Genomic DNA, 124796 nt, shown 5'->3' on the forward strand with positions numbered 1-124796 from the left:
ACGCCACCTTTTCACCCTCCTCGGGTTTGGGAGGGACACTCTGGACAACACCACTCCATGTTGCCCTCATTGCCGCACCAGCGTCTCAAGAGCAGAACAGCAGAACGTGGCGTAGGCAATATTGATGCTGTTGCTTCAGGTATCCTCCATTCACAGTAAAGGAAGATGTCTCAGCTATAGTCACAGAAAGGCTAAGCTATATTTACACTAAGCCAAACAAATTTCCTTCAACCAAAAGGCAGGAGCTGCAATGAACTCCAGGGAAAGCCTGCAGGGTACACAGCTTTGATTAAATAGAGATGTCAGGAAGAGTTGCAAATGTACCCACTAGATCGCACTTCTTTGTGCTCGGATTGTCAGTCTCAGTGTGAAAGCAACTCCTCCTTCAGTGTTGCCACTGAAGGGCTTGATGAAGTATGTGCCCAGTACTGCAACAAAGCAACAGTTATCTTACTTTTGCCTGACACGTTCCACCTAAGAGAGGCTGCAGCACTTCCCCTGCTACTCCCAGATACTTGGGGAACATCTCTCACCACTGAAATGTGGGTCTCAGTCAAGCTGGGAAGAGGTAACACTCAGATGACATGCTGCTGCCACCACTGACACAAGGTAAGGGAGGATTTAAACACAGCAATGCCATTCCCAGGGGTCCTAAAAACCATCTTGCTAACACTGTATAAAATCAGGTCAAGGAAAGGGAATTTAATGAATAGCGACTTACAAAAGACCTTTCTGGATGAATGCAGGGGACTGTGGGAGACACAGAAGGAAGAAAGAAAGAAAAAGATAATGGCACCAGGCGAGGACACCTCAGCATGCACCTGAAAGGCTACAGGAAAAGCCATCAGCTTCAAAAAGACTTTAACATCTTATTTCTAAAGAAAATGTATGCTTCTGCCAGACTGGGCACTCAGAGCTGAAGGGGCTCTCCCTGAAACACCAGAGACGGACATTTCTGAGCTAGAGGAAGAGGCTATGCTTGTCAGCCAACACTCATGGGGTGGGGCACGGTGGGAAGAGTGGGCAGTGACAGAAAACAGCTGGTAAAGTCTGTCCCTGTGGAAGAATGCCCAGCACCCAATAAAATAGAGAGACATAGTATCCTTTTCATTGCTGGAAGACTTACCTTATAGCAATGATTTTGCTCTAAATACTTCAAGAAGCCGGGTCAGTCACTATTGGTACAGCTACCAGAAGATACACCTTCAGAGGGACTGGACACTGTGGATAACACACCAGGGACCTCAGTATGAGACTTGGTTGACTCCAGTAGTCACATGGCAGAAAAACTGCATGGCTGAAGACTAGGAGCCTGCACAAGGATAAAAACCACAATTAGAGTAGATTGGATCCATCCTGATAACTGTCATCCAAGGACTATTCTTATGCAAAGGCAGATATGTTATACAAGTAACAAAATCGAGATAAAAATCCATCCTGGAACTGTTTTTACAAAAAAACAAGTTGAGAATGGTTGTTACAGAGATCTTGAGGACCCACCATCTGTCTCTTGGTTGAATAATGACTACAGCTATCTGCTCTGGCTTCCTCCCTCCTTCCCTAGCCCATCACTAGAGGGAGCTGCCATTACCTCACTTCTCTCAGAGCCTACCTGCCTGGGCAATACTTTTACACATTTATCTTGCCTAATTCTCATGTTTTAGGTAAGCTGCCTTTCCCTTTACAGCTAATGGTGAGAAACGAGTACCTTCAGATTCTTATTCTAAAATGCATGTCTCAAGTAGGTCAGATAAATTACATTCTTTAGGTATCTGTTTCTCAAGGCCAGGGTGGCTAGCCTGGGTGTCATCTTGAGAAATTACTTCGCTTCATACTAGATACAATGTTCAACGTAGTGGTCGCTTATCTGGAACTCACAGACACTGAGTAGTATTTGTGTTATGATAGCAAGCAGCTGCTTGGGAGAAAAACAACCAAACCCATCTTTCTTAGAAAGAAAATCTGTCCCTTCTGCTTTGGCAAAGGGAATCCGAATGTCTCTTTGGAGACATTTCCCCATCAGAAATGCTTGCATATTGTCCAGAGTCCTCATGAGGAAAGAGACTAGAAAACATCTGTGTGCACGTGTGTGGGCTGCCAGCCTTGCAGATGATCTGCAGTGGGCACTGGGCTGGAGTTCTGCAGCCTGAGCTCTCAGCAGGTGATTTAAGGATACACCACAACAACATACCCCTGCTCTTCCCCAGAGATGAGCACAAAAGAGCATGGTGCTTTAGAGATGCAGAGACACAAAGGCAAGAAGAGACTCCTGAAGGGAAGAATGGGAAACAAAAGAGGGGAGGCAGAGGGAACAAAACATGGAGGAAATGAGCAAACAAGGTTAGAGACAGAAAGAGTGAGCATGTACCTGAACACCAAAGGGGAGGTTAGTACTACTGTACTTGCATTCAGAACCTGCATTTGGCTGTAGCCACATACAGCTTTCACATTTCCAGGCAGATGCTAAGCAGCATGGATATCTTCCCTGTTTACCATAGCCCTAGCATCCCAGCCGCTGCACACCATGCCCAGGGCTTTTGTAGAGCTGGTCAGCACAGAGGCAACAAGAGCTAAAAAGGCAACACCAGTCACAAAGGCAACACCAGTCCTGTCCTCTCGGATATCTCTGTGGGTTCTTGGATGCCCAGTAACTGGTATGTTAGCTCTGCTGGAGGAGCTCTGGAAGCATCCTCCCTTCTCTCTAGCCCCACCCTTTAAGAAACTTTTGGGAACTTAATATCTTTGAGACTCCTTGCCTTCTGTTGAATATGCCAAATCATTGGCAGGATCATACAAAAAGGAACCAGAGGGCGTAAGCCAGGTTAAGTTGCCAAGAAACAGAACTTCACGTCCATCTATCTGCAGCTTCATTTTTCACTTCTGAAGCCAGCAGAGGTGTACTCAGAGTAAGTCTGTGGTCTAGTCTAAGGTCCAGTACATGCTGGAGTTTATAAAATCCCACATGAACAAAGTATGATATAATACTAACTTGCTTTCACAAAGTCTGCTTTGGAAAGTCCTGCCTTTCTACCCCCTTGGCAGAGGTGGAAGCAGACATGCACTTACACTTCTGGCACTTTGTGGAATGCAACTCGGCTGCCAGGGAGAAGAGAACAGCATGTCTTTGTGGCAGGTCTTCTGAGGGACCTGGAAATCTGCAGAACCTGGCCTCCTCAATAACCCAGGCATTCCCCTGCAGCTCTCAATATCAATCATCTGCTGGCTACAGCCTAATGCCATTTTTCTCAATAACAGAAGGAGATCCCTTGCGAAGGGCTGTCCGATAGAAGGCTACGTGCTGTATCTAGGTGTATTTACCTCACACAAGAGCGAGCAGTGGCTTTTTCTTCAGTTAGCATGTAACACAGCTTCAATCAGTTGCTAAAGGCTCTCTCTTGAAACACCATCTGTCCTGATACGTGCTGTGCAGACCTCAGCCCCCTGCAATCATAGAAATGTAGAAAGTCCCACTGAAAAGGCAAAAGCCATACATTTCCTTGGAAGATTTGCATGACCAGGCTTCACCTTCACATGACGAAGAGGAAGGCGGGTCTTCTCACGCATCCTACTCAACACCAGTCAGCTTCAGCCCAGTGGAGGTTTTAGGACTGGCCCTGACCTGAGCAGGGCAGTCAGCCAGAGCCATCACAGCACAACTAGGCTGTCGTAGAACAAGCGCAGCCAAGCGTGTTGCCTGACCCTGGTGCTATGGAAGCAACTAAACTCTCAGGCTCTGGCACAAAAGTGCTTTTCAGACTGTCTCTATGACAGTAGGCAGCTAGATGCCTCTATAGGCAGGTAGCTAAGCTGAACCCATGGCAGATACAAGGTGATGCTGGAGACTTGGTGACTCCCATCATTCACGGCAACACTCCGGCAGCTACTTGCAAGTATCCCCCTTCATCTCCAGACTTCAAGTTTTGGCTTTCTTTTTTATGACAAAGTCCTAGCATGCTTGCAAGAAGAGTATTAAGATCCAGGTCATCCCAGGGCACGGTGGAGGCAAGAGGATTTCATAAAGCTAATCCAAACTTACCAGTAAGCTGTAACCTGCACAGCTAGAGGCCAACAACTGCTGTCCCAAAAGCGTGCCACTCATTACTTGTGGATGTGTATGTGTTAAAACATCCACAGCTGCTAAAGGCATTGCTGAGGGATCAGAGACCATTTATGACATTTCCCTATCTCAGCTGATGGTCCCTGCCACCCCTTAAGAACCTACAGCTTGGTGCCACCTCCCAGCTACCTGTAAGCATACACTACAGAGGACATCTTTCCATGCCAGCTGTGACACCACCATCTGGAAAGAAGCCAAAGGTACACACTTTGCTGTCAACTGGCCTGCACTGCAGCCATCTCTGACAGAGGATGCACCAGTTTGAACCCACCTTGCCAAAGCCTGTCTTGGCCTCCCAAAACAAATTCTGCCTCAAGCAACTTAACAGAAAGCAAGTCACTTCCTTGCTGTACTATCACGGTGTCCTTACGTGGTTGCTGGGAGGAAAAAAATCCTAAATTCAGCCATTAGCAAGGTAAGCAGGAAGTCTACTTCCAACACTACTGATTTTCCTCCTGAAACCTTGGAAATGAGAAGCCTCAGGAAGGGTTCAAGGATGACTCAACATCTAATGCCCAGGTTTTACAGCAGATATTAAACACACACTCCTAACTATGACTCCTGGCCCTAGCTAATCAAAAGGAAACTGCCCCAACAAAAAGGTTGGCTTACAGTGGGGTAGAAACAGGATAGACTCAGAAAACAATTACGTTCCCCAATTCATCACACAAATGTAGGCAAATATTTAAAACTTACTGTAAAAGAAACCTCATGCTTATTTTACAGGGTAACAGTGCTGGGAACAGGACTGTAAGGTTTACATTTGATACCCTTGCCTCAACAATAGTGTCTGCATACATGCAAGGTACAAGGCAAGAACTGCCCATAGCTAAAACATCCAGACCCACAGCACAGACATAATCAAAAAGGCTCGCTCTTTATTTTAAACATAAAAAGAAACATTTTACACAGCATTGTTAGAACTATTCGGTACCTGCATTCCAGAATTGTGCCAAACACTTTATTTTATAACTTTGAAATTAAAACAAAAGAAAGTAAGTATCTTGCCCTTCTGCTATATGATGTTCAAGCTTGTCCTGGATCAAAATTCCAAGTGCCTGGAGGAACTTACTAGCTTAACCAGGAAATGTAGCAATGAGAACAGAGGAAGATCAACGTGAGCCCTTAGGATACTTTGACAATACCACAGGTTGCAGCAGGGAGGATATGGATGCTTGCACTGCATCTCAGGCAGCTTACTCTTCTGATACTCTGCAGGTTTAATACACAACCAGATGCACGCACACACACCTCCACTCACACAGGAAATAATAATAATAAAAAACATGAAAAGTGACCTAGTTTTTTTTTTTTTTCATTAGAGACAAGACTCCCACTCTATTTTAAAAAAGGGGATAATACAAAATTGGCACAAGTAGAAGGAAACCTGGGGGGTAAGTCTAGCCCCTCAACTTCTAGCCTTCCAACTACAGCAAATACAGGGTGGAAGGGGATGCAGCATTACCTTCCAAGGGGCTGGCAGCAGTACGAGCTAGCAGTGAACTTGCTTCACTTGGAATGACAAAGATGGTTTGTTACAGGCCACGAAGGAAGATCAGCATTAGCTAAGGACATGGGGACCTTTCACTAGAGAAGCAGGGAGCCCTGACCAAAATAACCCTGAGTTTTTTCCAGCAGGGAGAAAGTGTGCTATGTCGTGTGCTTGGGAAGAGCTGGCGGCTCCCTGCTCATTCATTCCCTAATTATTGCATTACAGTCATGATCCTCTCTCCCTAAAACTTCACCAAGAGCACATAAACAAGGAGTCAATCTGCAAGGACAGAAAGCGACTGATGCTGTGCTTCGAACTTCACCACCACTTACCACCCCTCCCAAGATGCCCCAATGCCACAGGCCTTCCATGAAGAAAGCGGATGTTAATGCAGGAAAGAAGCTGCTAGATCAGTGTGGGAAGGACAGCCAGCATCCCAAACATCAGAATGGTGTTTCATAACACCCAAAGAAAAAGCAGGATTTCACTACAGCAGACAGACAGGAGAGAAAGAAAAATTCTTGCTGTCAAAGTAATATCTGAGTGAATCCTTTCCTCAATTCCCTTCCTGTGGAAAGCACCGCTACAGATTTCTGGGCTTTCACAGCAGAAGCTAGAGATTGCTTCTGCCCTGTTCCTCAGCAGAGGCAGCTACATCTGCCTGCAACATAGGCCTTTTCAGAGCTCTTCCAGAAAGTAAAACATCAGGCCAGAAAGAAAAGTTGCTATGAATGTTCAGACCAAAGTCTTCCAGAGGTTTATAGGTTTTGGGTGTCATTTGTCCCATACATCAAATAAGTTGCAAGTCCCAACTCTGTAAATCAAGTCCATTTTGAAGATGGCTCACATTCAGCTTCCAAAAATCATTGGACACCTCTATGCATACATATGTATTCATATGTGACTGCATATGTGTCCACATGCGGGAAGCAGAACAGCCTTCTAGAAAAAACCCTCACGTCAGCCTCAGAACAAAGGTCACAATGCAAGACAGGAAAAAAAACAACCCCACACAAAGAAAACTTACCACAAAAAACCACCCCAATTTTGGAATTGCTACAGTGTTGAGTGCAAGGTTCCACAAACACTAATGTGAAATGAAACCTTCATAGCACAGATACTAGACCTGCAGCTCCCCTGGAATGTGCAGTGGTATGAGCCATTAGCAAAGCAGATGGTCTAGTACATTACTAATGTCTAGACTGGCAACAGCACACCACAGCCACTACCTTCCATGGATGCTCTCCTTTAACATCTATTACCTTAAAAAAAAATCTGGAAAGGATTGAGCCCTGGCCTCAACTCTGCATTTCTCACACTTCTTGATGCGAACCAAACCCTGGCTGACATCAGATTGCAGTACAGTCCTACTTCCTTGTTTGTTTATACACAGTATCTTTATTCTGACTTTTATTGCTTAACACACCAGCTGTGCTGGGGAGACAGAACTGCCTGGAAAAGGAGCTGCTCCCACTCAGGAGCCAGGTCAGTGTATGTGGAAGACCAGAGCAGGACTTCTGTACTATAGCACCTAGGAATAGGTCTCAAACCCATGGGGACAGCCCTGCTGCAGGCCCATGCACAAGACCAGGACCATTGGAACTTGAAGGATTCTTGCTGCCCTCTTGGGTTTGCTCCTATTCCTACCCTGAGCTGCACTTCAGCTACTGCAGATCTCAGACTCTGCTCACACGTTCAATGGTTACCACTGAGTGACTGGCAGAAGCAGCATTGCAGTCTGATCTGTGCATTTGGTAATATATAGTTTACAAGCCTTCTCCAAATGTGATCAGTTGGCCAACTGCAGACAAAGATCTTTTTTTTTTTTTTTTTTTTTTTTTCCATAAGTCACACCATCACCAGTGGGGCAAGGTCTCCCACCTCTCTGCCAAGGCCAGCAGAAGGCTGGGCCTTGTCCCTAGACACCATGTGCCCCCTGCCACAAGCAGAACAGGGTCTCAGGCACAACGTGAGCAGCTGTAGTGGGGAGAAAAGAAAGCGGAAGGGTGGGGGAGAAGGTGGCCATAAGCAGACATTCAACGAATGCTTGTCTGAGGATTGACTCTTCAGGGTTGCCAAGTTAGCCCCTATTCACCACAGCTAAGAACTTTGGGCACTGAAAATAAAATAAAAAGGAAGCTTAAAAAAAAGTGTCTCAAAGGCCTCCAGGCGAGTTATGTTTTGGGGATAACTGCAAATGCCAGGGAAGAGAAGGCATGCTGACAACCATAAACCAATTCTTTGCTGGGACAGCTTCATGAGGCAGCAGCAGAAGAACTTTCTCCAGCCTTCAACCCAGCACAAAGAAGTCTGAGATACCAAGCTGGACAGAGAAAGGGAACAGGATGATGTGATGGGGGCAGAGGGGAAAAGTAGATTGGTTAATACAATGAAAGTCTAACGCTTCTACCAGCCCCTTTCCCAGCCATTGCCCTGCCCATCATGCTTTCATACAGGGACATATTTTCAAAATCAAGGGGCGGGGGGGGGTGGGGGGGGGGGGCAGGACACAAGCAAACAAACAAACAAAAACCTTAGTAAATTTTGTCACAGGGCCCTGCTGAAAGAAGGCTCAACAGTTTGCACATTGGAAGGAAATGATCCCTATGCAGAAAGTGCTGCTGGAAAAGGAGAACTCCGAGTCACTAAATATGGCCTGAATGCTCTCAGGACATGACGTGTAACAAGGAGAAGCTTGAGGTCCAGGCTGAAATCAGAGAGGAAACGCACTGTCTTGTCTGGCCCTATGAGTGAGTGTCTCAGCACAGTCAAGAGCCCTGTGAGTGTCTCCCAAAATGCAAGTGTGTCTGGCTCCCACGCTCAGTCCATCTCCATCGACATTAGCCGGCGACGCTCTCGTCTTGTTTCCTGCACTTCCTTCTTGCAGCACCAACGGGAGCTACAGTAGCCAATGAGGCAGGATAAGAGTCCTATGACAGTAGCCAGACCGATGCCAATCAACAGGGGATACTTGAAAGCATTCAGAACTGAAAAAGGAAGGCAAAGTCATTAGATATCACTGAAAAATTCAGAGATCCCCTTTATTTGTTCTTGCTTAAAAAAAAGGAGAAAATCCCACATTATTTGCCCATGGGCAGATTAATTTTTTCAGAAGGAAATTACACTAATTTTCCTCCTTCATTTCTGTCTTTTGAGGTTTGGAAAATTGGTGTCTTACTGGACTCCCTTACCTCCTCACCCTAACTCTTCCTCTACTATTTCAAAGCCTCAGGGAGGCTGGAAGCACCAGAGGAGTCTTAGAGTGAGATAGCAAAGTAGATGTAGTTCCAAGAGGTATCCTGTTACCTGCTCCTCCAAACAAAAGCCTTGCAAAGTTTCCCCAACAGAGGCAGACTGTGGCTGCACTCTTTGTAACAAGTTTCCAAATGGCAAGGAGCAGACTCCTTTATGCTTTGCTTGATTAGAACTACTCGTACAGTATATTCACTACTACTCAGCAACCCTGTCTAATCAATCTCCAAAGTTGGTACCTAAACAAGAAATTTGATTTGTAAGCATCTACTGCTCAGTTAAAAGACAGGGTCAAGAACTGTAAGGAGTTTGGAAAGTACAGTTACAATAGTTATCTGCACAGTAGGGAGAACAAAACCTTCTGATTCCTTTCAAGTTCATAGAACTTCCCAATATGACCTTTCCTGGAAATATTGAGAAGAAAGCAACTAGTTTAAAACCCCTCCTCCATTAATTTTTCCTCCTTAGCTGTGTGCTGAATGCAGCATCTAGCATGCAACTTGCTTCTCACGGAGTCTAGCAACACTTGCAAATCAGGTTGGAAAGCAGACAAGTCATTAAGTGCAGGGAGCAGAATGTCTTGTGGTTAGGAGAGGGAGGAAGGAGTCAGAGCTCTGACTTTCTGTTCTCAGCTTTGATATTAACCACAATGCAACTCTACCTCAGCACGCCCCATCTGCAAACCAAAATTTCCTTCTGCAGGCAACAGAAGGGTTAACACTTGGAGAGAATACTATGCCTTGATTGAAAGATGCCCCAGCATCACCAAGAGATGATCAGGAAAGCAAATACTCCAGTCTTATAACTACGATCTGTTCAGGCCTACCTAGTCAACAGAATCTGTATTCAGAAGTTGCGAACAATAGAAAAGGATAACAAAATCTAATGAGATTATCATAGGCACCTTTAAAAATAGTCATGGGGAAAATTTGTCCCAGAAAAACATAACAAGGTTTTAAAAAAATTAAAAAATTGTGTAACACATGTTGCAATCTCTTACCATCCATTTTCACAGACAGAAAGATGGGTTTGGCTTTGATGTCAGGTTCCCGCTGCCATACACCGGTGGCAGATCGCACCCACGGGGTCACTACGCAGTAGTGGTTGCCAAAGTCGTGGTCCTCACAGCCATGCACACGGAGCCGGAATTCCAACGGGCTGATTCTCTCCAGGCTGAGATCGCTGCTCCCATTTCTCCTGCTCTGCATCACAATCCCCCTCCGGTCCAGCGAGGCCAGCAAGACAGGCTCTCTGTCCAATGCAAAGGAGCGCACAGCAAACCAGGAGACATCAAAGGACATATCATCTGCATTTTTGGACAAAGAATTTAGACATGTTGGTGAGCTGTGAAAAGTATTCACAGTGCCATTTCTCAGCAGAAAGGTTAATCTGCAAGCAGCATAGCCAATAATGGTCTGACAGAGAAGGAAAGGGGGAGAAGTGGGGTGGGGGGGGGAAGTGGGGGGGGGAAGTGGGGGGGGGAAGTGGGGGGGGGAAGTGGGGGGGGGAAGTGGGGGGGGGAAGTGGGGGGGGGAAGTGGGGGGGGGAAGTGGGGGGGGGAAGTGGGGGGGGGAAGTGGGGGGGGGAAGTGGGGGGGGGAAGTGGGGGGGGGAAGTGGGGGGGGGAAGTGGGGGGGGGAAGTGGGGGGGGGAAGTGGGGGGGGAAGTGGGGGGGGAAGTGGGGGGGGAAGTGGGGGGGGAAGTGGGGGGGGAAGTGGGGGGGGAAGTGGGGGGGGAAGTGGGGGGGGAAGTGGGGGGGGAAGTGGGGGGGGAAGTGGGGGGGGGAAGTGGGGGGGGGAAGTGGGGGGGGGAAGTGGGGGGGGGGAAGTGGGGGGGGGAAGTGGGGGGGGGAAGTGGGGGGGGGAAGTGGGGGGGGGAAGTGGGGGGGGAAGTGGGGGGGGAAGTGGGGGGGGAAGTGGGGGGGGAAGTGGGGGGGGAAGTGGGGGGGGAAGTGGGGGGGGAAGTGGGGGGGGAAGTGGGGGGGGAAGTGGGGGGGGAAGTGGGGGGGGGAAGTGGGGGGGGGAAGTGGGGGGGGGAAGTGGGGGGGGGAAGTGGGGGGGGAAGTGGGGGGGAAGTGGGGGGGAAGTGGGGGGGAAGTGGGGGGGGAAGTGGGGGGGGAAGTGGGGGGGGAAGTGGGGGGGGAAGTGGGGGGGGAAGTGGGGGGGGAAGTGGGGGGGGAAGTGGGGGGGGAAGTGGGGGGGGAAGTGGGGGGGGAAGTGGGGGGGGAAGTGGGGGGGGAAGTGGGGGGGGAAGTGGGGGGGGGGAGTGGGGGGGGGGGAGTGGGGGGGGGGAGTGGGGGGGGGGAGTGGGGGGGGGAGTGGGTCTGCCGAGTGGGTCTGCCCTGAACACGTCCTTTCTAGGAGGATTCAAGCAGTGAACTGCAATGAAATGCACTGGCAGGATGACTAGCTGCATAGAAAGGGTGACTTACAGAGGGACAACAAAGAGGAGATTTCTTGCTTTCCTGCCTATCCTAAAATTTATATTTAATCTCTGATCTAAGTTTTCACCAAGCAGGCCTAGTGTAATAAGAAGTTCTGCAATTATGCTGAACCTACAGTGAACAGGGAGTGGAAGCGCTAGGTATTTGCTAGCAGAGAGTGATTTGCCATCACTGTCTTCATGCAGGGCCTACACAGCCACAAAGCCAGAAGGTTCTTTCCTGGAGGCCCCTTCCTTGCATTTAGTCTGCCTAAATGAATACAGAGATTCTGCACAGAGCATAAAATATTACCTACAAAAGTACAAAACATTCAGGAGCAAAGCCTGACCACAATGCTTTTACACATTTTTTTTGCAGAGTTGTGGGTTACTGTCGCACATCATCAGGCATCATGCTTTGTACAAGTTTTACCACCCAAGGAGATAGTCTATAAAACGCTTTTACAACACCTTCCACGTTTAACACAGCTGACAGGTAGTCAGAGTTCATCAGCACATCTAGCTCCTTCTACATTCACGCAAGATCCTATTGATCCCATTAGCTGATCTCGGTCTTAACCCTATTAGGCTGATTTAGCTGAGTATCTACTTTAAAAATCACTGCTATTCTTTGCTAACCTGAGCCCAGCAACACCTGTCAGAGTCTGAAACCTGGCATGACCTAAAGCATAGACAGGAAAGCCTGCTCACTTGTTTCATCAACAGGTCTTCCTTCCTGGCACATTAGCAAACTGATGGGCCCAAAGTGGAAACAGAGGTTACTATTTCTGTCCTGAGTTTGGGGTACTGGTAGAATGTGTGCACAGGGCTTAACCTTTTCACACCTAAGGCAGTCCCAGTGATTTTGGTGATGTATCAAACCTCCATTTGCTAGTATTGAGATCTCTGAAAAATACAGTATTAGCAACCTGAAATTTAAAACTTATCTTTCGCCTAATTGAGTTTGCTCTTCTCTAAACTTTCACATTTGACCTCCAGGCTAATGGAAAAATTAAAGCCCTAAACCTGCTGCTGTACTCAAACTCTTTACACACAGAAGCGAAGATGATTTTTAAGCCTCTATCAGGCAAGCTAACACTTTGGGAAAGAAGGGAACCTTAAAATAATATTTTAAATTAAAGTGAAGTAAAGGGACATCCACAGCTCTGCTGCTTGAAGTATGTATGGCATCAGCCAGGTAGAACATTCCCCCTTACTGCAGACAATTATACCGCAAACAATGGGTGGGGTTTTTTTAAGTCCCTCATAAGGCACACTGGTTTTACAAACATTTTCAAAAACAAAACAAAAAGATGAGAAAGTAGATGTTACTACCAGAGGCACTGGCTGACCCAACTGTTTTGGGACACCAGCTGGTTTCCTGCCCTGCATGCCAGGGCCAGGTGCTCCAGGTGACAGCACAGAACAGTGCTCAAGAGAGCACCTGGCCTGTTTTGCAGCCCTACAGCAGGAGTAGGTCTCCCAGTCCTACACAGGGGTCGGCACAGGTCATATGGACCACCAGACCTCACAACAATCACTCTTGCCTATCATACTACAAATACTACTATTAGCTACTTGGCATAGCACTCGAACTGCTTCCCTTGAAAGCAAAGTTAATAAAAATTAGCATAAACAGATGTTCAGTTAACAGGACCAAACTTTGACCTCTGCTTTGTGTACTCATCCAACTGTCTGTGGGAAACAGGGCCTCTACTGGAGAGAGCTCTGTTTCTATAAACTACTCTTCATCTCTGCTGCCTGTTTATGCCAAATACGGTAATAGCACTGGTCCACAGGCAGTCACATTGGGAACAACCAATTCCTTCCAAAGATCATCAAGACTGCCATTAGCTCTTGTGTTTCCAGGTACCATGGGAGCATATGGACACCTTCCAGGCTAAGTCCAACTATGCTGAATGCACCATTGCACTTGCTGAAAAAGGTTTAAACAATAAATTTAGGTATATAAAACAAAATATCTAGCCTTCAGATTCCCAGGCAACTTGCTACCTTTGAAGAATTCCTTCTTTTCAGCCTCAGTTAATTTGAGGTTCCCTTCCCTCCACATACAAAGTTGAGTGCAGGCATTTGCTGTCATTTTGAAATAGCTGAATCTATCTTCTGTAATTACAATATGGGACAACAGTATTATGCCAACATGTTTTATTAGTCAGTATACACAGTGTGCAATTAGTGACTCACTACAGACAGTCAGAGGGAGGATTTGGCTCTGAGTACTCTTTGTCACTATCCTCCTTGAAATAACTTCATACAGCAGAGTCATCCGATTCATTTCTATATATCTCTGGTTTTCATCCAGTAAAAACACAGGAAAATTTAGCAAAACCAGGACATAAATCAGGTGCTCTCTAAAGATCAGTGATGAACATGCAGCTCCCAAGTGCTAATAAATATGTAATTTTACTGACATAAAAGAGGTCACACACTAGGCTTCCCAAAACCATTTGTACCATTCCACACTCACCTTGCATCAATGTTGACAAGTCACTCTCACAATTTTTGTTCTCAATCTACAAAAACCAAACCCAACCACAAGAACAACACTCACACTTAACACTACCAAGGTTTCTTTCACTGGTTCCTTCTGTGCTCCACAATGGTGTAAGTAGTGTGGGATATCTCGACAAGGTGCCCCCCATTAGAGGAAACCGTAACAACCCAGTGCTAAGCTCAGAAGGTCATCAAGGACCTCAGTGCCCCCAAGTCATGTAACTCAGCTGCTTTCATAAAGGAACACAAAGCACTGGGAGCTGGAAGCTTCAGAGCTCTGTGAGCAGAGTAATAGTGGTGCTATGCTTCCTCCCCTCCTCAGTTAGTGAGGATCATCAACATGTAAAGCACATCTTTATGCACATTTCAATTTGACACACAGGACTAAGCTGTCTGGGTTTTAGCTGCTTCCCTGGCCAATCACTCCTCAAAACAGGGAATCCTATTTCTAGACCAGCTCTTAGGAACCATACACTTCCACTGCTTAGAATGGAGCTCTCTCAGCATCTTGTTACCGTGTTGAATCACAATTTTGAGACCCTTTTTGTTTACTACATTTAAATGAGGTTGAATAGGGCTTCCTAGAGAGCTGAGTAAACCACTTCAAGCCATACGAGAGGTAAACAAGCTGGTTTTGTTAAATTCTCCAGAGTGCCCACTGGGTCTGTCTGGAGCAGATAAAAAAAACCATCTCCTTTCAGGCACAGTAAGTAATACTTTTAAATCCCTAAGCACATAGCCCAAGAAGGGGTGATCTGGGAAGTCTAGAGAGATCGTTTGTGAAAATGTGTATTCAACAGAAATATCAGAAGCAGCTTTTATATCTTCAGGGCACAGAAGAACTACTATTCCCCCCTGACACACACACTCCCCTCATATCAATTCAAAACACCAACCACAGCTGCCAAGCCAAAGGAGCACTTCTTTAGATGGAGCAATTGCTGCTATGTACTGAGCTTAGTAATACACACTCCATTTCATCAGAGTCTCAAAGAAGCAGAGGAAATTAAAGCAGGCAACAGTCACGCCAAAACCTTTTCCACCCTTTTGAAAACTTCCCACAGGGTGTGTACACACAAACACACAGAGTACTGTGAATTGCCTCTACCAGACATGGGTCCAACCCATAAGTAATACTTCTAGAAACAAATAGATCGATCTAACTGTAACAAAGAAGGGCACCGACAAAGATCATTGGTCATTTAACTTTTCCTCAGCTCCTTGGAAGTACTTTATTTTTCTGATTGTGCATACAAAGAGGGAGAAGAGGTGGCACCTGACACCTCAACTTATTACAAGAAGCATACCTACTAATACACATGCATGCTTGCGAAGTTGAGTACCTATGTGCACAAGAGCAGAGCTGGCAGGCATACCAACTGTGTTCAAAGTGCTTTCGATGCACATTTAACAAGACATCCTGTGAAATTCCCTGATGCTTTGCTCACAAGAGGGCCCAAAACACAGCCCTGCAGCAGGTCTGACACCAGAAGAGTAGATGGCCTTTGAAAGCCATCATGCCCCTCAGAAGAGAGTCAAATATAATTGCTCTGCTCTCCTTTCTCATCACATTCCCAAATGGAAAGACCGTGTCTGTACTGCTGTCATCTGTTTTCTTTTAGGAGATGCTGGCAACTCTTGCTCTGTTTATCTGATTACCTGGTGTAGGCTTTCCCTAACAACATGCCTCATTTCCCCACTGGGATGAGACACCCTGTTATTTTCAGTCTGTCTAATGTTGGGCACTCATTTAAAAAGCGAGTTCTCAATTCCAGTTGTGAAACAAATTGTGATACTGACTCAGCATAGAGACAGATAAGAGATGGGATACAGGGATGTAAAGTTACTACTGAGGAACTACATGTGTTTGTTATCATATAAGCCCTTAAGGCCCTTCTTCACCTAACATGCTCCGTTATCCCACTGCCCTAGTTCCCTCCATCTCTCAAGGCCAAGGTGGCAAAGTGACAAAGGAAGTCTGCACACCCTACAGCTGCTGCACAGATTCCAGCTTTCCCTGCAGCTCTTCTGCCAGTCTCAACCAGAGGACCAGCAAAGACAGGAGAGGGGCCAGCTTCCCAGGCCCATGTGAAAGGCCCATATGGGGTTTCTCCACGCAGCATGGCTGGTTAGGCCCCAAATCCTACTCATTCAGCAACTGGAGGCTCAGAGCATGGACTGAAACGTTCCTTAAAACTTGCCACAACACCACATTTTCCTCCATTCTAGGTGTATCTGTTGCCTGTGCCTTATCTGCCCCAGTACAGACTCAAGAAAACCCCCACAAAACCCAACACAACACAAAAAAACCCCCAATCAAACAAAAAACCCAGAGGCAGAGATCTGCCACGTTCAAGATGACATTACCTGGCTATGGAACAGATTACAGTGCTGACATTTAAAATTCTGCACTGGCTGCTCATGACTGCTGGAAACAGTATCATTTCCAACTCCAGACATCATCTATCAACAGACATCCATGAAGTTGCCCAGTTAAAACTTCATCGTGTGGATGAGTGGCTCCTCAAAGAGGATACCTTTTTACTTTGATCGCTTTGATTATCCTTATCTTTCTTATCAGTACTTCTCTCAGTCTCAAGCTACCAAACACAGAAAACCATCACAAACCCAACTACAGCAGAGCACTGACAGAAGAGCCCCACTGTTACTAAGTGGCCTCTTTTCAAGTTTTAAGTGAGTCAAGGATGCTGAGGCCTCTTTCACAAGGCAACCCCAAGCTTATTTTAGCTGTCAAACACCAGCAGAAGCAGCAGCTGCTCCCTGCCAGCAATTACTGCTTTGCAAAGGAAGCCAGCTGCTTTGGGTACTGCCTCACAACAATACCTGTAAGAGCTTGGACACACCTCAACTTAGAAGAGGCTTCCTGCTGAGCAGAAACCGCAGGACAGACCGAGGTATACGTACAGGTATATATCGCTGCTTACTGTGTCCAATATCCCAGGCTATGAATCTTTTGACAGCAATAAAGTTTACTCAGCTTTTCCTCCCTACCAAGCATTTCAGTAATACAATCTACAGACTTCTATCATTTTTTCACAGGCAACACACAACCGTAATCTTGCAAATTGCTTCCCCACTACACTCAGATTTGATGTAGAACAGACATCTTGGAATTTCAAAGTGATGGGCCTTTACTAAGCTTGGTACTTCATCTCATCAGCTACTACATTATAAGTAATATTTTCTGCACAGCACCTCTTTTGTAGTACCTCACGCATAGGTTTCCAGGTTTCACATGAATCATGACATCTTTATATTTAGGTATATACATTTATATATTTATATTTACATATGTATTTATAGATTTATTTAAAATACATTTTTATATTCAGAGAGAGAGAATGACTTTAAAAAAAAAACAAAACTAAACTCACTCCAAACCCAAATTTGGGGTATAATAACCAGAGTTATTCTCACAGCATTTTGAGGAAAAGCAGCTCAGGCAATGCTTGGCAAGCAGCTAGGTTTTGAGCAATTCTCTCAACTTTTCAGCTCTTCATAAAAATTTGCCTTTAAAGTATCCACTATCCTTTTAACAGCAACGAGATACTGTGTTTCTTTCTTCTTCCACCAAAAAAAGGAGGCTCACCTCTGAAAGCATCAGCAATAAACATCCATTTTTGGCATTTAGGCTGCAGTAGTCAAATTATTGTGATTTTTAGATTTACATTCAGCCTTAAATTCACTCTGAAGCGTGAGCTGAATGGCCAGGTAACTTTAAGATTTGTTTACAGATGACCATTTTCTCCTAACAGGTTTTGCCAGTGGACCTTACTTCCAATTAAAGGAAACAGGAATAGTTTTCATGGCCCATCTAGTGGTTGTAGGCTGAGATTCCCAATAGTGGGATCAGTTGGTACAGACAGCACAGGAGTGTTTAGCAGTGAGAACGCTTTTTTCCCCTCCACTCAGAATGTGAAACAAAAATCCTTGTTTTAAATTGGGCTGTGTAAAGCAAACATGCTCTCCTGTATTTACCTAGTTCTATAGGATTTTCAGTGCCGGTTCTCAATTCTCCAGCCTCACTCAAAGGACATAGGGTTGTAACTGCTGGTATTATTCTGCCTGGTGAAGGCAAATGAGTTACAAGTAAAATAATTTTACCAAAATACCTGGCTCAAGTGCCATTCCTTCCATTGTGATGATACACAGCAAGTCTGCCAGTTCACCCTGGTAAATCGTTGGGTTATCAGAATGCACCGAGACATTAAACACAGGACCTAGAAAAGAGTAACCACAATTATTCATGACAGGCTTTTCTTCAGTATCCAAAACCTTTCTTGCATGTTTTTGAAGCATTCTCTGCTAGCTTGTGGAGACAGAGCTCTGAAGTAGGGATAAGCAATCATGTAAGCTTTTGCAAAATAGTTATCCATTTTTAGCCATTAATTCCTGCATTAAGACAAAGTACCCAAACTGCCAGACCTGTCGCCCAACACAGAGGCTGCTGCCCAAGTCTGCCTTCTACTGTCCTGCACAAGAGGAACCAGCCTTCCACTCGTGACTCCTCTAAGAGTACAAGAGTTCAGGTCTTCAGGCTAATCCAGCATGGATCTTTTTGGCTGAGGCAGTCAACAGGAATTCAAGTTAGAGCAAACCAGTATTTTAACAATACAGATGGTTCTGCTATGGAACTGAAACACAGACAATACAAAAAGTGCATCTGATAACACTTTTCTGTGGGTTTTCTTTCAGGCTCTGCCACAGATAGCTTCTTCTGTAGAAGATGTCTCAAAGCCCAAGGGTACAGTAACTCCTTGAGTTGCAAAGTGGTGATGATATTGATGAAAACCATTAGGCTGTTATGAATGCTCAGACACCATGACAACACGCGGTGTTTGACTTCTGAGGTACATAAGTTAAAAAACAAAACTCCCCCAAATTTTGACAACTACACCTCTGGTGCAAAATTAACAAAACCACAACTTCTCAGATATGCCAACATTGCTAGTACTCTATTTCACAGGGCAGAAACTGAAGAATGTGTCAAAATACCCTTAGTGGTTTCTCTACTAAACAAGGCAAAGGAGATGAGTAGGAGGAAAGCTGATGCTAATAGTGGCCTCTGCAATGTCTTTGGGGGAAGGGGCCAGGGAACCCAAGAAGGAACCTGGGACTCAGATTAAGTAGTAACTCTTTTTACCCTCCCTGGACTCTGTTAGCTGCTATCATTACCTGGCTCAGCTACGTCTGGGACAGCAGCAGCAACAACAAACATAGAAAGGTGGTTTGGGAGGAAAAAAAAAAAAAAGCTATTGGAAGATTTGCCTTCCTCCACTCTTACATGCTACTGTTTTAGTACAGGAACTGTAAATTTCAAATCCACTGAAGATCAGTGGCAAACAATGCTTTTGATGGAGAACATTTAAGGAAATCATCCAAGACAATTCCCAGCAGGTTTCTGTGGAAAGCTATGCTGATAACTCAACCACACTGCACATACTTATCACATCACTTCCAAACTGAGGTTCTGGAAAGAAACTTGGATGTGCCATGAAGCTAGAGCAGTCTTTTTTGGTGAAACTATTCTAGACTACAAGGGCCTGGCTTGTTTTGGTCAGCAGAGATTACACAGCACACTAAGAAATTAATTCCAATTACAGTACAATAATTACTTCTGTGGCTTCCAAAATTCCCCCCACGATTTCCACTGGGCACAATGTGCTGCTCTTTGTTATACCATAGACTTCTTACAGCCCTCTTTTCTGCCCCAGAACCAGTTGTACTTTGTGCACAAGGACAGTATGTAGACATATAATCCCAGAGGTCCATACCCATTTTGACACTAGAAGTCCTCTCTATTAAAAATTAAGATTGCAAGTTACCCCAACAAGCAAGGATAGAAGGGTAGTAGAGATGCAATAGAGGTTACATGTGGACTACCAGCTAAGACTCCTACATGCTTGTACTGGAACATATTTAAGGCAGTAACAGACCCAGAACGCTTTGAAGTTCAGCTGTTCAGGTAGTGACTTCATGAGCAGGCTGCAGCCCTAACTTAAGCTCAGCATGATGGGATCTTTTTCTGGGGAAATGGAGAGGGATTAACCTGCTTGCTTCCTCAGCCTCTATCCAAACTCCTTCTATGTGAATTCAGCTTGTTTCCTAATATTCACACACACCCCCCTCCCAACCATATTCCCCTTGCAGCCTATCTGATTATTAGTCTTCAGATAAAACAAGACATTTTCCATCATTTTCTTTGGAGTTGTGCAGACAGAAGTTCAAGGTCCTAGGGGACTAAAGGCAGCATGGACCAGGGCACTCCAGCCAACTGCAACCAGAAAAGTCTCAAGCTGTGTGTGAACTGTCACAGCAACAGAAACAAAGAGACTGCTAAAATCTGCCATGAACATTCCCACATCCCCAGCACATACCCTCTGCTGCACTGATCAAAGGCAAAACAGCACCATAATAATCCTGGTACTGTCTATAGCTTGGGGTCTATCCTAAGTCCCAGCAGCGAGGTGACATCATATCAGGAATATGGGAAATGCTCTACTCCAGCCAACAGGCTCTGTCCTGGCTAGATGCTGGCACAGATTGAGCAAGGGAGATGAACTGCATGATCTCAACTTTGTCAGGCTGCAGATGGGCTGCCTTACCCCTGCCCTGGCAGGGTAAACAAGGAAAGACAGAGAATACACATAGACAGGGCTTTTCAGGCCTTATTTCTAGGTTGAAAGTCCCCCATCTACTGCATTCAACAGACACTGGCTTCAAACCCTGGCATGCCAACAAACCACTAATGCAGAGTGCAGTCTGAGCACTCCTGGCCATTGAATGTCACGGGGGTAAAAGCTAAGCTTGTTTGGTCACTCAGCCAGGAAAGGCCATATATCATGGTAACGCAGCACTCCCTACATACCCTTCAGTTCTGGGTCACCAAGCGCATCTCTACCCTGCCTCCCACATGAAGAGTCAGAGCTTCCTGGGAAGTAAGAAGGCTGCTAGGCAGCAGCTGCTCTGTCATTTCATGATCATACTTCCCCTTGGTAAGCCACAAACAGTTACTTCCCTTTTGTTATTTCCCTACTAGGATACATCTCCTGCAAATTACCACCTGTACCTCCAGGAAGAAATCACTGTCCTGTGTTAGAAGAACTGGATTTCAACAGAGTTGAGACATGTGTCAGGGGTTGTGCTCCTCCTTCTTCAGCTGAAGAGGGAAAACAATTACTTTTTTTTTTTTTTTTAAACCTAAGCAAGCTTCATTACAGCGAAAGCTTCTTAGTTCAGTCTCGAAAACTGTGTGGTTGCAACATCCTAGGAGAAGCATCTTCTTTGGAAGTATCTCAGGCCTTCTGCGGACATACCCCATGCCTTGGGCCCTCAGGCATGAAAGGACAGAATAAAGCATCTTCATAGATTTATTTTTTTTTCCCCACTGCAAAACCTGAAAAGGTAGGAGGCTGTTTCAGTAAAGACCCATTAGCCCTGAGCTGGACCACAAAGACCATTTAATCCCCTACCCTGCACCATAAGGTACACTTGAGTCAGAGTTGTAGTCACTACGCTGCCTGGGAAAGATTCACAGAAGCTGACGACATGGCTCTAATCCCTCATTAAAAGTCATCTGCATGCTGCCCTTCTCTATAGACAGGTTCTGGTCTTGGTTTTGTTTCGTTTTATTCTAAAAAACCCCAACTGACCAGTGCTTTTAACCTGATTATAACTTGCCTGATTTATGTCCCCAGCTTAAACAATTTACTCTGGCTTCAGCTGAACCTTTCTGGCAACAGGATGAGAGAGGCAGAAATGAGCTGCATGCCAATCTCAGACAAAAGCAGCAGCAAACCAGTGTTTGTTAGCGGGTTACAAGCAAAACCATCACCTTATCTAACTGGACATCTGCTTTACTGCAGGCTCAAGAAAAGCACCTGGGCAAAAAACAGCACCAGAGCAAACACGGGATGCTTCCAGACGCATTTTCAAGGCTCCTGAGGACCTCCCAGGAGGTCACAAATGTGCCACAAAAATCTTCTGCAAGGTGCAGATCCTCTTGGGTTTTTTTTTCCCCCATTACCAATCACACCACAGTATTCAAGAGGCCCTGGATCTAGACTCCACCAAGCAGGGCTTGGCACAAAAAACCCCAGTGTTTTTCTTAAGTTTTTACCCTCCAAGACACGACCCCTCCCCCCAACCCCAAGCTCACAGATGCAGGCATGCAGTAACAGGCAACTCCCAGTAGACACTGATGACACCGACTATCAGGGTCTCAGCGTTGCCACACTCAAGCACTTGCAGTGTCACAGGAAGGGTTGGGGCAGTGACATGAATTCTCCTTCGATGAGATCTGAGTTCATGCTACATTAACACTGAGAAAAATAAAACTCTACAGATAACAGATGATGTGGCTTTGCTCACCTTGCCACCTGTATTTAACAGTTTGAAATACTGTTATTGGCACCTACTGGTCACTTGGGAGAATGAACAAACCAGAATTTAGTTTCAGTTGCAGGGTTGACAGATCAAGCATGACCTGTAAAGCTCATCAAGAACAAAGCAAAGTTAAGTGTCGGAAAGCTGCTCAGGAGTTTGAAAGCTGAGAAATAATTGGATATTAATAACTTCAGGTTTGAAGATAAGCGTCATGCCCTCAGCTAATTCAGAAACTAAAGAGCGCAGATTCACAAAACAAACCAGCATTCCCAATTCTAAGAGCTAAGCATCAGCCTTCCCCTAAATTGCCATCTTCTGCTGAGACCTTTGATTTAAACTACGCCAAAATCTCTGTTCCTCACTGTAGTAAGGCTGTATGTAAGTTTAGATACAACCTAACTGTTGTTAGCTGTTCCCTAACAAGTTTTACCCCAAACCTCACAATAACTGTTACTGGAAGAAGCCCCCAGTGGTTTAACCTGTGGTTTCTACTTCCATCTACAAATTAATGCACACAGGCACAAAGGCACACAATGACAAAGCATGTTCCTGCCCATTAACATTGGCTGGAAAATACCAGCCTTTCTTGCCAAAAAGTGTCTGCTGTATCGCTCTTCATTCATTTCCATGATTAAAGTTTCTTTCCTTTAAGGATCTTTCTATTCTCCTTTCTTGAAACTAAGTATCTCTCAGGGTCATTGCAGGGCATCATTTCATTTTAATTGCAAGTTCAACATCAATACTCAGCTCATATTTCAGCAGCTCTCAGTTTATCTCAGCTTCTTCCAAAGTGAATGATAATACATTGCTGTGCAATGAGCTCACATGCAGATGTAATCCAGAGTTGAAGATTTCACTGAGACGCTTCCCTTAAAGTTCTTTTATTTTTGCCTCTCCAGAGCTTTCTGCCCTCTGCTGAATGGCACAGGGGGAAGCCAGCTGAGAGCACAGCCAAGATCCAAATGGTGTTCTCTCATAACATACTTCTCAATATGAGATTAAAAGCTTCCTCCTCCCCACTTCCCTGAAGGAAAATAAGTCACTTCTGTGGAAATACCTGTGAGTGTATAGTGGGCAAAGAGACTCTAAACACTAACATAGGTTGCCAGGTTCAGGGTAAAAGGGATAGAAAATTAAAGGACAAATGCCAAAGAAGAATTTATGATGCCAGGATAAACCAGGTGGATTTCACAGAGACCAGGTGCCTCAGCATTAAAAAAACAGCTGCAGGCCGGCTGGAGCTATTTGAACCAGATATCTGTACACAGACCTGCATCAGATAAGCACTCTGATCTCAAGGAAGTTCCCAGCTATTTGACTCCCACCTTTGCTGGCTAGCTCAACTAAGGCTGAGGGCAAAGGGGTGCACAAAAAAAAAAAAAAAAAAAAAAAAAAGACAGCCTTTCTCATCCGCTGCTCAGCCCTTGCAGTGCAAAGGCACTGCCACTGGAGCAACACCTCCAGGTGACCAGAAGACAAGTGAGATATTTCAGTGCAGATGGGTAGGATCACAAGTCCTACAAAGAAGCTGTCTTCGTACACTGGTTTCAGAAGAACAGCAAGGAACAGAAGATGGGTGTGTTCCAGGCTGAAAGAAAGGCTATGTACACATACATCATCCAATAGCTCAAGAGGAGAGAGGATGCATTTGAGTTTCAGCAGAAATGATGCAATGAAATTAAGAGAAAATTTAAAGACAAACACTGACAGCTGCTCTTGTCCCTCACATTGCTGGGCAACCTTTGAAAAAGAAGTGGCAGAACCTCTGTTCTAGACTGGGAAAACCAAAAAAAAAAAAAAAGCACTGAAGAATACTGAAGTCTTCATATGGGACAGCTTCTCCCTGCCACCCAAAATAAGCTTAGTTTGCTTACAGCTACTGGACATAGAGCAGGCATTCAGTTTATGAAATTAGTCTAGTGATCCATGTTATTCATAAGGCCAGACCAGACGATTCACAAGATCCTCTCTGGTCTTAAAATATATCCAGCAGAGAACAATCTGCCATTGACTGAATACTTGAAAACTAATGACCTACTAGGCTCCTCCTCACCACCACCACCCTGCAACTTCCAGTTTATATAATTCAGTGGACAAAATCCACATTTCATTTTTTAGTTCAGGAGGTTTCAAACAAATGCCTTTACATTAACATTTCAGATCATTAACCAAGTGGAATAAATATGTCCCTCTGCAACAGCAAGTGGAGAAAGAAGAGAGGAGGTCTCTGCTGGCAGCCAGCAATTCTGCCTTGAATGGAAAGAATCTGAGCAAGACATTTTCCACAGATGTTCATGGAAAAACATTTCAGAGCACTGACACATTTCAAGCCTATTGTGGCAGGAAACACTGAAGTTTCATGTGCACAGTCCCCAGCTCATATATAAAGTGCTTACAGGCCTCCTGTCATTCAGATAGATCACATTGCACAATGCATATGCACTCTAAAAACCCCTCCTTGAAACATCACTCAACTCGGAGAGGTCTGGGAGGGAGTCAAACTGGAGGGAAGGATTTCCAATCCTAGCAAGTTTCCCCATCCCCTTTTAAAGGGGAATCAATAAAAACAACTGAGAAAGAAATTCCTCCTACCACTAAAAGCTTCATGTAAAACCCTTTAAGGGCTTCCTTCTGCTGAAAATGCTGCTTCTGTATTGATCATCTCCCCACTTCATCCCCCATGGTGCAAGCTGAAAATGCCGTCCAAGCCTTCCAAGTAGGGAGGAGACTGGAATACTCTATTTTTCAAAATTATACTGCCTTACTATATCCTGTCCAGTAGTCTCAGTTAAAATTTCTTTCCGTCACAGTTTGAGAACCCCAGAACTCAGTGCAATCAACTTGTTAACAGTTTTCCTATCAGGGACAAACACACCCACAAGCTACTGATCACACCCCACCCTCCCTTTAACTCAGGATTTAGCAAAGTGGTGCTCTCCAGCTTTTACAGTTGCCTGGAGAACTGTATGCCCCTGCTTTTTCTGACCCTTTCCTGTTAGTATCTTCCCTCCAATTTTGGAGAGCCTGTCATTCTCCCCAGAAGCCACTAGCTACCTCAGCACTTCTGCCTTTCACCATTCCCATTAGGGAACAAGTTTGACAGCTGCCTGTACCACAGGATGCTAGACAAGAGCGTGATATCCGAGCTGTGTTTTTATAGCTTCTCCATAACTTTGCCATTCACCTCCAGCTTCCTGACTCAGTTTGCATCAAAGACAGTACAACTCAGCAAACAAAACCAAAGTAACACACCCACAAAACCTCTTCTGTCTTGTATACCTGATTCCAAATAATTTTCCAAATAACAAGCACAGTTAGAATGGACTAACTGTGGAATTATCATGTCCTCCTCATGCCAAGATGAATGTCAAGCAAGGATATCTGAGTAACAACTAAAGGACACAAAGTTCATCCATCAATTGAAGGACAGACGGTATTTCAAGCCAGATTTTGCTACATGCCAAGATTATTTTGGGAAATAGCTCTCCAGTAAATTGTGCCTGGGATCTCATTTCTCTCTTAGTTCTTTTGTAAAGAATGAAAGGCTGACAGGGCTTCAGGATCATCCCTCCCCTTGCTCCAGCCCTGCTACTGGAATTCACACATTCCCAGGGCAGTTCTACAGGCTGCCTCCCTTTCTTTACTCCATGCTCCAGAAATCCTATCTGGGTGAAGAGGCTGGGAGTAGAGAGTGACAGCAAAAAGAAGTAAAGTCTGCAACATGCACACTTCCCTCCCTTGCACAGCTCACAGGTTTCCCTCGGAACCACAGATATTAATAGCATCCTGCCAAACTTTTTGGCTGGGAGTTCAAAGTGACATAACACAAGCAGTGTTGGGAGAGTCACCAACCACCACTTCTGTGCAAGAAAGCCTCCATGTAAGAGCTTGGAGGGGAGGGGTTTGGGATAAATCTCATTCTTGCTAGTTTCTTGCATCACCCCTTTGCAAATGTGCTCTCCCGTTGTGTCTGACCCAGATATCAAGAGTAATAAGGCTAAAACTATAGCCCATTAAACCATCCTGAGAAGACAACAAGCCTACAGCAATATTCATCTGTGACAGTGCTGCTCTACGAGGCATTTGGAACATAAGCAACTAACATTATTTTCAGAACAGTAACCATAAAACTAAACAAAAAGTCAATCAGAAGTTATCTAGACCTGAAAGAAGCATTGAGCTGAGTCAGTGTCCTCTCTCTGGCCAGCTTAGGTCAGGCTGCATCTTCATTAGGGTTTATATCAGGATGCTACATTTCCAAGCTTCTTACAAAGTGATGTCCTCATTGCAAGGCTGTCCCCCTACACTCAGCCCTTGTCCTTTTCCCAGTGTGCCTAGTATAAGGAAGTTCAGTTTTTAGAAGTCACCTCATAGAGAACAGTTGCCTTAGTTACAGATGCAACCAGAAGTCAGGCTCCTCTTGCTTAGTCACAGCCACATCTTCTAAAAAACCTACAGCCCCGCTATTATAAGCAGAATAACTCACATGAAGAACAAGGTATGCTAGGAGAGACCTTCTCCCAAGCTGTCCTTGTGAACAGGAACGGGGGAGTGCAGAAGGTTTGAGATAAGGCAGCTAGCTAGAGAGCTCCAACATAGGATGCACTTTGGGCTACACTGAGAGCTCTTCAAAACTGCTCAGGAAATCACCAGCTTGGTTTAATCAAATCACAAGATGAGCCCTTCACTCCTAAGTGCACCACCATTATAAAAATGTGGCACTTCCCACCCACATAGCATGATAGGAAGTCAGTGTTAACATGCATCTCTGATGATCCAAACCAATGCTGTCCCTCTCTCCTTCCCCCCAACAACAGAGCAGGACAGGCACACTTCTCTAGAAAAATCTCAACAGGCAGACTATGCTACAGCTGAAGGTGAGGGTTTCAGCAAGGATGTGAGGAACAGGATGCACCTCTGGGTACTGAAATTCATCCCAATTTGTGGAGCTTTGTAGAACAGCCACAAGGGGCCTCTAAGGTCTTCCAGTGGCAGGATACACTTGCTGAGATGGCTGAAATATTACCATTGCCTTGACCTGACCATTTTCTGCAATTACATCAACAGGAAGGTGTGCTCAGGCAATTTAATGCTATGCTAATCAAGTCTGGTTTGGAACAGAAATCTAGTCTATATTAGTGTTCTTCCAGAGCAGCCACTACCTAACAGCAATCTAGTGATAAAGCTGGCAAATGTGGCAGCAGTTATTCCATACTGAGAATCAGCTCTGAGCCTGCAGAACCATAAAAGCTGCATTAGTAAAGAAAAACCCAGGGGTTATGATTACAGCCAATTCATTGAACATCTTTCTGTAAACAATCAATAGCACAAAGGACACAAGTACCACCAAAGGAAACAAGCATAGCTCAGCCATCATACCATTCAGAGACCCCTTCCATGTTCCGAAGAGTAGGTATTTCCCAGAGGCAGGGAAACCACTGGGAGAACATCACAGAACTCTCTTCCTTTCTGGCTTAGACACGCAGCTGCCAGATTCTATACCAACCTGATGTCTGGAAGTCTATCTGGATAGGGTTGGATAAGCCATTCACTGCTTCACGCCACATGCCACCACCACCTGGAGACCAGGCAGTCACCACACAGCGATACAAGCCAGCATCAGAAATCTGGGTCTGATACATCCTGTAGCGGAATTCATTCTCCTGGACCTTCTCCAGAACCACACCATCTACACGAGTCTGGTCCGTCCAGTCTTCCAGCCGCACTACTGAATCCTGGTTCAAGGAGATTATGCGAGTGGTTCCATTGGGATTCGACTGATCCGTTAGTGGCTTCTCAGCTGTAATGAGGACAGAATAGCGTGGCGTCTTGATGTTTTTCGAAGACACTTTGCATGTCATCTCAAAGGTGTGACCTGCTACAAAGAATGGCTTCAATTTCACGGCCTCCACTGTAAGCGTGTAATCTGAAGAGGGAAGGAAATAAGCAGCAAGAGAGGGGTAAATAAATAGGTGCAGATATTTCTGCAGCACCTTTCAATCTAGAACATTACAAATAAGCAAAGTACTCTTTTTTGAGAAACAAATCCCAGCACATTTATCTAAACACATGCGGACATCCCAGAATGCTACTCAACAGTGCGCACACACCAGTACACAACAGTTTGGGTCAAGATACAAGAATTCAAACGAACACGAAATACTGAACAGATAATGCAATACACAGGTCACAGCATGACAGGACCGCCAGGATTTTTTTATTGATGAGTAAAGATATTAAGTCAGACAAGACTCAGAGTCCCAGTTTTACACTGGATCTGGAAAAGCACCCTCAGCAACAGGGTACAAGGACACTGCTGAAGTATTCATGACTACTGACAAAAGCTGCCACTAACTGAATCGGCAGCACTTAGCGTAGCTTCTTTTATTTCCCTTGAAAATCCACCTTAACAGCAATCCAGACACATTCAGCTGAACTCCCAAGATCAGTTGAAATTGCATGACAAAAAAGTTGGCGGTAACAGGAGAAGTCTCCATCCCCAACACCCCCACATACACACCTCTGTGTTGAAAGACTTCAGTATACCTCTGCCTCCACATGTGTTTTTCACTTGCTTCTCATGCGTTCTACTTGAGTACAAGCCTACCAGAACCCTTGATGTTTCCCAACAGTCTATTTGGTATCAAGAATGCCAGCAACACTTACTGCTCAGTTTCCTTCCCTTTCTTCAGCATTCTCCAAGTTTGCCAGCTCCTCAATCTCAAGAATCCTTTAATTACAGGGTTTGGGAAAATTATACATCTAGGAGCACAGCCCCAAGACACAAAAAATACAAGCTCACAGTGAGAAATTGAGAAAATGAGGAGTGACTGAAATCAGAATCAGATAAAAGGAAAGGGAGTTGCTAGTTTCTTGGCACAGTGATGAAGAGACATCCTGCACACCCAGGTTCTTCCTAAGAAGGGAGGGCTGGGGCAGAATACATAGCTTACAGCCACTTCCCAAAGTAGCAGTACTGCAAAAAAAACAGCCAGTCCAACTTTCTGGACTTACTTCGCTACAGCACAGTCTCCCTTACCCCCTTTATAAAAAACGAGTGAAGAGATGTTAAACAAAAAAACTACACAGATCACCTTTATGCAAGGTGAAACTTCTCAGGAAAAGGGAAATAAGCAATGGTGAGATTGTAACACATTCCCCAAAACTGAACTAAATGCAGTAATATTTATGCCCTCCCCACAAGAGCAACAAGATACTTGTCAAGATTACATTTTGCAGTGTTTTGCCTTCAAGCAGCAGTTTTCACAATGAGTAAACACAGCCCACAAGATGAGAAACCCGGTATGACAACTTTAAATCAGTACTGTATAAAGCAGATCACAGTACAAAGCTATATAAAGAAACAGCAGGAGTGGCAAAGGCTGAGCTGCTTCTAGTGGTCCAGCTGAGCACAGAATTACTTGATACTCCACACCAAACCCCCCTCACGCTTCCACCCACTAAGCAAGTGGGAATACAAGAGTTGCACATTTAAGCACTCAGGGTACAATCACAATTGAAATTGCAGGCACAGAGTCATTCTCCGCTCCCTTGTGAGAGAGCTCATCATTCATCCGATTCTAGACTTCAAATCCATTTTTTCTTCATTCTGTGTCCATGAGATTCTGGTATCACCTTCTTCATAAGGTTGCAGCATTTAGGAGCCCAGCACAGATTAAGCTTGCCACATGTTTTAGGAATATAGCAGACAGTTATATTTTGCCCCCAAAGCAGAAGCACAAACAGCTAGCCATACTTTTCTGCCACATACTGCTGCTTTCTAGGCCTTATGAGGTGGCTCTGGGCAAAAATCCCTCCTGATGCAAATGTTCTTTATGTTGTCGATCTTCACGTCAGAGGACTGGGTCCACCGAAAAAGAAATCTTGCATTTGGTCTATCATACATGTGCTTAACACATACCTTCAGGTGATCAGAGCAGTACAGATGTAGCTGAGAATAGACAACTCTCCCTACTATCTGGGCTCCAAGTGCCTTACTTCAACTATTCCCTGAGCCACAGGTCAGGCAGCCGTACACAGGGGAATGTCTTGTCCCCTGCAAGTACAGAGTAAACTCTGTTCCTAGACATCCTTTCATGACTTTCCATTTGAGGGCAGTAGAAAATGCTGCTTTTACCAATTATTTTTGCTAAAGAAAAAGGACAAAGAAGTGGTGGTAGCACGGGACAGCAGCAGAAATGCCATCCGTAGAGTTTGTGGAAGAGAACATCTGAGGCTCAGAGATGCAGCTGGAGAACAGTGGCAGAATTCAAAAGGGTTACAAATTAGGATGCTGAACAGAGAACAGGAGATACATTCTTATGAAAGTCCCTTCAAAGGATTTTTCTGCCTTTTAAAAACCCAAAGCTCCTTAGGTTGGATGAATACAGAAGGCAGAGGCACCTCCTCTTATGCGAGACCATAAGAAATGCAGACCAGAATAGAGAAGGGGACACAAAACCCAGCATATACAGGTGCTGAATGTTTCTTGTTGCAAGAAAGTCAAAAAAGATCAAAGGAACGTTTCTGAATCTGCAATAATATTAGAGACCTGCATATGTAGTAAAGCAAAACAAACAAACAAAAGCCCCATATTCTATCAACTAGAAAAGTCTGGATCACCATTCTTAACAGTACAGTTCGGTGCCAAAATTGTTCTCCTTCAGTAGCAGCAGATGAAATGTAATTAGCACTCCATCACCCCCACCTAGAAAAGCATGTAGTTGTCTCTGTGTGTAACAGCACACGTTATGAGAAAGAGGAGAGACCAAAGATTTGGCACTTAGGTTAGAAATAACAGTAATCTGCCAGGAAAGTGTCTTCATGTTTCCTGTGTTAACAGGAACTACTCATCAGATCTTATAGCATAAGATAGGCCCGAGAGGTCAAAGAATATTTTCTTCCAAGAGCTACAGCTCTGTAGCTCTTCTTATTCCTAATCTTCTGAGAATTGCCAAGGAAGCAATGTCTAGGTCCTGACCGCTACTCCGTACGCTTGCCCCTCCGCACACATGCCTACAATCCCATGCAGAGTCTCATCTCCTTCTTGTAAAGCTCCATGAATGAAAAGCACGATAAAACACACCCTGGTCAGTCACATACAGGAGGCTGCAATCTGCAGAGTTTATGTTGGAAAGTGGTAGGGGAAGAGATCCTAAGTAAACCATACTCAAGGCTTATAAGCATTTTGGGCGCCACTCCAAGACAGAGGGCTAGCAGCAGAAGAAATCCTAGCTAAATGATTCAGATAAAATTTGAGTAATAAACTGTACTTTGGAGCCTGGCAGTGCATGCTTCTGCCTTCCATCACTGGCCAGTCCAAGTGGTTAAGCCACACCATAATTCTCCTGTTGCTCTCTACCACAAAGTACGTGCTCAGCTTCAAGAGTACTTCGTGGGTAGTGACCAAAAAGCGTTTTCACCTCATCTAAGCCAGTCGAATTGCTAGAGAAGCCTAACACCTACAAGGGCAAGAAGCCTTCAGGAAACAGCAAACACTTTCCCTGCACTCCACTGACTCCGGTTGGAAAAGCAGCACAATGGCCACAGCTAACAGTAACCTCAGAGCCTAACGCCTTGTCAGCAGCCTCCAGTAACGTCATCTCAATATTCATAAAGGCTCCTTCATCCCCCAGCGCACTAGCTAGATTGCAAGTACAGGGAATGCAACAGACATTAAGGTAATGACAGCTTTGCCTTCATAGGAGAAGGAGGCTACACAACACCCTGAGGTACAATTGTAGGCCCAGCAGGTCTGATACCAAGAGCTCTGAAAATACAGCAGGCACACTAAGGCCTGCACCACAGCCTGATACGTGTACATACAACGCAACGGCTCTCCCCACTGCTGCACACACACAGTCCTCACTGGCCGGCTCCCCGGCCGAGCAAACAGCATAAACGCTTCACCCTCACGCAGCAACGGGCGCGAGGAGCCCAGCCACCCCCGACTGGGGCTTGTACACCTAACTTAATGCACTTTCTTATTCCTACACCCGAACTGGCACATACACCTTGGTGCCATGGGTATGGGAATTTCTTTGTTCAAGAGGAACTGCATGTCTATACTATGCAGTGTCTATTATATACCAGCAATAGTAAAGAAAAGTGGGTGGCAGAAATATCACCTGTTCTCTATGCGCAGGACTTCCTGAAAGATTAAGATGCCCTTGCTCCCAATTAAATGTAATGGGAGGGCCTCAGAAAGCATTTAGGACAAGTAACATTATGTTAAATACAATTATTCTGCAAATTAAAGACAGAAGTATTAACAGAACCTCAAATACTAGTACCCTTGGGATTTGGAATTTCAATTAAAAGATAATGTTCTCTTTTTCAAAGACTTCCATGCAGATCCAAAGTTGACAACACTGGTTTAAGAAACAAACGCCAATGCTGCATTCCACTGCAAACAGCAACTGTGCTCCAAATATAGGCAGTACTCACACTCAAATTAATAAATAAAATTATCTTTCAAACTATTAAACTTTTTTCTGGGTTGAAAATCATCCGCAGAGCCAGTCAAAAAAGGTTTTCTCCCTTCCTTTACCCCTTTTTACTGATTGGCATTTGTACTCTAAATAAGCAAAAAAATAACAATATAATTTATGCTTTTCATTTTTGAGGTGAGGTACAAGATGCTTTCTTTGTCACCTTGGCAGGAGAGAGGGTAGAAAAAAGAGGGGAAGAAACAAATCGGGCAGACCATGTCAAAAACAACAGTGATCTATGATAGCAATTGGCTGTATTTGCAAAGCTGAGCATGCAGAAAGACATGAGCATTATTGGTCCCAACAGAACAAAATAGGAAAAGATGATAAAAACCTCAAGTTAAAATGGGCAAACATACAACTTATTATACAACACACACACAAAAAGGACTTTGACATCTTCACATGATGTTTACATTTCGACCAAAGGCTTTCCTATCCTGAACACCCCTCTGTGCTGACTGACCCACAGACACAACAAAAAGCCATTTCTCCTTTCTCAAAAACTCAGGACAACCTTTTCCAAAGTGGGATTTCTCCAAAGTCCTCCTCCCCAAGCACCGCTCTGAAGTTAACACAGATGATGCAAGTAATGAAATAGTTGGAAGAAAAGCCTCATGTAGGCACAAGCTATCCAAGGAAGAGGCAAATTTCTGTTCTCTCCTTAGGCAAACACGTGGGAGCTTGGCTGCTCGGTTTTATAAGCGCTGGGAGCAGTTAGGGACTCAAATCACCAGAGATACTTGTCAAAACAACAGTCAGAGAGCAGAGGCAGCGGCAGATTAACTCCTTCATAGTTGCTGGCTACAGCACCGGGCTCACAGCCGACTCTGGAGCTCGCATGAACAGAATATAGCAGAGGACAGGGCACACAGAGAAAGGCATCTGGGGCTAGACTGCTGCAAGAGCGTGCGGGGGGTGCACGAGGGTGGAAGGGAAGAAGGGGAAATCAAACCTGTATATTGCACGCCATATATACATATAACTTGCTTTTTCAGGAGGAGGAGGTGTTTGTAGGAGAGCTCACTTTCACATCATAAATCTCCCAACTGCAAGTTTTGCCAACAAAATATACTTTTCAGCATGGGGACTATAATATTTACATTTGTATTGCAAAATTAGCAGAGTTTTTGGAATAAATCCAGAAACAAGGGAATGTTCACACCTGTCACAGTTTGTTTTCCCTCAGAAATGTCAACACAGGCTGAGACTTTTCAACTCCAGCTGGTCTCTCGAGCTGCTCTGAAGGCAATGAGCCATTACACATGCATGCACATACACACACACACACACTCCGTGTTGTGGCATAACAACTGAACTAATTGTTACCAGCATTCAGCATTAACAAGAGATCTCATTCCTGCTGGAGAAGTCTGCTTCAGTGAAAAAAATGACCTTTTCGTGGACCACGCTTGTGCTGGGGATGAAGGGAGTACTGAGCAAGCAGCCCACTGTTTTTCTCTCCACTGAAGCAGAATCACAGCAGAAGCTCTCCAATTCACTGTTTAGGGATTATCCCCAAACAACTTTAAACTGATTTCAAAGTACTTGTCTCTGAAATACAGTTCGCTGCCTGAGCTAGACTGTTAAACAAATCTATCAGGGTAAATGCAGCTTAGCTAAGCACAGACTTTTGCCAAAGACATGACGTCCTAGGTTATTCTATTCCTTCTGTCCCTATCCAACAGGCCCTCTTGCATGACCTCACACCTAACCTCACACAGTATCACTCTACAGGACATCCAGGATACATACACCCATTTTAAACCAGTGTTAAGCGATTCAGGTAACTCTATCGAGCTTTGAAGAAATGCTCCCAGAGTCAGTTTAAATACTGACCAGAGCTAGTACACTTCTGCCTAAAAAAGGTCCAGATCCAAGCAAATCACTGAATGAATTTGCTCTGCCACCCACTTCTTTTTGGATACTCTGGTACTACTATGCCCATGAACTTCCTCAGAAGTGCCTTCTAAACATGGGCTTGTAGGAGAACAAAAAAAGGCCTCTCAAACTGGCAGACAGAGAAGACTTGAAGTGAGTGACACTCCTCTTTTCACCTCAAGACAACCCTGTTGTTAGCAGCAACATGCATCCTAGAGAGACCAAAATACTCAGAGTCATGAAAGGGGGCAATGACCCCAGCATCACTGCTGGATGCCACGCCTGCCACAATGACAGCCCAGCTCCTGGAAGTCTCAACGCAGTTTGATTGACGTATCTCTGCTTTGCACTTTCACTCTGAACTGTTGCATAAACTGGTGAGTGGTGTTAAGTAGTTACGTCCCTCGACAAATAAGAGGCCTTTACACAAGGTAGTAGTGTTTTTTCCTCTTCATAACACAGAACCCCATTTCCAAAGCCCAATAGCAGGCTTTCTGGCTGATGGGCCTACTCAAGAGAAAACTATCTCAGCTATCCATGTCTTTCAGCAAACAGGTGCAAGGTTCCTACCTTGTGTAGCCCAGAAAATGCTGACAGATGGAGAAGTCACATCTTTGCTCTTTACCCAGCTGTTGTTGCGGTGCCTATTCCACGCAGAGATGACACAGAAATAATCACCTCTGTCACTTTCTGAAGTCCACTGGATTCGTAAACTGAAAATGTCAGCAGTCTTTTTAGAGAAGATTATTTCCCCATTCTGAGTCCGCTCTCTGCTCCTGTCCCCAAGCAGCAGAGTCCAGTCTGCATCCATTGTGGCCAGGAGTTCCTCCGTCACCACATCGTCGCTGCGCAGACGCTGCCTGTAGTACCAGGAAACTGTGAAGCGGATGTTTGCTTCGGTGTCTTGTGCATTTGTGATCCTGCAATTGAGCTCTGTGGGGTCATCTGAAAACTTAGGTGTTTTAGAGGCATTCAGGAACACCTCATAGTCTGGTTCTGCAGAAGAGGAAACCCAGAAGAAAGAGGTTAGAAGCTACAAGCAGAAGGGAGAAAGTACCAGAGCTTATCAAGACATACTGCTAACTTCTAACATCCAGTCTGTGAAAGCACCTGAGCTAGAAGCCAAGTGCCAGAATATGCATTTTTCTTACAAGACCCGGGGACTGGGAACTTGGACTTCAGCTCTCAGACTCGCACCAGTCTGACACAAGTACCCCTAAGCCTGCATTTCCAAACAAGATCTTCGGTTTCGTATGTCTAGTCAGACCATTTCACAAAAATCAGCACCAAGAGATCTTGTCGAGCAAAATCATTCCCTTCTTTGGGCTTGGCCCCAAGAACCCACCCTGTGGGTTCAGTTTCAGCCCAGCCAGTCACCTTTTGCACCTGTTCAAGTGTCCAGTGCAGCCTGCAGCAACAGGAGACTCATTATTCTCTAGCTTTGGACTGACCAGAGACATGCCGTTTCCCCAATTTCTCTCCAGGTTAAGAGGCCATTTCCCCTCCTGAAATGCCTTCTTTTCCACACTTAACCATCCCATCATGTCTCTACAATACAGATTAAGAATGTTAAAAACCAACCCAAAAAACAAACACCTCACCCACCCACTCACCAAAACCAGGGGGCACAGGTACCACCATTGGCACTGGCCACAGGCAGCACCAATAGCAGTGCACAGTAAATTTCAGCGGGCAGCATAATAAATACTAAGTAGGTTAAGAGTCAAAGATGCATAGATCAGAAGATCTTCACAGTCTGAATAAAGAAGCATGTGCTGTACAGCTATGAGGCTGGAATACCTCAAGCTTGAAAAGGAGTGCCTGAAATTCATGGGTTAAGAATGGGGCTGTTGTATTTAAAGCTGAAATAGCTGGCTGTCCAAAGCCTAACAGTGATAAGGCAGCCGCATGACTGTTTTCTCTCAGACTACAGAGATAGTAAAGAAAGATTACAGCAAGAACCTCACACCACAAAGGAAATACATATTTATTTACTAGTGTTAGAATATTTTACTGTCTTGCTGTCTACTATAATTCAGAAAAAAGACTAGCTTTCCAACTGTTCGGCCAATACTCATCACATGGCTTTTACACTGCAAGTGTATTCACTGCTCTATATTTATTTCTTGCTTTATGTTTTATTTGGCATTTTGCCCTCCTAGAAACAATTAACTGAAGCTATAATTGGGACAGAGAAGGCAATCCAAGGCTAAAACTTAGGCTTAGCTCATCAATGAGCCAAGATAATAAAGCATCTTAATAGAACTGCTGTGCAAACTGTGTGTGCACATGCACTTTTGGACTTCAGATGCATAGGATAAAAACAATTGTTATCAAGCAAGCTGGCTGCTGCTATGTCAGCTTGCAGAAAAGATCTCTCGCCATTAAGTGTTATGCATGCAGCATTCTTGCATCTAGCAAGAACAAAGGCATTAATACACACCAGACACTCAAGTATCTAATGATACTGATGTTGAGTTTCTGCAGTGTTAGGTAACACACAAGCATAAAAGTACTGTTTATGTAAGTCCATAGTACCTACTACCAGCAAACAGAAGTGCAGATTTCTGCACATTTTCAGGATAAGGCAAAATGAAAAGAAAATGCACGTAATTCCTCTGCTGCAACCGAGGCATACATTATTAATGGTGGCCAAAACCCACTTTTGGTATAAGACCCCATAGATCCTACAGCTACGCTACTCTTCCTGTCTCATTCACAAAAGACTAGTCTTCTCCAGGGCCTCATGATATATTGCTCACGCTCTGCAATTTTCTTATCATTCCCCCTCCCCTCCCCCCCCCCGCCCCCCCCAAAAAGAAGGCATTCAAGACCAAGTAATATTTTCACAGCAACAAAGACTATGAAAGCAGAAATTCTTCTCTAGACAGGAACACAAGAAGTAAAAAGCTGCAAGAAATTCGAGTTCTTAGAAAATCACTTCAGGTTTGATTTATTTGTGGGCAGGGGAAGGACCTCTAAGAAGAGAGTTTTGGCTTTGACAGCACCACTCCAGATAGGCGCTTCACCCTGACAGACATTCAAACAGAGGACTTAGAAAGAATAAAAGGCTGGCTGGATAAACCTCATTCCTCCACTCTGTCAGCTGTCAAAGAACAGCCTCACTGACAGTTCAATGACTTAATACTCCAGCAGCTCTTAACTTCCATTAAGGAGGAGGAGTTGATGAATTCTGGATGCAGTTGAAAACCTCGAATGCTGAAAATTTATTCTACTTTCCCTTGCCCTAACAACGAAGCATCTGCTGAGGAGCAGATTTTATTCTCTCCTGTTCCCAAATAATGCCAAATTGGAATGGAAAGAGTAAGAAATAGTCCTACAGGTATGACCCGTACAAGAGAGTACATGAGCATGCAGTGCACCTGTACACGCATGAACATGTGTGCGTGCATGCACATGCACACAAGTGGGGGAAGGAGGGAATACTCACAAGTTGAATATGCAATTTGAATGGCTGAATGAGGACAGGAAATTAAGACATTCATCACTTGCACACTTCTAGCACACATTGCAAGTATACTTGGAAACGGCCATGGCTCAATTGCTCTGTACAATGCTAAAATGCAAAATTTAAAGTCATTGTTGCTGGGATTCAACCTTGTGACACAGCTATTTATTTCTGAAAACCAGGCTTCAGAGTAGGCTCTCTATATGCTGGCCCTCATTCAGTACTTTTATGTTGGAGGAGCTCTGCCTTTGTAACTGCACAGTACCACCAGTTTCTGATAACAAGAGGCTCTGAATAGGTACATTGAGAGGGTTTAGGCCTGGATACTTGCATCCAGTCAAAGCTGGTGTCCCAGTTTCAGCTGGGATAGAGTTAATTTTCTTCCTAGTAGCTGGTATAGTGTCATGTTCTGGATTTAGGATGAGAAGAATGTTGATAACACACTGATGTTTTCAGTTGTTGCTAAGGAGTGTTTAGACTAAAATCAAGGATTTTTCAGCTCCTCATGCCCAGCCAGCAAGAAGGCTGGAGGGGCACAAGAAGTTGGGAGGGGACACAGCCAGGACAGCTGACCCAAACTGGCCAAAGGAGTATTCCAGACCATGTGACATCATGGCCAGTATATGAACTGGGGGGAGTTGGCAGGGCAGGGGGGAGAATCGCAGCCTGGGAACTAACTGGGCATCGGTCGGCAAGTGGTGAGCAATTGCATTCTGCATCACTTGTTTTGTATATTCCAATCCTAGTATTATTATTATTATTATTATTTTCATTTTATTATTATTGTTGTTGTTGTTATTATTTTCTTCCTTTCCGTCCTATTTAACTGTTCTTATCTCAACCCACAAGTTTTTCTTTTTTTTTTTTTTCCCTCCAATTCTCTCCCCCATCCCACTAGGTGGGGGAAAGTGAGTGAGCAGCTGCATGGTGCTTAGTTGCTAGCTGGTGTTAAACCACAACAGCTGCTAACAAACACCAAGTACTACAGCTCTGCCAGTTCTCCCCCAGCTCACATCTAGGTTCATTCATGCTTCCAACATAACTACTACTTTGTGAATTTTAGCAAGTGCAGATACCTTACCTACAGCATCCTGCAACACAATCCCAAGTTTCATTGCTTCTAAATTGAAGCTATTCACTCCCCAAGATTAAACTAGGAGACAGGATGGGTAGGCTGACATATCTAGACCTATCCCTAAAACGACAGGCTTTTTAGAAGTTCTGCTGGAGTTTCATTTTTAGTATTTCTCCCAGTTAACTTCACTTCTAAGGATATTTGCATAAAGAGAGATCTCCAAAGCTTAAGACTTCAGCTGGGATAATGCAAAGGAAAAGCTTTACAATCCACAGCATGCATATGAGACAGTGGATCTCCAAAACAGATTTGTCTTGGGAAAGGGGTGTAGGGAAAGATACTGTCAGCCTGCTCTTGTAGGCCAGGTAGATCAGATAAGCCTGTTGAATCTCTTACCTATGGCTTCTGCTCCTCATTCAGTCAACAAGTCTTAAATGAACAACTGTTAAACACAGCTGCTTCTAACTAGCCCCTTGCAAAAAAATGTGGACATTGACAGTATTAGAGCTGTAAGAAAGGAAAACCACCAAGAACAACTGGGGGATAAAGGAAGGAGAGAATAAAGAGATCATCAAGTTTCTGTTTAAGTAGATTCCCCCCCCCCACTGGTGAATTAAAAGAACTTGCTGCAGAAATGCTGAAGTAACATATGGAAGCCATAACTTCAAGTGCACAAATAATCCTTTGCTTGTCCAAAAGGCTAAAAATCCACTCATATCTAGGACTGAATGATGAAAAATGCACCACATTAAGTAGGATGTTAAATATTGCAGGAAAATCTTTTAGTGACCACTATGCTAATCAACACTGCTAGCATTAAGTTAGCCACAAGCCAAGTGTCTCTCAGTCACACTACTCAACAGCTATGTGACATGGTCTCATAAAATGGACTTGTGTGTTGAGGGAGGAGAATAAAGCAGTATAAAGTCATCTTCCATTCTAAATCCATTAGTAGGATGTGGTCTCTCTCTAGTGATTAAAACAACAAAACAAAAACCCAACAACATTGAAAGCTATGAAAGTTCATTATGAAGTTTCCATTATAAATAATTTTTATGGTATATGATTCAAAAATCAGGGGAAGCATCTGATATCACTGTGTTCAGAGCTCAGAAAGAATGCCTGTTGCTGGATCAGAGCCCTGCTAATGGTACGAGGGAGGTGAAAGGGGACAACATGAGAACAGGGGCAGCTTCAGCACCTAGGAAAAAAGGCAGGCTTTTAAGTTCTATTTCCCAGTTACAGACTGTTCAATGACATCAGAGAGTGGCGTGTATGGGTGGGACCCTATAATATACAAACGCAAAACTCTATAGCATAGATCAGTATTTTTATATGCGAGAGAGATACCCTACATACAGATGATAGATGCAAACGAGAGAGAAACTTGCACAGAAGAGATTCTGCAAGGTCCTCTCCCTTTTCTGATGGGACCAAGGAATGAGTGGTACATTACCCATGAAGTCTGAAAGCAGAATCACTCACCTAACACTGTCACCACCACACTGACTGGTGCAGATGTCCTCTCCACCACCTTTTGCCAGCTCCCGTTGTGCAGTGGTACCCAGACAGCTGCTTGGCAGAAGTAGTAGCCAGAGTCTTCCACATCCACCTCACGCACCAACAGGCGATACGAGTTCCTATCTACATGGCTCAGGCTGATGAGAGTTGAATCACTGACAACAGAATCACGGTCCACGCTCAGCAAAACCTGAGCATCTGACAAAGTATCATCAGGTGACGCAGAAAAATACCATAGCACCTCAGCTTGGAAAATACCACTCCTGTCTGTTGTGATGTTGCATATAAGATCCAGGGAGCCTCTTTCGGTCACAGACACATTGCTTGTTGAGATGACCACATCTAGAGCTTAGAAATGAAGAGACAAAAATTCAAACAAAAAAAAATTTATTTTTTTTTTTTTAAAGACTCCACTGCAAGTTATCTAGGACTTCACATTCTATTGCAGAAACTTCTGAAGTAGCTCAGTAGCCCTACCTTCAAATGCCTATTGGATATTGAACTGCATGATCTATTACAAGGGTAGTTCACATTATCAGTCAAGCAAGGGATGCATGATGAGAGAGGGGGGAGGAAGGGAGGGAGAACAGGGGTGTTATAACTCAACAGCAACTGGTCCATGAAGGCTTTGTCCCAATCACAGACCACATGTCACCTTCACACAGCAGGAAAATGTGTACAGGATTTTCCATCCTCACAGGAAGGTCACTGTTTTGGGACTACCTCTCAGAAGAGAAAGTGTCCACTGAAATCAGGGAGAACTACATTAGAACTCAACTTGGTTTCTGCTGAAATGGTTTTGAACTCCTCTAACAGAGCAGATTTAGATGAGAAGCAGCTATGGCCACGTGTTGGAGTCCTGACTGACCTCAGGTGTGTTGAAGAAACATGAAACAGAAGCAAAAAGAAGGCAGCAATAACTCCTTATACTGCTGACTCCTCCACTTACTGTTCTGACCAATGCACACTGGGGACTTTAAAGCAATGCCAATAGCCACTTAAAACACATTTAACAAACTCTTCCACTGACCAGTAAGTATTTTTAAGATCCATAGCACATATGGTCATAGCCAGCATTCAAACAGGACCTTCTGCATTCTGTAGGTTACCAGCCTGGCCACAGCTTTGTTAAAAGAAAGCCATGGGCTGAAAGTGTCAAGACCAGGAGTAGAAAAGCTTGCCTTAGTTACTGGTGAGAGGTAAACCGGGGGTGCTCTGTGTGTTGTTTGTAAACCTCAGTGCAAGTCATTCACCAAGTTACCTGGCCACCACATGTCTTCACTTGCTCACTCCCTCATTCTACATTGCCTAAGGATTAGGTTTGTATCTCAGTGCAGCACCGTTCCCACAGTGGGTATTGCAGCTGCTCTTGAAGCCTCAACTGAGGCCAGTAGACAGGGCTGCTACAACAGTGGCTCTTCTCAGCAGATCTACAACCAAGACCATGAGCAAGAATACATATTCCTGCCTTAAACAGGCAGCTATGTCTCTGGTGCAGATCAGTGATTTCTATGTAAAACCATGTTCTACTATATAATAGGTACCCATGTGTAAAAGCTTTCTAGGATTACCATCAGGAATGAGAGACAACATATAAGGGCCAGAGCCAAACTGAACAGCCACAACTATTGCCAATAAAACCAAGCAATATTCATCTCACCACTCACCACCTCATAGCACAGAGCAGTCAAACTGAACAGAGGGTAGCAAGCCCCAGCCAAGTGGTAAAGCAAAGTCCACTGTCTGATGAATATCTCATTGGAACTTCCCTCACTGTCTTATTAGGAGATTGGAATCAGTACGAAAGGCTAGTTAATTTCACAGACTAATAGCAGAATACAAAATAAGACTCATCTGCAAGGTTAAGAGCAGCATTTCTCCAAGGAACACTTCTGTCTTCATGAAATAGTGACAGGCATTCAGAATCTGGCAGCATATGCATACAGAGGGACTCGTAAGAGAGTTTACCCATATGTATAGCCTCAATGCTCCTTTTTGGTTACAGACATGTCTGAAGGCCTCACTTAGGGTTATATCCCTGTTGTGCAAGGCACTGTTAAAAAAAGACATAGAAGAACAAAGTTGGGCCCAAAGATGTCATGATATTAGGAGATGAAAGTGATGGGCAAGCAGCTAGAAGAGCAACAACAGAAAAAAACCCACACAGTTACGCAAGTAACCTGTGCATGACTTTTTGCATTAGATATGTTAATTCATCTTGTGTTTTTTAGTTGGGTGGTTGTTTTTTTTTTTTTTTTATTTTGTTTCTACAGATTCAACCCCACAGTTCACAGCAGGTGAGAAATGAGGGAGGTGCAGCAACCAGGCATACCATTTACAACTCAAGTTCACTTTAACATGCAAGTGCAGAGGTTTCAAATGTCAGCACAGGGTGCTCTTCAAAGTCCTACTACAGAATGTGTGGGTAAAAATTTCCACAACATTTTGCTGGAGAATAACCTATCCCATTTAGCATAACTTTTAAAAAAAGCCTTCACACCCCTGACAAAGTGCCAGTGCTGCCAATGACTGAGCTAAAAATGAAGGCAAAAACCCCCTAAACAAAAAACAAACAAAAAACCCACAAACCAACAAAACCACACACCCAAACCACATTAAAAAACTGCACTACTACTGGTCCTGGCCATCTTCACCCTGTTTTAAGCCACTGATTAAACCCCACCTACTTAAACCAAACTCTCCAAAAGTGCGACAAAATAGAAAATTACAGCTCTTAATTAAGCAAGCCCTGCCTCAGCAGAGAGTACCGGCAAGCTTTACTGTGTAACAGACACCCTGAAAAAGAGGGGGCAGGTTGATCCTGTCAAATTTCACATGCTAAGTGCCACCAGGATACTAAAACTACATCCAAATGAGCTAGCCAAAAAACCTAGCAGTTCTCGTTTCTCCCTATAGTGATTAAAGGATTACAAAAATGAAAAGATACTCTCACTGTCTGAACACTTCTAAAATATTGTCATAATCTCACATTTCCAAGGGACCATCATTGCCTGTTTTTCCGCCTATTGAGTGACAGGATTCATCACCCCCTGTGTTCCCTCCTCCAACTAGCAGTGGTAACGCTAATGCAATTAAGTGCTCAGTGCATCTACTCCTGAAATCTATATGGACAGGGACATCTGGATATCCTCAGCACAGCACTATATGTATTTTTGTCTCCTTAGTCAAGCATGCAATGATGTGTTTAACAGAACCATTACTATCCTAGACCCCTGCCAACACGGTGGAGCAATCAGACCAGTGATCCAGTGTCAGTGATAAAAATCACTGGATAGTTTGTCCTGTTAAATTATCACTGCCTTCCTCCTTTCTTTTGATCTTTCTATGCTATTTTAATAAACCAAATACAGAAAAGCTTTACATCTGTCACTGAATCACAAGCCACTTTTACAGGGGAAGTGCAGCTGTTTAGTGCTATGGAATGACCCTATGTTAATGAGAGAGCAGAGGGAAGGTTTGGGGTGCTCAGGGGTTAAATACAGTGTTTATTTAAGAAATATAAAAACCAGAAACAATCTGAAGTGAACTAAGAATGAGATAAAAATCTAGGTCTAGGCATCTAAGAGGTTCCAGTCAATCTTTCCATGCCATTATCCATCCCCCTTCTCCCCAAAATAAAAGTTAGAAAAATTACACCAAGCATTTTCTATCAACTCAGATGTAAACAGGCCAGCTATCCAAACAGCAGTCTAGGTTCTCCTGGAATGTATCCTCATTTAGTTCACCTCACCCAATTTCTGCTGTCAAAGTATCACAGACTGGACACAGCACTGCTGTAGCTACGAGTTGTGACCCCAGCCCATCAGTTACACTCACCAGTCCGTTGGATTGCCACACTTGCTATCTCCACACTCTTCTCCTGAATCTTCTGCCATGAACTATCTGCCCCTCTCACCCACTCGCTCACAAGACACCTGTAGGCACCCCCATCCACCGACGAGGCCTGGGATACAGATAACCGATACGTGTCATTCGCTCCTGTGTCCAAGCGGATATCTCCATTACGATAGCGCTCTTCATAGCCAGGACCCGGATGGAATTTGCCTTCATGAGTCAAAGATAGGATGTCCCGCCAAGTCGATCCACCTTTGATCTGCCAAGTCACATGCAGGTGAGTGTGCTCTGGTGAGGTGGTAATTGCTGAGCAGCGCAACTTGAAGGAGTCACCCTCAGACAGCCTGAGAGACACTGAGGAACGTGCTTTTGAACCACTCACTGATAAACCATCAGAAATCACTATTTAAAAAAAAAAGACCAAAAGACACAAGCATCATAAAACAGAAGCAAGAAGAGAACACCCACACTGATCTGTTCAGATATGAGGCAGTGTAACTACCACAGAGCAACACATGGCCAGTCATGCCTTCTTCCACACATGAACATATCCCAGGAACAAGGAAATTCAGCTGAAAATCCATTAAAGGAAGTGCTCCACTTTAAACAAGCCAAGACAAGCATTCAAATTCATTTATCCTTCCCCTCGCTTCAGTTTCTCATCCAAACATCATCATTCTGACTATTCACATCCAGAATCATCTTGATTATCATGGGATTAAAACGTAAGACACTTGAAAAAATAGTCTCCCAAGTTATTACTGAAGAACCCTAAATGAGAGAGCAAAGCTAGGGCATGACTGCAGTATCAACATGCTAAAGGGGAAAGGGAAGATTACCTCCTTCACATAGAAAGAACCCTAAATGACACTATAAATAAGAGAAAGAAGACAGGCTGCGTTTTTTACCTGAAGTTAGTCTCTCTACCCAGAGTCTTAGGGACATTAAATATTTGCAGACATCTTCAGAAAACCCACTGCTTATTTTTCCCATTTTTAGCTACATATTTACTACACAGAAAAAAGGAAAGTGGTGTTTATAGTAAACAGCTTCTCTTTGCTTCTTCACCTCACTTGTCTTTGCTATCATACTTCCCAATTTTCAATTTTGCTTTAGGAGAATTAAACAGGAACAGGGAGAAGAAGAAAAAAAAAAATCACAATGCTTATAAGCAACAGAAATTCAACATTCTTAAGGGTACATCTATAATCAATACCAAGAACAAATTTAGAGCACACCTCACTCTTCAGAAATACCTTTCACTTGGACCTCTGCATCATAATTTCCCTGAACGGTGGCATCAGTGCTGGGCGTGGAGCATTTGTACCTCCCTTGGTCAGTTGGCTGGATGTTTCTTATCACAAGTTCCACAGCATCGTTGCTACTCCGTCTCAGTTTGATATCCCCGTGGCCCACACGTTTTTGGTACTCCTCAGAGGTGAATGTAGAATCCCAGGTACTCACTATCCGCACGAAGTCAGTCTGCCGGGAGAACTCCCAGTCAAAGTTCTGTTCACTGGGTCCATCGTAGTCACTAACGTTGCACGGAATCACCACCTCCGTGCCCATGACTCGAATAAGAGGACCTTTGGGCACCCTCACAACACGTCCTCTGCAGAAAGCTAGGCAGGAGAATAAAGAGAGAGAGAACACACAGTTAAAGGAATTACCAGGATAGACTTCAAAAAAAAAAAAAAAAAAAAAAAAAAAAAAAGGAAAGAAAGAGAGTAAGGTTGGGCTCCCTACTCTGCAGAAAGCTACAACTTTCCCATTAACATTTAATCTCACTGGAGCAGGAGCCCCTAAACACACCATTTTTAGTGTGGGCAATCTTTGTTTCATTGCTTATTTAGTAACACATGAGGGAGCAAAACACTGAGGGAGAGAGAATTGTAAGGGGGGGGGGGGGGAAGGACAGAACTAGCCATAGATCCAATGGGTAGCAGTTTCTCTGCTACAAGCCAAGTGCTATGTAGGACACTTGAACAACATTAATAAGTGGTTTTCATTACTACAGTGAGGGCATAATCTAACCAGGAATTTTTATAAGTCTGCTGCTGACATCAGTAGAGGGTTCGAAGTAGGAAACTAACTCTCCCCTAGCTTGAGGGCCATAAGAATGGTAAGTTGACATTCTCCAAAAATGAGCATAGTCACTTCTGCCCTAAAGGGTCATGGCTTCTCTAACACAGGTGAGCTTCCTTGCCTTCCTAATTGATTTAAAAGGAAGAACTGATTTCAACAGACACAGCTTGCTTGAACAGATTCTGCAACCATACCTGTTTCTAGCACACATTTCCTCTTTGGTGGAAGTCCCAGAACACGGGAACATGAGCAGAGAAGGCTCCCTCCAGAGCAGAGGAACACACAGTGTTCAGAGCGTGTTTTCTAGGACTGTCTCACTAGAAGGATAGAACGACAACAGCAGTTCTCTGCAGAAGGCTGGCAAAGCAGTATGTTATGCTCCAGGCAAAAGTGTGAACCGCTTAAACCAGCCAGAGGACCTGGCAAAGATGCAGTAGAAGACTTTTCTGGTTGATTTGGCTCCGTAGCCGAAAAAATAACCTCAGCAGCTGCACATGGATTTTGGCAGGTTCTTACTTCCCAGAAGAGCAAACTGCTTTGATTCATAGTTCCAACCAGAGAAATCTTTTCTGAAAAGAGAGGGGTACTACCTAAACTCCATCTCCAAACATGAACTGCCTACTGCATCCCACCAGCTCCATATCCATAGCAAAATATTTTAGCAACCAGGTAGAACAGGAGAAGCCAGAACACTTAATGACAGATCTTGCTAAAACCAAGTAGATAGCCATAACAACATCAAAAGCAGCTGAACCAAAAGGTTGATCTGAGATACCAGAGACAAAGCCAAATTTAAACAAACAACCCCCCAACACACACAGTCCAGCAACCCACAACTGCTCTAATTCACCAGCTACATTGGGAAAGCAACCAGCTAGTGACATGAACACCCATATACTTGCTGAGCCTTCCCCTCCTATCACTCTGCATGTCTTCTTGCTGTAGATTAAGATCCCACTCACTGGCTCAGAACCATCATGCCAATAGGTATCCACGTGTGGGGAAAGAAGTTAAGTGTCATGGAGAGAAACCACCCACTGGGGAACCTTTTATAAAGTGCAGCTTGTCCCCTCCAGAGCAGTGTGGAGGGGGATGTGTTAAAGAATCAAGATTTCTGTGGGCATTTAAAAACTACACAAGCAGCTGTACACACTGAGCATAACTACAAGAGAAAAAGCACATTTTTATCCCCAGTTACAGTTCAGCAAACAGTTGAACCAAGGACTGACACTGTCTTTACCTCCCCAGTTCATCACTCCTAGCGTGCTCTTTGCTTTGCAGGCTGTTCACGTGTACAGGCTCAGTCATAATAGTCCAGTTTCCTCATTGCCATGACATTCTGTATGCAACATTAGTACTTCATTAAACTTATTTGTAATGCAGACTGGGGTTAATCTCTTACCCCTTATATCCCTCCCAGAAGATGGTTATTATGTACCTGATCAAGTGATTGACTAGTCCTAATAAGGAAGCTGGACTTCTGTGCACCACTCACATGTGAACCAGAGAGAAAAACCTCCACTGCCAATGTATTGTTCCACAACCAGATGTGTTTAAGGACACCTCTCTAAACACAAGCACCATATAGTAATATCATTGATACAGAAAAATAACCAAGAAGAAATAAAGAAGGCTACAGGGCTCGATATATTTCCTCACTAGGTCTTAAGTTGCAGCCCCATTCAATCCTTCAACTTATCCTCTTACAGAAAGCGACAACAGCAGCAGGTAAGCTTTAAAGCACTGCCTGACAGCCAAACCAGCTTCCAGCAGACCACTCTGAGAAGTCAGCTCAGGATCCTGACTGAGGGCACTCCTCAAAAGCTGACGTCTCTCTAGAAAATACTCTCCTGTGACACTAAAACAAGCAGACAATGCTGTTCTGCATGTGTCTTCAGCTGTAGACTCACATACTGTGCACTGTACTAATCCAATCTAGAGGTGACAAAGGCATGACTAATGTGGCAAAGGCTGCACATTTGTGTTTGAGATTAGCACCGACAGCTCGGTTTCTCTTCTTCCAAGGTCACTAAAGACCCTTTGACACTAAATGAAGGTAGGGGGTGATTAGCACCTTTGTAAGAGAAGGCAGGCCAAAGGGAAAGATAGGGGCACAGCGACTCCTCAACAGATCTCTTCAGAGTCCCTACCCTATTGCTGTAAAGCAATGACTATCCCCCTCCTCACAGCACAGTCCCACAAGGGATTCCAGTTTAACACAAACTTAGAAGGAGGGCAGTGGAACAGGCTGCAGGAGAGAATAGGGACAGCCTGTAACAGTTATAATTTTATAATTTACAAACGATAACATTTGTTACTGCTAAGATAAATTAGGATTCTCATAAGGCAGGAACACACAGAGACAGCATCACAAGATAAGAGAATGAGAACTTACTGCAGAGTATCTGCTGTGCCCTGCCCACAGGTAAGGAGGAGCATGCACAGGGCAGACACTCCAACAGTGAACTGCATTTCTAGGCGACCCAGGAGGCTCAGTATCTAGCAAGCTGTGAATTCAGGGCTCTGCCTTTTGTCCTGCAGCAGTCAACAGCAAGAGTATCCCTAAGCTACTAAACAAGGTGTTATGTTCTTTGCTGTGCATCAGGGATTAACATTTCATGTAATTGTAGCAGAAGGCACAGAGCTACAGACACTGATCTTGGCAAGAAGTAAGCTCAGTTTTACTCTGGCAGATAAAGGAGGAGCTTTTACAAATATTTTATTCTTGCAGTGCCCTGTGCTGCTCACATACACCCCCTCCATTCCCAGAACAATCAAAGTTCAGCTTTCATGACGTGAGAGCTTCATACTCTGTAAATTTCTTGGAAACATTTATTTTTCATGACACCTGGTATTTTTCACTGTTAATATAAGGTGACATGTTCTTAATGAATTCACTTGAATCCCATTTAACTGTAGCAACAGATGGATCAGGACAGAACAGTGTATACACCAGTGACAGAAAACAACAGAACTTTGACAATTCAGTATTTTTCAGTATCACCAAGACCACCAAAGATGTATATTTAGTAGGAACTCAATAACTGGCTCTGTATCATAAACTGCAATGCTGGACATCAAACCTGCCTGAGTACAAGATTAATTGCCTAAATACAAAACTTTATTTTTACAGAGTTACCAGACCACCAGATGAAACTGCAAGGAACTATTTTCCAAAACAAAAGGTAATGGAGCCCCTGTAAGGAGGCCAGCACACAAACACAAGGAATAGGACTTGTTCCTTGGGTTCATTAAACAGGTGACAGGACTACTGGTGCTTTTGCATGGCTGGGCCAGAAACACCCAAAAAGTAGGGCAACCACAGAGCCTTCATATGCCTGCTTGTCAAGCACTTGATTAGAGGATTCTCCCAAGGGACACAGGTAAAGTGTGGCTCAAGGTAGAATAATAAAGTGGGGCCTGCCATATTAATAATACACAGGCAAGATAACCCAGACATAGCCTAGGCAGTTTTGAGCTAGTGTTTGTTCCCTAACAATGGTCCCTGAAGTACTTAAATTAATTTGCCCCATCACCTAGATGCATCATCTCATTGCTATCATTAAAGGAAATCCTTTCGAAGAGGAGAACAAGGAAAGCAGATGAGGAAAGTCTTCTAGGAGCTTCATCTTCACACAGGTTTTGCATCTATGTATCACTTATTAAAGAACAAGATGAGAAGTAATCTGTGGAGTCACCCACAAGGCTGAGAAGGTATTATCATTGCAAAGAACACACTTCTGCTTCAGCTTACACAAGGTGCTTCCTCCAGCCTGCACTAGACAGCTCTATCTAATAAGAAAACATGTTCTCTTAGCAGCCCAGAGGAGGTCTACTCTCTATGTCCGCCAGCCAAAGGAAAATGCAATGTGACATGCAGTAGGAAGCCAATTAAAGCCAAAAAAGTAAGAGCTGAAGAATGAGTAAATTGGCTCAGACTAAGCACTTGAGCATCTGCAACAGAAAGACTTAGAACACACAGTCCAGCTCTTCCACCAAGGCAGTCACAGGAGACACAGCTACAACTTTGCTGATGCCTTTCATCTCAAAAGAGCTTTCCGAACAAAAGGTTGTTTCATTTGCCAACTAAACATTACCACATCTGGGAAGGAAATACAGCAGCCCTTTCAAATTCACAACAGTTTATGACAGGAAAAAAATACGGCAGCCAACTTTGCAAATGGTGGTAATGATTTTCTCTCCCTGAACTCCTCCACTTATTTTCAATCTAGACACCACTTTGCTGCAGCACTGTGTAAATAAGGGGGTTGAGCAGGGACAACCCTTCTTGTGCCACACTAGAGAATAAGAAATGGTTTCCCCACCATCAAAGCTGTGCATTCTGCCTCCTATTTCTAGCAAAATCCCAAGTTTCCCACTTCTGTACTGCCCTGCTTAACTAGTGTTTGTGATGCATGAAGCCATCTTAAAAAATTGAAAAAAAAAAAAAAAAAGAATTTATTTTTGCAATTTTTTTGTCCCACCAGAGAGACAAGTCCACACAAATCCTCTTCCTCTGTTTTGAAAGAGAGCTGATCAGGCTCCCGCTGGGAGGCATTCAGCGTCTTTCCCTAGTGAGCAGGCAGGTAAAGGGACAGACAGCATGCCACACATTCACAGGCTCTTCTCTGGGGAAGGAGAAACAAAGCATATCAGCATGGGAGAATATAATCCTTATCTCCAATCTTCCCCTTTTCCCCTTGCTTCTCCTCCCAGCTCCAATTATCATCAGGCAGCTACACATCAAGAATGTCATCTGGGAAAGAAAGAACAAGTTATAACAAACATGCCTACAATGTTTGAAAACCTTTCAATACTGTTAATGCAATTTTTTTTTTTAATATATAACATGATTTTCCTAGAAGTGGCACATCTATACAAACAGCATGTTGCTTTGGGATTTCCCCCCCTTTTTAAACGCAATCAATTAAATTTTCTATCCTACACTGTATATGTATGAGAAGAAAAGTCAGAGAGATTAAGCAGAATAAAAGGAACTTCTTTTAAGTACCAGAAATGCAGCTATCTATTGAAATTTCTTTACTGGTCTCGAAAAGAAAAAATCTAAAGAAGTGAGATCTCTTACCATTTCTACTTAACACAACAACATCATACTCTTCTTTCCAGTGCAGACAAACGCACAGTAGGGGTTGTGATCTATGCTAAATAAAGTGGTAGGCTCTTGCTACCCTTTCCAAATTACAAAATTTAGATCACCCTAATCAGCAGAAGCAACCTGCACCTTACAACCAGACAGCCTGCACAGGGAAGGAACAAGGGGCTCCTTTAAAAGAGACCAAATTTGATTCCTTATGTCAACGCTGTAATCACTATAAGAGCCTGGAATCTCCCTCAGAGATTCCTCCCTCCCGCAGAGCTCCCTCCATACCTTGCAAGCCAACAGGACTGTTACACGTCCCTGACTGCAATACTTCCTTCCTAAAAAAAGACTGATAGATTTTTATGGCTTGAAAGATCTGCAGCATATCATCTGAAGATACCAGAGAAGAGCAAATGAAAGAGTCCGTGAGAGAGACATTTACATTGTTCTTTCCCAGGCGGCTAGGATTCTTTTTTTAGATAATGTAGAGCTCTTATCAAAAGGAATTAGCCTGGGTGTAATTGCTTAAAACCCATTATCTCTATCAGGATGAAGAAACGCATACTGCATCTTAAGTGAAGCCTCAGAAATGCTATCAAACTGCAAGGCTGCTGGATTGCTCTAATCTCCATGCCATCTGAGGTATCTCAGAAAAGCCACATCTCCAGCACTGGGTGAAAAAGCAAGTACCTTCCCAGTTGGACTCCATCTATATCATGTGGATTAAGATTCACATGAAAGGATTAAAACAACATATATTGCAGCACAGTAATGACCTGCTGTCTTCCCCATTCACCCCCTCACCCACCACCCCCAAGAAAAGGGATTTCAAATGCACTTAAGCAAACCACAAGGCTTTCACTAGGACACAGTTCTTAGTCATCACAGAACCACAGAATGGTCTGGGTTGGAAGGGACCTTTAAAGATCATCTAGTTCCAAGCCCCTGGCATGGGCAGGGACATCTTCCACTAGATCAGGTTGCTCAAAGCTCCAGCCAACCTGACCTTGAACACTTCAAATGATGAGACATCCACGACGTCTCTGGGCAACCTGTTCCAGTGTCTCAGCACCCTCATACTAAAGAATTTCTTCCTGGTATCTAATCTAAATCTACCCTCTTTTAGTTTAAAACCATTGCCCCTTGTCACTACAGGCCCTGGTAAAAAGTCTCTGTCTGTCTTTCTTATAAGCCCCCTCTAAGTATTGGAAAGGCCACAATAAGGTCTCCCTTAAGTCTTCTCTTCTTTAGGCTGAACAACCCCAACTCTCTCAGCCCTTCCTCACAGGAGAGGTGTTCCAGCCCTGTTATTGTTTTCATGGCCCTTCTCTGGACCTACTCAAGCAGGTCCATGTCTTTCTTGTGCTGGTGGCCCCAGAGCTGAATGCAGTACTCCAGGTGGGGTCTCACGAGAACAGAAGGAAAGAATCGCCTCCCTCGACCTGCTGGCCAGGCTGTTTTTCATGCAGCCCAGCACACGGTTGGCTTTCTGGGCTGCAAGCACACGTTGCCAGCTCATGTCCAATTTTTCATCCACCAGTATCCCCAGTCCTTCTCTGCAGGGCTGCTCTCAATCCATTCATCCCCCAGCCTGTACTTATATTGAGGATTGCACCGACCCAGGTGCAGGACCTTGCACTTGGCTTTGTGGAACCTCATGAGGTTCGCGTAGGCCCACTCCTCAAGCCTGTCAGGGTCCCTCTGGATGGCATCCCTTCCCTCTAGTGAATCAGCTGCACCACTCAGCTTGGTGTTGCCCACAAATTTGCTGAGGGTGTACTCACTCCCACTATGTCATTAATGAAGATACCGAACAGTACCAGTCTTAATACAGACCCTTGAGGGACACCACTTGTTACTGATGTCCATTTGGACACTGAGCTGTTGACTGCAACTCTCTGGATGCAGCCATCCAACCAATTCCTTATCCATCAAATAGTCCATCCATCAAACCCCTATCTCTCCAATTCAGTGACAAGGATGTTGCGTGGGACTGCACCAAAGGCCTTACAGAAGTCAAGGTAGATGACACCAGTTGCTCTTTCCTTATCCACCAACGCAGTCACTCCACCATAGGCGGCCTTCTGATTAGTCAAGCAGTTAAATTATGCTATGGTGAATCTTTCCATTTCCAGGAGTCCTTCTGCATAGCTGTTAGATGTTTGCTGCCTAATATGGTTAGTTACCTAAGCTCTCTCTGTCATCAATGGAGAGAAGCTCTCTGAAAAACTTCTCTCCCACTGCTGTTTATGGTTAGAGCCTAGGGAGATGACCACCTGAACTCAGCAGAAAAATTAAATAGACTTTCCATGCTTCTCCCCCACCCCTTTTAAAAAACATTTTAAAAAGCCAACAACCCCAACCCCCCCCCAAAACCCCACCAACAAAAAAAAAAAAACCCACCACTCAGTCTAAATAAATAAAACACACCAGCACAATGGGCCAAATGAACACCCAGTGAGTCAGACCCGATCTGTTCTGCCCAACACAAGTGTCTGGATGATGTTACTTCGCATAAATACATAGTAATTGGCAAGTTCAGATCTGGAAACAGCAGTCAGAAGGCCTTGTTATCTAAAAAGACGGGGACAGTAAGAGAACAATACTTCACCGTATGAAATACACTGTATCACTGCAGATAGTCAGCAGATTGTCTGATCACTGCCCAAAAAGATCTATTTTGGAAAAACTTCACTGAACTGTCTTGCAGGAAGGAAAGCCTCCTTCCTCTGCCATGTCCCTCTGCTAAGGCAACTGCAACAGGCAGAATTGCCTCTCTTGCCATCTCTTGGGCTATCAGAAATAAAGCACTGTTCCCCTGTTCAGCTCCACTCTTTTGAAGACCAGCTGACTGGCATCTCTTTCACCCAAGCACACAACCCATTTCAATTCTCTGCCAAAATGAGCCGCAGGAATTTGCCATAAGTGCATCTGTGCCTTATTCTTGCTACAATACAAGGAGAAGAGACCAGTAAACTGCAGTGGAAGCTTGTAAGGCAGAAACCAGGTTGCATATGCGGTACTAATTAGAGATTAAAACACTATTGCCAGCTGCTGACAACACAGATCCCACTGTGCACCACTGCTTCCCAGTCACAGGGAGAGGTATGCTACTAGAAGGTAGAGCAAGCCATAGAGCAGGTAGAGGGGAAAGGAGAAGCCATATAAACTTCTCAGCTGTGCAAAGCAGAAGGCTAGTTTGTCAAAGAGTGGCCCTTGGCAGGCAGAGAACTGTGGCACCACTGGTCCAAACAGAACAAACATCTAACAGGCAGAAATAATACTGAAGATCATGTTTTAGATTCCTCTGGATGTCAAACAACTCCATCACATATGATCTCTATTTCCTTTCCCTACCACTAACAGACAATTGAAGATAAAAGGCTCTATCTAAAGAACAACTTTTGATAAGTCTCCAAAATGCAGCTGGGAGCAAAAGGGGAAGGAGAGAAAAAAAAACAACAAAATGTAAGAGTCAACATGCTGCTTCTTCCTGGGTTTCACCTGAAATTCCTGTCCCTGCCAACAACCTTCATTTACTTTCCTCCAAATAGTCTTGCAGAACTCCATTTTCACCCTACTCTGCCACAGCAGCCCATTTAGGTTACCTGGTGACATCTGACCCAAAAAGTCCACAGACTCTGGAAGTGGTATTGAGATTGCCACGCAAGACAGGTGATTTTCTGTTGTTCTGCCTCAGAAGCAATTTGTGTTGCCAGAGAAGAGGTTCAATATGTTACATTTTAAGGAAAACAGTTGACAAAGCAGTAAAGCCCACAACTCAAAGCTGAAGAGCTAGCACAGTTGGAAGCAGGGCTGCAAATATTTGCAGAAATGTTGTATCTAAAGTATCTTCACATTTTCTTTAGTGGGGAGGAAGGACACAAGTTAAAAACTGTAATACTAATTCCAACTCGAGAGGAGTGCATACATTTACCAATATGTAAAAAAAGTCCTCACACTGGAATATACAGAATTAACACCAGTGCTGTTCTGCAACATCATTAACTTCCACTTATCTGTTACCTTAAATCTTTCCCAAAGCAGTTGGAACTGAGCAGAGCAGTCCAGATCCATTCACTCTATACTACAATTTCCTCTGGGCAGAAACCAACCATTTTCTTTGCTCTATGTGGAATGCAGCACACCGCTAGGATTAAACTGAACTTTCTTTAGATTTAACTGGAAAAGACAATCAGACTTTCTAGATGATTTCTAAATCTGCATACACTGAGCATGAAAATCCAAGACAAGACAAAAAATCCAAATCACAGACAAGATCATGTTAAACTGTAACAGCTAATACATTTTTCAACCAGCATGATTTTAAACAGGACTTAGCACCTAGCAGAGGTGAGGAAGCTGGAAAACTAGGAAGAAGTATTTTTGTCAAAAGACTTTTAAAAAGATGCACATATAGCAATATCCATGTGTTTCACAAATCTGTAATTTCCCAAATTACACATTTAAAAAAGGAAATCCTGGAATGCTCCCTCTTCCCCTCTCCCCAAAATAATTTCCATTATTATCAACCCCTTTTCCTCCCAGAGCAGAAGGTATTGATTTTTATTGGTGTGAAGTAATCATTTGTTTTCCAAGTTTTCCTTAATGTTAGGTAACATCAAAAAACCACTCAAAATACTTTCAAATATAAGAAGTGCTGAATCCAATATAAAGTCTTTTACTTTTCATTGACAATTATATTAAAAACAAAAGCAAAACAAAAAAAACCCCCCACCAACATGAGTTTGGGGGTTGTTTTGTGTGGTGTTGGGTTTTTTGGTGTGTTTTTTCAATTGGGTGGGGGCATGTGTGTGTGGTGTTGGGTTTTTTGGTGTGTTTTTTTTTGGGGGGGGGGGGTGTCCGCATGTCTGCCTGTGTCCGCATGTCTGTGTATTTGCAGGGAGGCTTGGGGGCGGGTGTTGCGTGTTTTTTTATTGTCGATGGTTTTTGCAGGTTTTTTACCTGCTTAAATTTGGTGGCACTCGTCCACCGCACTTTAACCCAACACCCCATCCATACCAGACAAAGTCCTGTCTAAAGCCAAGTTAAGTCTAAAGGGGATCGGAAGGTAAGATAAAAAAGCCACATGCTTTCATAATCCAGATATTATTAATCTTAATCTCCACTTCCCCAAAAATTGTTTTGGGGCATCATTTCAAATCTCAGTACACAGAAACTAGCTTTCCAGCAAGCATTCCACTGGGTGAGCGAAGGCATCACATAGGCTTCAGCAACAACAGCAACAGAGCAAAGCCCAATTACAGAAGTCAGCAGCCACGACACCGAATAAACCAATACACACGTTAGGCTCTCAGACTCTCTCGCTGGGATCCTGAAGGCCAGCTTCACTCTGTTTGCATCTGCTGTTGTGAGAGATTATGGAAGAAGGTGGCTGGGCAGCAAGGCTGCTGGAACTGCTGAACAAGGCAGCATGTGGCCCACCTTGGCTCCATGCTTGACAACTGATTTGCAGCCATAGGAGCAGTGTTTATAGATCTTAGTGTTTATAGAGTAATCCTTTTTGTCTGTAATTTAATTATCTAAGTCCCATCTTCACCATAAATAATCTCCAAGCAAGCAGCTACATTAAAAATGCCAACAACAGATGCACACAGAACGGGTGTTACGGCATGGGAATGACTGCCTGTGCCTCATCGGCACATGCAGGTAAGTGCAACAGCATAGCTATTGCCAGCTCTTTTGCTGCAGAAGATGTACTCGGACAGATTAACCGACTAGACCAAACTCATGCAGTAGAACAGCAGCAGTTAGGAATAGATCACAGGCATTCCTGGTTTCAGGCTTAGTGCTCATTTCACTGCATCACACTGTTTCTTTACATAAAGATGAAAACAGAAAGATACGTAACAGCTAGGCAAAGAAGACATAAGCAAATGCAAAGCAGTCAGTTTGTGCTCTATCAACTGGTGCCCCCATAGCTCAGGAGCCTCCCCCCCTCCCCCGAGGACTTCATTTGGACACCTCCACCACCACCATATCCATACTGCTGTCTGCAACCTGGAAAACCAGACACCAATGTTTTCCTACCCCTTCTCTCAAAGCCCATAGATCCAATTAGCACTCAAAAGCCAATTTGAGGTCATGCAGAGCAATACTGTTTAGTATGCTAATCTCTATGGAGCCTGCATGTTAGAAGCACAGATATTTTTCTCCTAGACAAGAAGGAATTGTACGCATGCGTGCACACACAGAGTATGATTTAAGAGACATCAGGGCTCTTCCTCCTTTAATACAAGATTTACATAACTAATTCTCTAATTGAGAACAGGACTGCAAGGTATTTACAGTACTTGTTGCTGTTGAGCTTTTATTATTTGCTATGGCACTAATTATGAGAAACTCTCTTGCCCCAGAAAAGGCAGCTAGTCCAGTCTCCAGCATAAAAAAAAGTGGACACATGAAAGTACCCATTTTCAGAAAGTGACATTTTTCATTACAGTATTGTTTTCCTCTTGCAAAGGAGAGGGTTAGCAGTTTGGACAGGGCAAGAGGAGGAAAGAGGCCCAGATAAGAAAAAGACAAGAAGTCAGGGACATAAAACAACATCTAGAAGGCACACAGGGATTCCCGTCAAGGTCTTTAAGAGGGTCTGTGTAACCCCCACACAGACCGTTAAATAAAATTACCCCCAGATGGGTCTGCAAAACAGCTGGCTTTAAAAACAGGCATGCCACAGCACTCTTCATTATTTGAAAGAGACAAATACCAACACAGACAGTTCTGGAAACACAGGAAAAAGCTTCACAAACAACATTCAAATCAATCTGGTTGGTTGCATTAAGACTCCTGAAAATTGAGAATAAGGTATTAGATCAGTAGATGGAACTCAAGACAGCCTGCTTATTTACTTCACTAATATTTAAAAAGCAAAAAAGCTTATGCCCCATCACATAGAAATTTACTGTAGACAGTAGCACTACTGTCTACTTTAGTACCTGGCACAGTCCAAAAGGAGAAAAGGCAGTAGAGGGCAGTTGGTGCTGAGGTCCCAAGAATCACACTATGTGTGTTTGGAGGTTTGCATTGGACCAGGTTCGGTGCCCTAGTCCAAAGACCCAAGGGCACCTGAAGCACAGCAGATACACTCCTGGAGTGACACTTCTGCTTCAGTGTCCTGGTTTTGGCTGGGATAGAGTTAATTTTCTTCCCAGTAGCTGGTATAGTGTTATGTTCTGGATTTAGGATAAGAATGTTGATAACACACTGATGTTTTCAGTTGTTGCTAAGGAGTGTTTAGACTAAGTCAAGGATTTTTCAGCTTCTGATGCCCAGCCAGCGAGAAAGCTGGAGGGGCACAAGAATTTGGGACGGGACACAGCCAGGACAGCTGACCCAAACTGGCCAAAGGGGTATTCCATACCATGTGACATCATGCCCAGTATATAAACTGGGGGGAGTTGGCAGGGCAGGGGGACGGATTGCTGCTCAGGAACTAACCAGGCATCGGTCAGCAAGTGGTGAGCAATTGCATTCTGCATCACTTGTTTTGTATATTCCAATCCTATTATTATTATTATTATTATTTTCATTTCATTATTGTTGTTGTTGTTATTATTATTGTCTTCCTTTCTGTCCTATTTAACTCTTCTTATCTCAACCCACAAGTTTTACTTCCCCCCCCCAATTCTCTCCCCCATCCCACTAGGTGGGGGGAAGCGAGTGAGCAGCTGCGTGGTGCTCAGCTGCTGGCTGGGGTTAAACCATGACATCCAGTTACATCCAAAGGAATCCTAATTGCACACTCAGATTGTTTCTCAGTAAAAAGCAATGTGCAGCAAGTGGGACAGTGAGGAGATTCACCTCAGAAATTCAATCCTCGCCCCAACTAAAATGGTAATGAAGATGGAGCCTGCATGCTGCTAAAGGATACTTAAAGGGCTGTTTACATTTAACTTGAACTTCAGTGTGGAAATGGGAACTCTTCCCTAAATGACAAATGTGAGCTAAGCCATGAACAAATGTATGGCTAGGATATGAAATCCACCCACACTTTGCAGTGTTGCTTATACATTTGTTGAGCAGGTAACAGCCAAAATTTTCAAAAAACATGCAAGAGTCAAAAATTTGCTGGCATTCATTGCCTCTGAGAGCTTGAAGGCAAATTAGCTGTGTAATTAATTAGCTGTCCATGCCCCTGAATTCTACCTCTAGAAAGCTGTTCTCACATGTAAAAGGAAATGATACCGTATGCAGCTGCTATTTAATTTACTAGAAGATTCATCTTACTGGAGAAAAAGAAGAGACTTTGTGGAACAGGTGGGCAGGTATGTGCATGTGGGCAACACACAAGAGATTTAGAAACCAGCAGAGCTGAACTACCTCATGCAAGGCACATACCTGGTACAACTCCACTCCCAATTACCCCAGTCCTGGAGAGAAACAAACTCCTTTGTACTTGCGCCTTCTAGAGCAAGCAGAAAAAAAAGAAACACTCCACTCTTGTAACCAAAATTAGGTAGTTCAAGAAATGAAGAGGTTCAATTTTCAAAAAATCCAGAGTATTAACCTTCTGGGGAATCAAGTCTTTGTAAAGCTTCAGGTTCACAGCCCCAAGCCTTCCACCACCTCTGAAAACCTTGCCCTGTATTCAATGCAGGTATTTTGTTATCTCCAGTAGCAGAATAGCAAGGTTCATCAATTCAGTACCTGGCTGAAGAAGTCCAGCAGTCTTCTCATGTTCCCCATTACAAATTGAAAGTCTTTTCTCCCTTTAGATTATATGCAAGCAAGTTTTCACTGTTACCCATTTTGATTAACTCGCACCATTTGCAGTAGTATCTACTCTTACCTCTACAACCAATATTGAACAGCCTCCCTGGTATACACAGTAACACTTAGCACTACAGAATGTCAGGCACATTTAGGCTTTTGGGGAGAACTTTATGCCATTGAACATTTGAGAAAACCCACGTGGCGCAGCATGAAAGACTGTATCACAACATATTACTGCTTGGAGTCTTAGTAAAGTTTGGTATTCAGCCATTAGCTACTCATTTTCAGGTAAGCATGCCTATATACACATCTTAAAATGTTTCCTAGTATTCCCACTTTTAAGAAACGTATCTCAGAAGTATTTACTTTGCTACTGTCATCAGCATGCTGTGTATAGGAAGGTCAACACCACAGGTGATAAAAGGGAAAAGGAAAGCTAACACGAAGTCAGAGATCAGCTAATATGCACCATCACCCAGAACATTTCAGAAAACAAAACTTCAGAGGTAGCCAAATGCAACACCCATGAGACAGCAAACTCTTGGAGGAAATATCCAAGGTTAAACATGAGGATACCACCTCTAACTTAGGAAGTCTCCAATCTATAGATGATCATGAGACAATACACTAGGATAGTAACAGGGTGTGCTCACCCTTCCCTAGGCATCTGCTCTCCACCACTGTTGGAGGCAAGACACGAGGATGAATGGATCTTTGGTGTCAGCCTTCCCTCTCTTTCTACAGCTTTAGAAAGCAGGAGCTTGGAGGAAGTACCCTTTTACTACTGCTGCTCCTCAGTGGCCCCAGGCCGGTGACTAGGCGGTACCCAGCAGTGAGAAGAGAGACAAAAAAAAGAATGAAAGAACACAGAATTTTCAAGTAACTCTTAAAAATCAGAAGAGAGGGAATCCTTTTGAGCATGAAACAAGAGAGAAAGGTGGGTAGAGAACCAACATAATGTTAAAATAGCAGGAGGAGGAGAATACAGTTTTTGAAAGATGCCCAGAGGGAAAATGCTTAATTGTTTCTTTTCTACTGAAGTCTCCTTGCAGAGCTGTTCTAGGTTACACTATTTAATAAGACAACCTATGTACAAAATAAGTAGCTGTTAATACTTGGGTGAAACTTAGATATGCTGAAATTATTGAGTAACAAACACTTATAATCAGCTTACATTGAAACAGACAGCAGATTGCATTCACCCTAAGCATCCTCACATTTGCTACATTGGGAAGAACAGTTATGTCCCATAGTACATTGTTCAACAGAACAAAAGACTCTACAGCTAAACTTCATCCCAACAGAGAGCATGCCAGCCATCATCTGGATCCTGAACAGGTACACGGGTGTAGCATAAGAACTAAAGACAACATTGCGAGTTCCAAATACCCATTGCAAAAACAATAGTGCACTGCAGACTATGCCTCAGAAGTCTCTACCAGCCACCGTATTAATGCAAAGAAACAATTTTAACATCAACTGAAAAGAAATGGTATCGGGTGCAAACACAGCAACTGTCTAACAGCATACAATATAGAGCAGCATAAGAACAGGAGTGGAAAGTACACCACCAATTTAGAAAGTCAAGGGTGTTAAAATTCACCTGGAAAGCTGCAGATGGACTTGGCCACAGACGCTAGAATTAGCAGTCCACACTTTTAAACTGAGTGAAGACTCTTAGTAGTACTTTTTAAGCACCTTTGAAATTTCTAGCTAACAGGTGTCACCCTGAACTGCCCCCTTCACTCGAGGGCAAACAGCCCTCGGGTAACAAAGGAGATGTACTCAATGCACAGGGAGAGCTAATATTCCCCAGAGGTACTTCTGATTAGGCACAGAAAGCCAGAGCGTGAAACATTGCTGTCCAGTGTGCAGAGCAAGCCTTGATTCCTTTATCATAACATATCCTGGAAGCCATGTCAAGTTAAGGAGACCTGTTCACCCAGCCTTAGCACCACTGACGATATGAACTGACATATCTTTCAGCATGCAAACACAAAACAGCCCCACATGTAAGAAAACAGGAAGAAAACAGAAATGTGAAATACATTTGTGCTACACCAACCTATACCCAAGAGATGCTCACTTGGCACTTAGGCCTTGAACTCAGGCTTCAAAAAACTAAACCGAAAGCCTGATCTCACAAACATTAACAAAAAAAGGTTAAGCAAGAAGGGCACCGGATGCTATGCAATATCAGGAAATCCCCCTTGCTCTCATGCTTCATGATAACTTCTGAAAAGATAGCATTGCTTGAAAAAGTCAGTGTTATATCTAAGCCCCAGTGGGGAAAAGAAAAGGAGTTATGCCTTCATTAACACTCAGAAAGAGACGCAGTATACATGTAGTCAGACTTCTCAATGGATGGTTTAAAAACAAAGGAACCTCCTCCCAGCTCTGCATCTAGCCATGTCCAATGTCAGCAATACACAATTTAAGAATCATAACAAAAAGACTGACAAGCCCTTCATACATAAATACAACTCTGTTTATTTCTCTTTTAATTTCTGCATTATTTGTAAACTAGTACTTTAAAGCTTCAAAGAACTATTTATACTCCCTGCTCACTTTTTATTTTACTACATTACAAAATCAACTGGGTTTACCTCTCTTCTTGGTATGGCAGTCATAAATCACGTTAACAGCACTATCCTATAACAAAATTTGTTTACTAGTAGAGAGCAATCAGTATTATTACTGTTATACTGAAGTAACAAAGTACGTAGAAGGCAATCCTGCTGCTACTGAAGACGTAAATAGGAGAAGGTACATACAGCATTTACAGAGCTCTAGCTAACTATACAACTAACTTTCCTCTCACCTCACCCCCTGCCTCCCCACTTAATTTTTCAGTAATAAGAATGGGTTTTTAGAGATTAATGATCTGAAGAGCATCTCCCAGGAGCTTAAACCAGTTAAAATCCACAACATCAAATTAAGACATTTCAAAGAATTCAAACAGAAGAGCACCCGCTGTACCATACAGTGTAAGAGCAGCCTACAAATGCCTCCACTGTTTGTAGTTTTATAGCCTAAGCCTACCAAGAGTCAAAATCCAGGGTACAAAGCACACAACTAGATCAGGTTTTGCCTCTCCCCAGACAAAACACAGATTATTTCAAGATCTTTGTCACTTTCACAAGGGATAAGCAAGCCTTGGACAAGCGATTGCTAGGAAGATTGCTAGGAAATACAGACATCCAGTCTACCCCTAGATTGAAAAGAGGCACTCTTTGCCGTTATGGTAAAAGGAGATCCTCTGCCAAAGAGAACTGGTTTAAAAAAAAAAAAAAAAAATCAGTTTAACACTCGAGTAATTATCTTCCCTGGGCAGTTTTAAGGTATTTGTATTTTTGCCTGCCCCATTCACACTACTGTACGTTCATCTGTTAGCAGTTCAGTGCAAGAAATTCACTACATGTCCATCACCTACAGTTGCTCAGTACAATCAGTGAGATCTCCCAGAATTCTCTGAGATCCTATTGAAAAAATTCTTTCTACTGATGAAAAGAACCATCTTCATTAATCTGCCTGGCGGATGTATTCTTCCCTTCTAATCATTATGGGAGTTTACAATTTTAATAAAGCTGTACTCACATCACATTATTCAGATTACAAAATCTCAGGAAAAAGAAAGCTCTTGGGCATGGTGCTGTAAATCATCAAAAACACTTCTTATTCCTAGCTAATAAGCACTTTAAGAAAGGGTATGTACATAGCTGACTGCTAGGGAAGAGTCACAGGCATGGTCAGTCAACTGGTTATCATTGAAACAATTCTGTTAAGCAGCAGAACTCAACTGACATTATAATCAGAACCCTATTTTCTAGAGCAAGGATATATATTTATACACCGTTTAGCCCAAACTTTGAGTAAACCCCACCCAAACAGATGTATTGTAAGCCAAGGCTGTAAGTTATCTGCAGAGAGCCTGAAACAACAGCAGAGGTAAAAGCTGCATCCTTGAATGTCAACACTGGAAGCGAATAACAAATTTGGCATCACTATCATGGACTGTTTCAGCATTTATGTATTTTTATGGAAATGCACAACAGTTGAATGTTGAATTGCAGACATCAAAGCCAAATTAAGACCATGAGACAGTACTAGAGTTACAAGAAACATCCTGCAGGAAAAGTTTAAAATGAGGCTCCTTAACTTCTGCCTGTAAAAGGGAAGAAAAAAGGACAGATTTCCTCAGCCTAACTTCACAAGCACCTGCTAAGCCTGGGTGTCACTCAGTTAAATGTTTGTCCCGATTTACCCTTAAATGCCAGAAATGTCAAAGGACAGGGAAAGAAAACACTAACTCATTCTATCTCAACATAAAAAGAATTTGTACAACAATCTGAGAGTTAGATGATGCTGGGGGTGGTAGGGGGAATCCAGAAATGGACAGTGGAATTTCTATATGACTATCACCATAAATTCAAAGAATGTTCTGCCAACTATTTCATTTTAGAGCTTACTTGGTTTTAAACTCCAGTTTTATTATTACTTGGGACTTGTGACAGGAGCCTCCATGCAATGCATAACTCAGCATGTATGTGGCAGAAATCATCATCAGAACTATAACTTCAAGTCACAGAATACCTGTATGAATTAGTAGTAGTATTTATGTAGCCACAGTGGTCTAAGGCAATAATCTTTAGAGATCTTTCATTAGGCCAGCCGATACAGTCAGAAGAGATGGCATACAGGTCCTTCTTCTGAGACAGATGCAGTGAGGAACCTCTGGAAAGTTTCACACACACAGTTATACCTTTGCTATCATCCTGCATCAACAAGCTCAAACTCAGCTCAGCTCAAGTCCCATGGCCTCTCACAGTTCTGCCCTATCAGGAGTATGCACTCCAGTGCTTCTACCCATAGTGACTTTCCTGCAGAACAAAACACCCAAGATGACCTGACAAAATCCTTGCTGGCATTCATACTTCTGACACTGTACAGAAGACTGTTTAGGTAGAAGTGGATTCAAATGGAAGAAAAAAGGCAGGCAAAAGATGACTTCATGCACAGAAACAGATGTTCTGAAAGAGACCAAGAGAGAGATTCCACCCTCCTAAAAATGCCAACAATATACACGACCAGATAAGCAGAATTGTGTCTAAATGAGTGCTATTCAAGTTTCCCAGCAGATATTCACTGCCCTTCATCTATTTCGATACAAAGCAGGCATGCCATCTTTCTCAAGAAAAGAAGAAACACCTCAGTAGATGCAGGCCAGCTAGGAGAGAGTCTCTAGGCTCCTGTGGCAGAGGCTACTGAAGCAGAGCCACAGATCCCCACAAGCTCGCACCAACCGTCCAAGCTACACTCAATGTATGAACCTGCCATCTCCAAAGAATGCCACAGCAGAACAAGAACACAGGTAGCCATACTTGCTCCATTTTGCACATCTTTAGCGAGTAAGTGTCCAAACCCAGCATGACTTACCCAAACATACTACTGCCTCTGAGGAAATACTAGAGATCTGTTTTAAACAGGGTAAATAGCATTTGGGAGCAAATTTTACATCAAATTACAAGAGAGTGGGTACATGCAATTGCCTGTGAGGAATTTAGGGGTCTTGCTACACAGACAGGAACAATCATCAGGATATTTCCTGTCATAATCTAGTGGCACACGTCCATGACTACACGGAGGTCTTAAAGATAGGGCATTAATTACCACAAGTTAAAAATTTCCTTGGCTGTGTGTACTGAAAGCTATCATCAATTCACGAGCCTTTCAAATTTATAATGCATGTAAAAACAACAATTGATGGGGAGGTGCAGAGGGAAGTGGTAATGTTAAATAGTACTGAGAAGCACTCAAATAACCTTGAAGGCCAAAGTTCTTTGCTCACCCACACAAACAAAACGGTCAAGAACAGGGTAAACAAGGCTGTCCCCTCGACAGCCTCCATGTGCATGTGTCACCCACAGCCCACACACATCTGGCTGTTTTGTACCAGAAACTGGGTACCGAGCTCACTCAGCCTTGTTCAGGGAGTGACCATGTTGACTAGAATGCCACCCAGTACCTGCTGCTATTTTGCTCAGGCAAGCAGATGTTAATTCACTCAATTGAAGCAAAACCAGTAATTCATTTTACACAGGCCCAGCAAAAGGTGGACACAAGGCTGGATTCATACCCACACACTCAAAAGCAGAAAGCTCTAGCTTCACGTGACCAAACTCACTGAGACTAGATGTCCACCACCAATTTACAACATGGGCCCTTATATCAGGTATTTTTGTCCTCTAACAATCAGCACAATGCTTCAAGCCCAAAGCTGTCCATCACATTAACCCTGTCACCATCAGAGTTTTACACCTAAGCAGGGAGGTAGGGCGAAAGAATACCTAACCTACAATCAGTCTTCTCAACAGGCCTACAATACTTTTAATGCACGCAGGTCCTAAGGAAAGGGTCCGAAGGAGGTCCAGCATGTGTCACTGCTAGATCGTCTGTGAGCCCATGGCCCCCTCTCCTCACACCCAGGTATCCCAGGCACCATTTTTTTCCTGTTACCCGCCTACCTGTGCATCCAAAGTCAAAAAAGACCTTACACCACCAGGCCAAGATGAAAAAAAATCATCAGCATGAAGTGCTCTCCATCACTACGCCATTCACAGAATCTGCAGCTTGGCCCTTGCCTCCTCCCTGCCAAAACCTCCAAACATCTTCCCACTCCCATGCACAGCCTGCTCTTCTTCAAGGCTCACCCTGTAGTTCCTTGACTGATCATCTCCCCAGCAAACAGCTTCTCTGAACACACTGTTTCAGCCCAAGTGGCAGGCACAGGATGTCTCATGTTAGCAGCATCCTCTGAGGTGGAAACCTTAGTTGCAGGACTTTAATTCCAAGAAATGTCTGTGTACTTATGACAGACACTTGACCAAAGTCCCACTTTGGACTGCAAGCAAGATCCTACAGCAACAAGGCAACACTGGAGGATTGCTGCTGACCCCAGACTGTCACTCATGTGAAAACAGTATTCAAGCTGGCCTTTGGCCAAACCCACATATGCAAAGCAAGTTCTCACCCCAATGCACCAATACCAAAAGCACAACAAAAGAAGAAAATAGAGAAGAAAGAGAAGCCAGCAAGTTATTTTGATGGCATATGCATGTTCTGTGAAATCACTGTAAGGACACTAGTTTCTTATTCTGGGTAGGAATTGTTAAAGCAAGGAAAGGACCCACCTCACAATCTGGGTACATAAGTGCCCAGTGCATCTGCCCTGCATCCATCTGTAGGTTACCAGCCTCTGCCTAGATGCATGAAGAAGAGTAAGTGTCTTTCTACAGCTTCAGACAGGGGAAAAAAATAACTCTGTATGCATACAAACCAAAAGCTGACCGCTCACACCAAGAGGAGGGTCAGTGAGAAATACTTAAAATCACCTTTAACAGCTCCTTTCTAAGTAGCTTTGGCCTATCTCCATTGATCCTTACAGGTTTATGAGGCAAAGTCTGGAACAGGCTCACTCCCTGTGCCCTGTGGTCATGAGTGGGAACAAGGGTACCATCTGAAGTCTCATTTGTTCTTCGCCTATTTTGGAAGGACATCCCCACCCAGTAACTCTATTCACAGTACTGTAGCCTCCTCCTCCCCCCTCCCTTTCAGACTCAAAAGGCAGACACCAGCATCAATTCAGATGCCACGGCATACCCTGCAGCCACACGCACCACACTTCAGTCCTTGTATAAAACTGCAGGAGTCTACAGTTAGCTATTCCATTTACCTGCCAGTGGTGAGCAGACAACTGCTTAGAAAACTGGGGTATTTCAAGACTTGCCTGCAGAGCTTTGAGAAACTTGTGGTTTTTACCAAGGCTGTTTTTTGGTGATAACTGCCCCAACACCACCATCTCATGCAGACACACCTTTAACTCATTCTTCCATTTTAAACAATCTATTCCCTTACCTCCCTTTCTCTCTGGGAAGTGTATCCTGCTCCAGTACTCTCTCCTCACCTTCCTTCCCCCACCTCTAATTTCTAGCAACAGCCACACTTCTGTGCCAATTGACTCTTGGCTATACATGCTATTTTCTCAACATTTTTTTTTTAAACAAACAAACCAACCCACAAACCTAGGTATGTCAGCAGCTTTTCAATTATTGACAGGTGCCTATCAATACAGTTGCCAGCAACCAGGGCTTAGTCAATAGCTGTAGTGTCCATTCAACCCTGCTTTGTGATAGACATGAAAAATCCAGGCTTACCTTGCTACCTCCAACCTCCAGACAATCACTGAGTGATTTTGTCTCCGATAAGCTGTCATGCTCTTTATTTTCTCACTGATGAAGCCCGTTTCAAGCACTTAAGCTCTCTAAGCCAAAAGGTACAGCATGCCTTGTCTAGAACCAAACCCTGAGATCAAAGGGAAGCAAGGTTGATGCAATAGACTTATTACTCTGCATTAATTTAAATCTCTGTATGAACTGAATATGAACAAGCACACTCTACACACAACATAAAGGCTCTTTACATAGACATAAATTCCACCCACTGACACCACCTCCCAATACACAGTATGTCACTGGGCTTCTAAAGAACATAACACTTCTTTTGGGAGATAGTGGACATTGTAACATCTGGGTAAATATTACGGGTGGTGCTCTGAAAGCACAAAATAGTTTGTGGCAATGGCAAAAAGCAAAGGCAGATGCATCACCTCTCCCACCCTCTAACACTCAGAAGAGGATTAGAGCACAGCCAAAAAGACTAACACCTCGCTGCTTACTCTAACAGTTTCCATTAACAAATAATTGCCTATTTTCACCTCGGTATTACTTGCTGTATTCAAGCACAAATGAATACATGTACTGATTAGACATACATATCTGGAAAAAAAGGGTATTGAAACTTAAAATGATTATTCACAAATTATGTGAATTCTGAATTTTTCTCAAAATAATTATGTTTGGTACCCTGAAAATTTAGGAAGCATCCTCTATTAGTTCAGCATCTGTTTTGTATTTAGAAGCTATTCTTTGCAAACGTAGGGGTCACGCTGCTCTTAAAGCAGCTCCTGCCAATTCTCTTTTGCAGGGCAGATTTAATAGCAAATTCCACTGCCACAGGATTCACTATGTAATAATGAAGGGTAGTGTGTCAATAGATGAAACTGAACACATCAATAGGAAGCTGGCAGAGGTCCCTGTGGATGCCTCTCTTGCAACAACCATTTTAATGCGTGTAGGAGAACAATGCTGTTACAGCCTGCTCAAAGATTCCCCACAGCCACATTGCATCAAAGACTGACTCAAACACGATGCTAAATCTCTGCAGTTGGAGCTAACAGTGGAACACGCAGGGAAACAAAGTCCTTTACATTGGCAATTATTCTTTTTAAGACTGGCAAACCTAAGCAGAGCTAGCTTTTGTCAGAACTGGACTCTTGCTAACCAATGGTTCCACCAAACTCTTTTTAACGGCTACTGATATGGCAAGAAAAGAGTGACTCAAAAAGCATGAAAGCATGCAAATTGCAGTCATGAAGCAAGCACCAAGCAGCATAGCTAAACCACATCTTTAAGAAAGTCAGCAGAAAGGCAAGTCCAGACTAATCAAGCCTGTTAAACAGAAAGAGTGGCATAAGTTGGGTTGGGTTTTTTTTGGGGGGGGGGGGGTGGGGGGGGGGGGTGGGGGGTGGAGAGCAACTATAGCAGCAGGAGCTGTTTTACAGCCAGCATGAAGTAAAGGACAATGGGGGACACCTAGGAGAAAGCCTGAGAGAAGAACTGAAGGCAGAGAATAAAATTTAAGAACCACACATAAAGTTTACATTGATTTTTTTTTTTTTTTTAAAAAGCCACCTATAAGAAAGATGATATATATACTTTGTGTGCTACAAGCAGCAGACTCTCACAGTAGATCCAATCAGTGATCCACACAGACCAGACTTTGCTCCAGCATTGGCCAGTTTGGCAGAAGGGGAAGAGAGAGAAAAAACAAAAAGGAAAGAAAAAAAAAAAAAAAAGACTTCACAACACATTTACGGAAGTCTGAAACTGGAATAAAAAGGAGGCTTCTACTTCTCCACCCCCAATTCCAGCTGTAAACCTTTAACACCTTAAAAGCAATGACAGAGTGCTTTCTCTAGGGACCTGAGAATGATTCCCTACCAAGCATTTACGAACGGATGCTTTTCCAAGTCTTATAATGTGGCCAAATTTGGACATTTTTCATAAGAACAGCAAAAGCCACATTCTTGATGCAAAGTTAAGTCTCCAGCCAAATTTCCAGCTCTCGCTCTAAGGCACGGAGGTGCTAGAACTTCTCAGCTTAGCAGCTGAGATTATTATTTGTTCAAGAGTGAGGAGTGAGAATAGGCCAGAACATACAAGAACTAAAAAGAAAAAAAAGCTGCTTCTCCCTGCTCCCTCCCCAAGTGCAACGGTTGGAAATATTGGAGCTTTGGGGGGGGGGGGGGTATGTGCTTTAGAGGGGATGCATTTTCTAGAAAAAAAGTCAACCTGTGGCAGACACCCAGCCCAGAAAGTTTCAGCATGAATGCCTAAAGTCTTGCAGAATAATAAACAATTTAAGAGATGGCCCTACTAACAGAAAGTATCAGGCAGATATACTACAGGCATTGCTGGCAGCCCTGCCTATCAGCAGCTGTGACACCTTGCCTGGGAGCTCCAGTCTTTAATTAGTTCTCATTCCTGAAGTTCACAAGTCAATTAATTCCAAAAACCATCCTCAGATCTTTTTTTAAAGGAAATCCTGTCCAAAATTCAGTGTCTTACTCGCTTACCTGTTCTTCCCATAGCTCAGCTAACAGTTCGGATCCTTTAGAGCATCCATGCAAATTCCATCTGGCCATAGAGATTATCACAAGTCAAACACTTTAGCTTTCTTCAGCAATTCTTCATGTTTCTGCATCAGTATTTTGCCATTGCTGCATACAAAAGGTATTGCTCTCCAGGCTGCTTCTTCAGACTCCGTCATATAAGACTTTCCCTGCAACTTGCGTCATCCAGAAAAAGGAACACCGACTGCAACGCTTTACCACAACTTTCCAGCAGTCCCCATGGCAATTACATCGACTCAAACCTACCAGCATCACCATACTGCTTTATAACTTTACAAGACTCTAAGGCATTTAAGCAACACTGGTTCTACCTTCTATCTACCTCACTTTAAACTTATTCAGAATGCCATAGTTAAAGTTGATAATGGTTTCCACTGGAAACCCAGCTTTAAAACCTCTTCCAACTCCACAGGAAAAAAAAAAAAAAAAAAAGAAAAAAAAGACCATCCTTTTTTCTATCTCAGACTTCAGTTAGAAGAAATCAGTTATGCTTTACAGTTATGAAATCTTACATGTAAATGAATAAGCCAGTTTCTGATATGAAACTCAAAAACCTAAGAAACTTGTTTAAGCTCCATAACTTCTGTCTTGCTTCTTATTTTAGATCTGATGATGATCTGGAAAGACATTATTCAAGGCTTTTGGCATCTGAGCGGCTATTTTTCAGATCATCCTATCCCAAAAGCAGTTTGGTCTGATACTGACTTTATACCTTTGCCCCTTGCAAAACCTAATGCATAAGGTGTATTAAAAGTTTATCTCATTATTTTTAAATCCCTTCTCAGCAAGTATTCAAGCCTTGGAAGAAAACTACAATTTAAGGTTTTCTAAAGAATCAACTGACAAAAAGCTGGACAATTGGAGAACTTAGCATCTCATTGCTCACAGAAGCTCATTCCTTCTTTAGGGCAGGAGATACTAATAACCCAGACAAAAACTGCTTTACGTTACAGTCTCTCCCTGTCTTGTTCAACCCAGTTTTGGGGTACCTTGTTCAGGTTAGGAACTAGGGTCATGCAGGAAACTGCTCATTATTCAAATTATGGGACAGAAATTGAAAGACTGGTATTCCTAGACAATTTCACCTTACAGGTCTCTAGAAAACAGGCTTTATCACTTACTACTGCAGATCTTCTAAGCAGGACATCTAGCAGGGGCCTGGGAAGTAACTGCAACATCTCCAATAGACATCAAAAGCAAAGTATTGAAAAGATATTTTTCTTTGCATTGATAGAGATTCTTACTTTATACTCCACCTAATATCTTTCTTTCAAAACTATTAGAGACCTTGATAGACACTGACAAAACCCTACTTTGACTCAGCTCATGTCAGTAATGTTTTCGAGTTCTTTCCAACTTAACTTTCAAGTGATTGATTTTTATACATAATCAGAAAGAATTCACATTTTCAGATAATGTGTCCATTTCCCTTCCTTCTAAAACACAGAACTCCACACAAAAATTATATCAGTGAAAGGCATCTAAAACCAGACAATTGAAATGTTCACTTTCTAAAAGTATCTTATTGAGATATATAACCAATTCCCTACTAAAAAAATATACAGGTCTGTTTTGCAGGTAAGTGTTTGAGAAGGACTATGGAGACTGGGGCGGGGGGGGGGGGGGAAATCAACCCAAGAACAAAAAACAACCACACAAAAACAAATCAACCCATGAATTTATTAGATGTGAAAGCTGAAATCTCAAATGTCCCTGAATGTTTGTTTATAAAGCTAGAGGGATGGGTATATGTTATTTCTTAAGTACATTCCCCTCTAATCAAGCATGTGGCTGCATTTTTAAATGACCCCTACTGCTTACTTCAAATCTTGTTCAGGCAGGTTTATACCTCAGTTCAGGGATTAGAGCCAAATACAACAGAGGCTACCTAAAGAGAGCAAGCTGTTGCTATGTTGAAATGTAGCAATCGAGAAACCTGGAGAACAAGGTCAAAGAATTTCAGAAAAAACACCCAGACTCCCTAAAAAGGAGCCCTGGACAGGAACCTACAAAGACACAAGAGAGCCAGAAAAGGTGACTAAGCTATCATTTGCCAACCCAAAAGAGCACAGGATGTAAAGGAAAAAACACTCGCTACGCTGCTTGCCCTTTGATTCCCACACCTTCCCACAGCCTACATGCTAAGAAAATACATCAGCATGGCAAAACGACACAGAAAGCACCTCCTCCTCAGCAACACCACCTGCCCTTCAGTGCCTCCCCAACTCAGTTCTAACACTCACTGCGTGCTTCTACTGTCTTAGCAGTCTGCAGTTGCTAAGACCAGGACAGGCTTGCCGGTATTTCCCCTTTGGGAGCCTTTTTAACCACCTCTAAAGCTACAACAGAGATAGGCAGGCCTAGCTGTCAGCTCCTTCTCCGAGTACCAGTGACAATCTATCTGAGCCTGCCACCTTCCAACAGCAGGCAGGCGAAGGCCACCAGCACCAGTCCTGGGCTCACCAGCAGGTGAGCAGGCACCAGCAAGGGAACAGGAAGCAGATTCCTCTCTAGCACACCTTGAACACTCCGTGGACAAGCATCCTTACATAGTCTCCCTGCCCTAAACCTTGAGGCTCTCCCATTTTCTAATGCTTTCACTTTAGCTGCAAATGCAGGGAAAGATTAAAGCACGCTTTTCCTTGAAGTTCACAATCACAATCAATAACTTAAACTAATTACCAAAAGCTTTCTATTGCAGAGCTTGAATTAAACCTTGATTCAAATGACTAATTGTTGTAGCTTCTGAGGAAAAGGAAAAAAAAACCCACCACACAATAAAGAATTTCAGATATGAGTTGTAGGAAACAACTCTATTCATGCATACACAAGGCTCCTGGGGATCTGGCATGCTGGAACCGACTTTCCTCATAGTGGACAGCGAATGTCACACAGGTCTAAATGGTAGTAAGAAAAACACCATCTCTGGGAAACCCATCATCAATGGTTTTCCCCTAGGATCTACTGCCTGCTCTCCTCAAGCCCCATAGCACTTAAACAAAAACCACCTTTTTTTAGATACACTGAAATTCTTACCTTGAATCTCAAACAAGAACCAGGGGAAAAAAAAAGTCCAGGAGCTACAAGGCTTACTGTTTACAGTCTGAACCCTAGTAACCACCAGATACCTGTTTGGGTTTTTGGATGTCTCATCCTAGGAGGAATGTTGTGGTTTCCAGAGCATTTCACAGGTTGATTAGGCAGATTGACTGCAGAATGAAATAGCACAAAAAACAGGCAATGGCAGTGCAAAATGCCCTCATGCTGCCCTTCTCAGGATCTTCTCAGGATCTAACCACACCAGCGGAGGGAAGAGAAGAGAGAGACTAGATCAAGCCTTGATCTCAGGATCCACAATCTCCTTACCAAACAGATTATAACTGTACTGGATCCAGCAGAAAGGATGAGAAAGCATTCTTATTTGTCACAGCCAAATACTTAAGCCATTTACATCCTTTTGCTGGATTATTTTGTAAAGATCTGAACAAAACAATCAAGTCTAAGTACACACAAGGGATGAACTCTTCTATGCTTCAACTCCTTCCCTCCACCTCCCTTATACAAGAACTCAACATTTGCAGCACATCAGTTAACAAAAAGCCCCAACCTGTCTCTCTATTAAAGAATTGTTAGAAAACACATATTCACAGAAGCATACTCTCCCCATCCAGAGTTAGAGGAACACCACCCTCCCAACCTCTTAACATTTGGAGTATCTCATAGAAGCTACCAAGTAATGGTATCAGAAGATAGCCACAAACACACACCACAAGTAAGACTGAAAAGTTCAGAGGTGGTTTTTTTTTTTTCCTGCACACAAAAGCACTTTCAATTTTAATAGCACCATGCCAATAAAAAAAAAAATCCCCAAAAGGCAACTCAGAACATCCAGACAAACGCCATCACGAACAGTGGCCAGATATCTGTAAATGCACATTTTTAGTTCTTCTAATTATTTCATCTGGAATTAAGGAGGAAACAACTTTCCTGTTGCACGTCATCCTTAACAGCTTTTATGTTTTGCTACATGACCTTGAGTATCTGAGAGTCCTGATTTTCCGCTTGTCCTACTAAACCATTCTCTTGAAAAATTTTATTCCCTTTCTGTTTCTAAACAAAAACACTAAAGGTGTTCTCTCCAATTCTTCACTGTTTCCCCAGCTGGCCGAACGCCTATATTGTAAAGATAAATGAGATGACTAACCTCAGCTGCAAGTAAGAGAAAGCACAGCGGACACCTTTGTGTGGTAGGATCTTGACTTGTAGACACCCCTGTGCCCGGATTGCCTCACTGCCTGTAAGCAGCCTCAGGAAAAAGACTGGGACAAGCCCGGGTTTAGGAAGATGACTTTTCAACTGTAACTATCTGCTCTGCAGACCTGGCTATGAAAGACTGAAAAGCCAAACCATGAGGAAAGTGCTCTGGCAGACTTCAAAAAAAGAATTAGTCATAGCAATGTCAAAAGTACAAGCACAAACTAAGTCAGCAAATAGAGTTTTGTTTAAAAAAAGTGTTGCAGCATGTGGTTGGGGCACAGTTTAGTTACTCTTTCCTTCCACCCCAAATCTGGAAAAGGCTCCCACTTACTACCTGCAGTTAGTCAACTGTTCTGAATCAAGAACTGCATGTAGTAATTTGTGGGGCATGCCTGCTCACCAGCACCTGAAGTACTTCTGGCTACAGAGAGCTGACACAGAACTGCTTAAATACTATGCATAACTATCTTACCTGAACAATCCTCTTGTTCTCTAGTTAAACTCACTGCTACTTCCGTTACACTGTTAGCAACAATGCTACAAGTCCAGTGTTGAAGAAAAAAAAAAAAAAAAGGCAAAAAACCAAAACCCACCACCCACCCTTTTTGCGTAGTTCTTGCTACAGTCTTTATTTTTGCACGCTGCCTGCCTGGCATTGACACTGGTAAGGATCAACGCCACATGTTAAGCTAACGACAGCTACGCAATTACGTGAACACAGCAAAAAAAGATCACCTATGCAATTATTCGTTATCTCTTCGCGGGAGAACTTCACGACTGAGACAGCAAACCCCGAGATCCAGGAGGGGAGGGCGCAGAAGTACCACTTCCCCCACAACACCGTCGTGCCCGAAGAACCCGGGTTTCTGCTGCCGGCATGCAGGGCGCGGGGACCCCTCCTGCAGTCTCCCTCGTGGAACAGGCAGGAGAAGGATCACCCCCTCGGCCCCAAAACGAGCCACTTCACGCTCTGCGAGGTGAAACGGCACTGCCCTTTACCTTAGGGCGGCCACAGCCCATGCACCAGGTCGTGTACCAGCAAGTACGGCTACACCGTCGCGTTACCCCAGCCGCCTGTGGAAACCCCTCTCACCGGGAACCACGCCAAGCAGCACCCCCCGCACACACACGCCCCAACTCTACTCTGAGGATGCCCCTTAAAGTTTCGGGGAGACACCCGGCAGCAATCCGCGCCCCGGCCATTGGAGGGAGCAGCGGGGGCCGGGGGGGGCTGCGGAGCCCTTAGGGCTGCGCCGGCCGCTAACGCGCCCGGGCGGGCCGGGAGAGGGCGAAGGCGGCGACGGCCCGGCCAGCCGGGGGACGGCACAGCCCGGCGGGCAGGCGGCGCTACCCGGCCCCCCGCCGCCCCTCGGAGGGCAGCGCCCCGGCTGGGCTCTGCCGCGCCTGAGGCGGGCACGGCACGGCGAGCGGTTCCTCCCCGCCGAGGGGCCCGCGCCCACGGGCCCGGCCCTCCCTCGTTACCCGCGGGCGAGGTGGCCGAGCCCAGCCCGGCCCGGCCCAGCCCCGCCCGGTCCGGTTCGGCCTCCCCGGCGCACTCCCCGCTGCCCCCGGTCGCGCACCCCGCGGGCTCACCGAGCAGCAGGAGGAGGAGAGGCAGGCAAGACGCCCTCTCCCCGCGGTGCCCCATGCTGGCAGGGCTGCGCGGGTACCTCTCCCTCTGCCTCTGCGAAGGGGACCGCCGGCGCACACGCTCGCCTCGCCCGGGGACCGGCGGCAGCGCGCTCCTCAGCCGGCCGCTCGCCTCCCGCTGCCCTGCGAGCACACGGAGACGCCCGCCCGCCCGCCCCGACCGGCCGCGCCGCGCGGCGCAGCCAACCACAGAGACAAACTTTCCCCAGCGCCCGCCCCCGCGCGCCCCCGCCCGCAGGTAGCGGGGGCGGCGCGGGGGTCCGGCCGGGCCCGGCCCCGGCCCCCACCCCCTTAAAGGGGAGGAGAGCGGGCGCCGCCGGCCCGTCCGCCGCTAGCCGCGGGGCGGGGAGCCGAGTCCCTCGCCGACCGGGGCGGCGCTGCCCGCGCCGCTCCCGGCCTCCCGGGGCCGCCGCGCACACGTGGCCCGGGAAAGCCCCGGTGCCCGGGCGGGGGGGGGGCCTCTCCGGCGCGGGGCGCCCTGCGCCGGCAGCGGCCGGCCCCCGGGGAGCGGCCGTTGGGCCCCGCGGGCGCGCCGGGCCGCCATGGCGCCGCTCCTGCCCCGGCTGCGGGGCGCCCCCTCGGCCTCGCCAGTGTGGGGTGGGGTCTGCTCGTGTCCGCTGTCCTCGCACACGTGGCTACCCCCAGCGTGGGGGTCGGCTGACGCCCCCTTTCCTCACAGACGTACCCCCAGCGGAGCACATACAACCGCCGCCCAGACGGGGGGGGGGGTATCACTCCCACCCCTGTCCCCACACGCAAACCCCAGCCGGGGGCTGCCTGCTGGTCCACGCGCACCCCCCGAGCACGGAGGCTCCCTCACACCCGGTCACACACACAGCCCTAGCTGCAGGGTCCACTCATGTCCCCGTCCACGCACGCATAGTCTCAGGAACCACTGCTGGGTGGGCCCGCTCGTGCCCCCTGCCCTGCCACGGGCACGCATGGCAGCAGCGGGCCTGCCCGTGCTCCTGCCCGCTCCCCGGAGCAGTCCCGCTGGCCCCACGGCCTGGGTCAGGGGAGGGAGAGCCGGGGCAGTGCCCGCCCGGGGGAGCAGGGACACCCTCGGCCCCGGTCGGTGCGTGGGCAGGGCCGCGCCTCCCCACCGATGGCAGGCCGCCGCCCCACAGGCAGGCTGCCCGCTTTTGGAACTGGGTTTCTTTCCCCCCTGCCTGCCTTCCCGCTTTACTCGATAAGGGGCTGCTGCAGCACAGCATTCGTGCCACCACTCCGCCACCTTTCTTCCAGGCCTGCTCACAGAGATTTTTGTTTGCTCGGGGATTTAATTTCCTGTTTGTTGGTAAAACCAAAGGACTAAGGAGCTGGCCTGCTCTCTTGTAGCTGGGACACTTATCTGCTGTTTCAGTCCCCTTGCCACATTAACTGTAAAATCAGGGCTCTCCTTGTGTGCGTCCTGCTGTTTGCTGCCCAGGCTCCCGTCAGGCTACCTGATTTTCTGTTGTTTGGTGGAGCCGGCTCCATGTTATGCATTTCTCTGTGTAGGCAATCTCCGGAGCCTATGCACAGTTCTGGGCTGCGGCTCCTGCACAAAATGGCAGATTTAGACTTCATTCTAGTGTCTCCAGCGCACCTTGGTCTTGAGCATGCCTTGGCTTGGGCAAAGTTGCTTGCTCCCACTAGCAGGAAGTGTGTACTCTGTTCATAACTGAGCATGATTATCAGACTGGATTTTATGTTGGACTTTGCCATTCATTCTGTAATGCTTACAGTAGAGAGGGTGTTGCCTGATAGTAATGAAACAAGACCCTCCTAAAACTGATGAGGAGAACCTTCACCCTCCAACCACAATTACCTGAGCTCCTGCACACAGCAGATCTCTGCAGAGCTGCAGCTGTGAGGCACCTGGGGGACGCTTAGTCCTATCCACACTGAAGTTCTCTGAGCTCCCAAACTACAAATGAGGCTGAATCCACAAGCGTGACTGAGAAAGGGCTGCCCAAACAAAACATGACTGTCTTCATCTATGTTTACAATACCTTCATATGCCTGTTTGTTCTTGTTGCCTGCTTCCGATCATTCTGTTCTACCTCCTCCTTTGGCCAGCACTCAAACACGCTTTTTCTTCACTGGAAAACATCACTTCTGTAAACCAAGACATGTCCCTTACATCAAATTCAGAAAACAGGTTAGAAGATCTCTCACCCTTACTGGTCAGCTTCTGTAATGCTGGTTAAGCTGTTGATCCTCTATCAAACTCTAGTCCTGAAAATATATCCCCTTGTGCCTCTTAAGCCTTGCAGCAGCAATCCTGATACATACACATGGACGTAGTCATGGATGCAAAGCTTACTGTATGCACAAGGCCACTGATTTTGCAGGAGCTTCATTCCCCATTTGCTCTGTTCTTCCTATTCCCTGTGCTCTGTTGCTAGTTGAGGATCACGGATCCGGGACCTGAATTACAGTGCTAAAAAGTTACAGCAGTGATTCGATGATTTTCATTGTGTCCTTGGAAAGATTCTCCTTATGCCTGCCCAGTTTGGAACTCCCTATTGCCCTTACTGTGACTGCCAGATACCGGCATCTACTTCACCACTGCTACACGCTGTTAGTTACACTAGTGACAAGAATAGGTAAACCCCTGCTAGCCTGAGCTGTGGTGTGTGTGGTGTTCTCAACAAGTGTCACCTCACTCTTTTACTTTGTATTTAGTGAGAACTGCTTTCCCCCCCATATAGTCAGACTTCCAGACAGAAGGGCCCACTGTGACCCATTAATCTGACTCATATATACAACCCATAGAGTTTTTCCCAGCAGCTGGATCAAAGTGAGTTTGAAAGACAACACATCTTGTCTTAAAGACCCCAAGTAATGGCAAGTGCCTTACTCCACCTACAAATTTCTTCCAATGTTTAATTATCCTTGCTGCTAGGAAATTGCTTCTTTCAAGGTTGAATTTGTCTAACTTCAAGTTCGAGACATCAGAACTTGCTATGCCTTTGTCTACAGAACTGCACACCCATCCCATTTTCATGGGTAAGTAACTATACATGGTACTCCTATCACTTCTCCTTGCTAAACTGAATAGATTGTTTTCTTTGAAGCCTCACATTGTAAGATCCAGTTTCAGCCACTGCAGCATTTTTTGGACTCTCCAATGTTTCTAAGTGCTTTTTGACTCACAGGCACCCACTCTGTGATACAATGTCATTGTGGTCTATACACACATGCTGTGCACAGAGTAAAAATAATTTCTCAGTTGTTTGGTTTTCCCCTTCTCACATATCTAAAAATGGAATTAGACCATTAACTGCCTACACTGCACAAAAAGCTTGTGGAGTCCGTTACCCATGTTGAATCCCCAAGTCTCTTTCTGCATCTGTGTTTTCCAAGAAAGCATCTTTATCCTGCCATTCATCAGCGATGTTCTTCCTTCCTCACGAAGTGGCCTTGCAGCAGGGTGTGTTAAAATACATTTTGTAATGTTGTGACAATTTAAGCAGGTGTTTGAGATCCCTCATTCAATTTGAGAACTGTTTCTTTGGGGCTGATAAATCGCCAGCATAGATGACAGAAAGAGCAGGCCTGAAGCTGACCGCTGTTTTAGTCTACCTTCTCTTTCAAAGCCTGTTTTCTTCTCTTTTTTGTGTGTCCTACTTTCAATGGATTGTTACATGTATGTGATTGTCATTTTTTTCCCCTTGCCAATTCCATTTTGTATAGTTCAGCTATGAGAGCCAGGCTGAGTCAAAAGCTTTCTCCAAGTATAAAGTTGAGACAAATATCTTCCTCTGGTTTTTTTGCTTTCTCCATGTTTATTTATGAGAGCAGAGTAAATATGTGGTCATTTTTTTGTTTCTCTGGAAGGCATCCCATTTGACTTTCAATGTTTAGCATGTTGTTGTTTTGAGTAGATACCACATATAATTCATTTATTGATGATGCTGCAGAAATGTTTGCCTACATTTCTTCATACCTAGATTTCTGCATAACACATAGGCTGAAGGCATCTCTCATTTGGGGGTAACTAGATTAGCCAACAGAATCTCAGGGAAAGATCGAGATTGAAGTGTTATATTAAACACATTATGCATACACATATGTGCATGAATATGAACACACACTGATCCTAAAGAAACCCACACGCAACCACTCCCTGCTTGCACCACTCCTCCAACATATAGCTGCTAGCTTTTGCGAAGTTTCTCTCTTGAGAAACATGGATAAACAACTCTTGTTCTTCTGGCCTTGTTGCCTGAGCAGCAGAGGATGAAGGCGAGATGACTGCGTAGCAGGCCACACACAGCGTGGAGTGCAAGGGTAAACAGCATTCAGAAGTCCCATACATCTCCAACCAACAGCAGAAGGACCCATCCTGACAAAGACCCAGCACCCTGTTTAGGGGCAGAGGCTGCAAAAGCACTGCTTACGTGCAGTGCAGATTGCTGGCTGCAAACCTTAAGCAGGGGAGTAATCTTTGGTCCCATTGCCTTAGCTACATGAAGCCCCTTGCTGCTGGTGTGTGGCAGCCATAAGCTTTCCACAACAAAAGAGCGGGATAGGCAGACAGATAGATAAGGCCATGCTCAACTGCTCCATCAGCAATATGACAGCCACTAAGGGCAGGAAGGGAACTGTCAGCGGCTTCCAAACTGCTTGCATGCGAATCCCGGGGAAAGGGAACCGCAGCATGAACGTTGTCCTGGAGACATCTACATGAGGATGTGCCCTCTCATGTCTTGGCTACTCATTAAAGACTCTTTTCTCAAGAGCTAGGGCCGTTATCCCCAGCATGCTGGCCAAATTCCACGTTGCTTGATTTCATTCTGCCTCTAGGTTCCCTTTGTGTTTCTGAGCTGGCACAATACTCATCTTCATTTCCTCTCCTCGACTTCTGTTAAATTTTGCCTTGCTCTATTAAACAGCTTGCGTGTTCCAGCCAAGGGGCTGCCCCATCACGGTTGTGGCTGACTTGAGCCCTACTCCCTCAAAGCGGTACAGTAGGTTTTGTGAAATGCTTCTGAGCGTACCTGCATGGAAAATATATGCCCCCCTGTCATTTGTCTCTCAGTAGTTGAACAGAAATACGGGCAATAGCAGAGACTTCACAAAGAACTGTGAAAAACTCAGCTTACCCATTATGTATTATGCATTAAAACCTGTCTCTATTGAGCTGTCCAAGATAAAGTCCTACTGGCATTTGATCAAAAGAGTAGGAAATTACCTTGATTTGTCCTGGCTAGAGCTGGCTGCCTCATGTAAAAAGTATTTGTGAATAAATTATTTGCAGATTGATGGGGAGAAAGTGAGTAATTTATTTGATGAATATTGTTCAGCTGGCTATTGAGCTAACCAAATCATGAGGAAAAAATATTGGTGAATGATTTATTTGAAAATCTAGTCAAAATTTGACAGGACAAGATGGTCAAACAAACTATTTGCCACTATTATTCAAATGCCAGTAGACCTGGATAGTGTTCATGCACTAGTAAAGCACACTCCATTGCTTCGAGCCATGGCCCTAAGAAAGTTATTGAAATATGAATTAAGATCTTCAAATCTACACTCACCTTCTCCTTAAAAGAGATTCTTCCTCAACCACAGTCCAACAGATACCTATTAATGAGCATAGAACAGATTCTACGTTTGCAGTTATTTATCCTTACTTATTATGAAGACACTCTGGAAACTATCTTGCCTGATATAATAGCAATGAAAATTGAGTACCTTTTACTCCTCTACTGCCTCCCTTCAGTGGATCTCTAAGCACTTTACAAGTTTCAATGGGTTTAATGTTACAGCTGTTCTGTGAGGCAGGAAGGCATAATGAAATCCAGGAAAAGTAGGAAGTACACACTGCATGCTACAGGTTTCTTTACATCATGAACTCTCACACTTCATGAGCGTTTTTAGACTAGACTCCTTTCACTAGAGCACATCATTTAAAGACTGATGACATTTTTCAAATCTGGCTGCCTGAAGTTTGGTTCCTAACTACTTAAGCACTCGTAAACAGCTGTTTTATATTATATGCTGAGCTCTTCTTGAATTTGATGGAATTTTTGAGCACTAAACACAGGAGGAGAAAAAAACATGTATTGTGGTATTTCCGTGCATATGTATAGATTTAGCAGCATATCTCTAGATGCTTGCCTGCATGATTGTCTACAGGTTAGAGCCATAATAACTAGGAAACAGGCAGGTTGCAGAGACCTGTCTATGGCAGTGGGTTGCAGAGACCTGTCTATGGCAGTGGGTTGCACACCCATGTCACTGACACCACATGCGCAAACCACACGCAAAAAAATTATCCAACCTGTTATGCAGTAAATAAGACATCCTCATACTTCATGCCTCACTTTTGCACTTCCAGCAGCAGGGCTGCAGTCCCTCCATTGCTTTTTGGTTGCAATTGTAAATGCTTGCTATCCAGTATGAGGGGCTACACTTCAAAGCACTAGATAGGTATTAAAGATTTGGCGTTAGATATTATGGCAGCTCCCACTATGGCATGAACAGTAAGGAAAAAATCAACACCCTATTCAAAGTATTGGAGATTTTCTTGTCAAATTCAGTGGAAACAGGATTTGATCTCTAGTACCAAATTGAGCATCAGCAACCAAAGAATTAGTGAACAGAAAGTACATGCTAAGGCAGTATATGACAAAATTATCCCCCAACAACTTGCTGTCTGACCTCCTATAGAAGCACATGATTAAAGAACCATCTAAAAGATACATACTTTTATGTAAGGAAGACTGAATATCAAATTAAAGATCTGCTGTCAGCTTAAACACAAATAAACTATAAAACCAGAAATAAATATTTGTATGATTGCTGTTGATCATTAGAGGCAGTTTAAAATCCAGATTTCCTCCGCATGATTTTTGTTCTCTATCCCACTGGCATGTTTCCTCTCTTGAACTAGGAAAAATCAAAAGGAGTCAATTTTGCTTTCAGGTTTTCTCTCTTTCTGCGTTGTGACTGCAAAAATCATAGGGGAGGATATTGCTCTGTTTTAAAGGAACAGTTTTCATTAGAAACAGGGAATGAAAACAATAGAAACATTTCTGTTGGCATTTGTTTGTTTTTTTATGGATTCTCCCAGGCAAAATTGGAGTCACGAGGGAGAGGAGAGTCTCTGCTTATAACATGAGCAGGTACAATTCTCGCCCTGCTCCAAATTCACTCTCTTGATACAGTCCAGTTACACTCCATTTTGGGAGCTTGTTTTTTTTCACTAAGGTCAATCTGAGCTTAGCTCTTTGTTGTGTTTTTTACTTGTGGGACTGCTGTCTTCCCACATTAGAAACAGGTTCAAATCCTTTTCTGACCTTGATTGCAATGAGTAGGACATCTATGCAATGAGGATAAATCAGATTAAATCAGAAGCAGTAACAGTGCATTTTTCTGGCAGGTCCCAGAACCTCACATATTGTTACCTTCTACTACTCAAGGTGCATAACCCAACCTTGACTTTAGGCTATTCTGAGACCCAGAAATTACAAGACTGCAAATGCAAGACTGAAATGCTACACATAATATACACTGAGCCGTCACCTATTATCCTGAGTTGATTTAAAATAATCTATAATCCAGGGATGAGAAGTGAGCACCATAGGATGTGGCAAATCCTTCTCATACAGCAAGACAGTGTTGTCACTATACCAAACCATGAAAGAAGAAATACACTGTCTCTTCAAGAGAGGACTCGTAATTTTTTTAACGCTGCGGCTAAAAGAATCTTTTTGAGTGCATTTACATTAACAGAAGTTAATTAACAGATTAGGCTGGGGCTGGTGATCATGACCCCCTCTGACAATCTGGGCACACTATTAACAAGAGCCTAGAAACAGGAAAGAGGCGTGATATAAGTTAGTACAGTCACTGCATCCCAGGGAGCAGAGATCTCAGTCCAAAGGATGATCCAGAAGTCAGTCTTCTGGGGGGTCTTCCCCTAATGGGACTGGAGGAGATGATATGAAGAGAGTTTTGTGTTCTCAGACAAAAACCAGGGAAAGTCAGTGAAGTCTCAATGTGTGTTCTTCAGGTTCATTTCTAACTTGCAGTGCCAAGCAAAGAGATTAGGGATGCAAACCACATACAGAATAAAACTAATATAAAAGTTCAATGACAACTGGCAAAATAAAACCTCTGCTTTTAACAGAGCTCCAGAAACAAACTCCAAGAGCTCGATGCACAAATAAAAAAGGGGAGCAAAGCAACCTGTGTACTTACTTTATATCCAGTCTTTTTGGCATCCTAATAGTCCAGCATCTCCTGCCTATTGCAATTTGCTGTCTTCTTCCCTCTGTTTTTGTTTTCACATCGGATGACCAGCTAACTAGCTATTAAGCCAGCAGAGGAAAAAAAAAACAGGTCAAAAACTGCAGATGTCTCAGTGTTTGTGCCCAGGGGACATCAGATAACAAGCTGTTACAGTCTGCCTGCAAATCCACTGGTTGGCTTGTTATTCTTGAGTGCTACATAAGGCCTCACTGATTCTAGTCTGGCACTTTGCTCTTGACCCTGCAGCATTTTGGAGGTATCTGCAATACAAAAGGCTCATCAGCTCATCCAGCACTACTTCTGTGAGTCTTGCATAATGGTCGGGGAAGGAACTCAGGTGCTAACTTCTAGGAGAAGCTGTATCTCACCCCAGACCTTCAGATGAGCCATCAGCTGGGGGCTCCTGTTGTCTGCTAGGACACTGCTCGATACAGCTGTGCCTTTGCAAATCTTGCATCCTTGAGGATGTTCACTTTCAGAAGGTGCTCCTATATTGACAACACAGGGAATGGGCCTGCTGATCATGTGGTTCACCAGGACAGCCAAAAAAACCATCACAAGGCAAACTACAGCACAAAGTCTCCTTGCCTACTCTGTGACCACAGGGATTGCAAGCAAGGAAACACATTCAGATTCAAATCACGATATGTAAAAGTCTCACTGATTTAGACCCAAGAGACTTCAGAAGAGGGCAGATTTTGGCGCTCTGTGAGAAAGCAGCATCTGCATATAAAGTCACTGGAAAATGTCCAGTAAGGTTACATATACTGTGTCCCTCAAAATACACTTCTTTTTGCTGGGGAATAGTTGCTATTATTCATGAACTGCATGTCTTATAGCAGAATAAGAAGGCTTGGTAAAAACAGCATGAATAAATACTATTGGCATTGTTTTAAAGAGACCTCCAATCCAGCCTTTGCACAGATGAGTGAGCAAAACTGGGCAGGTCTACATGGGCACTCTGGCTATTTTCTTGTATCCCTGAGGAAATCAGCATTTCTCTGTTGGTGGAAGGGATGAAAGCCCGTGCATTCCCCACCACTCAGACTTCCCATGGGCTTTCAGACCAGGTCCTCACCCACCACCATGGCAGCAATGCTGTGGAGCAGTGTCTCGTGCAAGCGAGATGACCCAAAAGTGAGGGGGATTGAAGAGTGGGGAAGGACTAATGCAAAAGAAAGTATCATGGCATTTCCAGAACTTGTCACGGAGGATCAGGGCAGCTGGGTAGCCTTGGAGACAGAAATTGAAGGTGTGTTACGGGGATTTACATGCTGATTTTGGAAGCCTTGTTTCAATTTAAGATGATTAGCAATATCTGTGAAAGCCCTCAGGAAACTGGCACCTTTACATTTTTATAAAGGCATCAGACAAGGCATAGCCCCTTTCTTTAGCAGGAATTCCCTAACCAGTGGCTGGAGAGATGTGTTGCTTTTCTCCTTGCTGAGACTAGGCAGCTGCTGTGCTCGCTAGATTATAACCCAGGCTGCATGGGAAGATTTGATTTAAGGCAAGCCTAGCTGATGACTCTCTGCATGTAAAACTTCCAAACAAGGAGGAGGGAGCAGCTGCAATTACAGTTTTCAATTGGGAAGTGAGAAAATAGGGATAATTTCCGTTTCTACAGCAATGTGAATAATTATGAAAAAGAAAATGGTTGACTGGCAGCTAGAAGCCTTGCTCCTACTACCTAGAGCAATGGGCCAGTAAAAGCAGCACAGATTAAATCCCTGGATGGAGGGGTCCACTTCTAAATGTTAAATCTCCTTTCTCCATTCTCACGTTTGTTTTTTATTCTCACTTACTTGGAATTTGCATTTTTTTTTTCCCAGAAAACACTGTGGTTTACAAGATTTGCACGTGGATCTCTCTTCTGTAATTCCATGTTGCCTCTGCTTACATCTCAACAGCCAATTGAACAAGACTGCAAGCCATTTAGGCACTAAGCCTCTATAAAACCCTGCATCCATTTCTAGATTAAAAGCAACAATGTTCATTCTCAAGAACATTTGAAAACCAGCTATATATAGCAGGTGATGGGCATTCCCGATTAAGTTGTTTTCATACAGAGCTAGTTTTCTGGTGCTGTCTCAGACAGGGACTCCTAGCAAATTTCATATATCCGGAGACTGACAAATCCATGGCAGGAGCCTTCTGATACGCTAATAAAATGCCAAGCCAATTCTGGAATCATCTTCTGGCATACGAATCTGGACTTACTTATCTGAATGTTGCCAATGCTTCTGCTGCCACCTAAAAGAAGGTGGTGCCCCATGTGAGTAACACCAGCTCAGCTGAGCTACCTGACCACTGCAAAACGAGAAGTCCAGTGGTGCTCAGCTGGTCTAACTGAAAATGCACTGAAATCCACTTAGCTCACAACACTGAAATCCACAGGATCTGAATTAGAATGATCAAGCAGTCAACTTTAAAACATCAGTACAATCTGCTACTGAGCCCATGGACTCTCAGAAATAATGAGCGTTAAAGAAAATAACACTCTTCAGAAAGGAAGGTCTCACTGATATCTTACATAGCAGGTAATGCCTTTTGCATTTCTTGTTGAGCTTCTGTAGCCGGTCTTCTCTGACTGCTCCCATCAGCACATGTTGGAGCATATCTCATGCCTATTCAAACAAACAAAAGAAGATGTCTCATCTTTCACTTTCTCCTTCCTCCATACTGCAGGGAATTACTGCTCTTCTACATTCTGCTTCTCATGTGGAGAGAGTAATTTTTAATTTTTTATTGCAGTAAAAATAATACAAAGCTTCATGAATGAAGCTGGCAAAATACAGAATAGGGCTTTACTCTTCATGCACAAAGATAAAATGGTAACATAATATTTAATCAGGGAGTGAAAGAAAGAGAAGTGAGTTCATTAACTTTTCCCTTGAGTGAAAACTCCTGTTTTCATTCTTCTTTTATTTTTATTCAAATAATTTGCAAGAGAACACCATCCGTATGCAAATGTGTATGCGTTCTCAGAATACAGCTTTTTTTATATAGATGATCATGAACTCACTCCAATAAAGGAAACGAGTCAGGATTTTTCCATATAAATAATTGGCTGGGCAGCCAGCAGTAAAAGCTCTATTAACCTCCAATTATCTCTTCCACATTCCTGAGAGCTGGTATACTTCAGTGGACAGTGTTTTGCAGCACTGGACATCACAGATCCAAATTGCTTTTACCCAGTTTTAATTTTTTTTCCCCCTACTCGCTAGTGACAGCAGAAGAGGAAGAAAAAGCTTTTGCATTTAATTCTCCATGCAGCAGGATTCATGGTCTTGAGAGCTTTGGAGGCTCCATATTGGCTCTGTGAAGACCCATGTCTCCACTTCTGGATGCCAGCAGGAGCTTTGGATTTTGCCTGGAGTGCGCTCAGAGGCAGGGCCGCCTGTGACACAGAAGGACAGGGGAAGGACAAACAGGCTTTGATTTTGAATGATGGGCAACCATCATTCAAAAGATGACATTTTAATTGTGCCCTCATGCACCAGAGACCTGGAAATGGGAATGTGATTAGTTTTACAACCAGGGGCCAACATCAGAGGAAAGGCTCAGGGTGACAGCTTCCAGCCACAGTTTGGGGGGAACTCTGAGCCTTGACACAATTGCTCACCTCTACCCCCCTGACCTATTTAACAACCACTGGTTACCAGCTTCCTGACTTAGGTCAGGCATCAGCTCTAACTTTCGTTAGGCATCCTCATTATGGGCAGAAATGATCTTGTCAAGCAGGCATCCCAGTCAAAAGAAGGCGTGCAAAAAGGAGCAGCGAAGTTTAGCAATAGGAGTGCCTGTTCAGAAGCACTGATCTGGACCGTCCCACTGAGCTCCACCCTGACAGTTTGCCCGGCCGGGCTCTGATGGCAGCACACTCCAGCCCTAAAGCACAGAGCACAATGACAGCACCAAAATAATTCAAGAGTTAACAAGTCCTGAAGGTATGCTCCTTTTAGAGGAGCCTGTTTTGTGTCTCTTCCAAATGATCCCTCTTATGGGAGTTGCCTCCAGATACACCCACTTGGAAAGCAGTTTGGTTGAGCAAAAGTTTTTAAAAGGGATGCAAAACCAACCATCAAAATAACCTAAGCAATTCCCACACCCTCTCTGTGACATAAAAATGTACTTGTCTCCCATCACCTGGACCTGTTATTTCTGGATTCTTCCTGCTGTCATTTCCTTTTTAGATAACCACGTTATCAGAAGCCACTAATTTATGAGGAGCAGATGAAAAACAGGAGAGCTAGTCCCTTCCTTGAAGACATTACTTCTGTCAGATTAGTATGTGAAAAAAACCCAGGAACTTCTCAATGAATCTTTCTGGAATATTTCCTAAGCAGCTGCTGATTCTTTCTGAGTAATAACAGAAAAGAAATCTGAGAGGAGAAACTGCAGCTGCTGCCACAACAGAGAGAGCTTATTATGACACATTGCGCTCTTTTGTTTTTTCACTTCATTTGTTTGGGTTTTGTTGGGATTTTTATTTTTGCTGGAGTGATAAATTACTATGGAAAATCCACACCAGGAAATTGATACATACCCCTACCGACAGGCAGGTTCCCATATAACTGCAGATGATGTCAGCTATTTTGGTTAGTAATGATTTTGTCCCCTGTGGCGTTTCCATTCCCTTGCTACAGGACTCAAATTTTGCGCTGGAGGCACTGAGCTGGGACCTGAGCGATTTGCTGCCAGTGCCTGCCTCTTTTCAGCATGTGCTGGCTCAAGTTACCTCCATTTACAGTGCCACAGTGCACCATAATGATAGGTATCTTCTTATCTGCCTCCATGGTTAATGTGTTGCCATACTAAACCTTTCCGAGAAAGGATCATATGTGCATTGGATTTTTAGGTCCTGTTACAATACAATAACTGATAACAAGGAATACTGTCTGCAGTAAAATACTATTCCCAAGGCTGCACTTAAGGCAACCTTTCAGTCCTTAATTACCCGACACAGAATCAGAGAGGAAAGAAAGAAAACCCAGGAAAAACATAGCTCCGGGCATCTGCTCCCACAGTCCCCGAGGAGGAAACCCAAGCTGCCAGCCCAGAGTCCACCACCGTACAGCTCTCCTCCTGCTTGGAAAACATGGGGGTCTTAGGCTTGTCTTATACCCGGGGCCAGTAGGAACCAAGAGATTATGAAATGCGATATTCTCAGGGCAGACCTAGCCCAGCACTACCAAGAAAGGAAATTCAGAAAAACTCAGCTTTTTGAAAAGAATCACCAAAGCTTTTTGAGTTCCACAAAATGCTACTTTACATTCGCAATACAAAGCCATGTGACACTGAGGCCAAAGGACCCAAATGAGGGCGAATACCTCATATTGTAATATAGATGCACGTCAGGTGGCTACGGGCATGCTACCTGAAAGTGAAGAAACTTCTAGTCACCAGCAAGCCTTGCTGAAGCACCTCTGACATCCTCCAACCTCCTCCTTCACTGCCAAGCACCTAAATAAAATAAAATAAATGCTACTGTTGAGCAAGTAGGTTGTTTACCCCCTTAGATAGTCCGTGCCCTCCTCTGGAGGCTGCACCCTCTTTTCTCCAACATATAGTTCACTTGCTGTGCAAGTTCAGTTAGGCATTTGTCAAGTCCTTTCCAAATCTGGAAACACTGGTGTGTCACGGAAATATTTCTTTGTTCAGGGGTTACTGGGTGGATTAATTGCAGTAGCTCCTCAAAGGACAACTTAATTTGCATTAGGAACTCACCTGCTTCTCGGAGCAGCTACCATGTGTGTGTTGGGAAGGATGGATGGGAAATCAGGAGGTTGAAGTAATTTTTACTCTTTGTGTCTCTTGACATGTCTTAAGCAACTTGCCTAAATGGCTGGCAAGCATTTGCCACAGTGTAGTTAAATGTATTACGAAAGCAAGTCAACAGAGAACCTCAGGCTGGTTTGGGGATTTTTTTAAACTTTCTCAAGCAATCAGCTAGACCATATCCTCCTAAGCAGCTGAGTCCCTAAATTATTTGTTGATCTAAAAAAAATGTAGTTTTAACCAGCAATGTGACTTTGCAAACAGTCCATTGTATGTCTTGGAATCAAAACTGCTCTGTGACACGGACATGTTTTATTATTGATTCAACAAGTTTCAATTCCATATGGCTTCAGTTACAGAAACACTAACTGGAGCCTTTCCTTTCTTGCACAAAAGCATCGTCAGCTAAACTCCAATAACAGAAGCTTTATTTCAGGCATGTGCAAGGGGTGGAAAGAGCCTAATTGAATCTGATTTGATAGCTTTGCCAGTTTTAAAAATTAGTGTGGATTGTGGTTTCTTCTAGAAGAAGGGAAAAAAAACAAAGAAAAGAGGCCAGATTCTGAGCTGGTGCCTGTGTTGATGACCTGGTCCCATTTTTACAGCTAGGAAAATAGTAATCCTAGAAGGGTGACTCCGTAGGAAGGTGACAGGATGCTGTGTGGGTAAGTAAGTGGTGAGAGTTATGGACCAGCTTGCAGCTCCTCTGCAGATCAGAAGTGAATGGGAACACCGCAGCACAGGGGTTTTGATAAATCCGTGCTCCTGATTTTGGTAGCCATGGACTTTCAGTTCTGCTGGCTTTGACACCAATGATCTTCTCAGGGAGGCAAAGCCATCCCTTAATAGACTTCTGTATGGGATCACAGTAATTCAGTCTTCATCCTGCAGCTTGTGGTCCTCAGCCAATGCCCACTCAAGTCAACAGGAATCTTTTTGTTGCCTTCAAAGCATGCTGACTAGACACTAATTTGTCATTAGGTCCTTTGAGTGTAACTAAAGCCATATGGTGTAGAAATGGAGGGTAGACACTGTTCCTTGGATGAAGCATTTTTCTATCATTCCTTGGTTAGTAGGACTGATGATGGTAATAATACCAGTAACAGAAACATCCATCTTGCCTGTGCTGTGAGCCTGCCAGTGGCTTCCAGGTGTCGGGTGATTTAAGGAATCATGGCCTTTCCTTAGTCCCAGCTTCACAAATATTCACAAGGAGAGAAGTGTAAACCTTCCCTGCCTTTGGCATCCCTTCACTTAATTGCACTGACCTTTTCACTAGATTGTCTCACTGTTGCTTGAGCCCTGGCTGTAAAGCAGAACATTTCAAAAAGCTTGGTGCTAGAAGCCACTCTTTTGCTGAGATGTGACATCATTTGTCAGGGAGGCAGTGGGGTCCTGAGGAAGGGAACTGGGACCCAGTTCACTCTGAGAGTCAAACAAAATCTTTCTGTGGTGGGAAACGAGGTCTGAGAAGCTCCTGCCTACAAGGTCAGTGTCTGCAAGGTTTCACTCCAGCTCTTTCCCTGATGACTCTTACTGCTTTCGACAAGTCACCAGGCAATCACAGATCAAAATCACAAGTGTAGCTCCAACTCCAGCTGGCAGTGCCTTAACTGAGACTGGCAGCAGCTGATTCTCAAACCAGCAAAAAGGTATAAGAACCTCACTAACGTATTGCTGAGAGGGATGGGGCTGTGCCTGTGGCTCTGGCCAGCCATGAAGCATTGCAGCTGTACTGCATGCAGAGCCAAGCATGGAGAGACTCACGGCTGAGTCCTGCTTTCAGGTCCTCCTCCAGTACAGAGGAAGGACTGTGGCAGCTCCTGTCACCAAGAGGAAATGTCACTGTCCTGCTTTTCTCCATCAGCCTGTGGGATGGGGTGACAGCAAATCTATGCATCCTGCTGTCCTGGTTTCAGCTGGGATAGAGTTAACTGTCTTCCTAGTAGCTGGTACAGTGCTATGTTTTGAGTTCAGTATGTGAAGAATGTTGATAACACTGATGTTTTCAGTTGTTGCTCAGTAGTGTTTAGACTAATGTCAAGGATTTTTCAGCTTCTCATGCCCAGCCAGTGAGAAAGCTGGAGGGGCACAAGAAGTTGGCACAGGACACAGCCAGGGCACCTGACCCAAACTGGCCAACGGTGTATTCCATACCATGTGACGTCCCATCCAGTTTAGGAACGGGGAAGTGGGGGGGGGCAGGGATTCACCGCTCAGGGACTGGCTGGGTGTCGGTCGGCGGGTGGTGAGCAATTGCACTGTGCATCATTTGTATATTCCAATCCTTTCATTATTGCTGTTGTCATTTTATTAGTGTTATCATTATCATTATTAGTTTCTTCTTTTCTGTTCTATTAAACCGTTCTTATCTCAACCCACGGGTTTTGCTTCTTTTCCCGATTTTCTCCCCCATCCCACTGAGTGGGGGGGAGTGAGTGAGCGGCTGCGTGGTGTTTAGTTGCTGGCTGGGGTTAAACCACGACACCTGCCTCTTGCTGTCTCATGGCAGAGGCTGCAAGATGCTATTCCCACTCCTGGGGACTGAGCAGGGTGCCCATTTCCATGGAAGGACTGCTAATGGGTCCTGCGCTGCACTATGTTCATTGCAGGGACTAAATGGTTAGTTATCTCACAGTGTATACACATTCAGAGACAAGCTAAAAATGGACTGGATGTGTTTGCTGCATCTTTTTTAGCTAGAACTGCCTGGGTACAGTAAAATGTGATAGGCTGTTCCAGTTGCTCAAACTTGTAGCTGCGTTTAATCAGCCCAGATGCTGGGCTCTCTGCTAAAGGAAACCCTTTTGGAAGCCATCGAGATGGGCTTTTCTTTATGAAATCTCATTACTGTCATAGGTGGTAGCAGTGTCTATTATGCAGGTTGGCATTATATTTGGTTTCTTCTAATGCTTCCTGACTTTAACTGGCTGGGCTGACATCTTCTGTGAGAGGTCTTGCCTCGGGCTGATGGATTCCTCAGCCTTTTGTACTACATGCTATTCAAATCTGGTTACTCTGGCCCTATTAATTTCCTCTTAGGTTCTTCTGCAACACCATTATAATGCTGAAGTGCTTACAGCAACTCCTGCTTTTACTATCACCAGCTCACCACCTGATGGGAAGAGGCAGTCATTTCTGATACCCTCTTTGAGCTGCCTAGGGTCTGCCTACCCAGGGACCAGCACGTTAGCATAGTGTGCATAGGTTCAGAGCAGGACTCTCGCTGATCTCTGTAGCTGCAGAGATCAGCACCCCTAGGATTTCAAGACGGGCAGTGGGCAATGAGAGCACACAGAGGCAGTGAATACCTGTGAACACCTGGTTGAACTGATATCCGTGATATCCCGCAGGTACACGGCAGTGCAGGCAGGGAGAAAGTCCAGCTCTCTGGGAGAGCACTCCGGTGTCTTCCCAGCGAGATAGTGTCTTCCTTCAGCCTCCACTTCAACTACTACACACCTTCCAGCTTCTCCAACGAAAGGAGTATAGGTCAACTTCCAATAGCCTCCTCTGTCCTCATGTTTTGCTGTTCAGCCCTCTGCAGCTGCAGTCTGTGCACTAAGAGAGGCAGGGCTCCAGGGGCTAAAACAGCAGGCGTGTTAGACACTCATGGAGCCCAAAATAAGATTGCACAAGGCAACCATTATTCTGGCTCTCCTCCACTGCCTTCCTGCTTGTGGAGGGCTTGCTTTCGCAATCCTTAGCATTGTTCTTTTAACATCGTTGTGTTGGGGGGGGGGGTGCAAAAGACATCTAACAGAAGCTGGCCATCTTTTGTAAAGACTTCTCAGTGGTAGCTCTGGGCCAGATGCCAGGGTAAAGCCCAAGACACAGGTACCAGTGTCCTTGGGAAGCCTGTCCCTCCTTGGGAAACCAGGGTGGTGGAAATCTCAGCTCTGCTTCCTGTGAAACTCCAGCTGAGATCAGGCTGCCAGACCCCAGGCCCCTGGGAGAGGTGCTCGTATTTTAGAGCTGCCTGAAGCGTTCCTCGGATGTGTGCCGTGGCTCTCCTCAGGGTCCTGGCCACACCAGTGATGACCCACTCAGAGGAACCACAGCTCTCACCTGGAGCCAGTGTGTCTTCCTGCATGGAAATCAGCTGTAGAGAAGTGGGGACCATTAATCTCCTCTTACTGAGAAGCTGAGACATGGCCAGGATGCGCACCTAAATTCAGGTGCCAAAAAGACCTTAGGCTGAGATAATACAGATGTAGCTTCTGGTACCAGAGATCACATGCCCAAGAGCATACTATTTATCCATCCTGGCATCAGGTCGCGCTGGTTTTAGTATTTAAAACAATGTTTCAAGCCTAAATTCTTCCTGCAGCGATGAAATAACATAAATGGAGGCTCCCAGCTGAGATGCAATCTCTTCCTCCTCCTTCTGCTTGTCACGACTGGTTCTACTTTATCAAGCCTAGCACCTTCACTTTCCACTCAGAAATGCCAGTCGGGATTTTACACTTATAAAGAGGCATCAAAGCAGATCTCACAGTCTATCGAAGCATGTGGTGCTCTTTATCCTATGAGCCCATCTTCATTGCCACACTGAACAAAATGGGCAATTCTCCTTCTGCAAGCCAACTATTCAGACCTCAAACAGTTTTTTTTTTTTCTTTTTTTCCTGAGCTGCAGTTATTACAAGCTCTGTCTTTTACAGGCGTGTTGTTGTGCTGGATCAGAAATAGCGATGCCTGGCCACTGAAGGTTGAGCCCTGTGTTTTGCTAACACTTTGGAAGATGATGCCATCTGTGACACGATTCAGATCAGTGGTTTAGTGAAATTCTGTTGGCAGGGAGTTACTCACCAGATTAACGTTTCAGAAGTTCTTGTGCTTCCAAAACAATGCTTTGCCTTCCCTCTGCCTCTGCTTTTTTCTTTCACATCTCCATAGGCAGGCCCTGTCAGATGTCACGGGTGCCTCGTTAACATGTCTGGATGAGGCAGGAAATACATTCTTTCCCGGCAAAAAACCATGATGCACAGCTTGAAAGGGTGCACAGACATCCTGCCCCTCTGATGCTTTGAGCAGGGCAGCAAGGTGCCACCAAAGCCTGGATCACGGGCACACAGCGAGCATCCTCTCCTCAGACACCTCATCCCCACGGCATCCCAACACAGAGGGGATTCTCAGAGCACGTGCAGAACACAGTGTGGAAAGAAAATGTGGTTCTTTCGTGAGAACCGAATTTTGTCCATCTGAAGACCACCATGGCAAATTGACATGTGCCTCTGGGATGTGCCCTATTTGCGTAACTGCGAACAAATTGAAACCACCTTTGATTTTAATACCATGTCAGTACTACAGCTCCCTACACGCATCAGCCTTTTCTGGTTTACAAGCAGCCAAACTAACCTCAATACTCATTTGCAGAGATGGACTTTGCAGAGGTCCCCTCAGGGCAGGAAGTCCCGTTGCTTTAGGTGTTGCTCAAGCACCTACAAAGCCACTAAAGAGATCACAGCCCTATGAAACGCCTCACAAATGTATACCAGACAATTTAGACATGGGAGATAAAATTCTGCAGTACTGTTGTGTGCACCTCTCCCCAGCTGTTTTCTGAAATACATTTTTCCATAAAATAGCTCTTGCGGTGGCAATTTTCTTCAGCACGCAAAGGTGTCTCCTTACAAAGCACCAGCAGCGTCAGACACTCTGAAGAGTTACTACAGCATCTTAAGGACAGGGGGGTTACTTTGAATTACATCAGACCTTCTCTGGGTAAAACAATCTCCACATAGCATTATTTGTAACTGAGAAAGAGAGGTTAGGATAAATGAATTCTCATCACCATCGCAGAACTTCATAAGCTGCCCACTGCCACAGTAATTGAGTGCAACAATTAAGCAATAAAGACAGATGTTTCTGAAGTATTTTGAACATCATAAAAATAGTTTTAATGGTTAAAACCCAAAGCGCTGGGAGCCATCACTGTGACAGCTCTGTAGATGAGAGCTGCGCCCCGGCAGCAAGATGCAGTAAATTCACTCACAGCAATGGTGGATCACTTTGGAAAAAACAGTTAGGTAAAACAGAACATTTTCATACCTGTACGTTTCTGGTTTGCTGTTGATTGGACAGTGTGTCTGATCACTTCGTGCAGCAGAGTGACAAATAACTTTAAAAATTATTTCCTTGAAATGGTTTGGAAATATACCTGTTCTTGCCATATATTTCATCTGGGAGGCAATTTTCCCCTGCCCTTCTCCACATCAGCCTGGAGTTTCTGTTAGAAAGATGTGGTAATACAGAGAGACATCAGCATCATTCACTGAATGAAAATACTGAAACAGCAAACAGTTTCTAAAAATAAAAATATAGTGAATATGTCTTTAGGTCTCTAAGGCATTATACGGTGACTAATCAGAGCAGTTTTCCTACGAAAAAGGGACAGAAGCAATAGAGATGGAATCAAATTTAATAGTACAAAATGCGAGGTCGTGCCCTGAGGGAGTAATAACGAGAATTTCTGCTACCAGCTGGGAGCTCATCAGTTGGAAGTGACAGAGGAGGAGAAAGACCTGAGCGTACTAGCCGATCAAATGTCTGTAAGCTGGCAATAGCGTGCAGATGTGAGAAAGACAAATGTGAACCTAAGATGTCAGATGAGGGATTTCTAATAGAACTGGCAAGATAGTAATGCCATCACAGAAGTACAGAATATTGGCTGTCCGCATAAAAGATTAATTAATTTAAAATTGTCTTTTCTGCGCCTTTCTCTCTTAGGATGACCAGGGGAGGAGAGAGCTTTCTTCTACAAGAAGAGACTAAATGCGATTGGTTTCTTGAGTCTAGCAAAATGCAGGCTGGGAAGAGATATATTTGTTGCTTACAAATACCCTGGAGGGAAGGACCAGGAAGAGAGAAGAGCTATTTGAGTGAAAGGGCAGTGCTGGCACAAGAACAAGTGCCTATAAATTTGCCAGGAATACATTTCAGCTGGAAATTAGAAGGTCCTGACTGTCCAAGAAGTGCATTTCTGGGGTTGACTTCCAGGAGGTTTTATCAGGACAAAAATCCCAACTTGTTTAACGCAGAGGTGAGGCAGTTCTTCACAGATACCATAGCTACCCCAAACAGCAGGGATTGGGCAATATGGTACAGAAGGTCCCTCTCAGTCCTATTTTCCACCATCTTCATGTGCCTATCTCATTCAACAACCTAAGGTTTTGCACCAATGGTACTCAGTCACCTTTGAACTGTCAAAGCTATCTGGTTTCCTTGTTTTGCTGACTAGAAGAACTCAGCCAAGGCCTGGTACTGTCCCCTGGCTACTTTCTGGCCCGTTTTGTTGTGGAAACTTGTGAGGACAATCCCAAGCCTGTTTCTAATGGACACGTGCCACATGAGTCAGACTATCCACCATGTCTATGGGGGAATAGGCCAAAGGCTCCAAGCTGCCTGTTGCACTGAGATCAGCTCTGCTCCTGCCCAGGGTGGAGGAAGATCACTTACTATCCAACTGTTACTGTCAATGTACGTAGAGACCACACTCCTGCAGTGCGAGGCTCTGCACGACCACGTCATAAATGGCTCTCTGTGTTGAAGAGCTAGAGATGAAGCTTGGGACAAAGGCATGAAGAAGGGTGGAAAACTATGACTTGCAAGTGCCAGGTATATGATAAGCAGCAGCTCAGGGCAGCTTGCTTGCCAACTGCCCGGCAATTCATGCAGCAGTCACTCTTGTAAAGTTGTCTGAAATCCTGAAGAAGCCCAGCCCAGAAGCAAAAATTAAGGTGAACAGGTATGGCAGAGGATCAGGTAGTAGGGACTGGGTGAAGTTAAGCACATGGCATTGGAGTCCTCACTTGAGACAATTTAAACGGTATCATTGGTATAAGCGAAAGCTGGGAACCTCAGCGTCAGCCTGGTGGAGGTTTGCTAGATGGCTCTTAAGATCAGTATGCTCTGACTACCCCTGAGGTGCAAGGAAGTTTGTCCTTCCTCTGCCTGTAACAGGAGACTCTGGAAATTGACAGATGATCTCAGAAAGCGTCTAGATGCAAAGCATTAGATAAGGAAACATTTTAAGTATGTTTCTTTGCTTTCAGACCTTAATATATCAGCACTGACCTTTGTTTTCTTTAACCTTCTTCTCCCTGGCATATCGTGGCCATCAGGTTGCAGTACCATTAGGGTGGTTGTTCTTTTCATGTAACACTGTAACTTTACGCAGCAATTTGTCACTGCAGGTAAAACATCTTTGCTGTCCCAGGCGGCATGCAAGCTAAAACAGGCATGGCATGCAAATGCAACTGAAAGTTAAGAGTTCAAGCGCAGAGGAGCCTGGAGGAGAGGAAGGAAGCGGGGAGTGCTTCAGGACAGTTTTGCAGAGGACTGCCAAGGAAGAGGAATAGTGCATGCACAGGCGAGAGCAGGGAGGGCTGTCCAGGCACAAGAAATGCAGCACAGAAGGGTGAGCACAGTGGGAGCAAGGGATGCAAGGAGGGATATGGAGAAAGCCTAGAGAAATGCAGGGGAAGGAGGTTGGAGGGGGGAATTAGAGAGAGCTAACAACACTGCATATGCACTGCAGGGCTCTGAAAGGAGAAGGAGCCCAAGGGCACCGTAGATAACACAGAATGGCTGCTACATCCCACCCCAGAGCCTCCCCTTCACTGCTGGTCAAACATGCACCCAGATCTACAAAGCATTTGGAAATGCTTCAAGGTGAAAGGCACCGATAAAAGGACTTATTATTGTTGACATTAAGAAGCTGTGGAATTCTTCACTTGGAAATGCACCTGGGTTTTATCTCTTTGCAGCACAGATGTTATTCAACTGCAAATCTGCATGGGAGTTTAAGTGCGTATCTTTGTATTTAATTTGGCCAGCTGGTTTGGGTTCACAGCAGCAGGGTCCCTCCTGTGTGTTTGGACACTACACACATAAAGCCCTTACTCTTAGCACAGCAACTGAATGTATATGTTTAGTTCAGTTTTGTGTTCCAAGCACTGAGCAAACCCTCAACAAATGCTGTCTTCAAAAATTGGCCGCACACCCACACCAGTCAAACTTTCCATGGAGTCAGAACCTCAGAAATCCCTCACCAAGAAGGAAACATTGGCCTGGTCTGAATTCATTTAAGGAGAGGAGGGAAGAAAGAAAACACATTCATCAAGTTTTGTCTAGTCTAATGATAGTGGCCTGAAACTCAACCTTCTACTTTTGTTAGATTTTATACCCTTGCTGACCAGCTACATCTTACTCCAAAGCCCTACATGGAAGCAAACTTGGAAGTAAGACTAGAAGAAATGATACTCTTACTCCATCTTTTCGGGTTTAAATGCATCCTCCTGCAGTGAGCTCCCTGTGCTCAGTGCCCCTGAGGAACTGGGGTTTCTGGGGGACCCAATTTGTGAAACAAACAGGGATGGGGCAGCCCTTCTTCTCAGCAGGGCCTCGGGTAGCACCAAGCATCTGTCTCCCTCCCTCTCCTCCCATGAGAAGGGAATTCATCAGAGAAGTTGTGCCGCCCTGCAGCAGAGCAGGCGATGAAGAGAGAGGCAGGCAGAGCGTGCTGAGCAAGGCACGTTCAGGACATGGGTGCAGGAGCAGGGAGGGAGCCATGGGGCAGCAGTGAAAGCAGGTAGCTGGCCATGCGTGGCTCCTTGCACCCAACGAGCCTCGAACAACAAGCCCTGAACAGCCTGATGAGCACAGCGGGAGCTTGGGCTGCTCCGTCCCTCTACTGCTCTTGTGACTCCAGGCTGATTGGGAGATACTTGAAGTTACCTTTAGGCTGGGGATAAGAGGAGAGGACAGTACCAATGCCTTGTTGTTGATGCCGTCTACTGGGGAGCCCACTGTGCCCTTGGAGAAGCCTCAGGTCTCCAGGGAAGGCAGGTTTTTGCTGTAAAGGGGCTGCGTCAGGGGACAGAGCAGGGCTTTGTTTTCAGGCAGGCTACATTTGAATGATGCAGCACAGAGCAGATGTCCAAGAAACAGCCAAGAGGTGGGACCGAGGCAAGGCGCAGAGAATGAGTCACCAACAGGCGAAGCCAAGCAAGGGCTGAACGTTGAAACAAATCGTATAAGGCAAGAACAGGGCCAGAGCAGAGTGGGAAAGAGAAGAAGTCATCCCAGCAGGGAAACAACTGGAGAGACAGAAGGAGAAGGGTGAACAAGACCAGAAAACTGCAGGAGAGCAGGACATAAGAATGACCACACTTCACCAGACTGGTGGGCATCCAGCCTGGTATGCTGTGTGTAGCAGCAGCCAGGAGCAGATGTTTAAGGAAAAAGCTCAGAAAAGCCAGGACAGGCATAGAGCGTGACTTTCCCCAGAGGACCCTCCCAGCCTCTGGTAGTCCTTGGCATAGCAACTCCTTGAGCCAGGGGCTGCGCCTGCAACTTTAATAGCCTTCAGGGACCTTTTCTCCCCTGAACCTTTGCAAAACTCTCTGTGCTTTTGGCCTCCATCCTACCTGGCAGCAGTGAGCTCCACAGTCTGAGGGCATGCAGGGGGAAAACACTGGGGACAGAGGGATGGAGGAAAGCTGCTGAGAAGTGAGGGAGGATGGAGGAGATCCTTCTGGGAAGGGACCCTTTGCATCAGCCAGCCCAGCTGTTAACACAGCACTCCTAAAATGGCAAATCGAGGTCACATCACTATGGTGCGCTCCCAAGCTCTCATGCCAGCCCCTTGGATGGTCCAAGATATTAGCAGTGCATTCAAATGGACTGCCCCAAGCATATCACTGTCAAAAGGAAAACTATTTCTGAGGAAGAAAATGCCCAAACCAATGACTTCCAGCACCAAGAAGTTTCTTTCTCCTCCAGAGGCACGAGGAACCTGCAGTCCCCACAAGGCCAGTCCCTCTCTCAGAGAAGAGCTCCAGGCACTTGAGCAGCCTGCACTGGAGCTCCTTTCTGGTCACCTCTGTGCTAATCAGGCATAAACCTGCCCTGGGAGCAGCAAGAGGAGAAGAGAAAGGCTTTTTTTTTTCCTCCAGGAAAGGGGCAGCAAACGAAGGTATTCTGCCCATTAGAAGAGATAGGGAGAGAGGAGGGGGCAGGATTTGAGTTACAAAAGAAACCGGCACACTACAGCGAGGGAGGCTGCAAGGTACAAGGCCACAGAGCAAAAGAAAAAAAAAAAGGCATTCAAAGACTTTACAGCATCCATCAAAGCGATAACGTTATTGCACGGTACATTTATAGCTCCCTTGCAACTGTGGCAGCAGCTTTTCAGTGGGGCTGGGCTTAAAATGAGACCAGAGCCAGTTCTCTGCTGCTCCAGCACCAGCAGACAGGCCTTTATTTTCCCCATGCACAGGCATTTCCCAGCCCCTAGCAGTGACTCCGAAATTCATTTCACCCTTTAATTGGATTTCATGGAGGAGCGTGAGGCACAGAGCGGGGACGGCCGGGGCTGTAGGGGTCCCTGGCACCCATTGGGGTGGCCACGGCACTGCGGATGAGGAGGGTTGGGACGGGGTTGCTGTGGCAGGGTGCTGCCTCGTGCACCCACCAACTCACCCACACACACTCTGCAGGCTCAGTGGCTCCGCTGGCAGGGAGAGCAGCAAATGCCCTATTTCTGGTGTCAAATTTCAGCAAGCGCAAGTCACTTCCATTTCATTGCACTCAAAAATGGCTGGGCTTAACTAGGTCACATTTCCTAGCTGTATCAGAGGCGAAAGCTTGTCTTGCTTGAGTGATTTAACCACCCTAGAAGAATTTTACGAAGCGGTGCAGCGAGCGCCCATGATGAGCGGTGACTCCCCTTGCCTTAGTCTGGAGGAGTGAAAAAGACCTGCGCAAGGGACCAAATGCTGTTTACAGCCCCACTGCTTTAAGCTCCTAGGTAAGAAGCAGCTCTTCTTCAGTGTTAGGGATATATGCTCTGAGACGAGCTATTTCCAACTCACGTTTTTTCTCCATTAGCTGCCAGGGCCCAACCTTTGTACACAGCGTTTACCTTGCAGCCATCTGCACCAGGCAGCAAAAGCTCCACACAAAGAGATGCTGCCACCCCAGTGCAGGGAGAAGGCTGAACCTCAGTCCTGGGTGCCAACAGGCAGGTGGAGAGGCAAGGATTAGCAGGCATTTTGATGTAAATGCCAGGCTTCTCTGCCTCTTTCCCCCAGGTATGTTGGTGGCACAGCCCACCACCTCAGTCCACTTTTGTGAAGAAGTCAGAGGTGGTGACGGTTCCCACATGCTGGCTGATAGCCTCGTGCTGCTGGGGGGGCCACTCACCTGCCCTCCCAGCTCAGCATCACCTTCACACTGTGGCCACTAGCGTGCCTCAAGGAAAAGCTGCAGGGAGCTTCAAGGGCAACCCTTAAGAGCTGCACCCTGGTACCTGCTATGCCAACTCCTAACCCTGACACGAAACGTGAATGTCTGTGATTCACCTGCACGTCCAGTCCTACCCTGAATCATGCTGGGGTCTTGGTGTGCACGATACATCTTGCACCATCTCATCCCCCCGGCTGATGATGCACAGCTTAAAAGTGTCCATCCCTTTGCCCACATTAGCCATTTTGTCCATCAGTGTCAATGGATGTCTCTCTGATTGTGGCTTATTTAGGAGGATAAATGGATTTGTCTTTATTTTTCAAACATCTCACCACAATCCTCCTCATACAGGCGGGAACAAGACATTCGCTATTTTCAGTCTCTCTGCATCCATCATTTTCTTTGCCCATTTTTGCTCCCCATTCTTCATCTATGTTACTTACGCAACAAGAGGATGACTCCAGCCCATAATTCACCTGCACTGCTTAGACAGCAGAAAGGTGGTATTTTCAGCATGGGTTTTTTTTACCCTGTTCTTTATATAGCCAGCCATTTTGATCTCCTTTGAGACGGCTGCTGCAGACTGAGCAGATGTTCCCACTGAACTGTGTGCAGTGACACCCAGCCTCCCCCGCTGTCACCCAGGCAGCTGCAGTCGATTGAGAACCCAGCAAGGCAGCGGCACGAAGGCAGCCTTCTCCAACATGTTTGTCAACAGCGAGGTTCACCTGCCCCTTCACCTACCTTGGGTAAGTACCGCCAAGTGCCTGCACAGTCTTCTTTAACCAAAATAATTTCATGCCATCTGCAAAACTTGCTGCTTCACTGCTTCCTTCACTTTTCCAAGTCATTAATAAATATTAAGCACCGGCGGCAGGCTCACAGCTCACTGCCCAGCCTGCTTTCCCCAGCCCCAGAAGGAGAGCGCATCCCCACCTCCCTTGCTCCCACCGCCCGTCCCGCCACAAGCGAGAGCCCCGGCATTGCCTCCTGTTGGCCTCCACGTCCCCACCTCGCTGCGGGGGGCTCTAGCCTGCACACCACGGCTTTGCTGGGCTGGAGGGGTGTTTTGGCCCCTGGTCAGCCAGCGTTTCTAAAAGCAGAGTGCAGGTTGCCTGACCTCAGCTGGTTCATTTGGCTCCTCCGCATTGCAAAGCACTCAATAATTCACAACGCTAAATGGCCCCTTTGGTTCAGACCGAGCTTCCCATCCCACGGGATGCCAGACACGGCACTGCAAGCTCCCATTACCCATCCTGTCCTCCAGCCAGACCAGGACTGCAGCGCGCAACAGAGGCCCCCAGACTGAGCTCCCAAAGGTCTCGAGGTGCTACCCAGCCCCCTGAGGATGCTGCTCCCCTTCCCATGGTGGGAGGAGGAAGCAGTGGGCTATGGAGGGAAGCAGCGGTCAAGTGCCCCAAAAGGACTGGCTCTGGTAGGGATTTCTGTGCCGACTTGTTGGGCACAAAAAATGTGAAGCAGCCTACCCTGGCTCTTGGGGGGGCACCCACTTTCCCTCCCCACACGCCTCCACGTACAGCCTAAGAGCAGGACGGGGTTGTTTCTTCCCATCGCCACTCCCTCTGGTCTCACCCCCGTTTCTTCTTGTCCCCCCTTACCGCACCCAGAAACCCTCATGCTGGGCTTGAGCCCCTTCTACCCCTTGCCTGGGGGGGCTGGCGAGGGCCACGTGCACGAAGCTGCTATCTGGGGGGGGCCGGCAGCTGACGCCTGGGGGCTAATGGATTTAATGCCTATGGCAGATGCTGACACACCAGCGCTTGCACAGAGAGAGACGGGGCCAGCTCAGGCTTCGCGCCCCCGCGGGGTGAGAGGAGGCAGCGTGGGGGAGATGGGCAGCATCAGAGCAAGATGCTTGGGTGCAGCCTGAGCCCAGCAGCACGACATGGCTCTGGCAAGTTGCTCGTACCCTACGGCTGCCTCCCGGCCAGAAATCCTGCCTCCCATCCTGGAGAAGGCAGCCATTCCCCTCAGCGTCCATTTCTACAGTTTTCCCTAGTTTGTGAGGAAAGGAAGGCTTGTTTTATTTTTGTCTTTAAAGAAAAACAGAAGGAAAATAGGTGTTCTGTTCTGCAGGTCTCTGAAGCACTGCTGCCTACCCGAAGTAGCTGTGGACATCATGTCTGTTTGCCTAAAGAGCAGACTATCCCATGTCCTTTACCATCTCCCAGCGCTTTGGCTTTTATATCCCTTGTCCACCTCATTTTCCCTGAAAGGTCTAGGAGAAGTCCTCCCAGACCACTAGCAGCTGCAGGGCTCCTAAAGCACTAGGGAAGGGCATCTTCCCCGGCTGCCCGGCCAGCCATTTCAGCAGCACGCCCTTCGTCTCTAACAAGCACCAAGGAGCTGCGATACAGGGTCTTCTGCCCCGCTCCAAGGTTTGCAGGGGGTCAGACCAGGGCTCCGCGTGCATTTTGCACAGCCCACGATATATTTAACCAGACTTGTCACTGTGCAGGGAAATCAGCCACTCATGCAGACTGCAAAGCCTTGTTCAGCTGCTCACTTTGAGAGCTTAGCCACACAAAAAAGTACCATGCACGCATAGTACATGACTTTAAAGCAATCAAAATGTGCTCAAAAAGAAAGCCAACTTTGCAGGCATAAACTGAGAGAGCTCTTCATGGCAGAGGTTACTTCCCTGCCTAATTTCAGTCTTTCATTTTCCTGGGTTTTGGCCAAAAGCCTGCTAAGCACATCCCTACTTTCTTCCTAATAATTGGTCGAACCGCATTTCTTCCCATTTTCCAGAGAAAGCAACCTTTCTGCACACGCCCAGGCTGGAATAGTGTCCGTTGCTTGAAAGATGAGCATTTTGAGCAACTGGGGAGCAGGGGGTTAGACAGAAAACGAGTGCCCCAGCTGCCCCTCAGCAACCCGCCGCTGCTGTGCCCTGACAGCCTGCCTCTCCCGCAGCAGAGCATGCAGCGAGCCGCTTACAGGGGACTTCTCTCTCTCCTTGGAAGAAGAACTGAGGATGCAAGCAATGGTAAAGCCTGTTTTCCTAAACTCAGAAGGGAAACAAAGGAGAGATTTCCTATTCAATATTTCAGGGTCGTTTCCCCTAAAACTCTCTAAAGTGGTGCTACAAGCCCTGCTTTGATGTTTGCTTACATCCTCCTTTATCTGCTTCTGTGACATTTTTGTGGCTTTTCTGCACAAAATGATACAGCTCCTTCCCTCGCTCACTCTGCACTGGCCTCCTGTGCTTACACTCAGTTACTCTCTTCTCTGGTCACACCTCTCCTCCCATAGCTCAAACATCTGACCCACCTTTTGTACCACTTGCAATTTGGATAGCAGCTCCTATCATTTCAGCTAATATATTTCATAAAGGGAATGTGTTTGGGTTTTTTTATATGTATCTTGAAAGAGAGTGGCTATTAACAACAGCTCTTGCTGACCTCCCTGCTGCATCCAATTCATTTTCAAATAGCACAACTAGCAGGACTAAAATCTATATAAAAATATTGCATGCTACCCATTCCTGAACTTTTTGTCTAAGTTTTTCTGTTGCTTTGAGGGTTTTTTTCTAAGGCAGGGTCAGGAATGGAAGAAGAGCTTCTGAGACAGGGCTTATAGATATTGTGTTATTTGCATCATAACTACAAATCCAACAGGAGAGAGAGAGAGAGAATGAGTAAAAACTTTTTTTTTTCCAAGTAAATTTGTAGTGCAAAGGCATTCATTATTTCAGGGTAATCTCCTTCTTACTATTAGACCTCACTATCAAACTTTTCCTAGACACATTCCTTCCCCACTGGTTAATGTTCATCAGATTACTACTAATCTTATCACAGACTTCATGGCATTCTTTAGAGAAAGTCATGCCCCCACCCCATGGGCCCCCCTTTTCTACCGGTGACAGGCTGATCCTGCACCCGAATACAACTGGTAATGCTTTTTCCAACATAGATTCAGATCTGATGGCACCAAACTCTTCATGGGCTCATCACAACCTGCACAGCTGTTCATGTAACAAGAAAAAAAAAAAAAAGAGTGACCAACCACCTCTTCAGGCAGCCAAAAGGTTTCATTTCAGTATTGTCAAAATGGAGCACTCGGAACAATTTTTCATTCCTTTCTAAGCCAAAAAGTCTCGAATCCTCATAGATGGAATAAAGAAAATTAAATACATGGCTTTTCCTCTTCACTTTGCCATGTTTTAAGTTAGTTCACGTTTTCTTAATTTATTGTCCCGGCAGGGTGTTGCCAGGAATTGCCAGTTGTAGCAGACTCTGCTGAGTTTCCAGAGCAGAGGAACAAGGCGCTCGCGACTTCCCTACCCGTGGGCTCTGCTGCAGTCCACACTGCCCCATCCAGGCAGCTGCCCAGCATTCTACAAGTGCTTCTGCCCAAAAAAGTGCCGTTCTTAATTTTCCACAGATGTCCTCTGCGTTATCAAGACCCGGCTCCTGCGCAGGGAAGCCCTTTAGCCTGTGCTGCACTGCACGGAAAACTGTTTCCTGGGCAGGGGTCCGAGCGACGCAGGCTTCTCTCCTGCACTTTACCAACAGGTTATTTCCACCAGAATGCTAATCTAACCTAGCAGCTTTGCTGGCCTCTTCCTCTAGAAAGGACTAGGAGTTTGTCAATACAGAGCTGGCCCTGGGATGCCCAAAGCACACAGCGTTGTAGGTGCTGCCCGCAGATGCATCATACCTTGCCCAGTGCAGCAGAGTCCTCCTCTGCCCTCTCTGTAGCCCATAATCACTGAGTGCTGCTGCCAGCATCTGAATTGCAAGTTTACAGCCTGGCTAAATTGCTGTCCACTCCCCACAGATCTCATTCAGCATTTCCGCTATCACCCTCTCACTGGATATCTGTTTCAGATTAATTGGCCCGAAGATGGGGCAGCCTGCATTTGTCTGGATTATTTCCTCCCCAAGCTGCTAACCTCGATAGATATAATTTTTTTAAAGGGAACATGTTGGCAGACCATCAGAAAGGAAAACTCCCTGACGGTGCAATTATAGTTCAATGTGTAATAGCAATCTGGGAGATGCTGGGAAAGCCCAGGCATTTTGGGTGTGTGAAATGCAACTTACTGCTACACACGGAAAAAAATGAAAAACCCACTGGAGAGGACTTTGCAACAACCAGAGGTGAATGGACTCTATGTGAACTGATAGCTCATTTCCATCTCCGCCTTTGATACCGTGGGCAGGGAAGGCTGACAAAGAGGAATGTAGGCCAGTGCAGGAAAGGTGGGGATACCTGCGGGCAGGGAGAGCCGTTCCACTTGGCAATGGGCTAAGCGAGAAAATAACACCAACTTGCCCTGATCTTCAGTTCAGTGACATTGACGGAGGGATTAATTCAAACCGATTGACCACAACTTTACACTTCACATTGCTGTCACATATGATTAAAGCTGATCAAATTGCTCCCTACAGATAAATCCTCCGACAAACGCAGCCCCGTTATCTGTCCCCGAATTATCAGCCAGCAGCCTGTCTACTTACAGATGGGATTGCTTTTTGGAGGCTGCGACAAGCGGTTTGCGTGAAGGCATTTTAACATATGGCTTAGTTGGGACCCTTTTGCTGAAAATATCCTACTCCTCACTCACAGTTTACATTATGCCATTGGTCATGTAAGTCACCCTATATTGCTTCTAGCTAGGCGCCATGCTTCATACACGGGAGAAACATCCTCTCCTTGTCGCGAGTTATTTGCAATCATGCCGAATTGTTCCATGAGCCTATTATGCAACTGATAGGGCTCTTCAAAACAGCTTTGAGAATAATGCCAGCCTGAGCATTCAATTATATTTATTCACATTACTCTGAAAGATAGCTTGCTTTTGTGAACATCTTTGTGGGTAGAAAATTTTTTTTCAACAGAGTGTTTGGGAACAAAATGGGTCAGAATCGCTAAGGAAGACAGGCTGCATGTTTTATTCACAAGCACATTTTGTGAACGTTTATTGCTACATACGCCCAGCTCTAGTGAAGATGGACATCCCTAGTTTTCCTTCTCATTTTCCCTCCCTTGGTTCTTATTTTTGTCTCCATGTATTAACTGCAACCTATTGACATTTTCAGCTATCAACTGGAGGACTTAAAAAAAAAAAAAAAAGTTCCTGGGAAACTATGCAAAAGAAAAAGTTTATTCCCTCTTAAACCTTTTCCTTAAATTCAATTATATTGCTCTCATCCGCAACAGGCTAATGGCCATTTACAGAGTCCATATCAGATGCAGCTGCACAGTTTCTGCTGAGTGAAAATTTCCCTGGAAATACGCCACTTCATTTACCGGCAAGTTGTTTTGCTCAGAGCATCTCAGATTTGACAGATTTTCACCAGCTACCGCACAGGATTGCCAGGATGAGTCCCTGGCCCAGCAACAGTGCCGGCCCCATCCCTACCTCTCGGCGGGGGGGCTGCCAGGGATCCTCTTCCATGCTGTCAGCCCCAGTAGCTGTCCCAGCCATTTGGTTTCCCTGGCCAGGTAGCGGCAGCTGGGATTTCAGGGACAATTTCTTTGTGCTGCGTGCTCACGCTTCCAGGTTTTCAGGCCCATACTGAAATGCTGGGAGACATGGTCTGACCCTGACCAAACACAAACACCACTGGTCACAGTGCAGCTCAGCCACCCTGCTTCTCAGGTGGCTCTGGGCACCAGGAGGACTTCTTACAAACCCTGCCACAGAAGACCAAAGAGGACCTCCTGTGTTATGGGAGCGCAGACTTTTGCTCTTGAAATGTCTTGAGCCTCAAGATCAGTGTGTTGGGCTCAGCAGGAGAAAACCAACCAAGAAAATATCAACCAACCTGGGGGGCTGGGGGAGGAGGGGGAGAGAGAGAGAGAGTGTGTGTGTGTGTCAGAGCCCGTCAATCAGGAAACAGAACTGAGCCGATCTCCTCCTCCCCTAGAAACAAACACCAAGAGCGAGGGATGGAGGGAGCGAGGGATGGAGGGAGCGAGGGATGGAGGGAGCGAGGATGCAGCGCCCTGGATGAGGAAGACGAGGGGGTTGTGCCTTACCCAGCTCTCTTCTCTAAAGGCTGTTCCTTTCATCTGCCTCAGAAAGGTCAGTATGGAAAAGGAAAATGATTTTTTAAGAAGAGCTCCAAGATAAAGATAAGTACTGCTTTCCTTGAAGGCAAAATAAAAAGCCTTACTTAAAAAAAAAGAAGAAGGTAGAAGAGGTAAAAATAAATAAATAGTCCCTTGACTTTTACCTTATGTTACTATCTGGGGAAATACTCTTAATCTGTGGGGACTTTTTTCAATGCTGCTGCTCTTGGAGTCAGCATTTGATGTAGAGCACACATGTGCAAGGACGGCTGCATGGGACAATACCAGTTTTCCATGCAAGCAGTGAGAAACAGACACAGATGGCTACAGGCATGACAGGGCCAGAGAAACCATCCAACACCCCCCCAAGCGAGACTGATCTTGCCTCGGGTACAGTTGCCGCAAGGGCTGTGGGGTGGCCATCGCGCAGATGGACACAGGTGGGTCACTCCACTGCTATGTCCCCATCCAGTACAGCAGGACACCCAGAGGTCCCCATGTGGTCAGGGCCACTGACCACCCCGTGCACCACGGCCTGCCATTCAAACAGGCCACCCAGCATCTGCTTTCTATCGGATGCAAGGGAAGGAGACAGACTGGCAATGCTCCTGCAACTCAAACCACAACACCCTCCTGCCACCCTTTCTGGATGAAGGTCTGTGAGCATTTTGCAAATCTTAATATGTTAAGCAAGCCCCACAACTCGTCTCTGAGGTACTGAATTATTATTTCCATTTTACAGGCAGGGAAACAAGGACAGAGCGAGTGAGGGTGTTTGCGTGAGATCCCATATGTTCTCCATTACAAACCATTGCGCTTCCTGGCTGCAGCACGACCTGACTGAAGTGCTAAGTAACATCCAACATTTGTTCCCTTTGTACATCCAGACCAACCAGTAGCAGGAAGCACAGTTGCAAACTCATGCAAACCTGGGAGGTCTGGGGAAGGGTTTGGGCCCCCAAGAGCACGTGCTTAGAGACCCAAAGAGCAGAAATGCCAGACGCATTAACCTTCTGTGCAACAAGATACACCTCCTACCAAGGGTACAACAGGGCATGACGGCTTCTAGCTAGCAGGAACATCTGCTTTTTAAAGAGGCACATTTCTAAGCACCTTCCTTTCTTCCCCTGGCTGCAAAAGGGTGAGAGGAGAGGTACATAGGACACCACCAGGAGAAGGAAGCAGCAGCAGCAAGGCAAAACCACCACCTGTGTGAAGCTGCGGGACATCAAAGGTGGCCTCTTCCCACCTGCTCTGCTTCTGGGTCCACGCGTGCCTGCCCCACACACCATGTTCCTACCATCCTTTCATTGGGGGGGTCAAAGCAGTGTGTAATGAAGTCCTTGTGCTTTCTTCATTGCACTGACATATAGTCACCGCAGAGGGGGAAAAGGCAATTCTTTACCCAGCCGAAGCAAGGAAAGCACAACCACAACGATGGGCACAGAGCACACTGTCCCAGCCAGATACAGCAGGGAATGGCAAAGGCAGCAGCGTTACCCATGATGAAGTGAGGGATCATATTTGGACCAGCATCACCACCCTTCTGGAGGGTGATGCAGGCATCCAAGAGGCTGGATGCAACCCAGCCAAGCCGAACCTCTGACTCATCTTACATTACCACAAAAGTCCCACTAAATCCCAATAAGCCAAGATTTATTTCCAAAGTTTCTCTACTCAGCAACACAATGATGCCTCATAATCTACCTACTTCATTCAGGGGTTCATTGGTGCTTGAACTAGATGACCTCCGGGGGGGGCCCTTCCAGCCTAAATTAAGATTTGATCCTACAGTTCTCCGATTTTGAGGGAAGAGGTCTGAGCCAAAGCACCACTCAAGCAACAACACCGCTCCTTCCAGAATAATCACTTTTATCCTCAGTGCATCTTTGTGGGAATTGTTCTTGGTTTCAGCTTGAAAAAACAACATCCCTGTGGAGACACAGCTGCAGCTGTGTTAATATGGCTGGTCACCCAGAAACTTCTGAAGGAAAACCAGACCATTTCAACTCACTTCACAAAGAGGATGCTGCCTCGCCCTCTGCTTTGAGTCTCGAAGCCATGGCAGTGGTATGAGGGAGGGCTTTCAGTGTGTGAGTCCATATTACCCCCAACACACACATGGAGAGCCCAACTGGATTTCATAAGGAGGCTAAGAAGCTGTGGCCTCCCCATTAGCACCAAGAAATCACCCTGCTTAACACATGCATTTCACGGTATCTGTAGCCACATCCAGACCAGACCGCAGAACGCAGGTTATGTTTGAAATACTGTTTTCAACCTGAATCACCTCTTCAGGATTCAAGGCAGATTTTTCTCTCCTTGGGTAGTCTGGACACTTATCTATCACACAAAGTCAGTCCAGAAGCAAATGGAGGAGCTGTGCAGCAGACAGCGCGTGCCACTGCCCGCTTACTAGATTTGTGCCTTTCACTGTGAAGATAAGACTGCAGGCAACAGTAAGCTTGTGCAAAGACCCAGCTAATGGTTACAGATAGAAATACACTGCACTATCAGCCTTCTGGGGCTGTGGGGTTTCCAACATCCTTTTCACAAGAGCTGACACCTATGGGTCTTTCAGCTTGCCTTGGAGATCACTCCTCAAAACGTGGCCGAGTGCCATTCACCCACATGAAGCCCAAGCCACTCATCTTCTCAGCCACAAGACAAATAATGTGCTCCAGCTCTGGCTTGCCTTTCTCCTCCGCGTCATCTGGGCTAACCTCTTGCCTTCCCACGCAGAGCAGCTGGCTCCATCTGGGCTCACATGTTTCCTAAGGACCTTCTGGGGGCTGCACCAATTTTCCACTAACACTGTGGGGTTTTTTTATGCCCAGAGGTCTCCAGGTCAGTGAGCTGCTGGGGGTGGGGAGCTGGAGCCATTGCTCTACACAAGATACATTTGGCTCCTGTCTTTGGTTTGGCTGGGAACCCTGAGCAAGAAGCAAATGGAGCAGCAAAGCAAAACAAGCTGGAGGTGCTCCCCACCATGGCAGCAGCAGCTGCCATCCCCTGACTGAGCAGATGAGAGAGCTCACTGAGAAATAAAACAACTTACACAAAAACTGGCTCTGTTAGACATAACTGTCGTGACGCACAACAAGGTTGCGATGAAGGGATGAAAAGAGGGAAGCGAGTGGAAGTATCACCGGTGTCACTGCTCTGAGGAGAAGACCATGTAGGACAGGCAGTACATCTGCCGGACATTGCTTCCTGTCTTGCGTCTGCTCTGAACAGAAAAGAATAAATACGAAAGGGCAAAAAAAAGCAAAGAGCACATCACCAGTTTAGGACTCTAAGCCCAGTGAGAGACCCAGGAGACCAAAACAGTTAAGGGAGGAAAATGGGTTCAGCATCAAAGGGGCTGCTGGCACAGCACTGCCAGGACAAGTCAGTGGAGGCCAGCTTCTCAGTGAGGTGTCTTTGAATGTATTTCATCCGAGTGTCTGCCACCAATGTCACTCTCAAGGCTTTTTATAGCAAGCTGCTACCACCTTCAGGGGCACCACAATGCCCAGGCATGCCTTCCTCAGTGGAGTCAAAGAGGCATCCTCAAAAGCAGGGCTCCCTCCCACACCACATTGCACCACACCACATCCCTTTCAGCTGAGTTGGCATCCATTCATTCTGCTTCAGCAGAGCCTCCCACAACACATGGATGTATTTGGAGTCAACGTAGACAGAGAAGAGGGAGAGCCGCTTGGAACAACTCCTTTTGCTGGATATCACCTTAGCACCAGGACAGGACGCTGCTAGCGTTCAGGTACACAAAGCCAGAAACTGGTTTTGCACCAGGTGAATCCCACATAACCAACACATACCTCTCAATATCACCTCTGCACCTCCTTACAGCCCCAGCCTCTCAGCCCAAGATAACTCACTCTGAGCAGCAGGAAGTTGTTACTGAAATGCAGAACACAGCTGGGAGAGCACCTGAAATCTGGCTGGGGCTAAAGCCCTTTCCACAGAACACAGGCCCTACCCCACTGCAGAGGCTGGCAGCCCAGTCCAGCCCAGGGGCAGCCCGCCACTAGCAAAAGCCCCAGCAAGGCTGTGTCTTGAGAGCACTGGGCAGTAGTAAGGCACAAGAAACCTCCCCAGAAATGGCTGGAGAGCAGTGCTGTGTGTTCAGTATGGGGGTGAGGGAAGACTTACTACCTCGCCTTCCCTCATGCTGCAGTGCAGCACAGCCTGGCCGCCTGCCCTTACTCCAGCAACAGGGACCCTCTACCACGAGTTGTGCTCTCCCAAAAGCTGCAAGCCTTTGCTGATGCCAGCAAGCCACCCTGAAACCCCTCCTGGTTGCCCAAGAGCCCATGTCACTCACCCCTGCCACTTGTTTCACCCCAGCTTTCTGCTGCTCCCTCAGCACCGGCATATGAGCAACCCACCCGTCAAACGAATGGGGCAGCAACGCATTGCCCAGGGCCAAGGTGTGCGGGTGAGCCTAGGCAGGCTGGATACTGCCGCCCAGCCTGTCCTGGCAAGAGCAGGCTGTTTGTAGGAGTGGTTGTCAGGGTTTTTGTTATTGCAACAGCGATGGAAGAGATACTGCACCTCCCCGAGCCAGAGCCCAGTCCCTTGCCCTTGCAGCACAGACGGTCCCACTGGGGAAAAGGTTTCATCAAAATGCTGCATTTTGTACCCTTAAAATGGGGGGGGGGGGGGCGGACTTCACTGAGAGACCACACATGGAGCCCATTTTAACAAGCCACAGGTCACCCCAGGAAAAGGCCTTGGACAAACACGATTTCAAGCGGCTCATCTGCAGCACCTTGCAGCTTAGCTGACAGCCTGAACAAGCAGGAGAGACAGGCATTAGGGAAAACGGACTCTGAAACAAGGGGGGAAAGAAAGACCAAAGGAGCAGAGACAGCCTAACAACAAATGCTTGTCTGTTCCGGAGAAAGGAAAGTAAGTGTGTGCATGTGGGTCTGTGCAAAGAAAATGAGTATATTTATACTTGAAGTCCTATGGACTATGTGGAAAAGCTGCCTGTATATAAACAGTCAGTAGTATGAATTTATCACAGAGCAGTTGATGTCTTTGTGCTTAAAAAGTGGAGATGTCCACATAAGTGTGAGTTATATCTGGGTTATCTGGGAACAGCCGTAGAGCATGAAATGCTTATTGTGTGCATGTGTTGACTAAGAGAGCAGGGCACTCACCTGAGGAAGGGAGTTGCAGGGAAGTGATGCACTTAGGGCATAAGTGTATACAGCAAAGCCACACAGCAGAGCATGTAAAAAGCATTTGTTGGTAGAGATTTCATGCTTGAATCTGCAAGCACCCATGAGAAGTGAGGAGGAAACGTGAGTGCATGTTTGGGGGTTAGGGGTGAAAAGAGTGCATCTCTGCACATGCGGGAGAGGGAAAGACCGTGGGATGCTCATGCTCCCAGAAGGGAAGCGTGGCAGGGATGCTGCACTGTGACTGCATGCATCAAAATTCACTCCAAACCAACCCCAGGAGCTTTATAATCCGGCTGATATTGGTGTTGCACCCGGCTACCCCCCAGCACAGCTGAGCTCTGTACATTTCTCAGGCCTGACACCTTTAATTTAAAGTCTGATGTGCAAGATTTCTGGCTTGAAGTTTTCAGCCTTCAGAAAACCAGGCTTTTCAAGGAGCAACATTCAACCAGCATTAGTGCAAAGAGGGCCAGCGTGTAGTGGTGTCCCAAAAAGACAGCCAAGCCCAGCACCGCTTTTGGCCTGACATTCTTGCTTGCTGAGGTGAGGTGGTTTTTTCCTTCCTCCAAGCCCCACTGTGGTTTGAACACAGGTGCTGTTTTATTGAAATCTGCACGTTTCTGGGAGCTTTTCAGGAAAAAAAAAAAACCAAAAACAACCAAAACAAACAGATCTGGTTTTGGCCCCTGAATTGCTGTGTGGTCACAATATATTTGCATGTGCCCGTGTGTTTTGTAGCTGAGCATATTGCTGGGTGCCGGCATGGGTATGTGTGCGGACTGGGGGACAGAATTTGGGGCAACAGGGGAAGGGAGTGGTGGCTGGATGCAGGCGGGAGAGGTGCAGTCCGCTGCTGCCTGCACACCGGGCGGGGCTTTGTGCTCTCCTTTTCACGCCACAAAGCGGCAAATTCCCAAGAAGATGAAAACGGCTCTCAGGGTTTGTGCAAAGGAAAAGGGGGGGGGAAGGCGGAAAAAAAAGAAGGGAGAGGGAAGAGCCCACCAGCAGACACAGCCGTGCGCAAAACAGTTGTTTTCAGGTGCCCTCTTCTGGCCTTGCTGGGGTCTCTCCTCGGATCAGGCCGGAGCAGCCGGCCGGGCTTCCCCGGGGCGGCCGGGCAGGGAGGCGGCGCGGCCGGGGGCACCGGGGGCAGCTCCAGCCCCGGGCATCGGGCACCTCCCTGGGCCGGGGGGGGGGGGCTGAAATGGGGTCCTGGGCCGCGGGCAGGGTGGGGGGAGGCTGGGCAGGAAGGGCTGGTGGTGCCCTCAGCACCCCGACGTGATGTTTCTGGCTCGGTCCCGGCTGCCCTCTTGGGTACAGCACAGTCACGTCTGGGCAGCTTTCACCAAAACCAGTCTTCGATGAGCAAATGTGTTTGGGGCTTTTTTTTTTTTTCCCCCCAACCCCCATATCATTGCCATGTGTGGAAAGAGAATTCCACCAGGACCTTCTTCTACTCACCATCAGCTTGCATCACTGAGCTTCTGCAGCCACCATAGTTGACACCATGGGCTGGAATAGTTAACCAGGGGGCAAGGAGTGCCTTATACAGCAGAAGAGAATAAGAGAAATTAAGGTGGGAATCCTTTAGAAACAGAATACTTACAACTTACTTAAGCAGGTATAACCTGCAGGTTAATGTGCTTCCTGAAAAAGACTAGGAGAAGGGTAGGAAGGAAGGGTAGAGAAGGATGGCATGAATGGGGACCAGCAGAAACACATACCTTCATAACTGTATTTTCTTTGGGACACCAACCAAGATCACCTTCCATCACACATGAAAAGAATTGTTTCAGAGAGAGAAAGATGTAGGATTTCAACCTAAACCACAAGAAGCCACATGGAGAGGACAAGGGGCAATGGATACAAACTGAACTGGGAGAGGTTTCATCTCGATAAATAAATTTTTTACAGTGAGAACAATCAATCACTGGCACAACCTCCCCAGGTGTGTTGTGGAGTCCCCATCACTGGAGTTTTTCAAGATGCAACTGGACAGGGTGCCAGATAATCTCATCTAGGCTCCCTTTCCCATGAAAGGTTAGACCAGATGATCTCTGAGGTCCCTTCCAACCCGGGCTGTTCTATTTAAAATATGGTTAAGAAATCCCTGCATCTTTAGAAACAAAAACACACCAATGCTTCTCATTTGGGAGACTGCTTTCGGTTCCCTGTTGCCCCCTGCCCGGGCTGCAGTTTGCGTTCCAGTTCCTCCGCCAGAATTAGCAGCATTGGATTTTCCAGCACTCCCTCTGCTGTGTGAGGAATGAGGAGGCACTTATGGGACAAAGCTACGGGCCAGGAAAGACATAACATGAGCCGCAAGGCCCTACTCCCACCTCTGCCCTTCCGTTGCCACTCAGCCTTGAACACATCCCAAATGCTGAGTCCCTGACATTGGTTCTTGTCTTCCGGAAGACAAGTCATCTCAATGTACCCTCTGGGAAAATTCAGGGCAGCCGACGGGGAGGTTTGCCACGTGTTGTGTAAGTGGCAGAACATGTCTGAGCAGCTGCAAGAGGAACCCAAACTTGAACCTGATTGTAGCAGAGATTGCAAACAAAGTAGTGACTGGTGTTGTGGTTTGAATACAAATCACAGAAATCAAGTGTTTAAGAGAATTCTCTAGCCTTGACCATACAGATTTCCTTGGGCACAAAACAAGATCTAAATTAGACAGGCGGTTAACCATTATTCCATTTGTGCACTGGGCTGATCTCTTTTACAGGCACAAAATACACTCTACCGGGGGGGGGGGGGGGGTGGGGGGTGGTGTACGTGAGGGCCAGCTGAGTTCACGAGTTTTAATGAGCTCCCTTTAAGCCTAGCCTGTGATACACAAGCCTGATAAAAACTGCGTATGAAGCCTGTAACAGTAACAGCTTTTCCACTGTCTATTCTAGGGAAAAGCCCTACGGCCCCCAAATACTCCCAGGCCTATTAGTCGGGATGGGAGGAAGGGCAAGGAAATGAGCGCAAGGGAGGAGTAAAAGGCATGGGAGGAAGGGCACAGAGCCATGGTCGGGCTGTGCTCATCTTGTCCCACTAGATGACAGCACCAACATGTTCTTGTGCACCCGCGCTCACCAGCACCAAGCAAGCTGCTGCAGGCAGGGCACCTGCTGCCTCCACTTCTTGTCCCTGGAGACAGCTGACAGTGCAGCTGAACAAAGCACTTACTTTGGGCCAAATCCTGCAGGACAGGGTTTTGTACAGGAGCTGCTAGGTAGTTCTGTGCTGTAAACTGCCTTCCCTGCCTAGAGGTGTGCGCTGGAAGCTGGCTAACAACTGCTGCGCTTAAATAAAGCATCCCTAAACTGTTGTTATCATTGTGTGGCCAGCCCATAAATTCCCCTTCTACTCCAGTGAGAACAAGCAGCCATCAGTTCCCTGAGCAGCAATGGGCTAGCTGCCCCTTGTGCATGGGTCCAGTTTTGTGTCCCCTCCTCCAGCCACGCTGTTCACCACCCAAGGTAGAGACTTTAGCTCAGGACCACCAGAAAGGGCCAGCTCTGGGTATAAAACAGGCAGAGCACAAAATTCCCATGTTTCATGCACACAAGTCCCCCCAGGGAATGTCTTCAGTGGCATGTTTTAGATAGGGCATCCATCCTGGCCCACTCTGGGATGTACCTGACTGAAGGCTGTCCCTGAAGTGGCGGTAGCCAGCTCGCCAAAGCTGCCGAGACCCACGGCAGAGATCCATGGCCTGCCTTCCTGGCTGGGAGCCGCACCATTTGCAGACAAGTTTCTGCTTCCAAGACGCAACCGCCCCATGAGACCATCCGCTTGCTCTTCACACACCTGCATGACACTTTGAGCTGGGAGAAGGTGCAGAGCGGCCAGGTCCCACGTGAGAGATGAGCCAAGTGTGTCAGGCCCAGGCAGCCGTGCCTGCTCCCAGGCTCAGCCCGCAGAGGGTCAGTGCCTGCAGTGCAGGGATAAGCCTCACTCGTCCCACAGAGAAATATCGTCTGTATCATTTCTTTCATTCTACCTTCCTACAGCAGTTTTTTCAAAAGGATGCATCTTCTTTTCATACTTTGGAGAAGCAGAGCTTTTGCTTCCCTTCTGATCAATCTAGGCCTGTAAACCATTATTCTGTACTATTTCTTATTAGGGCTTCAGAAGGACATGTCCTTCAAAACTTCAGGAGAGGGAGAGGACCAACAGTTCTTGCTGCTTAACATGTGTGTACATATGTTGAGTCAGTTGAGACAGCTGCTTTGGTGCCTGCTGTTAGTGGTGCAGTTTTTCATCTCTAGATAAGACATCATGCCTGCATTTGCCTCAGATGCTCTGTCACAGATGTTCTTCTCTAGCACAGATGCTTTGAGAGAAAGGAGATTCACAGCTACTTCTTCTACAGTTGCCATCTTGAAATGCCTCTCCTCACTTGTCGACATCCCCTCTAACCCTGGCACCATCTGTGGCTCTTCAGAGCTGCAATTTGGTGGTTTCCCTAAAGCTGACCCAATTTTCCTGATGTGATGTTCCCAACACTGACAGAGAGATCTACTGCAGGTAACATTTGATATTCAGAGATGTACATATCCAGCCTCTTTTCCCTAGAATATACCCCAGGCAAGCCATCCCTGTGGTACAGGGATGCCAAGGAAGAGGGGTGGGATGGACAAGAATAAGCCTCATAAGAGACTGTACTTTGGCAGCAATAGCCAGGGAAATATTTGCTGTTCTCAGCAGCATGAGATTAGGCAGCTCATGTGCGGCCTGAATTTCTAGGCACGGTGAGATGTCTGATAAAGAAAGAGGGTGGGGACACCATTAATTTCCACCCCTTTGTCCTTATTAAACAGCCCTTCCTTTGGAAGACCTTGGATTCCCAGCAACTCCTCCAACACTCAGTATTTAGTTTCCGCTACAGGGCCTAAAAGGCTCCTACAAGTCACTTGCTGTGCAGACATGTTTCCTTCCTGTCAGTGCTTTTTAAAAAATTCATGTTACTCAGTTCCTCTTTTACAGTGGCTAGCTTTTGGATAAGCTTGTCTTTTTTCAAGTGGCTAAAAGAAAAATAGAGTCTATAGAAACTGTAAGCTCAGCAAAAGGGTGTTGGATGTTTTGCTGGTTAAATTTGGGGTTTGAGATACAGGCACTTCCCTGCAGTAGGAATCACATCCTCATTCTGCCATTCACTCCTACTGGCCCTGGCTACTGAAATCACACTGAAGCCAACTAAAATTGAAGTTTTGGCTACTACAGTGACTGGTGAGCCTGCAGCACGCGGGCCTTGCAATCGCCCTTGTGTTATAGAGCCTGTTGGCCGTGCAGCCGTTCATACTGCCCAGTGTTGTACAGCCATTCTCAGAGACACAGCTCCCTCAGGTGGTGCATTTAACAGCTGTAAAACCTCCAGGAAAATAGAAATGGAATAAAACAGTGATGCCAGTGTAAACCGATACCTACAAGTACTCCCTTCTCAGACGAGAGCAGAGAAGGGAGTCCCCAGCAGGAATATGAAGAGGAGCATCACAGTAGCATCTCAAGTCTGCAGACAGCCCTTGATCTCCCAGGTTTGCCACCTGCCTAGTGCTCGGGGCAGAGAGAGCCACTGAGGGACAGGACACACCATCAATGTGAGATGAGAGGGCAGGAGTAAGAGCAGAGCAGGACAAGCTCCCAGCCCCCGGGCCTCTGGCACAGGGCTCCTTTCCAGAACAGGGAGCTTAGTGAGCTTCTGCCCAGCAGGACCCTTCGATGGAACCTGCCAGCAAACACAGGGGGCTCTGGGGCACCCAGCCAAATGGGGAAGGGGCTGAAGCAGGCTTTGGAAAGAGCCCATCATGGAAGCGAGTGAGGTGCACACATGTTTTCTGGAAGAAAAGCTGGAGACCAGGGCACCCTTACGTAGGAACTCGTTGGCAATCGAGCACCCCTTTATTTCATTCCCGTTCTTCACGGGAAAGCTCACCTTGCCTTTAACAGAGGAAGAGGGGTTTGTCTGACTCCAGCTGCTAACAGTAGCGGTCCCAGCAGGCATTACATTTCAGCATGAAGCTCTTCAAGGGCTAATTGTTCTAATGCACTGGCCTTACCACCCGTCCCCATTTCACTGATGTTCAGCCAGGGAGTGGTAAGCGTAGAAATGCAGTTTGGGGATGCCTGCAGAGTTTTGTTTCAGAGCTGTTCCCCTCCAGTTGTCAGCAGTGCCTGCATCATGCACAGCTGTACTTTCACCCCCCTGCCTTTGCACCGTGCTCACTCACCTGCCCCATGCCACCCAGAAGGGCTGGAAATGAAAGCGGGTATTTGTGTGGGAGGCCAGGCAGCAACCCGAAATGCTTGCCTGCTGTTGTTACACAGGCAGAGAAAGCGCATGGGAAATGCAACCAATGAGCACTACTATTATGCAGATAGCGTCTCTGTTGTGGGGTTATCTCTTCCTGTTATCTCAAAACCTACATTTCAGAGGCACCAAAGGCAGAAACTGTCTAACAATATCACCCAAAACAAAGGCACGCGAGGCACCGGCACCATATTGAGGTCGGTGCTGCTGACAGCCAGGTGGGCAGAATTGAACATCGCCTCAGTCATTTGTCTGCCCTAGCCTTTGCCCTCTCCTTCCCACAGCGTGTTCTTCAGTTGAACCAGCAACTTACACCGGCGATCCACGTGCTGAGGGAGGGAGAGCAGGGCCTGCCGGCACCACAGGCTCTGGGGGACGGGGCTCACCACAAGCCCAGCCAGACTCGGAAAAGCGGGAGTTGGTGTCAGCTGTGCACCTCCCATGGAAGAAGACGGCAAAGAGGTGTACCCCTCTTCAATCTTTTCGGAGCCAGGGATTGTTCTGGATGGCACCGGCAAAGGCTGACAACAGCAAAGCAACCTGGAGCGGGGCTTCCCAGGGCAGACATGACGAAGAGGAACTGTGCTCCAAAGCCACGGGGGCACCTTGGAAGTCCCCTCTCCTCCCTCTTGGTGGGCATGCTGCCCTTAGGCTGACATGTGCATAGGTGGAGAGCTGAGGTGTCATTCAAAGAGGAAGAAAACCCCCCACACCCAGAGTGGGAGTCTTGTAGGAAAGGAAAGCTAGAATAGAAAGTAACGCTGTGGCAGTGCTGCCGGGGGGAAGAGTCACAGGAGGAGAGAACAAGGCAGCTGGTCCTGGTGTTAAAAAAGGAGGGGAAAGCAGGAGGCCCAGCAAGGCATGCAACGCATGCTCCCTGCCCAAAGGGTAAATCACAGTTCCGATGAGGTCTCTGCATGGAAAAACAAGCCCCATCCCAGGACTGCAAGCATGAGAAAGTCCCATGACTCAAATCCTGCTTCCTGGTCATCCAGCTCATCTTCTCAAGTAGCCGTTTCTGTGCCAGTCCACCCCCCTCCACCTGCCCTGTTGTCCAGCACGCTACACGCATGGAGCCTGGCTTATTCCCTTGGCCAGCTCAGCTGGTTCCCGCCCTCCTCCTCTGCCCCAAATCCCAGCTGGGAAGCCCTGGGCAGTAGCTAGCAGATGCCCATACTGATCCTGATGTGAGGTAGCTCCTCACACACCTGCTCCTCTCTCCCCACAGCTCCCCTTTGCACCTTCCCAGTTCCAACAGAAGGTCAAGGGGAGCAGCAGCCATATCATGCTGCTCTGCCACGGGCTTTGGAAAAGCTTCTTCACCCAGGTCCCCGCTGTTCTTGGGGAGAGAGCAGCTCCCCCTTGCCAAGGAGGAGAAATTCTGGTGAGGGAGCTGTAGGTTTTCATCCTCACCAGCTTGGGGTTGTTTGCCTTCGTCCTACCAGGAGAACCCACAAAGGGTGAGAAATTTTGCTCAGTTTCTTACTTTCACTGCCCTCTTCCCCTCCAAAGGGGAGCTGGGAGGCAGTCAGGGTGTTGACTCCTTTCTGGTCTTTCAGGACAGACATGTCAGGGGTGGCTTCCTTCTTGGCAGGAGGTGCTTGGAGCCCAGCCATGACAAATCAGCCCCAGCTGCCCCAGGACAGCAACTTCACCCTCTGCCTGCAGAGCTGCAGCTCTCCCCCTCTCCGGCAGCAGAGCAGAGGGGAATTTCAGTTTGAAGTGAGCATCAGAGGCCCCTTGAGCAGCTGCTCTGGCAACCTTCTGCAAGGGTAAAGGCTAAAGTTGCACCCCTGAGGGAGGTAAACGCTCCCACACCCTCTCCTGATCCGTGGCTCAAGGCAGCAGCCAGGCTACAAGGATGGGAAAAGGTTCTTTCGTAAACTCCCACCTGCAGGGAAGGAAGGAACACTTTGTTGGGGGAGAAGGTGAGGAGAAGGCTGGATTGGGCATCCCTCCTCTGAGATGAGGGTGGGAGAGGAGGCCACTTTATTGGCACAGGGCCTCTTATTGTGCTGCTCTTCAATTAACTCTTATCTTTCTTCCCACAGCATGAGAGAAGTTTGCCCAGCAGGGTTATTTCACAAGCTTGATAGCTACTAGAAACTGATCTTATCCAAAAGTCTGAAGCCAGACCTCTTACATTATTACTCGCAGCACATGAACAAGCCCCTTGGTCCCTCCGGGCCAAGGGTGACCATCAGACAGTTTGGGGATCAGATGGTGACAGCCATGCCAGCCTGCTCACTGCATGCACGGCCGGCACATGCAAGGAGCATTGGTGGATCACCTTGCCCACCTACCTGAGCTCTGCTCCTGCCTGTTGCCTGTAGCACACCCTGTGGAGGACTACGGTTTGAAAGACAAACCCAGCATTTCTTAAGCCTTTTGCAAGACTTCAGCATGGCTGAGGAAATGATGCCCTGTCTGTCAGAATGGAGAAGGGAGCTGATGGGCAACACAGTTCCAGCAGGGGTTTATCTCCACATCAGAGCCTGAAGATTTGTTGCAGAATAAGGACGAAATCGGTGTCTTTTCCCCATAGCATCATTTTGGCAAGCATCCCAAGACAGACATTTGAACTAGCCGTGGTTTCCTACCTGACCCTTTAGAAGCTCAGAGTTTTATTTTAGAAATGAAATTATCTAGCTGGCTCCAGCACTGCCTTGCCAGAAGCAAGAGAGCCTCCCTCTGGACTGGCTAATACCCAGCTGAGGTACAAGCAGGTCTTGTCTACTTTACTAGAAAGGCCAAGTTTGGGCAGCAAGTGCTGCTGATGTCACGCAGATTAAGACTGGGATAGGAGATTTGTATCTTCTATACAACCAACCGTTGCTCTTTTGCGT

The 124796-nt window shown here is 45.7% G+C and overlaps 1 protein-coding gene across 1 annotated transcript; it reads right to left on the reverse strand.

Moving 5' to 3' along the window:
* Positions 1 to 8098: 8098 nt before the first annotated feature.
* On the reverse strand, positions 8099 to 77449 carry PTGFRN (prostaglandin F2 receptor inhibitor). Its single transcript, XM_052794752.1, has 9 exons — positions 77075 to 77449; positions 45749 to 46114; positions 44475 to 44894; positions 40602 to 40985; positions 35143 to 35568; positions 27708 to 28127; positions 17929 to 18036; positions 9862 to 10167; positions 8099 to 8596 (listed from the first exon to the last, which is right to left on the reverse strand). The coding sequence occupies exons 1-9, from the start codon at positions 77127 to 77129 to the stop codon at positions 8430 to 8432; spliced, it is 2652 nt and encodes an 883-aa protein (XP_052650712.1). The 5' UTR covers positions 77130 to 77449; the 3' UTR covers positions 8099 to 8429.
* Positions 77450 to 124796: the final 47347 nt, after the last annotated feature.

The sequence above is a fragment of the Harpia harpyja genome, chromosome 8 (genome assembly GCF_026419915.1).
Source record: "Harpia harpyja isolate bHarHar1 chromosome 8, bHarHar1 primary haplotype, whole genome shotgun sequence".
Classification (NCBI taxonomy): Eukaryota; Metazoa; Chordata; class Aves; order Accipitriformes; family Accipitridae; genus Harpia; species Harpia harpyja.

Bases quoted from the DNA above. Each gene is read 5' to 3' on its own strand.
- PTGFRN (XM_052794752.1), bottom strand. From the start codon at position 77,129: ATGGGGCACCGCGGGGAGAGGGCGTCTTGCCTGCCTCTCCTCCTCCTG. The intron at 46,115-77,074 runs GTGAGCCCGCGG...TCTCCTGCCTAG, and splicing joins TCTCCTCCTCCTGCTGCTCG to CTTTCTGCAGAGGACGTGTT. The intron at 8,597-9,861 runs GTAAGAGATTGC...TTCCTTTTTCAG, and splicing joins TCTGTCTGTGAAAATGGATG to TTCTGAATGCTTTCAAGTAT.